This window comes from Trichosurus vulpecula, chromosome 8 (genome assembly GCF_011100635.1).
Source record: "Trichosurus vulpecula isolate mTriVul1 chromosome 8, mTriVul1.pri, whole genome shotgun sequence".
Lineage (NCBI taxonomy): Eukaryota > Metazoa > Chordata > Mammalia > Diprotodontia > Phalangeridae > Trichosurus > Trichosurus vulpecula.
In genome coordinates this window covers 167,847,672-167,965,838 of record NC_050580.1, presented here as the reverse complement: position 1 = coordinate 167,965,838, position 118,167 = coordinate 167,847,672, and the positions used below count along the sequence as shown (strand labels likewise).

The window sequence follows — 118,167 nt, the reverse complement described above, 5'->3', positions numbered from 1 at the left end:
AAGATGTTCAGGTTGTACATTCCCTATCTTCCCCTACTAAGGTTTAAGCTCCTTTAGGTCAGAAAGTATTTCCTATTTATCTATTGCCTTCCTCAGCATATGTGCATTGTACATAGTAGGTATGTACAGTTGGTATATAGTAGATATACATACTAGGTATATACTAGGTGTCTGTTGAATGAATATATTTTACCTTTCCCTCTCCCCATCCTAATACGCCTTTCCTATATTATTAGTTCATCTTGATTTTCCCATTCAGCTAATATCAATTAATTTCAAATGCCTCAGAATTTCACAAAGTCCCTCCAACTAATGCTTCAAATTCCCACAAGCATCCAGAACAATTTTTAATATTTAGATAGAAGGATGTTCATAGCCACAAATGGATATTTGTGAAATATATATGTATATATAGGTATATGTGTATATTTATATCTCCTTTCCTTTATCCCACTGCATAGATCTACTCATCTCCGCCTCTCCCCCAACCCCACTAGCACATATCTGAAGTCCAACTTTCAATATACCTGAATGCCCTCAAAAGAAGATCTGTCTTCCTAAAAGTCTTCAATTTGTCAAAGTTGTATCAGCATTATTTTCATATGTACTCGCTCTACCCCTTGGCAATGCTGAAAAGTCATCTTAACCCTCTGTCCCATAGGTGTGTAATATTGAAGAAGATCTCAGCTCTGCTTGTATTCATGTAGTTACCTTCAACTTTGGATACAATGAAGGAGCATTGGCTCAGCAGTCAGAGGGCCTGGGTTTAAATCCTACCCTTGAATACCTGGTGGGACAATAAGCAAATCATTTAACTTCCCTAGGTCTGTTTCATCATATGGAAAATGATCAAGTTGGATTAGATGGTGCCTGAGATCCCTTCCAGCTCTAGATCTATGATCTTATGACTTCTTTCCAGGTTCTTAAAAATGTCTATGAAAGTTTGGCTTATACTGACAATCTGGCAGAGTTTTTTCAGGGGAGGACCTGCAGGAGGAAGGACAAGTTGGAATTGCTCATAAAGTAAGATGTACTTTGTGTGTAGCTAAGAAACTTATAGAGTTCTAATAAACGAGACAAAAATTGAGGCACCTTTCCAGAACCACTGGGGAGAGGGACAAGAGAGACATAAAGATTCCTCTGTAGTTTTGAAAATCATTTAATTAATAGAGCACAGTGTTTTTGTTGTTGTTCAGTGGTTTTTCAGTTATGTCCTGCTTTTCATGACCCCATTTGGGGTTTTCTAGGCAAAGATGCTGGAGTGATTTGCCATTTCCTTCTCCAGCTCATTTTACAGATGAGGAACTGAGAAAAACAGGTTAGAGTGACTTGCCCAGGGTCACATAGCTATTAAGTGTCTGAGGCCAGATTTAAACTCACAAAGGTGAGTCTTCCTGACTCCAGGTCCAGCACTATATCTACTATGCCACCTAGCTGTCCAGAGCTTAGTGTTAGGTGCTATTATTTGGAATACAGGGAAGGAATTCAGGGCCAATAGGTGTGGGGAGAAATAATGGATATTTGGGGCAGAATGAGCACTGGGAGAATTTCAGTGAAAGGATATAAAACTATAGATAGTTTCATAAGATGCTGGAACCAAGAAAAAATATCATTGCATAGTGGCATGACGGTCTGTCACTGAAACTATGTTCAAAAGCCTTCCCTGCTTGATAGCCCTGCCAGGCAGCTATTGAGCTATCAGAGCCTTTAAGAGAGCTAGGTAATACAGTGGATGGAGTACCAGGCCTGGAGTCAGGAAAATTGATTTACCTGAGTTCAAATCTGGCACCAGACACTGAATAGCTGTGTGACCCTAGGCAAGTCACTTAACCCTGTTTTTCTCAACTCCTCATCTGTAAAATGAGCTGGAGAAGGACATGGCAAACCACTCCAGTATCTTTGCCAAGAAAACCCTAAATGAGGTCATAAAGAATTGGATACAACCAACTTTTAGAGCCCCGGGGAGTTACTTGTATACCATGATAAGGTACTCAAGTAGGAATTGGGAGTATTATAACAAAACAACTTTAAAAAGCATTTACATGAGGACATAGTTCTTTCTCTAAGGCCATTTTGATTTCATTGTTTTATTTCCTAATTGGGTCTCTTTCAGGAGGAAGCCCTTCTGTTTCCTTGTTCCTACTCCTTATTTCCCCCTAATCTGGTAAGCCATTCTTCCTTGACAATATTTTCCTATAATGGCAGATGTCTGTGGAGCAACCAGATAAAAATAGTTTATTAAATAAAGAATGTATTACTGTCCTATCTATTAAATTTTCCAAATTTTACAAAGGGCATTGTTAGGCTAATGATGAATAAATGATAAAACAAATGTTTATTATACAAACAAACATTTGAAAATGATCCTCATTTGTTTTCCTTATCACTTTAACATACTAAGAATTTCTCACTTTTGAGTCATCTGTACATTATGTTGGTTTTTTCTTACTTTTGTGTTAAGCTGTCAGAACTAGAGATGTACCTATTTCTTGGAGCTACAGGTTAAAGTAGGGAAGGTAGTTCCTTCCCCTCACCAGCACAATTCATGGTACTTTGCTATAGTTACATTTGCTAGAGGAACACAGGCTATGTTTTCCCAGAAATAGGCTGCCTCAATGTTCGGTGCTCTGGACAAGCACAGATAAGGCCTGTTACATTTGTAAAGTCCTTAGCACAATGCCTGGCACATAGGAGACATTTACTAAATGCTTATGTCCATCTTTCCTTCCTTCCTTCCTTTCTTCCTTCCTTCCTTCCTTCCTTCCTTCCTTCCTTCCTTCCTTCCTTCCTTCCTTCCTTCCTTCCTTTCTTCCTTCCTTCCTTCCTTTCTTCCTTCCTTCTTTCTTTTCTTCCTTCCTTCTTTCCTTCCTTCCTTCCTTCCTTCCTTCCTTCCTTCCTTCCTTCCTTCCTTTCCTCAACCTTACAAACATAAAAAGTGATGAACTTTGGAAATTCATCTACAGTGTCACTGATAATTTTGCTCTCAAACCATTGCCCAAATACTTTAGATTTTCAGTCATATACAGAACAAATACAATGCATGTTGTATTTCCTCTTCCTTTTCATAATTTTCAGTTGTTCAGTTGTTTTTCAATCAAGTCCAGCTCTTTGTGACTTCATTTGGGGTTTTCTAGGCAGAGACACTGGAGTGGTTTGCCAATTCCTTCTCCAGCTCATTTTAAAGATTATGAACTAAGACAAACAGGGTTAGATGACTTGCCCAGGGTCACACAGCTAGTAAATGTCTGAGACGAAATTTGAACTGAGGAAGATGAGTCTTCCTTACTTCGGGCCTGGTATTCTATCCGCTGCATCACCTATTTTATAGTCGCTAAACTCTATCATTTGTGTTCAAATCTGTAAAATAAGGAAGGAAGTGGCTAAACCATTCCAGGATCTTTGCCAAGAAAACCCCCAATGGGGTCACAAAGAGCAGACATGAAGGAACATCAAACTCTACAATTTGACTCTGTGCTAACTGTATATTTAGTGTTCATCTATAAGCAAAAAACAAAACCGCAAGGTATTTTCATTGAAAGCTATCTAAAATGCAAATGAACTTACTGTGAAATACACATATTTTGGTTTCAGCGGCATTGTCTGGAGTCATGGATGCAGTTGAGCAAAATAGGTTTGTGTGTACATGTAGAATTCCATTGCCTTGAATGTTGTCACACATTCAGAGCTAGAAGATACCTTACAGGCTATCTTGTCTACCCCCTTCACTTTATAGATGAGGAAATTGAAGCCCAGAGAGGCTACCAAGGTCACATAGTAGGTGGCAGAAATTAGAATTTGAACTCGGGTCTTCTGACTCCAAAATCCAACACTCTTTCTACATGCTGCCACTCTTTAGTCAAAGGGTCTCCCTGTCATATCCCCTCTCTTCTTCCTAGTTGATTTCCTAAGCTTTCGACTGTTGCTACCAACTCCTTTCTCTCCCCCCACTCCTTCCAGCCCATGGATTCCATTATCCATTAATTCTGGCTTGATTCCTCTGGGCTTCCTGTTTATGTTCTAGGATCTGGATGTGGACTGAAGCACAGGATTAGGCTTGACACCCCACCCTCTTTCCCCAGGCAGACTTTTCCCTCGGACTCTGCTAATTGGCTGCAACCCCATCTGCCTCAAACTCTCCTTAGTGTTTAGAGATCCGATTTGCATAAGCAGTGTCTGGTAGTACAGGGACCAGGGAAGGAGGTGGAATATTGCCACAAAAACAAAATTCAATCACTTCATTAATTTGTCTAAGGTCATCTTCAATAAATAACATGCAAGGAACATAAAAGCACAGGAGAAGGGAGGCAAGAAGGAAGGAGACTGTGGGAAGATGGAAGATAGAATGAAGGAAGAGGAGCCAAAAGCGATTTGATTGGTAGAGGGGACTCCTGGATGAAGAAACCCCCTCTATGTAGGTTGGCATCTCTTCTGTAACAGATAATCTTAAATCTTTGCCTAGATCAACGGTGTCAAACTCAAATAAAAGGGGAGCCACTAATTCATCCATATGGATCCCTGCTGGCCTGCAAATTAACTTAGTTTTAAATGTAATATTATCTATCTTATATTTTATTTATTTTGTTAAATATTTCCCAATTACATTTTGATGTGGTTTGAGCTTCACTCTGGAGTGTTGTGAACCTGAGGGCATTGTGTTTGAGACCCCTGGCCTAGAGCAAGGAGAGGTTAAGTGACTTATCCGTTGTTACATATCCAGTATGGATCAGAGGGGAGACTTGAACCCAGATCTTCCTGGTTCAAAAACCAGCTCTCTACGCAAGATAGCATGCTGCCTCATAGTAAAGATGAAGAGTAATGATGACCTTGAGGTACTGACTTACCAAGGAACTTCAGGGAAAACTTTATATTGATTTTGCTTCTATTATCAATATGTAACCCAGAAGTATACCTAGAAGAGCTATAGTTGTCATGTTGTTGTTCGGTCATATCCAACTCTTCATGACCCTACTTTGGGTTTTCTTGGCAAAGATATTGGAGTGGTTTGCCATTTCATTGTCCAACTCATTTTACAGATGGGGAAACTGAGGCAAATAGGGTTAAGTGACTTGCCCAGGATCTCACAGCTAGTAAATGTCTGAAGCCAGATTTGAACTCAGGTCTTCCTGGCTCCAGGCCTGGCATTCTACCCACTACACCACTTAGCTGCCCCAACTACTTGTAGTAGACGAGGGATCACCAAACTTGAAACACAAGTTGGAAAATTCCAGAAAATTGATAGAGTTTAAAAGATTGTGCAGTAGAATGGAAGGCATGCTCTACTTGGAGTCAAAAGGCCTGACTTTGACTCCTGGCTCTGACATACAGATGTCCTGTGACCAGGGACAAGTCAATTAACAATCTTTTTGCAACTTCTTTATCTGAAATAAGAGTATTTGGAGCAACTGTTTCACTGAGTTGTTGTTAGGGAAGTGTGTACCTTATAAATGAGAGTTCGTCCCATTATGGGTGTGTTCAACAACATGGATATTCTCTCCTTGGCAACACGAACAACCCATATCATCTCATTTAAGTTGACTTCCTTTAGGAAAATCATTTTGGCAGAGACAAAAGCAGTGGAGATAAGAAAAATTACATGCAGATACATTAGAAGAATCAGTGTTAGGAAGGGATTGTAGAAATGAAGAAACTATCTTATATCTCTGCTAAAAAAAAATCCAACTTGGTTATGTTCTATTTAAAAGTGTTTAAAATGTCTGTTCTGATAAAGGGTCATGTTCTTTTTGAAAAATTAGAAGTAGATTTGTATGTGAACTCGAAGCCAATGGGAACTATTACTAAGAGGAGCAGTGAATATTTGTTAACAATGAATGTTTATAAGAAGAGCCACTGCCTTGGGTGCAGGAATTCAAGACAAAGGTAATCAATCATCTCTATTTTTGCTTAAAAAAAAAAGTTTCAGGGAAATTGGCATGACCTGAGTAAGGGTGCCATAAATGGAGATAAAATAAAAGTAATGAGCTCCTCCCAACTTACAAGGCTATATAGGCTTAGGCAATTCCATTTAGAAAAGCAAAAGCCTTTCAAGTCAAATTTGAGCTAAGGGACTTCTTGACTGGGCTGGCTGGTTGTGACTGCAAGTCTGAATCACAAAAAAGCTACAATAGCTTAGGGTAATACTAGGTGTCACTATAAAGTCCAGGGGCTTGTGAGTCAGGTCCCTGAGTTGAACAGCAAAACAGAGTAGGCTTATAATCCAAAGTGGCAGACTGAAAGGGTCAAGTTTGTATTGTCTGTCCTTAGGAGAATAGTTATAAAACGTCTGAACTGCCTAAGATTGTACCCTAGGTAGAGAAAACTCTAACAATGAGCTAGGAATCCCAGCCCTGCCCTAGGAAAGGTCAATGATGATATGACCTGACTATCCTCTGGATTGTCCCTTTCAGTGAGCAAGGGACATAAGGAAATAATACACATCCTTAGGTTGAGCACAAAAGTTTACAAATAGAGAGTTCTAAAAAATTCAGTTTATAATACCAAAATGGAAGATGTTTAAGCACAGGTGGAGTTACACCCAGTTGAATGGGTGTAAGGTATGAGAATGGTTCAGTTTGTGACCAGCCACCACAAATTAGAGTAGTTTATATACCTCTTTGACTCTCTTTGCCTTCCTTTTCCAAAGCCTGAAAGAGAAAACCAGCATCTTTAGCTGCTGTTTAAATTGCCACCCAAACTTCTTCCCATTCAAAGTCCCAACCCTGCTCTGAGGGCTTCTCCTCTCCATGGCTTCTGCAGCTAAATTAATGCTTATGGCCAACAAGGGAAACCCTATGCCTTCTATGTGTGTATATTCTCCTCTTCTTTTTCATGGGCTCTCCTTTAGTCTCATCTTAGTACCCAAACCATGTGATATTTCCTTGCCTTAGTAGATAATTAGAAAAATTCCAAATCCCAGAAATCTGTGGGAGTCTAAGCCATTCTTCCCCACTCTAAAGGAGGAGGGCTAGGGGTCAGCACATAAAAAGGGTTGTAAGTACCTGCTTAACAGTGGAGAATAAATAGGTTCTCAGCAGGAGCCAAAAGATGACAGCAGCAGCTCTGAAAAGAACCAATAGATGACAGCTCAGTAGAGAACACATCCCAGCAGATAAAAGCAGCTTTTCAAGGGAGCAACATACAGCAGCTTTGGAAGTAGAAGGGTGCTCCTTCTGGGATGTAGCCCAAAGAGCATGAGTTGTCCAAGACATTCACTCATTCAAAGGTTTATTAAACATCTATTAGGTGCTACTGAGGATACAAAGACAAAAACATGAGCATCCCTGCCCTCAAGGAGCTTACATCCTATTGAGTGAAACAAGTACATTGATAATGAAATACAAAACATATACCAAATAATTGTGAGAGAAGAGAGCTCTAGCAACCGAGGAGTTCAGGATAGGCCTTTTGCAGGAAGTGGCAATTAAGACAAGTCTTGAAGGAAGCTAGGACTTCCTTCAGGTAGAGGTAAATAGGTAGTACATTTCAGTCATGAGGGACAGCCAGAGCAAAGACATGGCAATGTGGAATGGACTGTTGTGTACAAAGAACAGCAAGTTAGGTAGTTTGGATAGATTATAGACTACGTAAAGGTTAATAATGTGCAATTTAAGCCTGGAAATATAAGCTGCAGCTAGGTCGTTAAGATATTAAGTACCAAACAATGAAGTTTGTCTTGTATTCTAGAGGAAAAAGGGAGTCACTATTTAGCGTGTTCTCAATTGGCTTTCTAGAATGGTTACTAATGGTCCTCAAAAGGTGGGCGTTAGTACATACTGCTTCAGCTAAAATTGCCAGGAATTCTAGGAGATTTACACTTGCAATGTCCAAGATTGTCTCCCTGTTCTCCCATGGTATGCTCTATTACTCATCAGAAAACAATACTCTTCCCTGAGCAAATACAATTTTGAGAACCACTGGGTTAAACAAATTCAGAGCTCTACCAACAATCTATTAGTGTGCCTGGGAAAAGGCAGAGTTCTGAAGAAAAAGGAACTAAAACTCTCAGGGAAGTTACTTTAGTAAATAAAATAAGAGGCTAAGATTGAAGTACTTTCAACTAAAATGAAAAAGGCTGCAAGAAACCTGTGACTTTAAGTCCCAAGGCTATCTATATAAACTTATGGATGTAGCTTTTGATATTTTGCATCTTATTAGTGAGATGAATTAAAATTCCTTTCTCTAAATACAGTAAATTATGAACAAATAAGAGAGAGCATTATAGGATGTAAAATGGATAATTTTCATGACATTAAATTTAAAAGTTTTTGCCCAAACAAAACCAATGAAACCAGGATTAGAAGAAAAGCAGAAAACTGGGGACAATTTTTTACAGTAAGTTCCTCTGATAATGGCTTTATTTCTCAAATATATAAAGAATCGAGTCAAATTTATAAGAATACACGTCGTTCCCCAATTGATGAATGGTCAAAAGTTGTGGACAGGAAGTTTTTAGATGAAGAAATCAAAGCTATCTATGGTTATATGAAAAACTGCTCTAAATCAATATTGATTAGAGAAATGCAAATTAAAATACCTCTGAGGTACCAGCTCACACATATCAGATTGTCTAATATAACAGAAAAGGAATATGACAAATACTGGAGGAGATGTAGGAAAATTGGGACATCAATGCATCCTTGGTAGAGTTTCAAACTTATCCAATTGGAACTACGCCCAAAGGCTATAAAACTGTGCATACTCTTTGACCCAGCAATACTACTACTAGGTCTGTATCCCAAAGAGATTTTCTTTAAAAGGACCTATATGTACAAAAATGATTATAGCAGCTCTTTTCTGGTGGCAACGAATTGGCAATTGAGGAGATGCCCATTAATTGGGGAATGGCTGAACAAATTATGGTATATCATTGTGATGGAATACTATTGTACTATAAGAAATAATGAGCAGGATGCTTTCAGAAAAATCTGGAAAGACTTCCATGAACTGATACAAAGTGAGATAAGCAGAACCAGAACTTTGTACATGGTAACAATTATATTGTACCGTGAATGACTTAGCTATTCTCAGCAATACAATGATCTAAGACAATTTCAAAAGACTCGTCATAAAAAATGCTATCCACCACCAGAGAAAGAATTGATGGAGTCTGAATGCAAATTGAAGCATACTTTTTTAAATTTTATTTTTCTTGGGGTTTGCTTTTTTATCTGTGTTTTCTTTGACAACATGACTAATGCGGAAACAGGTTTTGCATGCCTGCACATGTATAACCTATATCATATTGCTTGTTTTCTCAGTGAGGGGGGAGGGGAGGGAGGGAGATAATCTGGAACTCAAATTTTTTTAAAATGTTAAATGTTGTTTTATATGTAATTGGAAAAAATAAAATATTGTTTAAAAGTACATACAGTAAGAAAAGGGTTAAGATTCATATCTATTAAAGGTTCATGAGAAGGGTAATTAATTGTATGTGGTATTTAAATCCTGCTAAATGTTAGCACATTAATGTTATGTTTTGTCACTTTATTTTAAAAATAGAAAAACCACAATGGACTAGAAAAGTAACCTATATTCTACACGATTTGATTAACTACAGCTATAGGATGCCAGGTTGTCTGGGTCAGGAGCTCCTATCATAAGGAGCATTTCCCACATGGTGGCTGTTTACCCGAATTGAAGGAACAGTGGCTAGGAAGAAATAAATCCCTTTTGAATGTACAAGTCCCCAAAAGTGGCAGCACATACAGCAGTCAACCAGTTAAGGTTTGAAAAGAAAGAGCAGTGGAGGAGGAAACAATCTAGTAAATAGGAAGAATTGACATAGGAAGGTCTCTCATCTAGAGAGCTTGTGATGAATGCTGGGTAGTAGGTGAACAAAGTAGAAGCAGAGGTTGGCATAGTCAGTCTTGAGCTAAAGATGAAGAAAACAGGCAGCTCAGAGAATTCCAGATGATGGGTTAGTAAAACTGGAGGAAAAGCTGAGATGAAAGAAGAAGAGAGGGATGGAAAAGAGAGCCCCCAACAGATACTGGACTATGGCCCAGAGACCAAATACCAAGTGAATATGCAGGAGAGAAGATGTAAGGGTAGCAGATTCCTGTTGGTAAATTGTGTTTTGGCCCATTCTGCTCAGAAAAATAAACGCACATTTGAAGGACAAATGGAAAAGGGGAAGTTGACTATATATGAAACATACTCACTACAGCCACCTTCCACAGTAGCAAATTTAACAGGAAACAGTAAACTATATTCACCTGCTTTCCTTGGCAATTGTCCCTTCCCCCCTATACTGGAGGCATCTACCTCTTATTAGAGGTAGATGCTTCAGTACCTGCTCCTCTTTCACCTCTGAGCCTCCACTTTCCTTATGTAGTTCTCTCTGCCTGGAATACCCTTCTTCCCTCTTAAATTCTTACAAATGCTCTAAAGCCCAACTGGAACCCCTTCCTCCCTATCATCCTGACTGGTTAAAGACCTCTCACAGGCCTCACTGACCACTTTGTTTTGCAACTCTCAATGCACCTATAGTGTCATATTGTGCATTACGCTTACCTGGGTTTCCATTTCCTCCTCTTCCTAGTTGGTAACCTGCATGAGGGCAGGGATCAGCTTACTTAAACAATGTATCTTCTGTAGCACTGAGGACAGTGTTCTGCACCAAACAGTTATTTAACAAATGTTTATTTGTTGAATGAAATGAAATGAATGAGTGAATGATAGACTAGCTGTAGTCCCCAGAAAATAAGAATTCAGGTGGAAAGAAAAACCTCTTTCCCTTTCTTTTTTTTCTTTCACCTTTTACTCCCTTCTTTTTCTTTCTCCTTCCTTTGTTTCTCTCCATTTTTCATCTCCTGCTCTTCCTGGTTTCAACTCCTTGGAACAAAGTAGCCCTCCTAGGATAAGCTGTCTCACTTCTGAACTCATCACCTTGCTGCTAACTCAAGCCTTGACAGACACCACCTTCCTCACCCTCCTCTGCCCTCTGATTGGAGGGCTGGAGAGCAAGCACCAAACTCCTCCCAAAGCCTTCCTTTATAGAGGGCAGAAACTGGACTCTCATCTTACTTTACTTTGCATCTGCTGCTTTGTCCAGTTTCAGCTCCCGGGAACAAGATACTTTCTGGTGTCTCCCATCCCCTCCTCACCTTTTCCCCACTTCCCCTTTCCTGTCTCTTTTCTCTGTTAGCTCCCCCTATAGATTCTAAGCTCCTTGTAGACAGGTACTATGTTTCTTTTTATTAATTATATCCCCAGTGGTAAGCTCAATGCCTGGCACATAGTAGGCACGTAATAAATGTTTATTAGAATTTATTAGAATTGTTCCCATTTTTCTCTTTCTCTTCTTCTGGGCTCTCCTTTCCCATTTGGTCTTCCTTCCATTTTTCTCTTCCTCTTCTTTCTTCTCTTATCTCTCTTCTTTTATTCCCTTCTCTTTGTTCCCCAACCCACCCCTTCCTTTTCTGTCCAAACTGCTAACACAAGTTCTCACAAACCTTGACTCATCACAACAAGGAAGGAAGACAGTGTTTTCAGTACCAGGATTACTGCCACCTCATGCCAACAGCATGGATATGCTGGAGCCAGCTCTATTGGAGAGCCAATGTTAAATTTTCAGTGTGAGTATTTACGTCTTAGAAAATGGCAAACACTACAAATCAGGACTTGATTTATTGTTTTATTGATTGCTTAGACTTAAGAAAGTGATGGAGAAAAGATTAATAATACATATTAAACTTAAAAAGTGTGTCCTGTATATTTTTCCCCCAGACAACCAATTGTTAAACATTTACCAGGATAGCACTGGTTAATGATCATTATGGTACAATTGGTAAGACCAGCGGCTCTGGAGTCAAAGGCCAAGGTTTTAAATCCTGCCTCTACTTACCAACTGTGTGATCTACTCCTCCCTCCCCAGTTTTTTTTTATCTATAAAATGAGAGGTGTTGGACTCTGACATCAGTCGTAGGATCATAGACACAGAACTAGAAGAAGACCTAAGAGACTGCTTCCTGATCTATGATCCATCTGAACTACTATCAAGCCCTTTAATTTACAGATGAGGAAACAGGCCTAGGAAAGTAAAGTGACTTGCCTAAGGTCACACAGCTAGTACAACATAAAACTGTGATTTGAACCCAGGTTCTCAGACTCCACATCAAACACTCTTTGCACCATGTCACTTATGGACACCATACCTCTCCTAAAATTTGCACCCAAAAGAATACAATATTTCATAATAATTTTACCATATTAAGATAAATAGCCCTTTTGGCCCCAAAGAAGTTAGTCAATAAATATTTATTAAATGCCTACTATATGCCAGGCACTGTGCTAAGTGCTGGAGATCCAAAGAAAGACAAAAGATAGTCCCTGCCCTCAAGGAGCTCACAGTCTAATGGGAGAGACAACATGCAAACAACTATGCACCAAAAAAAGATAAAGACAAGTAAGTTGGAGATAATTTCAAAGAGAAGGCACTAGAATTGAGAGGGATCAGGAAGGACTTCCTGTAGAAAGAGTGATTTTAGCTGAAAGTTGAAGGAGGCCAGGAGTTGGAGGTGAAGAGGGAAAGCATTCCAGGTGTGGGGGATAGCTAGAGAAAATGCCCTGAGTTGGGAGATGGAGAGTCTTGTACAAGGAACAGCAAGGAGGCCACTGTCACTGATGGGAGACTAGGGACCTGCATGACTGCATATAATGTCAGACTTTATTGATATGTTGATTAATTTTACTGGACTGCTTTGTTTTCTTCTTTTTTGTTCTTTGTTTTAATGAATGGCCTTCTGGGTAGGGAAGTGGGAGAGATAAATTGGAGAATTATGGTGATGCAACAACACAGGTCATCTTTGTTACCATGCTGCAGCCTGCTTCTATCTACAATGCATTGTTGTATTGTCCCTTAGGTCACCTGCCACACTGACTCTTCTGAGATTATGATGGTCCATGTAGCATGTAGCCATGTAGCAGCACCAAGAGAATATTAAGGTTAAAAATATGGGTTTTTGTATCTGCAAAGAATTTCAAATTGTTAAGAATGTTGCACATTCCTCCAAATGTAACCAAAACCAATTTCCTCCTATTCAATTCTAAGCTAAGAAATCTGGAGCGATTGCCCAAGTTATGAGTACTGGACTAATTCTATGGGCTCTGCCCATTCAACTGATTGTCATGATCTAGGCAATATGGATCCTTCATCCATTTCTATTTTCCAACATGCAAGACTTAATTGATCTCTTTTGAGGAGCAATGGATCTCATTGTACTTGAGCTAATATAAGCTCAGGTGATATGAGTTACTAGTATTCTAACGTATTTGCTTATCAATTACTCTCTAGTGATATACTACACATCTGTGAAAAATAGACAAATTGCAAGAGAAAAAGCTTTTAAAATTAAACTTAATTAAAACTACAATTAAAATAAAAGCTGATTAGCACATGATAGAAACACCACTGTACAGGAAAAAAGAGTATTGGTCTTGGAATCCAAAGATCTGAGTTCAGTCCTAACACTGGGCAAGACATTTATGTTCTCAGAAGCTTGGTTTCCTTATCTGTAAAACAGAGATAAAGATACTAACACTGTCTACCACTCAAGGAAAGTGCTTTGTAAACTTTTATGTGCCATACCCGATCTGTTGCCAAGTCCTGTTATTTTACCTGCATCTCTTAAATATGCCCCCTTCTCTCTTCTGATACCACTACCATTCTGGTACTGGTCCTCATCACTTCAACACCTGGCCTGCTGATTGGTTTCAATGCCTCAAGTTTCTCTCCACTACAATCCATCCTCCACCCAGCTGTCAAAGTGATCTTCCTAAAGAACAGGTCTGACCACATCACACTCCTACTACATACTCTAGTGGCTCCCTCTTAGCTCCAGGATCAAATATAAAATCCCCTGTTTGGTGCTCAGAGCCCTTTGTAACCTGCCCCTCCACCACCACCACCTTTCCAATCTTCTCACATTTTACTCACCCCAGCTCTGGGATCTAGTAACATTGTCCTCCTTGCTCTTCCCCCCATAAAACGTCCCATTTCCTCACTCTGGTCACTTTCACGGCTGTTCCCCCTTCTCATTCTGTTTCTTGGCTTCCCTGGCTTCCTTCAAGTCCCAGATAAAATTCTTCCTTCTATGAGATACCTCTCCTGATTCCCCTTAATGCTAGTGCTTTCCCTCTGTTGATTAGCTCCAATTTATCCTGTCTCTGTCTCTTGTCTCTACATAGTTATTTTCATGTTCTCTCTCCCATTATACTGTGAGCGATTTGAGAGCAGACTGTCTTTTGTCTTTCTTTGTATCCCCAGCCTTTAGAACAGTGCCTGGAACGTAGTAGGTGTTTAATAAATGTCAAGTGACTGACTGACTATATGAATGTGGAAACTTTTCGCTAATGCAGATGAGTAATGCATTGCCCAGAGGACTGAAAAGTGCCTTCCTAATGGTCATAGTATGTGTCAGAGGCAGCATTTGAACCCAGATCTTTTCTGATTAGAAGACCAGCTTTCTATCCACCACGTCATATTGCATTGCATTTCAGAATATTATTATCAACAAGCCTATTGTTATTCCTTTGTTTAAAAAAATAAAAGATTTAAGTATGTAAACATAGTTTATTTTCAGTTTATTTTTCAAAATAGAGGAATAAATTTGGTTCTTCATAATGATACAGCATATGTAATACATACCTAAATATATGTATCTATATATATATATATATATTTCACATCAGATATTATAAACACACAGCAAATTCATTCTCACTAACAGGGCAATTACTCTCTATTAGAGTTTCCAAAGATAAATTATATTTTGACTTTGACCATTTAAATTGGGAAGTCTTTAATGCTTTAAGTATTTACAAAAGCCAGCCTAAAGATCAAGTCATCCTACAAAAGAGTGAGCTCAGGGATATAAGTTTACTTATCATGCCATAATGAGGATATCAAGTTATAGAAGGCAGAAAAGGACAAATAATTTCAGTGCCATTACAGTCAGTGAAATTACCAGTGCATCACTTTAAGAAATCCGCAATGAGAATCCAAAAGGCAGCCTTCTGAATCTTCAGTTGTCCTCTTTAAAATCCAAATGTTTCTTCTTCAAAGTCTGTCCATTAACCATTTAACTGTGGTAGAGGGATGTTGCATAGGGACTATCATCATCTCTGAGGGTAAAAAGTACAGACACAGACAATTTGAAGAGCTACAAAACCACTTGCTAGTTATTCTATGAACATCTGAAGACAAATATTTGAAAACAAGTGTCTATGACCCTGGACAAGTCCCTTAACCCTGTTTGCCTCAGTTTCCTCATCTGTAAAATGAGCTGGAGAAGGAAATGGCACAAAACACTCCAATATCCTTGCCAATCAGGTCACAAAAAGTCAGACACAGGTGAAATAAATGAACATCTATACCTATCTCAATATCTACTTTGTGAGGAAAATCAAGGGGTCCTCGATCCAGGCATGTTGTATCTTTCCAGAAAGTTGTGGTGAACTGCAAATATTTGTTTTGTGAATCTTATTTTTCCTATAATGCCCTAAATTTTCTGAAATATTCCCACTTCTGCATTTACTCCTAGAATGAAAAATAGTATTTCACTACCAACCTCTAGGGAATTGCTTTCCTAAAAGGTCTTAGTACTTACCACAGAACAGCAAATTCTGCCTCAACACTGAGCACTGACAAATTACAGAATTTTAGAATGAAAAGAAACCTTAGAGATCACCTACTCCATCCCCTCAAAAAATGAGGGCCGGAGAGATTAGGTAGGTCACTTGGCCCAAGGGTCACACGGCTAGTTGATGGCAAAGCTGGAACTAGAATCCAGGTCTCCTGAATTCAGATCAAGTGAAGTATCTCCATTTTGGATCACAGATTTAAAACTCGAAGGGACTTCACAGAACAGTAACCTAGTCAAATCCTTGTCTTACACATGAGGAAACTGAGGCCCAGAGATGGGACGCGGCTGATCTACTTTCTTGCCTGACTCCTGGCACTAGTATATGGGTAGGCATGGTGCTCCTGAAGAAAAAAAAAAGCCCTAACTCATTTATATGCAACAATTAAAAACAAAGATCAAAGCAAGCAGACAGGAAAGACTTTAAAATGGATGCAGTGATATAATTTAGAATTCATATGTTCAAATGTGCTCCTCACATCCAGGGAGTTTTAATTTTTAAAGAAGAAATGGAAAGATTTAAATAAGCAAGGGCACTTAATTATTCTTTGGCCATGGAGGCTCTGACATTTGAAAGAGTATTGTTACCTGCTATCTTTTAGTTTTCTGGCTGCCTGTGTTGACAACTTGATCTGCAAATCTAGTCTCTGTAGAAAATCTTTGGCAGACACTTCTTCAGGCTGAATAGACTGGATATCAGAGTCCTGAGGAACAGGAGAGACAACGTCTTCTTGGGCTTCCACTATCTCTCCTTCTTGAGAAAGATGGCTGCTGTCCACCATTTCATTTTCAGGAGACTCGAGCAAATTAAGCCCATTGAATAAAGGTTTTTCTGATATGATAGGGATATTCAGAATTTTCTTCAGAAAAATACAATCATTGGTAAATAGTTTATTGGCCCTTTTTATTTGCTCCATCTAGAATATATTAAAAAAGGAAATAGCAAGTTACATACACTTAAATTCAGGAAAGTTATTATTTTCAGTAAAGTAGGTATAAATAGAAAAATTATTTGCAATTATTAAATCTGTATTTCCCAGTCTGTTTTCCAACAATGTACATAGGGTTTCTCCAATTATTTTATATGATGTCATGAAATTCTCAAAGTAAAATTACTTTCATTTTTAAAAAATCTCATTTACTCATATATCTTCTTCCATCCGCGTTTGCATGAATGGAAGAGAAATTAAATCAATAAGCTACACTTTATATATTCTTTGGGAGGGGCGGGAAGAAGGGGAGAAATAAAAATTAATAACCTTTAGGAGGAATTAGTCAGTATAAGACAAAAACCAAAACAATATAAAGTGAGTAGAAGCTTTAAGTTATACTTCTGTAAGTACTTTAATTTAGAGCCATAGAGCCAAAGTTTCAGCTTTTCTACAGGTTGCTCCTGTTCATGCCTTCCTGCTATACTTTCTGACTCCTTGTATTCATACCACTTAGTTCAAAACTAATTCTATTATTCACTCGGCAAGCCCTTTTCTCCCTCCTTTTGTGTGTCTCTTTCCCCCACCCCCCCATTAGATTGTGAGCTCCTAGAAGGCAGAGATTGTATTTTTTTATTAATTGTAACTCAGCACTTGAGCACTTAATAAATGTTTATTGGATTGGATTACAGTCAGTTCTCCCTTTCTATAAACAGACAATTGTCCAGACCTCTACACAAAGATGCAAATTTGTAATGCAATTTGCCCCTCCCTACCCACCCCATTTAGCCTGTATAACAAAGGCATACACAAAATAATACCTTTATGTAAGTCATAAAATGTACTAAAATGCAGACATATTGAATATTGCACCATGAAAATAAACAGAATTATGAAATGAAAGGTGAAGTTAATGATAAAGTATGGAAAGAATTGTATAGTTAAATTAAGATAGGTTTGCATCGTGTTGCCCCATCCCCACTCACTGTACCAAGCTTTATCACTGGTAGTTGGCCATGCAACCTTTTTTTTATGAAGCTATTGAGAGATGTTTGGACAGCTGCTCTCTGTTTTGATTCAGCAATAGCAAGCAATAGTATTCTCAACTAGTCTTTGAACTTTTAAAAATCTTGAAGTATTTGAATCAATCTTTTCAATACAAGAAAAAAATTCACTCAAACGATGAAATGCTTCTGCCACCACTTTGCTGTGAATCTTTTTGGTTCAACCTTGGTTCCAAAGATTCCCTTTCTTCTTCTACAATCTTTACATCTAGCAGTTCAATCAGATCCTCATTTAGAATCCTCATTTAGATTTCTTTCAGAATTTATTTAAAGTCAAATTTGTGTAATGTGAATTTATTTTAAAGTGAGAAGTGTCTGGATTGGATTGAATGAAGCACCTACTATACGCAAGGCACTGTGCTAGACACTGGGGACACACCAAAAGGGAAAAGACCTTACCCTCAAGGGGATTATATCTTCCTGGGGAGAGATAATATTTAAACAAATAAGGATTCTTTGAGGAAGGGCAGAGCACTAACAACTGGGGGGGAATCACAAAATGTTCCCCACCAGAGGTTGCACCTGAGGTCAGTCTTCAATAGAGCCTAACTAGTCACATGTTGCTGCTTAGCTTCCTGGTTTGGGGCAAGTCATATAACTTATTTCTTATTTGGACTTTAGATGAAAGGAAAAAAGAAAGAGAGCAAGGAAGGAAGGAAAAAAGAAGGGAAAGAAAGAAAGGAAGGAAGAAAGATGAAAGAAAGGAAGGAAGGAAGGAAGGAAGGAAGGAGGGAGGGAGAGAGAGAGAGAGAGAGGGAGAGAGAGAGAGAGAGAGAGAAGGAAAGAAAGATAAAGGAAGGAACGAAAGAAGGAAAAAGAACAAACCTGATGATCTCTAAAGTCTAAAAGTTCTTTGATCCATGCCTTTGCTCTGGCTGTCCCCCATGCCTGTAATACATTCCCTCCTCACCCCTGCCTCTTAGAATCCTTTGTTTCCTTCAAAATTCAGCTGGAATGCCCTCTCTTTATAGGAAGCCTTTCCTGATCTCCCCCAGCTACTGATTCTCTCTTCCAAAATTACCTTTTATTTATTTACACCTATAATGTGTGCACAAAATGTCTCCCCTTATAGAATATGAGGTCCTTGAAGGCAGGAACCATTTTGTTTTTCCCTTTGTATATCCAATGCCTAGCACAATGCCTGGCACATAAGAAAATGTCTTTGTTACTAGGATCCAGTATCCTCTAATCTCTCTCTTTCTCACTGTAGGAATTTTGAGTCTTTCTAAAAGTTAACCCTGCAAAGCAATTTATATTAGCACTCCTCATTCAACTGTAAAATTCTAAGTTTATGTGTGATGGAAAATGTAAAGTAGATGGAAAGATGGTAAGTAAAAGGGACTGACTTCAAAATGGCAACCCCTTTCACTTTAGTAAAAACTTTCATTAAATGAGCTTAAAAGAAGCTGTTATTTTTTGTACAATAGGTTTGAACGATAGCCATAATTTATTATTTCCAAAAATCCAGAGTTCCTGAAGCCTTTTTAAAAAAGAAAAAAAAAACCTTCTCATCAGATGGTAGGCATCATTTATTCAATATCCAGAACATGAGGACTTCGGAGCTATTTGACACTATCAGCTTTCTGGATGGGGGAAGGAGAGTGGTGTGTTGGGAAAAGCACTGGATATGGAATTAAAAGACCTAGATCTGAATCATGGCTCTACCACTTACTACATATGTAACTATCTTACTTATTATTAACTTAATTTTTTTATCATATAAAAAATAATTAATATAACTAATACAATTAACTTAGTAATAATATTACTTATCATTAACTACATGACTTATTGCCTTGTCCTCCTGACATTATTTCTGGCTTCCTCTGTTCTTCAAAACCATGTCTGCAAACTAGTTGCTTTCATTCCCTCCCCCCAACCCCAAGCTTCTCAGCCCCCTTTTGTGTGTTAACATCCCCCTTTAGAATGTAAGCTTCTTGAGATCAGAAGCTGTCACCTTTTTGCTTGTACTTTTATCCCCAGAGCTTAGCACAGTGCCTGGAACATAGTAAACACTTAATAAATAACTGTTTCTTTCTTTCTTCCTTTCTTTCTATCTTTCTTTCTCTTTCTTTCTTCCTTCCTTCCTTCCTTAAACAAGTCACTCAACCTCTCTGAGTCTGTTTTGTTCTTGTTATTCAGTTGTGTCCAACTCTTCATGACCCCATTTGAGGTTTTCGAGGCAAAGATACTGGAGTGGTTTGCCATTTCCTTCTCCAGCTCATTTTGAAGATGAAGAAACAGACAAACAGGATTAAATTACTTGCCCAGGGTCCCACAGCTAGCATCTGAGTCCAACTTTGAATTCAGGTCCTCCTGACTCCAGGCCCAAAGCTCTATCCACTGCTCCACCTATCTTCCCCTGAGTCTGTTTCCTCAGCAGTAAAATGAGGGAGTTGGCCTAGATGATGTCTAAAGTCTGGGCCAGCTTTAAGTCAATGATCCTTATTAATTACAGGCTTCCTTATGGGTGATGGTACATCATGGGGGACATTTGAGACATCTGAGGCAGTGACATTTGAGACAAGCTAATATTCAAAACCACAGGAGAACCAACTAAAGACTTAACCATACTCGGTCTTCTCACATGATTATAATTTGCTTTCTAAGATCTCATTGTCTTAACATTAGGTTAACTGGAAATATCTATTATCTGGTACTGCAAAGTCCTGAAATACTTTCTGAGGCAGAGAAATATTTAAATAGCTTATTAGATATATTTTGATTCCCTAATAGTAATTTGTATATTATATAAATAATAACTCTCAACTGACCAGAGCATGCCATTTTCTAAGCAAATTAATTCAACAAGCATTTATTAAGTGCCAACTACATTCCAGGAAAAATATGCCTGCCCCATATCAAATCTATTGCCAAGGCTTATTGATTTCACCTTTGCACCATTCTGAAAATATGTCCCCTTCTCTCCTCCAACACTGTCACCATTCTGGTACAGATTCTCATCACTTCAAGCCTGGACTACTGCAGAAGACTTCTGGTGGGTCTGCCTGCCTCAAGTCTCTCCCTCCTCCATTCAGCTACTAAAGTGATTTTTCTAAAGTACAGGTCTGATCATATCACCCCTTACTCAATAAACTTCAGTGGCTCCCTATCACTTTCAGGATCAAATACAAAATCTCCTGTTTAACATTCAAAGCTTTTCATAACCTAGCCAGTGTCACTAGCATGTAAAGTTCTTGAAGTGGAGAAACGTGAAATAAGGCTAGAAAAGTAGGTGGGATCCCGATTGTGGGAGGCCAGAAATACCAGACTATTTGAGCAGAAGACCAACACGGTCAGACTTGCTCTTGAAGAAAATTATTTTGGCAGCTGTGTGAAAGATGGATCGAAGAAAGGATAGAATAAGCAAACTGGAAACTGGTAGACCAATCAGGAGGCTAATACAATAAAGCAGACAAGAAGTGATGAGAGTCTGAACGAGATTGGTGGCTGAGAAATGGATAAATTTGAAAAATGACAAGATTTAGCAACTGATAAGATATGGGGGTTTAGGGATGGGGGAGAGTCAAGTATGATGCTAAAGCTATGAACATGGGTGAATACAAGGATGATGGTACCCTCAACAGAAGTAGAGACCTTTGAAGGCAAGAAGAATTTAGGGAGGAAGATAAATTCTGGCTTGGTCATACGGAGTTCGAGATGGTTATGGAAGAGAGATCCATCCAGTGGTGATGTAGAACTACAAGTCAAGACAGGGCTTCAAGCATGATTTAAAGACTTGGTACTCATTTCCATAGACATGATAGCTCCACCCATGAGAAGCAATTAGATCATGGAGATGGTACGGAAAGAGAAAAGGGTCCAGGATAGAACAATAAAGGATAGCCATCCTGAGGCAGCAGGAAATAGACGATGATCTATCAAAGATGACTGAGAACAGTCAAAAAGGTAAAAAGTACATCTTGCTGAAGAATGTCTATACTGCAAATAATAGTTGTTTCTGTTTTGTTTTGGGGTTTTTTGTTTTTGGAGACTGGGTCTCCTGATCTTACCCAAGCTAGAAGTACAGCAGCCCCTTATGGGGCCATTCCCAGTACTGACCAGCATGGAAATTTTGAACTGCTCTGTTTCCAACCTATGCTAGTATGTCCCTCCCTAGGCACCATGGTAGCCCACCCACCTTCCCCCCAGCCCTGCCCCACCATATTAGTGTGAGGCTTAGTTCCCACACTGGGCCTTTAACCCTACTGCAGCTAAGAATTCCTGAGCTCAATCTATCTGCCAACTTCCCCCAGTAGCGGGGGTTACAGGCATGTACCATCATGACTAGCTGTTGATAGGTATCTAATGGACATTTTAAGGGCTTTTATTAAGATGAAACATCCACTTAACAGTGTGATTTGTCAATGTAGCATTGATAGAATCCTAATAAAGCTGCCCCCGGCCCCAATATTCTAATTTCCTTATAGGCCCCACTAAACAGCAGACTCACTGCCCCTACCTAGCCACTCACCACTCCCACCACTCCCCACTCAATACCTTAACTTCTTCATATGTGCCTCACTGCTCACTAGAAAAACAGGTGGGAACTCATATTTCTCACAGAAACAGCAGGCATGTCCATGTGATGGTATCCCAGCCACCTCCTCTACCTAGCCACTGTCCCCAGACCCATTCCTCATATTTCTCACAGAAACAGGAGGTGTGTCCATGCACTCACCCACAACCACATCCATCTAGCCTTAGATAGGATCACAACATTCAGCCAATCAGAAAGCAGCACCTCCAGGATGCCCAAGCAGGATGTGGACCCCAAAACAAAGAAGGGACTTTCCTAAGTAAGCACCTGCACAACAAAAGCAAAAGCTGTCCTTTAGGTGAACTTATGATGTAAAGAGGCTTATTATAATATCATTATCATACATACATGCCCCCTCAATGGGTTTTCTGTATGCATTGTGGGCAATCACATGTTCAGTTCCACTGTGGCTGGAACCCTTTCCCTATTACCTAATCCCTTAACAAACCCCTCCTGCCTTTTTAATATTCATAATTTCTGTTATGTAATTGCATCTTTACCCTATTAAAAAATCCATCATGCTTTCTCTGAAGGTGCTGGTTCCTCCTGGGACTTAGCATGAGAGGCATCAATCTCAATAAATGCCCATACTTGGATTAGGGGTGGTCTGACTCTGAATTCTTTAAGTAGGTTCCACCACAACATACCATGAAACCACAACAGTTTTTGGCATCCCTGGGTGGGCAGTCTAAACCACAACAGCATCAGAAGTTATTTCCAATATTTTTGCATCTTGTACATATGCAAACCAAATCCAGCATCTAAATGAGGAAAGATTAAACAAGTCTATACAGGACATATGGAGACTTCTCACAGAAAAATAATAAAAAAAAAAATCCCGACATTATCTTCCATAAAGGAAAGAATGTTAGATCTGGAATCAAAAGATCTGGGTTCAAATTCCATCTCTATCAGTTACTCCCTTGGGCAAATCACTTCTCGGCTAGAAGAGGAAAGCATCTCAGTTTCCTCTTTTATAAAATGAGAGAGATGGTGTCTAAGGTTCCTTTTAGTTCTAAAATCCTATTATCTATGTTAAATAGTTCACAAGGCAACTAACTGAATGCTTGCTAAGGTTATTTTTTTTCCTCATAAAGCAAGAGGCAGAATGTTAAAAATAAATAATTTTTTTTTAAAGCAAAAGACAGTAAGCAACAGAAGTTTTATTTAGAGAAAAACACCAGAAATCAAGAAAGTTTGTTTAAGGGGGGAGGGGGGCAAGACCTCTTACATATACTCAATACTTCATACACACCCACCTAAATAAGATCCTGAACAGTCTTAGCTATGCTATATTTGAGTGGATTTATTAAGGACTTTGATTCACTGAGTGCTGGGAAGTACCCTCATTACGTGCTAAGTACCATTAAAAAAAATAGAACAGCCAAATTATGCACAAATGGTGAAAGAGTACTATAAGTACTATCAATGATGACTTAAAAGAAACTTAGCATTAATAAGGAGCTCATTAGGTAATATATTCTCACGTAAACTTTTTTTAAAAAATAAGGATCTATTCACTCTTTAGGGAATTTTTAATAAAAAGACAATTTAAGTCATTGGCCAGGTTTCCTATTTCCCATGCTGGATCTGGACATCATTATCCTCAAACTTAATTGTTTATTTTAGATAGATAGAGAGATAGATAGATAGATAGATAGATAGATAGATAGACAGAATGAACACACACATATATGGCTGGGGAGAAGGGGAGGAAGTTCAGAAGATACAAAGAAGAGACCCAGGCCCTGCCCTGATGGAACTTAAAGTCAAATAGAGAAGGTAAGGCAGGGAACACAAAAAGGAAACTGTAATACAATATAGAAAGTGAAAGTGTGGCAAGATCTAGAGAAAGTGCTACATTAGTTCAGAGAAGGAGCTGATTACTTCTAGATGGGGCTCTCTCTTCCTTCTCTTTCTACACTCTGGATTTCTCTTCCCTGTTTCCCAATAAAAAATAGCTGTCTTTTCTAGCAATTCAATAGCTGCCTGGAGAGAGTCAATTTCGCCGGAAGGCTTAAATCTGAGCTAGGAGGGAGGGCTCTGCCTGCACCAAGAAACAATGCCTGATGTTGCTTTCACCATTAACAATCAATCAATTTGTATTCAGAGACTACTACGAGATCCATATTCAGCAATGAAAACAATCTAGGTGAGGTAAAGACCCTAAAATCTCCTTCCTTTTCCTTTTCTCTAAATGGGTAACCATTTACAAATGCATTTTAGGAAAAAGGTCTGAATCTGATAACTAATGTCATGAGAGCCTTACGTAGTGTCAGTCAAAAAGCATTTATTAAGTACCTACTACCCCCAAACACTGTGCACAAACCAAAATCTCTCGCTATTTGGAGATACGAAGAAAGACAAGAAACAACCCCTCCTCTCAAGGAACTGACAGTCTAATAGTGCAGACAAAATGCACAACAAACAAGACACGTATAGATAAACCGAGGGAAGCTCAGAGGTAAGGCACTAATACGAAGGGGGATCAGATCGTAGAAGATGGTGTCATACAGTGAAATTTCCAGATGTGCTGAGTAGGAATAATGACCCACAGAGGCGGACAATTTTCCCCAAATGTATCCATGCCCTTCATGTCATTGTGATAACTTATGACACAGAGATTACACTAAGTAACCTACAGAGTACTTAACCTCCTCCCTGGTCTAGCTGGAGACAGAGAAATGTCTGATTCAGGCTTGGCTCTGACACTTGGCTTGGACTCTTAATGTCTGCCCCAGTTTCTTATTTGTTTCACTTTCACTTAGTGTACTCCTGATTACTGGGCCTCAGTAAGAATAAGTGACTTGGAACAAAATCAGTGCAGCTAGAAGAGGAGGAAGTGTCTGCTGGGAAAAGAAATCTGTACGTCAAATATTTCTGATAAAGAACTCTGATTCTAGAATATACAGGGAGTTGACACAAATACATAAGACCTTGAGCCTCAAGAGATAAGTGGTCAATGCTTCTGAAGACCCTCCAAGAGCTGCAAACACAATCAACAACCACTAATATAAGTAACAAAAATTAAAACAAACCTGAGTTTCCATCTCACACTCATGAAATTGACAAAGATGATAAAAGATAGTTTAAAATGTAAAAGCCTATACGTACCCTAATTAGAGACAGAATGGTCTAATGAAGAGAGGGATTGACTTGGGGTCAGGAAGACCTGGGCTCAAGGCACTTAGACTAGCTGTGTGACCCTGGACACAAGGCATTTGAACTTTCATCCCAGACTATATGATAGAATGCTGGGCTTTAAAGGCCTTCACTAGATGTTAACTGGAAAGAGCTAGGTGGCACAATGGATGGAGGACTGGACCAGGAGTCAGGAAGATGTAAATTCAAATCTAGCCTTAGATATTTGCTAACTGTGTGACCCTGGGTAAGTCATTTAACCTCCCTCAACCTCAGTTTCCTCATCTGTAAAATGGGGATAGGGTTCTTGTGAGGATCAAATGAAATAATATCTGTAAAGTGCTTAGCACAGTGCCTGGTACTTAATAAATGCTGATTTTTCCTTCCTACCTGTGTAAATGGAGACAGATTCAACTCATTTGAGTTGCACACCTGTATCAGTGGTGAAAGATGCCTATCACAATCATAGGTGTGTCCCCCACTGTGGTTGATTTATTATTCACTCCTGTAAATTCTTATTTGACAACTAAAGAGACAGGTGCAGATTTCATTTTTAGGAGGCACAAGTACATTCTCTCATGCATGCACACACACACATTACACTATATATCTACACCTATATACATTTTATATATGTTTGTGTCTATTCACATATAAATACTGACATTATAGTCCTTTTTGTTCCATTAAGAAAAAAAGGGTTGTTCATCTCCTCAAGTCATCTCAGTATCTCTTCAAAATAACAGTTAAAACTACTATTTCTACAACATCCTACTCATCTTTTAAAGATACAACAACAGTATCTGTAGTCTCTCTGAGATAACCTAGTAAAATGGATATTACATTTCTCCCCCTGGCCAACAATTTTCAGTCCCCTAAAGATCATTTTGGAGGCACATCAAATCCATATTAATATTATATGCAGTGCACATAACATAATGGAAAGCGCCACTTTACAGAAGGAGAAAAACAATAAAACACTAGCAATAGTAATAATAGTAATAGTTAAATAGAACACTATATACACATCAAAAATCTCAAAGCAGCACTGGATTTAATTCATTAATAAGAATTACCTCTGAATCCACGAGTAACCATTTCTCTTGTTTCTTCTACAACGTCATCAGTTAGTTTAGTTAGTAATTAGAGGTAGAACAGTTCTGGTTCTTTTGTAACCTGTGGACGTGTGTGCGCATGTGTGTGCGCGTGTGTGTGTGTGTGTGAAGATTGAATATCATTATCTCTAAGTTTTGTAGTCTTTTTCCTTAGATATCCTTACAAATAAAATTTTATATAGGAAAAATTATAGGTCTCTGTTTGGGTACTGCCTCCCTCTCTGGCTCCCCCCAACACTGACTAAACTGGGGTCTTCTTCAAGCCTAGCCAATTTTGGTGGGTTTCTATACATAGTACAGGTTTCTGTACATACTTCCCCACTAGAAGCATTCCTTCCTGAGCTATTGTTTAGTGTTCAAATGGAACGGATATAAAAGGTGGATAACCTCTCCCAAAAATCTTAGCTAGCTCATCATTACTTCTGTATTACTCTTCATGGAGTCCAATTAGCCCTCTTATGGGCAACAGATGGTTTCTATAAATTGTTTTTATAGAACCTTCATTCTCTGGTGTTTTTCTATACACTGGTTAAGTGTATAGAACACTTGAAAAGGAGTAGTTTTCCATACATTTGCTAATTTGCAGGTTACTTGGCCAGCTATCCTTTATTCCCAGGACTTTGTCACCATGCCCCCACCTCCAGTTTTTTAATCCATTTTTACGCACTGTCTTCTCATTTTAGAATGAGTTCCTAGAGAGCAAGAACTTGTCTTTCTCTTTACTTAAATTCATATCCCCAGTGCTTAGCACAGTGCCTGGCACACAGTAGGAGCTTAATAAATGCTTGTTGACCCAATTTGACTTGACCAGGGTTTCTCAAAAATAAAAGCTGTGTCACCTGGCTGGGGCTTTTGGAAATTAATACAGATATTATGCCTTGTTGATTTCCCTCCCCTCCCCCCAGAATCCCTCTGAGCTAAGGCCATAGCTAGGTGGCAGGCTTTCTTCACCTTCTCTCTCAACCACAAAATGTATTGATTGCAACTGCATGCTTTTTATCCTCAGAAATTCTAAAGCTCAAGTCATCAGGTAGGTGTGGTTCATGACCAAACATTGGCAAATATAGTGCAAAGCCTGTGGTATCATTTCTGGTGGAGTTGTATACATGTACTAAAAAATGCCACATGTGGGATCTACTGAGATTTTTGCTCAAGCTTCAGTGTTCCCAATATGTTCATCGGTTTTCAATTGAACATGCTGTGGATCACCTCAAAGATGGTAAGTTATAGTTCTTAATTTCTTAATACCTGTCAAAGCTAACATCTCTTTAAGCAATCTGCTTTCAAAGTCTCTACTTTAGTCAGGATGAATTCAGGCAGTGAAACCAGAAGAGGAAAAATATTTCTACCACAACAATTTAGCAAACGTGGAAGCATTTCGGTTTCTGGTTGGATGTGCCTGTGCATACACAGTGAATGGATCAGTTGCTAATATAATATATAATCCTGCTACACATGTGGCATTTTAATATTTATTTTCTTAGCCACAGGGGTATTATCTTATAATCACAGATGTAAAGTGACTGATAACGCTGCTAGTGATTAATGGTAGTAGCTAATCTGTTTTGTTTGATTTAATTGCATATAAATTCATTGTTTATTGCTGTATGGACTATATTTATGGAACAGTTTAACATGATTGGTTGTTAAATATGAGTTTTTATTATCACTATTTTAAAGATGGATATTTATATGTTTAACATGAATTGTAATATTTTTAGGCTGGATCTTCCTAATCTTATAAGTAGACCCAGAGAATAAAAATAAGGACATTATAAGAATATTGAAAAGAAAGTCAAAGAATTGTAAAGTTACAAGGTAATTCAAAGTAATGTCAGAGTTGGGGAGTTCATTCTGTCAGCATTCTATAAACCAGCAATCTATTGGATAATTCAAAAATACCGGATACTTTAACAGTAAGCAACAGTGCCTGAAAGTTGATTTCTACATTCTTTTCTAAGAAAGAAGAGTTGGTCATAGGTGAGATCTGAAGCTGTGTACTCTTTAGCACAAAAATATAACTTATGTGTGTTCAAAAACCACAGGCTAATTCCCCTCAGTTGTACAAATGAATGATACCTGTATGTCAAGTAAGGCCTTGGGTCTCCTGAAGTGCACAGAGAAGTGTACCTTAGGAGCAGACATAAGACAAAATACCTCTCTTCAAACAGCAAAGATAGGCCCAAGATAGAAATTCTCGGGAAAGTATTTTTGGTCTCCTGAAGAATATTCTGTAAAAGTCTTGGCTAGTTTTGGGATAGATCTCTAATAGGGCTGGTAGGCTTCTTATAGGAACAAGATGAATTGTTTGATAGAAAGCCTTAAAAGGTCCTACACTAAATTTATCCCCTCAATGAGATTTAAGTTCCTTAAGGACAAATCTATTTTCATTTTTGTCTTTGTATCTCCAGTGCCAAGCATGATTAAAATCCAAAGTTTTTCACAACTAAATTATCTTAAGGAGAAAGTGAACTACACCACTAAACAAAATGAAACAAACAAAAATCTTCTAGTATTTAATGAGACCAAATTTCCCTTTCCAGTTTAGAATATAAACAGTGTCTTCCCAGAAACAGACTCCACCCTCTAAGAAACAGAAAGTAGAAAAACCTTGGTCTGCACTTATGAGCTAATTGTGGAATCTTCTGTAACCTAGTTTTTTGGGGGTTTTTTTTGGTTTGGTTTTTGTTTTTCCTTACCATAGCTCCAAGTGATCTTAGGTGTGTAATACGAGCTTTGAGAAGGCTAATGTAAGGAGAGCATAATAGTGATTGACATCTTTGGAGTCAAAAAGAGAATACAGAGCCAGATTTGCAACACAAGAGAATTGCTTTGAAGATTACTAGGACCTAGGCAGAGAAACTGGGGATAAGAAAACTTATAATAAGTAAGGAATACATTAATTGGCCAGGAGGTAGATCAGTTTAGGAAAGGTTTCAGAGCAAGAAACAGCTGAAGGTTGCTGACTTGACAAAGATTCAAACAGTCAGACTCCAATTTAGGGGGATTTCTGTTCAGGGAACTTCCCCACCTAGTTGACTACAACACAGTCCAGCCTAAAATCAAGAGTCAGGCCTGGAAAAAAAGTAGACTGTAAGCTCCTTGAGGGCAAATATTACTTCATTTTTGCCCCTACATTGTATCTCCAGTGTAGGCCTATTATTGCCTTGCACATAGTAGGTCTAAAATAGTTATTGACCCGAAAATACACACACACACACACACACACACACACACACACACACACGAAAGACTTTGTTTTCCTTGATGATTAGAGAAGCAGTGAGAAAGAGTGCTCTAATTTAGATCAAGTATAAAACTAAGGATGGAATTAGGAAGTGATGCAGAGAAAAAAAATTACATTGTTCTAAGCTCAATGAATCAGGATAAATAGTCTATGTGCTGTGCCTATTTATATCATATATATGTACATATATTATATAACATATCAAGATGTCTTCACATTGTAGTAAAGCAACTCTGTACTCTAAATAGCTCTCTTGTGTAACATCAGGATAATCCACAACAGAGAAATAAATGCTAAGGGCTATTCCCAAGCGCTTTATATTTGAAGAAAAAAACTCTAAGTCTTAGTGGTGGTATAGTTGAATTCCAGAGAGCCTTCCATTGGAGCAGCAGTTCTCAAACTTTTTGCTTTCACTACCCTTTACACTTTTAAAAATTATTAAAGACCTCCCCCCACCCCCTGCCAAGAGCTTTTGGTTTATGAGTTATATCTGTTGGTATTTACCATATTCTGAATTAAAATTTATTATTATTAAAATATTTTTTGACCTTGCAGACCCCCTCAAAGTGTCTTGTTCTTGGACCATGCAGTGTATTAGAGTATGTCTTGGCTGGTTTTCCTTGACAGCACCCTCTGGAATTCTCCAAGGTGCATAGGTCTGCATCTGGTTAATAATGCCAATGAATTTCTCAGCCTTCATTGTGGTCATACACAAAGAGAATCCATTCTACAGACTGATTTTCAGCTCTCGGAAATTTAAGGTGACCTGGCAGATTTCTTAACTTCCTCTGGTCCTGACCCCAAAACTAGCCCGGGGGAATCCAGATAGCTTAACTGAACATTATGGCACTTCACAGAGAACTCCCTAGAGGTACAATAATGAGTTCATTTGATTATCAAGTATCCTCACAGCATGTTAGATACACAGTACACTAGGATGTGTTTAAATGATACAAAGAAAAGATTGGTAAATAAATACCCGCACAAGTATGCAAGACAGATTACTCCGTCTCTCTTCTTTGGTCTGGTAAAGAAGAGATAGTCTCATTTTAACGGTGAAGTATATAGATAAGATCATCTACTGTTTCCTTCTCTCATGCTTCTAAGGTATTTCAGGAGAGAACGCTGAAAAGGGATCCACAAAGGTTTGGGGAGAAAAAAAGTCCTTCACCAACAATGGAAACTCGAACTACATAAAGTAATTTCTTAACCTAAAAATATATATTCCCTGAAGTCTCCCTCTTCTCTCTCCAGGGTCGTAACTTAATATGATTAAGACATCCAGAAGCTGATAAATTTATAATAAACACATCTACCCCTATGCTCACCTGGACCACAGCTCTTGGCTGCTGCTTAGCAACAGGTGTCTGTCACATTTACAGATGCTAATGAGCCCAGGGCTGTAATTTCACATCTAAATTAAGCACAGTCTATTGAACCAAATTATCCGCAGGGACAATTGTGCCATCACTGACTCACTGCCACACCCTGCTTCTACATTTAAAAAAAAAATACACGCACAATAACAATCTAAATTCTTTTCTCAACAATGCTCTTTGCCCCGGCTCTGCTAGAGAGGAAAACACAGCAGTGCAGCCTCTGCGCCTGAAAATCACGTTCAAGTGGCCCCCATTCCTACTTACATCCCCGCTTACACTCGACAAGAGGGCATGGACCGTGTCTTCAGCGTGGCACCCCACATGCATGGGCACTCGGACAACTACTATTAGGTGATTACGTTCACGGCCCTGGCTCATTCATCATCCCCGGCTGCTCCAACCAGCTGAAGTAACCTTTGCAATCACAGGCTCGGTAACCTGGCCATCGTGGTTTCTTCCTTGCCTGGTGATCCTCCCCTTACTCCTCCTCCTCCCATTCCGGAGCTCCTTGCTCCTCGAATCCCGAGCACGCCAGGCCAGGATGCAGGGGTCCCCCCACCCCAGCCTTGGCTCCCTCTCTTCCGGCCCCCAGCTCCCAACCCCCGGCTTTCTGCTCTCACCCACCGTGACCCCGTACTTGAGCGCGATGCCCTGCAGCGTGTCCCCAGCGCACACCCGGTGCTGCACTTGGCGCTCGCAGACGACGGCGGCCAGGGGCGCCCGCACGCTGGCAGTGCTGCCGTATGAGCGGGTCTTGGTGCTGGCCAGGCTAAGGGACAGCTCGGCCTCCTCAGACTCCGAGCCCGATCGGGAGCGTGGCGGAGGCGGCGAGGGCGCCGGAGCCAGGGCCGGCTGCCTGGCCGCGCGGGGGCCACCTTCCCGCAGGGACAGCGCGGGCGAGAAGTCCGCCATGGCTCGGGCCGAGGCCGGGGCCGCCTGCTCGGTAACCTTGCTCCGTTAAGGGGGGGGGGGGCGCCTTGTGCCCCCTTCTTCACCGGGGCCACGGGCGGAGGCGAAGGGGTCTGAGGCTCAGCGGGGGCATGGCCGGGACATCTCCGGGGCCCTCCTCGGCGGCTCCCCGTGCACCGCAGCAAGCCGGTACCTGCAAAGAGAGGAGAGAGCAACGGCGGGGCAGCTTGCCGCGGAGCGTGGCTGTCACTGACCCCGGGGAGGGGCAAGTACCCGGCCTGGCTGCCTGGCTGCTGCACGCACGGCAAAGGCACCACCCCCGCCGGGGGAAGTGGAGCTGTTGTGCTTTAGAAAAGGGGGGTGGGGTGGAGGTGGAGGTCGTCTTTGGCAACGACTCTGGGCCTCTGGAAGATGGAGAAGCCTACCTAGGATCCTAAGCCTGAGGAAAACGCTACCCAATGGCAGAAACCTTTTGCCCGTGATAGCGGCCCTGTAAAGCTTTGGTTATAGAGCTCATATTACCAACTCTGCCCAGGCTACCGGCGGAGAACTTTGCTATTCCTCCCTTCTCGATTGCCCAGCCCACAGACTCCTGTGTCAGACAGACATTCGCTTCCCTACCCCTCCGAAGGCCTTTCAGTTTTCCCACCCTCTCTGATTGCAGATGACCTCAAATTTTGCTTTACAATGTACATTGTGAACATCTGGATTCCTGCAGCTTCTCAATCCCATTCCAATTTAACTCTAGTATTTGGTCACGTCTTCCCAGTACACCCTTCCATAAAGACATTCTACCTGGCCTTATGGCACTTGTAGCAAAAGCCAGGAAGACCACTGTTTTGAAGGTGCCAGCTAACTGGCCTGTTACTTGGGCGTCAGGACTTTTTTTTTTGTCCCAATTTGCCTGAATACACCATCTCGTGTTTTTTTTTCTGATTTCATTAAACTAAACAGTTAGAACCTAATTTAGACATATATTGGCAGCATGAAGTAGTGAAAAGAGTGATGACTTTAGAATCAAGGGCCCTGGGCTCTATCACTTACTATCTGTGTGACCTAGGGAGACATTTCTGAGCCTTAGGCTTCTCATTTGAAAAATTGGGACTAACTTCTACCCTGGGCATTCAGGTGGTGCAGTGGGTAAAGTGCTGGGCCTAGAGTCAGGAGATTTATCTCCCTGAGTTCAAATCCAGGCGCCAGACACTAGCTGTGTGACCCTGGACATTTAACCCTGTTTGTCTCAGTTTCCTGATCTGTCAGATGAGCTCTAGAGGGAAATGGCAAATCACTTAAGTATCTGCCAAGAAAACCCCAAATGGGGTCATGAGTCATTGTGTCTATCCACTTGGGTACATATATGCTATCCTCCAAGCTAGATTGTAACCTTCAGGGCAGGAGTTTTCACTTTTGTCTTTGTATCCCTAGTTCCCTTTGTAAGGTTGATTGATTTAGATGATTATTGTGAGACAACTCAAGTGAGATAATGTATTTGAAGTACTTTTCAAAGCACTTGTTGCCAAATCTTTTAATTCAAGGCCCTATTTGTATAAGGAGAGATCTGGGTTTTATGAACTCTAAGATGTGCTCCAGCTCTGAATCCTACAACCTTATAAAGTGCTGTGCAAACAAGTTTAAGCCTTAATAGTAACAGGTGTATGAAAATGTGATTTCATAGATATGAGAAATCTCTTCACTGTTACAGCTATCATCTTATTGCCTTTCGTCAGCCTCCTTCCCCCACCCCTCAAATCACATCAGTCCAAGCATCCTTATTAATTTACCGAATGACCTCTTCCTGATCAAACCTTTTTAAAAGATAAGTCTGACTGATGTCTTTTATTTTTTGATAGGAAGTTATCATGGATATCTGGCCTTGGAGCCTAGAAAAACTGAGTTCAAGTGCTATCTCTGATGCAAACAAGATCTGTGACCCTGGGCAAGCCACTTACAATCTCAGTGTTCTAGGCAATTCTCTAATAGTATAAATTGCAGAAAAGATGCTGACCCAAATTTTTAGGAATTTTCTCACCCAGGACTTCCATATGCCAATGAAATCATAGGTCCAGTCTCTATCTTTATCTTTTTACAACATAATCATTTCCAGATATTCTCCAAAAAGAGGCCTCCCTGGTTACAAAGAAAAACAATTAAACAAAACCAACTGAGGTCCTGTTCAGCCTTCCTTGCCTGAAGTATCTCACCCCTCTACCAAAAGGAAGGAGACCGACCCAATCCAATATCCCTCTTTCTGTAGTTCTTCTTTGAGATATCTTTATTTTTGCTGACCTTGACCACTCTCCAGTCCATCTAGGTGGCACTGTGGATAGATCATTAGGCCTGGAATTAGGAAGATCTGAGTTCAAATCCAGGCTCAGAAACTTGTCACTGTAGCTGGGTGATCCTAGGCAAGTCATTTACCCTCCATCTGTCTCAGTTTTCTCAACTATAACATGGGAATCACAATACCATCCAGGGTTGTGATGAGGATCAGATGAGATATTTGTAAAGTACTTAACACAGTGCCTGGCACAGAGTAGGTGCTTAATAAATGTTTGTTCTCTTTCTCCCTCACCCCTTCATAATATTTTTGAGCACCCACTATGTGCAGATTATTGCACTCTCAGACTCTAATGTCAGTGTCCTCTTGCATCTTGGACAGTCCTCTATGGCCAGATAGAAGTAAACTGTGGTAGTTAGAGATTTAAGTTTGACCTATTTAGAACTGATGATGACTTATCAGTCAAGTGCCTGCTGATTATTTACAGTTTATCCTGTATATAATTTGTGTGTACATCATTGTTTGCATGTTGTCTCCACCATTAGACTTCAAGCTCCTTAAAAAGTGAGACTTTCTTTTTTTTCCTCTCTTAAATTAATTAATTTATTTATTTTTGGTTTACAACATTTAGTTCCTCAAGTTTTCGAGTTTCAAATTTTCTCCCCCTCCCACTTCTCCCCCCTCCCCACCCAAGATGGCATGCAATCCAATATAGATCCTACATATATCTTCACACTAAACATTTTCACAGTAGTCAAGTTCTAAAGAAGAATTATAACCAATGGAATGAATCATGAGAAAGAAGAAACAAAGTAGAAACAGAAACAAGAAATTAAAAAAAAGAGAGAACAAATAATTTGCTTCAATCTGTATTCAGACTCTGCAATTCTTTCTCTGGATGTGAATCACTTTTTCCATCCTGAGTCTTTTGGAGTTGTCTTAAAATCTTGCATTGCTGAGAAGAGCCAAGTCTATTAAAGTTAGTCATCACGGATATAATGTGTCTGTAATTGTGATCCTTGAAGTGAGACTTTCTTTTACCTTTCTTTGTATCCTTAGTGCTTAGAAGGTAAAGTGATATGACTTAAAGAAAACTCCCTCTACACCAAAAATCTTCCCTATACTGCCAACTTCCACAAATTAAAGATTTATTTGGATTAATAAATAGACACTTCATGGAAAACTGAGAAGGGAGCCTATCAGTTATTCATACTTTGGTGCAGATTTATTAATCATATGTTACCTAATATTTAGCTGAAATGCACAGAAGAAATGGAAGTTTTGTTGGATGGACAGACAGAAATCAATCATTTTGGAACATGAAGTACATAGGGAAGGACAGATCTGAGTTGAGTGCCACAAGGGAGACTTTGGAGACTTTACTACTACAGAGCAGTAAAGAATCATGAGATAATAGATGCAAAGCTGGAAGGGAACTTATGGATTAATTCTAGACCAACTCTCTTGTCTCCGCAGAATGCTACTCTACCCCATCATTTACAGATAAGAAAAAAGAGGCCCAGATTGGTCAAGTACCTTGCCCACAGTCACCAAGGTAGTTAAATGGCAAAGCAGAAATATGAACAAGGTTCATTTGTTGACTACTTTGGAACAAGGGAGAGAGTACATCTATAGGTACGAATGAGAAGGAGTGAAGAAAGAGAGATGCCGGTGTCACCCTCAAGTTAGCTACCTTGTGATAACTGTTACTCTCAAACAGCCCTTAAAATTTCTCCTTTCATTTCTTTAGGGGATTGTCATGATGGCTCTACCTACACCCATCTGAATGCTTTAACACTTAATTGGTGTCCAATGGATAGGGTGCTTGGTAGAAAATGTTAGAGTTGCTTCTAAGGAGGTATGTTTATATAGTCTCTAGGTTTTCTGTGAGTTTTGTAGGCTTATAACCATTCCTTTCTATTCCTCCCCTAATAAAATACTTACAGTTTGTAGTAGTCAGTTCCCTTTTCTAATATTGAGCAACTTTCTCCTTTTTTCCTTCTCCAGACAAAATTTTAAAATTAATTATGCCATAACTGGCATTATACAGTGTTTTACCTATGAATACTTGATGCACAGCTTCCTTTTTTTCCTACTTAGAACCCTGCCAGGATATTTCCTTTCTTTTCAGGTTCTAAACAGTCAATTTTAGAAAGCAATCATCTGAGGGAATTTCTGTTCACACTGGATTGTATAACGTATAAGATCACTTTCAGTTCTGGGATTCTGTGACCCAATTTAAAGACTTTACTTCACATTTTCATCTTCTACCAACTTACATGTAGAGAATTTTAAGCCCCCAAGTATTACTGAGTCTAAGTTGTCAATTTTCTATTATGAATTTTGCTGTCCAAGCAGTAGAATATAAGCAGCAAAAACTGCAGGCAGAATTGATTAAGGAAATTACCTTAAAAAAACTTTTAATCAAACAGAAGTGTAGTGGATGAGCAGACCTGGCATACAGAAGACCAGGGCTCAAATCCTGCCTCTTACTACTGCAGACCCAAGAAGACCTGAGTTCAGTTCCAGCCTCAGACATTTGCTAGCTGTGTGACTCTGGGTGAGTCATTTGACCTCTGTCTGCCTTGGTTTCCTCACCTATAAAATGGAGATAACAATAGGACCTACCTTCCAGAGTTGTTGTGAGGATAAAATGAAATAATATTTATAAAGCAGTGTAAATGCTAGTTATTATTATTCCTATCTATGAAATCACTGGTCCAATAAGAAAAAAATCAAAAATTACTATACAAACATCTAAGCTTAAAGATTAAAAATGTATTAAAGCAGATGCTGTTAAATTGAGCTTTTAAGATAGATAAAATCTAAACACTGGAATTCTTTTTTTCTTCTTTAAAAAAAATTTTATTTGTTTGTTTTTAGTTTTCAACATCAACTTCTATAAGATTTTGAGTTCTAAATTTTCCTCCCTCCCTCTGCTCCCTCTTTCCCAAGATGGCATACAATCTGCTATAGGCTGTACATGTACAATCATATTAAACATATTTCCACATTAGTTATGAAAAACTAGAATTCTTTACCCCTTCTCTTATTCTACCTTCCCTTTTCCTCTATCCCAAGTTGGTACATGACCTCTTATTGCCCTCTGACCATACAAAGTTCCCTTTGTGGTATCCAGCTCAGGCCTGTCCTCCTCAATTTACCATTTGTGTGATTTTGGGCAAGTTGTTTAACCTCACCTCAGTTTCTATAAAATAAGAGGATTGGATGAGATGATCCCTCTGACTCTCAGCCATGAGAAGTGCATCTATATTTTTCTCCATAAATTCTGTAACTACCATTAATTCTTTACCCTAATCTAATGTACATTCCTTGATTAGGATTTTCCTTTTTAAAAAATTCACCCTCCTTAGTTTGGTGACATTTTCTCAAGATTTAATGTAGTTCAAGGTCCCCCAAAGCCACTCTTGTTTACTGTGACCTTAGCTTAGGGAATCATTCCTATGACTTCTTTGATTTCCTGCTTCAGAAATAATAACCCACTGTTTTCAGCCCCTTATCTTTGACTCAAATCCTAATCTAGGGTATTTGGCTGCTAAGAGCATTAAAACCCCAGTATCTATTTCCCTTTTATACCCTACTCTTTTTAGTCATGTCTGTCCCCACCATCAGCTTTTTCTAGTTTGAGCTGCTCATTTGATCTTTTTGTGCTGTACTGATTTAATAGCCAATTGCTACTAGCAACAAACATAACAACTGCCTCAGTTACAGGGACCATATGCCTACTTTCCATATGCCTTATAACTCTCCCATTTATCTCTTTTTTTGTCTTTTTTATTTAATATTTTTAGTTTTCAGCATTGATTTCCACAAGATTTTGAATTACAAATTTTCTCCCCATTTCTACCCTCCCCCCCCCCACTCCAAGATGGCATATATTCTGATTGCCCCATTCCCCAGTCAGCCCTCCTTTCTGTCACCCCACTCCACCCCCCCATCCCCTTTCCCCTTACTTTCTGGTAGGGCAAGATAGATTTCTACACCACATTGCCTGTATATCTCATTTCCCAGTTGAATGCAAAAAAAACTTTTTTTTTAACATCTGCTTTTAAAACTTTGAGTTCCAAATTCCCTCCCCTCTTCCTTCCCCACCCACCCTCCCTAAGAAGGCAAGCAATCCAACATAGGTCACACGTGCGTATCATTATGTAAAACCCTTCCACAACACTCATGTTGTGAAAGACCAACTATATTTTGTTCCTTCCTATCCCCTTTTATTCAATTTTCTCCCTTGACACTGTCCCTTTTCAAAAGTGTTTGCTTTTGATTACCTCCTCCCCCTATCTGCCCTCCCTTCTGTCATCCCCCCTTTTTTTTCTCCTTCCTCCTTCTTTCCTGTGGGGTAAGATACCCAATTCAGTGTGTATGGTATTCCCTCCTCAGGTCAAATCTGATGAGAGCAAGATTCACTCATTCCCCCTCACCTGACTTCTCTTCTCTTCCTACAGAACTGCTTTTTCTTGCCACTTTTATGCTAGATAATTTACCCCATTCTATCTCCTCCTTTGTCCCTCTCTCAATATATTCCTCTCTCATCCCTTAATTTGATTTTATTTCTTTTAGATATCATCTCTTCATCTTCTACTCACCCTGTGCCCTCTGTCTACATGTATATGTGTGTGTGTATATATACATATGTGCATATATGTATATGTATATTCCCTTCAGCTACGCTAATACTGAAGTCTCATGAATTACACACATTATCTTTCCATGTAGGAATGTAAACAAAACAGTTCCACTTTAGTAAGTCCCTTATGATTTCTCTTTCTTGTTTACCTTTTCAGGCTTCTCTTGATTCTTGTGTTTGAAAGTCAAATTTTCTATTCAGCTCTGGTCTTTCCATTGGGAAAGCTTGAAAATCCTCTATTTTATTGAAAATCCATATTTTGCCTTGGAGAATGATACTCAGTCTTGCTGGGTAGGTGATTCTTGGTTTTAATCCTAGCTCGTTTGACCTCTGGAATATCATATTCCAAGCCCTTCAATCCCTTAATGTAGAAGCTGTTAGATCTTGTATTATCCTGATTGTGTTTCCACATACTCAAATTGTTTCTTTCTGGCTGCTTGCAGTATTTTCTCCTTGATCTGGGAGCTCTGGAATTTGGCAACAATATTCCTAGGAGTTTTCTTTTTGGGAATCTTTTTCAGGAGATGATTCTTTCAATTTCTATTTTACCCTCTGGCTCTAGAATATCAGGGCAATTTTCCTTGGTAATTTCTTGAAAGATGATGTCTAGGCTCTTTTTTTGATCATGGCTTTCAGGTAGTCCAGTAATTTTTAAATTGTCTCTCCTGGATCTATTCTCCAGGTCAGTAGTTTTTCCAACGAGATATTTCACATTGTCTTCCATTTTTTCATTCCTATGGTTCTGTTTTATAATATCTTGATTTCTCATAAAGTCACTAGCTTCCACTTGCTCCAACCTAATTTTTAAGGTAGTATTTTCTTCAGTGGTCTTTTGGACCTCCTTTTCCATTTGGCTAATTCTGCCTTTCAAGGCATTCTTCTCCTCATTGGCTTTTTGGAGCTCTTTTGCCATTTGAGTTAGTCTATTTTTTAAGGTGTTATTTTCTTCAGTATTTTTTGGGTCTCCTTTAGCAAGTCATTAACTTGTTTTTCATGGTTTTCTCACATCATTCTCATTTCTCTTCCCAATTTTTCCTCTACTTCTCTTATTTGCTTTTCCAAATCCTTTTTGAGCTCTTCCATGGCCTGAGACCAATTCATATTTTTCTTGGAGGCCTTTGATGTTTTGTTGACTTCTTCTGGTTGTATGTTTTGGTCTTCTTTGTCACCAAAAAAAGAATCCAAAGTCTGAGTCGGAATCTGAGACCGTTTTCGCTGCCTGTACATGTTCCCAACCAACTACTTCACCCTTGAGTTTTTTGTCAGGGTATGACAGCTTGTAGAATAGAGAGTACTTTGTCCCAAGCTTGAGGGGCTGCACTGCTATTTTCAGAGCTACTTCTACACAGCAAGATCTGCCACAGCAGCACTCCTCCTCCTCCAAGAACTGCCAACCAGGATTGCAGCCCAGATCCAGGCAGGGCAAAGCAGGCTTTGCACTCCCACTCTAATCTGCTGCTTAATTCCTTCCTCCAGGTGGGCCTGGGGCCAGAGCCAACTGCAACTGTAGCTCTGGAAGCAGCCTCAGAGCTGCCCCTCCTCTGCTGTATCCCCCCCCCCCCCCGCCCCGGGCGGTGGCTGACTGCAAACTCCTTTCAGTCTGTCCCAGCAACTTTTCCCACTAACCTTCTCTGTTGTCTTTGGCATTTGTGAGTTGAGAAGTCTGGTAATTGCCACAGCTCGCTGATTCAGGGCGCTACGCCAGTTCTGCCCGGCTCCCATTCTGGTTGGTCTGGGCGCAGCCCACGCTGGGCTCTGCTCCATTCCACTCCCAGCTCCCTGCGATAGACCCTTCCCAGTGACCATCCAGGCTGTCCTGGGTTGGAGCCCTGCTTCCCTTTGCTATTTCGTGGGTTCTGCAGCTCTAGAATTTGTTCAGAGGCATTTTCATAGGTGTTTGGAGGGACCTGGGGGGGAGCTTAAGCAAGTCCCTACTTTCCAGCTGCCATCTTGGCTCCACCCCCTCCCATTTATCTCTTAATGACCACTCAAAAGAGATTGGCCGAATGGAGAATTCCTATTATGCTTACAAGTGTTGTTGTTGTTCATCCTTCAGTTTGGAAGAGGACCAATGACATCATGAGGATGATGTCTTGATTTGCATGTGAATTGGATTTTAGTGAAACAGGGTCATACAAATCAGCCTCCCTCTGTCTTCCAGAGTCATCAAAGTCCTGTGGCAAGACAAAAATCAAGGTGATTGCTGAAGACCTGGTGATGCAGATGCAATTGGATAGGCATCCATTCCATTAATTTAGTCAACCAGAACATATATATTGTGGATTGACATGGCATGGACTTTGGGCTCAGTCAAGAATTCAATAGGAGAACAGCCTAGATTGCATTTAGGAAATTTCCAGCACCTTTTTTGTTGTGTTTTGTTTTGTTTTTTCTTTCTCATGGTTCCTCCCATTCATTCTAATTCTTCTATACAACATGACAAATGTGGAAACATGTTTAATAAGAATGTATATGTAGAGCCTATATCAGATTGCACACTGTCTTGGAGAGGAGGAAGGGGAGGGAGGTGGAGAAAATTTTAAATTTATGGAAGTGAATGTTAAAAACTAAAAATAAATAAATTTTTTTTAAAAAGAGACAAAATTAAAAAGTCTAAGAAATTGTGAGTGGCCCAAAAGGGTAATAGGAAGGAAATAAGCTACTACTGTGCTAGGCTGTCACAAACAATCCTGCAAGATAGGAGCTAATAGTATTCCCATTTCAAAGTTGAGGAAACTAAGACAAACAGAGATTAAGTAGTTTGCCCAGAGTCTCACCTCTAGTAAATGTCTGAGGTTGAATTTGAACTCAGGTCTTCCTGACCCCAGACCCAAAGCCCTATCTCCTACAATAGTAGCTGCCTATGGAAAAAATATGATGGGAGTAAATATACTGAAGCATACTGCCAGTAGTGATTTGGGTTCAAGAATTGATATAAAAACATCATCAAGGAAATGTATCGCTGGAAAAAGTAAGTGATGATATGTATCAAGAGTAAGGAATAAATATAGGTCTAGAAGTAAGTACTGGACCCAGAGAATATTAAAATAGTCAGAGAAAGGGCTCTAGAGCATTGAACAGATTCTTTCTGGAGGATTTATGAAAGACTGTGGACAGGAATTGCACATGAAGAAAAGGCATGGAAGGGAAAATCTATATCAATCATTTCATAGATCCCTTGTATGGAACAGAACATTTCAAATAGCAATTTAAAATTTTTATTGATAATCTTTTGTTTTTACATCACCTTTATAAACTCCTTCCGTCCTCTCCCCGGAGACCCACTTCTTATAACAAAGAATAAAAGAAAGGGGAGAAAAAAATAGTTCAACAAAACTGCCACACCAATTGAATCTGACATTATATACAATATTCTATACCAATGGTCCACAACCTCTGCAAAGAAAAGAAGGGGCAGCATTTTCTCCTTTCTTCTTCAGGGCCAGGCTTGTTCATTATGATTACACTTGGTGGAATAAAAAATTTAAACAAAAGTTTTGTGCAGAATTTTTAAAACTGCTTCTAGTGGATATGCCCATAAGACACAGTTTTCAAAAGAAGAAATGCAAAGTATTAACAACTATATTTTTAAAAATGGTCCATATCAGCTAATATTAAGAGGAAAGTGAAAACACCCCTGAAGCTTTTTACCTTGCCCATCAAATTGGCAAAGATGATATAAAGTAGAAATAGTTAAAGTTGAAAGGACTGTGAAAAGACAAGGACTTTTTCATTTTAACCCCAAACAATAAGAACAAATAGTCCAGCAAAACAAATTCCTACATTAGCCATGTCTAAATATGCAAGTCTCTTTCTGGATAAGCCCCTCATTTCTCTAGCAATATGTGGATAACATAATTCACCTTACTTCTAGATTGGGGGTTCTTAGCCTTGTCTGTGTCATGAATGGAACCCTTTGGAAGTCTGGTGAAACCTATGGATCCCTTCTCAGAATAATGGTTTTCAAATGCATGAAATAAAACACACAGGATTATAAAGGAAACAAATTTTGATGAAAGACAGTTGTCAAAATACTTTTAGCATCCCAATCTTGTGGATCCCCTGAAAACTATTCATGGATCCCAGGTTAAGAACACCCTTTTTATTGAGTTTGTAGCCTGACCTCATTTTATCCCCTTTATCATCTTTCTTTCACCATTTTTCTCAGATGCTGGTTGATTGGAACAAATCCACAAAACAAATATTCACAATAACAAACTGACATTTATATGGTAGTTCAAAGTGTTCAAAGAGCTTAACATACATTTATCTCATTTGAACTTCACAAAAACCCTGTGAGGTAGCAACTACAGGTATTATGATAATTTTATAGGTAAGGAAACTGAGTAACAGCTAGTAGGTGTCAGAGGTGGTGTTCAAAGACATATATGCATACATTATATGTATATGTGTATGCATGTATGCATGGATAGAGTGATTGTCTGTCAGGAAGACCTGAGTTCAAATTCAGCCTCAGACTACTAGCTATGTGATCCTAGGCAAGTCATTTCTATTTGCCTCAGTTGCCTCAGTTGTAAAATGGGGAGAAATAATAGCACCAACCGGGCAGGGTTGTTGTGAGGACCAAATGAGATAATATTTGTAAAGTACTTAGCATAGTGCTGGCATGTCGTAGTCCTGTATAAATGCATATTCTATTCCCCCTCTCCCACCATTTATATTTTAGTAGGTGCCATAGTATTGTGGGAAGAGTACCAAACTCAGGTCTAAAACACCTGGTTCAATTCCTCAGCACTATTAAAGTAAGACAGGACCAATTCACCTCTTTACTTTAATTTATTTTCTGTAAAATGAAAGAGTTTGACCCTGTAACTTGGAGACAAGAAAAGAGTGGGTTCAAATCCCATCTCAGACACTTACTAGATGTTTGACATGGGCCAAGTTACTTAATTTGTCTTAGTTTCCTCATCTGTAAAATAAAAGGGTTAGACTCAACTCTCCCTTTCCTTCATTTAAAAAAAAAGCATATTTAGAATACTTTATTTCAAAAACATGAAAAAAAGTCAACCTTAATATTAGGACTACATATTCTGACATAGTAACAAGGACACACAGTACTATGTGGGTATTCTTTGTATGTTGTTGTTGAGTCATTCCAATCATGTCTGATTCTTTGTGACCCCTTTTTGGAAGATTTTCTTGGCAAAGATACTGGCATAGTTTGCTTTTTCCTTCTCCAGCTCATTTTACAGATGAGGAAACTGAGGCAAACAAGGTTAAATGATTTGCCCAGGGTCACACAGCTAGTTAGTGTCTGAAGGTAGATTTGAACTCAGAAAGATGAGTGTTTTTAACTCCAAGCGGAACCTGACATAACTTTTCAGTACATGATCTCCAAGAAAGAGTGAAGTAAGGGTAGGGGTAGAGTGAATCGGCAAAAGAAGGTCCCATAGAAATAGAGGTTCTCTTTGTGCATGGTAATGAGGGCCAAGTCACTTAATTTCTCTTAGTTTCCTCATCTGTAAAAAGTAGGAAATTGGACTCAATTGACTCTAAAGATCCTTCCTTAGGGAACTTAAGTTAAGCCTATGATTTTATGACGCAAAACTACGAAGTACACCCCCAGGTAACTCAGTTTAACAATAATCCAGATGGCCTCAAGGCAGCAACTACCAACCTACTCCCAACCCAATCTGCCGGTCCTAGCTAAATACACCACCTGATTCCCAGCCTCCCCCTAACTGTCCTTGCTATTCCTTCCTTAGCCTCGTTTTCCCCAAACCTCAGCCCAGCCAACAATTCTCCCACAACAGGAACAGTTCCCATTCCAGCTGGTGGCACCAAATGATGACATTCGGGACCTAGACTAGAATCAGACATACCATTTTATAATGCCTTCATTTGGTGTTGGGGTGGGAAGAGTTGTGACACTCATCTCGATTTCTTCACTGCTTTGAAAAACCTCCCCCCTCATTATCCAAATAGCTCTATGATTCTTTAAGGGGTCCATTTCAGCTCTTCCCTGAAGTCCAAAACCGCGATGTCTCTACAGCCTAATGTTGACTTTTGGAACTTGGACTAGAACTAGACACACCTTTTTAATAATACCTTCAGTTGGGGTGGGAAAGGCTGTGATTCACTCATCTTGATTTCTTCACAGCTTTGAAAAACCCCCACCCCCATTATCCACAGCCCCTGTGATTCCAAAAGGGGTCAATCTCAGCTCTTCCCTGAAATTCAAAAGGTGATGATAGCTCTACAACCTTCCAGTACATTTTGGTTATGTTATTTTAACACATATTTCCTGAACGGAAGGGAAGGCGAGAGAGACACAAAAAGAAGACAGTGGAAGGCAAGAGAAGAGATAATTTATGCCCTGGGGTCCCGCCTCCGATCCTGCATCTCACATCCTTTGGTCCTGGACTACGATTCCCGGCGTGCTCCGCTCTCCAAGCCTGGCTCGAGGTCGCGCAGCCGCCTCCAGGCTAATTGACTAGCCTGTTGATAGCCTTGCTTAGCATTTTCCCCTGCCAGCCTCCCCACCTTTTCCCACCTAGCTCCTGCCTCGGGCGAGAAAGGGCGACGAGCAGACAGGCGGGCGGACGTCCTGACTTAGTGAGAGCGGGCTCCGGGATGGACGCACTGATGGGTAAGGCAGCTCTCTGCTTCTCCCTTGATGGGTGGGGACTCGGCCGAGCTCTATCTCCGCTGGGTTGCCGGGAGAGGCGCTGTTCCAGGCGATGTTGCTGGACATGTCCCCGGGACTGCAGCAGCGGCGACTGCACCGCACCCTTCTTCCCTCCCTGTCGGGACCGCCAGCGCCCGGGCTGGAAGATGCTTTCAGTGCAGAGCTGGGGCGGGCGGGTGATGGGAGCCCCGCTGGGTGGTGGCCTCTTTGCCTTGCCCCCACCCCAGTGCTTGAGAATGAGTGCTGCGCGGTGCCACCCTGCCCTGGGAGCGGTTGTGCATCCAGCTCCCTAGGGAGAGAGCACGGATCCGCGACTGGAGAGTGCGAGGTCCTCAGTGTTTGGGTCCCATGTCTCGCCCCCTGCGCTGCTGCAGCTCCCGGGCCCCGGGATTAGCTGCAGTCTAGGAGGCGCCCGAGTTGGATTTCCCCCTCCCGCGTGTCCTCCGCAGTGCTGGAGGGCTGGGCCGGGGCTTCTGAACGCTCTGCTTTGTTCAGACTTCATCCACCGTACGTGTTCAGTAAATGTGGGGGGCTTTAAATATCTCCATGGCTCGTGAAAACAAGGGCTGAAACCCAGTAAACAGATCCATATAAAACAACAGTAACAACTCCATAACTTGAGCTGTCATTCTTAGGGAAATTTCAGCATCCACGAAGGATGTCTGAAAGCTGCTTAATGAATGTCTGTCTTTGCCGCCCTTAATATAGTCTGATTAAAGTAAAAAGTATTGTGCTCTCCCTCCTGTCTCTAGATTTTCCCTGTTGGTCCATAAGAATTAAGGCTTAGGAAGGCTAGAGATAGCGGTTATACTTAAATACGACCGGGGAAGGAGAGAAATACTGCCAAAAGTGCAGACCAGCAATTTAGAGCACTTTACTGCTATGCTAGCAAGCCTAAAGACTGGCCCTGCCCAAACTCCTTAGCCCACCATCTTGTGCCCATTACATGTTTTTCATTACTTTTTTTTTTTCCTGAATCAAGATTCTCATTCAGAGAATTGGAGAGGTGAGAGAGGTTTTTTGTCATGGTGAATCAGAGAGGTGTATCTACCACGGAATGGACAGATGGACACCATCTAAGTGGTAGTTTTGTTTGTTTTCTTTGTAATTGTTGCTGCTGGTTGTTGTTGTGGTTGTTGTTTAAAAAAAATAGCTTTCCTCAGTCTGTACGGTTCAGGTTTTATTCTACACTGTTTTTCCCTGTCTAGGTATGAACAAAGCATACTGTTTCATTTACTGATATAACCTTATCAGGTTATAAGCTTCATTTGTCCCCTTGAATTGTCTTTGTAAATTAGTATCCTATGTTATCTTTATTTGGTGGGAGTGAAGTAATTGGAGAGTGATAGGGTATCAGCATGAGGAAGAAAGGTGCCAGGGGCGGAGCATGGCCAAGGTAATAAGGTGTCAGGGGAATGGAAACTAGATTCTAGACGTGGAAGGTACTTTAGTGATCATCTTAAGGTTCTTAACCTGGGGTCTATAAATTTGATTTCTATTTCATTGTAATTGATTTCCTCCATAATCCTACGTAATTTCTTTTGTGCATTTAAAAACATTATTCTGAGGAATCCATAGGCTTTATCAGACTACAGAAGGGGTCTATAACATGAAAAAAAAAAGTCAAGAAATCCCCATTAGACCTAGACCAACCCCTGTATTTTGCAGATTAAGGATTCTTAGTCCCAGAGAACTGGGATATTTGAGCTAATGAAATATTTGAACTCAGCTCTTCCTGACAACCCCATTGCTTTATCCACTGGACTAGGACACTTAGATGACACTTGAAGAGAATTCCTATTCACAAAAACAGTAAATAAATACTATCATAGGCCATTTCTTGGGACAGGCATGTAAAACACAAGGTTATTTACCTTAATTGGATTTAAAATGGGTATGCAGGCATGTATATTTGCATAAATCTCTACCTACCACATACATGTTTATGTCTGCATGCGTATCTGGGAATATCTAGTATGTACCATGCACCCCTAGAAAGATTTCATAGAGTGGAGAGAGAATTGCCCTTGAAGCCAGGAAGACCTAGGTTCAAATCCTGCCTTTGACACATATTGCCTTGGGTCACAACTTCTCAGGGTTCCAGGCAACTCTGTAAGACTATAAACAGCAAAACAGTGGCTGAGCTGCACCGATAGAAGGGATTTTATCACCAGGAGGTCCCCATCCCCATGAAATCACAGTGCTGGATCAAAAAAAAAAAAAGGGCGGGGGAGACATGCAGACTTGTAAATATATCTGTAACTGTCAGTATCAGTGGACATTAGTAGGAGTGATAGCCAGCAAATTGGAAAAGATGATGGAAGATGGAAATTGTCAATGGAAGGGTTGTGGAAAGGGAGTTGTAATAATGTATTGTTGGAGCTGTGAATTCAAACAACCATTCAGGAAAGCAAGTTGAAATTACAGTCATTATTAAGGACTAAAATGTCCTTCCCCAAAGCTTCTCCTGCTAGGGGTGTACTCCAAGGAGGTCAGTGACCAAAAAAAGGGGCCAAAGGGTTAAAAGGATATATATGTACATATGTGTGTATATGTGTGTGTATATATATATGTATATATATATATATATATATATATATATATCGAAATATTTATAGCAGCACTTTTGTAGTAGCAACAATTGGAAAGTAGAAGCTCTTTGGAAAGTGGCCAAAAATTGTGGTACATGAGTATAATGAAAATTTTACTGTGCTGTAAGAAATTATGAATATGATATAGAGAAACATGGAAATACTTATATGAACTGATATAAAGGGAAGTAAGTAGAACCAGGAAAACAATACTATAAACGAAGACAAAAACAGTATAAATAGAAAGAACAACAAACAATCAAAACTGAATAGTAGGAAATTATAATGACCAAGCTTAACCCCAAAGAAGAGACATCAGAAGATATTTCCCCTAATCCTTTGCAGAAGTAAAGGCTCATAGGTGAGGGATATACCTTATAATGTCAGATTTTTTAAAAAAAAATTTTATTATTTATTTAATATTTTAGTTTTCAACATTGATTTCCACAAGATTTTGAGTTACAAATTTTCTCCCCATTTCTACCCTCTCCCCCACTCCAAGATAGCATATATTCTGATTGCCCCATTCCCCAGTCAGCCCTCCCTTCCTTCACCCTACTCCCCCCCATCCCTTTTCCCCTTACTTTCTTGTAGTGCAGGATAGATTTCTATGCTCCATTCCCTATATATCTTATTTCTCAGTTGCATGCAAAAACAACTTTTTCTTTTGAGTATCTGATTTTAAGACTTTGAGTTCCAAATTCTCTCCCCTCTTTCCTCCCCACCCACCCTCCCTAAGAAGGCAAGCAAGTCAACATAGGCCACACATGTATCATTATGTTAAACACTTCCACAGTACTCATGTTGTGAAAGACTTATCTTTTGCTCCCTCCTATCCTGACCCCCTTTTTTCAGTTTTCTCCCTTGACCCTGTCCCTTTTCCAAAGTGTTTGCTTTTGATTATCTCCTCCCCCTATCTGCCCTCCCTTCTATCATCCCCCCCTTCTTTATCCTCTTTCCCCTATTTTCCTGTGGGGTAAGATACCCAACTGAGTGTGTGTTATTCACTCCTCAAGTCGAATCCGATGAGAGCAAGATGCACTCATTCCCCCTCACCTGCCCCCTCTTCCCTTCCAACAGAACTGCTTTTTCTTGCCACTTTTATGCGAGATAATTTACCCCATTCTATCTCTCCCTTTCTCCCTCTCTCAATATATTCCTCTCTCATCCCTCAATTTCATTTTATTTTTTTAGATATCATCCCTTCATATTCAACTCACCCTGTGCCCTCTGTCTATATATGTATATTCCCTTCAGTTACCCTAATACTGAAGTCTCATGAATTACACACATCATCTTTCCATGTAGGAACGTAAGCAAAACAGTTCCACTTTAGTAAGTCCCTTATGATTTTTCTTTCTTGTTTACCTTTTCATGTTTCTCTTGATTTTTGTGTTTGAAAGTCAAATTTTCTGTTCAGCTCTGGTCTTTTCATTGAGAAAGCTTGAAAGTCCTCTATTTTATTGAAAATCCATATTTTGCCTTGGAGCATTATACTCAGTTTTGCTGGGTAAGTGATTCTTGGTTTTAATCCTAGCTCGTTTGACCTCTGGAATATCATATTCCAAGTCCTTCCATCCCTTAATGTAGAAGCTGATAGATCTTGTGCTATCCTGATTGTGTTTCCACAATATTCAAATTGTTTCTTTCTGACTGCTTGCAGTACTTTCTCCTTGACCTGGAAACTCTGGAATTTGGCAACAATATTCCTAGGAGTTTTCTTTTTGGGATCTTTTTCAGGAGGTGATCAGTGGATTCTTTCAATTTCTATTTTACCCTCTGGCTCTAGAATATCAGGGCAATTTTCCTTGATAATTTCTTGAAAGATGATGTCTAGGCTCTTTTATCGATCATGGCTTTCAGGTAGTCCAATAATTTTTAAATTATCTTTCCTGGATCTATTCTCCAGGTCAGTGGTTTTTCCAATGAGATATTTCATATTGTCTTCCATTTTTTCATTCCTTTGGTTCTGTTTTATAATATCTTGATTTCTCATAAAGTCAATAGCTTCCACTTGTTCCACTCTAATTTTTAAGGTAATATTTTCTTCAGTGGTCTTTTGGACCTCCTTTTCCATTTGGCTAATTCTGCCTTTCAAGGCGTTCTTCTCCTCATTGGCTTTTTGGAGCTCTTTTGCCATTTGAGTTAGTCTATTTTTTAAGGTGTTATTTTCTTCAGTATTTTTTGGGTCTCCTTTAGCAAGTCATTGACTTGTTTTTCATGGTTTTCTCACATCACTCTCATTTCTCTTTCCAATTTTTCCTCTACTTCTCTTATTTGCTTTTCCAAATCCTTTTTGAGCTCTTCCATGGCCTGAGACCAGTTCATATTTTTCTTGGAGGCTTTTGTTGTAGGCTCTTTGACTTTGTTGACCTCTTCTGGCTGTATGTTTTGGTCTTCTCCGTCACCAAAAAAGGAATCTAGAGTTTTAGTTTGAGTCTGGGTTTGAGTCTGAGTCCGTTTTCACTGCCAGTTCATGTTCCCAACCAATTACTTCACCTTTGAGCTTTTTGTCAGGGTATGACTGCTTGTAGAGTAGAGAGTGCTTTGTCCCAAGCTTTAGGGGCTGCACTGCTGTTTTCAGGGCTACTTCTACTCCACTGTCACCATAAGCTGTGCCACAGCAGCACTCCTCCTCCCCCCAAGAACCACCAACCAGGATTGTGATCCAGACCTCACTCCCACTCTGGTCTGCTGCTTGATTCCTCCCACCGTGTAAGCCAGTGACTCCAGAAGCAGGTGACACTGAAGCTCTGGAAGCAGCTACAGGAGCTTCCTGCTGCTGCCACTGTCACTGCCGCACCACCTCTGCCACCCCCAGGGCTGGGGCTGGACCGCTCTCACCCCATACAACAGCTTTCCCACTAACCTGCTCCATGGTGTTTGGCGTCTGTGGGTTGAAAAGACTGCTACAGCTCAGTGATTCATGGCCCTGTGGCCTGCTCCAGCCTATTCCTGGTCTGGTCTGTCCTGGCTTGGCCCACGTTGGGCTGTGTTCCGCTCCTAGCATAGTGTGATAGACCCTTTCCAGTGACCATCCAGGCTGTCCTAGGCTGGAGACCTGCTTCCCTCTGCTATTTCATGAGTTCTGAAGCTCTAGAATTTGTTCAGAGACATTTTTTACAGGTGTTTGGAGGGATTTGGGGGAGAGCTTAAGCAAGTCCCTGCTTTCCAGCTGCCATCTTGGCTCCTCCCGCCCCCATGTCAGATTTTTTAATTATGTTATTTAGTTTTGCAGAACTTTTTTTTCTTCCTTTTTTCATCCTTTATTATAAAGGATAGCTCTAACAGAAGAGGGAGGGAGGAAATATAGTACGAAATATAAATGATATAAAAGTAAAACAATATAGTTTTTTAAAATATAAAGGGTATTTAAAGGTATGTATATTTTTATGTTTCCCATTGCTTATAGAATAAAGTCCAAATTTCTTGAGATGGTATCCTAAGCCTTTCCCATCCTGGCCCCAAGACACATTTTTAGCCTAATTTTTCCCTTTCCTTTTTATGAGCATTTTAAGGTCTGCATGGTTTTTCATGCAAATATTACTTTTTAGATAAAAGTTTTTCCATGGGAACACACTTCTAAAATTTTAATTAGATATATGGTTGAAATTTCATAAAATTTTTGATTATTCACAATTTATCCTTAAAAATTTTAACTTTATGAAAAAAATCACTGAAGATTACATTATGAATATTTCTTAATTTCCTTTTTCGTATAGTCATAAATAAAGTGCACATGTGAAATTAGAGTCAGCCTTTACCTACTATTTTGCATCCTTTTTCTGACAACATTATTTCATGGTCACTTTTTCCATGTGTATTATTGTCCACAAGCTTGTCATTTTTAATAGCTATGATATGGTATTATGTGATATTAAAATGCCATCATGTGTTTGATAAGTCCATTATAGAGTTACAAAATAAAGTGTTATGTGATGTCTATGGGGGATAACAGTATGTGTGGGGGAAAGCTGGAACTGAGGAAAGAAGATCACCAAAGGCTTCATGGAAAAAGTAGGATCTGAGTTGGGCTTTAAAGAACAGTTAAGGAATTCTGTATGTAAAGACAGGTAAGGAAAAGCATTCTAGGAATAAAAAGCAGTGTGAACAAAGACATAGAAGACTGAGAAGACAATATGTATTGTGCAGGGAGGGGAGAATGAGAGGACTCAAGTAGTCCATTTTGACTCCAGCACAGAGTTTGGGGAAGTGAATAACATGACGTAAAGCTAAAAAGGTAAGGTGGTACCAGATTATGGGAGGGCCCTGAACAACACACCGAAAAGCTTTAGACCTCTACTTGTTAGCCAGTGCAGAAAACACTAAAGATTTTTGAATAAAGGAATGGCATGACTAACTTATATCTAAGAAAGATTAGTCTGATACCAGTATGTGGGATGGAGTCGAGAAGGCCTGTAAGGAAGCTATTATATCAACAAGTGGCAACAAAGGCCTACCTAAACTAGGGTGATGGCTATGGGAATAGATAGTAGGGAGTAGAATCAAAAGCTGTAGAAATATAATCCACAGGATGGCTTAACTGATTGGATATGATTGGTGAGGTAGAAGGACTCCGGTGAAATGAGCTTGGCCATGCTGAATCTGTTTATCAACAAACATTTATTAAGTACTTGGCTAGGTACTGTACTAAGGGCTGGGAATACAAAGAAAAAGCAGAAACAGGTCCCTGCCCTCAAGGAGCTTATGTTCTTATGGGGTAGAGTTGTACACGAATAGGTACATACAAAGTGGATGGAAGATAACAGATGGGAAGGATTTGTAGAAGGGAGTATCAGGAAACAGAAGGTGGCACTGGAGGATTCTAAGAGTTAGAAGTGAAGAAGGAGAGTATGCTAGGCTTGGGGGACAGCCCAAGTACAAGGGCACTGATACAGGAGATCAAATATCATGTGTGAGGAATAGCAAATAGGCCTATATAGTAGAAGCAGATGGAGACATATAATGTGTAAGAAGAGTGGATGGATTGGAAGGGGCCAAGTTATAAAGGGCTTCGAATGACAGAGATTTTTTGCTTTATGCTGGAGTTATAGAGCATCATTGGAGTTTATGAAGTTGGTGGGGGAACCTTTACTTGAGGAAAAAAAGTACATTAGTAGCTATATGGAAGATCGATTGGAGCAGGGAGAGACCTGACACAGAGAGACCAACTAGAAGACTCCTATAAGAGTTTAGATGAGTAGTGATGAGTACCTGAGCTGGGGTAGCGACTGAATTTAAAGGTATTCAATGCAACATATGTTTATAAAGCCTCAGTTTATGTGCAAGACACTGGAGATAACACGAAAGCTGCTGGAGACCTATGACTGAAGCACTGAAGAGAAATTACAGCTGGAGATATAGAGTCATTGGGTGGGACTGAAAGGTAAAAGGAACGCTTTTCCAAAAAATGGACAAATTTGAGAATATTTTTAGGCAGATGGGAAACAGACAGTGATCACAGAGATTGAAGATGTGTAAGAGAGAGGGATGACCACTGGAGCAAGGCCTATAGGAGGTAGGATCAATTGTACAGGTAGAGGAGAGGGATTAATTTTTCACCAAAGGGATGGGAATATTTTTGTCCCTCTGAAGTCTGCATATCAGCTAAATAGTTTCACATGCTTATGATGGTCACTTTCTAGATGACTTTTTCTATATAGTAAGTGAAAGTTATATGGGGATTGGAAGGGAGTTTAGGAGAGAGGGAGGGAGGTATGGAGGAGAGAGAAAGTAAGGAGGATATAGAGCAGGTAAAGGAGGAGAAAGAAAGAGAAACGTATTCCATGGCTCATGAAGATTATCGCACTAAGCTTATTGAATATAAGTGGCATAAATTCTTGATAGTCCCAGAAAAGTTTATTGCTTGCTGACTTAAAATCCACCAGGCTTATGTGCGCCATCTCTTAAGAATGACAGAATCATAGAATTTGGAGCTGCAAGAGACCTTGAATCAACCCCCAACCTCTTTATTTTACCAATGAAGAAACAGAGGCCCCAGAGAGATTAAGCAAATTTCCCCAGGTAATGAGTATCCCAGCTGGGATTTTAGCATAGGCCATCTGACTCTAAATCCAGCATGCTTTTATTGTTCCATGTTTTTTCAGTCTTCTCCAACTTTTCATGACCCCATTTGGGGTTTTCTTGGCAAAGGTGATAGGGTGGTTTGTTATTTCCTACTCTAGAACATTTTACAGAAGAGGAACCAAGTGTATTGGGGATCCTTGAAGAGTTTGGCTTTTGTTTCTTTTGATTAATTCAGTGTCTTAGGTGCTAAGCTCCAGGCCCAAACCCCTATCTACTAGATGCTAAGCCTATGTGGGTGTGAATTGGTAACTAAGGTGGGGCTCCAGGTGGGGCCAATGAAGAGAGGTGCTAACACCAGAGCCAATCATAGGAGCCTAAGTTCTGGTCGCTCAGATGATGTTTGATGACTCTGAAACTGTATAAAAAGGGAGGACAGAGCTATTTGCTTAGGGCTCTCACTTTTGGTGGCACGCTGATGTGGAAACTCTGTAGAGACTCTGGGCAGCTGTAGTTAAGAGCCCTCCAGCTTGCCCGAATGTTCAGACTTGGTTAAACTCTGGTAACTATGAATTGGTATTTGAATCAGACAAGGTCTGTCTGTTGATGTTTGTAATTTGTTAGTATCTGCTCTGAAGTTTAGGGTGCTGTATTTTCCCCTGAGCTAAGTGAATGATATTTGTATGCTGGATTAAAGTAAGATTGTTAGCCCCTTAACGTTGCTTTCCTTAGTAAAGCAGATGAAAAGAACCTGGGCTCGCAGTGTTCTGTGAGCTGGTTGTTGTTGGTTTTACACCCCCATAGCAGCTGCTAGCCGGATTGTTGAAACTCTGAGGCATACAGGGTTAGGTGACTTCCCACAGTCACATAGCTAGAGAGTGTCTGAGGCTGGATTTGAACTTATGAAGATGAGTCTTTCTGATTCTAAGCCCACTGCCACACCTAGCTGTCCTTTAAAAACTCCCTGAAAATTATTTATTCAGTCATTTCAATTCTGGAATGATTTGCCATTTCCTTATGCAAGAGTTAAGACAAACAGATGTTATATGACTTGTCTAGGGTCATACAACTAGTACATGTATGAGGTCACACATGTCAGGTTTTTCCTGACTCCAAGGCCCAGTGCTCTATTCACTGAGTCATCTAGCTGCCTCTAACCTTTAAACTTACAATCTGAATATTTATTTAGCTTTGCTATATTGTGTGTGTTTTATTAGTTCAACTGAATTATCTTTCTTAAATTAGTAAAGTATCTCATTTAAATAAGAGAGGCAAAGATTTATATTGTTAGCTTCTAGGGTGGGAGGGGGTCAGGACCAACCAGGAAATGAGTTCTAAAGGCTTGAACCATGTCTGGTTTCACGAAGGGAAAGTATTAAAGCAAGTGCTTAGGTGGGTATCAATGCTGGTGTACGATTGTTAAGTCATCCATCTTTTGTGAGGTTCACAGTTAGGTGTGGGAGAGAGTACAGCATTAAAAGCAAGGTAAGGCTCTAGGGTGTTTCCAGATATTCAGCTGGGTTGGTCTAGCATTTCTTCCTACTTTTCTTAGTGTCTTGTATGGCCTTGGCCTTGGGAAAAGCAGCCAGGGCTCCCATAGTATATTTGTTCGTCTAGGTGTTTATATGTGGCTCTGAGGTCAGGTCCTGTGATGTGTCCAGAGCTTAGACACAAAATATATCAAAGAGGAAAGCTGAATGATGTTCATGTGTCCTGCATGTTCTGCCTGGAGAAACAAATCTTATCCATCATATGCCCAGTGGTGGGCATTATAACACAACAGCTGCCATTGCAATCCAACTCTAGGGAAGTTAAACCTAGTAATTCCTAGACTACATACTTTAAGTGGCTCAGAGTTTACACACTGGATATATTCCTGAAAAGTTTCATGTATGTGGAATTTTTTAAATGCAGTAATATTTTTCAACAACAAGTGAATACTTCTATGGCACAAAGATTTATATTCTCTTTAGATGAAATAATTACTTCTTGATTTATCTGTAAGATAAAAGAGTTGGATTAGATAATCTTTAAATGCCCTTCCAGGTCCTGTTTCTATTTGGTAAGTTGAGATCTTCGAATATTGGGTCTTCAGATAAAAGGGTATACCTGTGTTTCTTTCTGTTACTTTATTTTCCTTTATCTCACCTCTATTCTTGGATACTTTGCTGCTAACCACAGGCATACCCAAGGTGATTTCAATAGTCAAGGGAGGCAATTTAGCTGAGATACTGATGTCAGAAGAACAGCTTTTCTTTTAGACGCCAGAACCTGTAATATAACAGCTTGCTTGGAGAGTGCTTTGCAGAGAAATTTAGCAATTACTTATAAAATTCTTAGGTCCTCTTCTCTTCTCCTACATTCTTTCTTTACTGTTTTCCTCATTCTCATGTCATCCTGTTCTACCTTATCTCCTATATCCCCCATTGAGGTTCTCCTAACCCATCATCCTTAATGAATCCTATTTTTCATCCTTTTTTTTATCATTCCCTTCTTGAATGATAATACAGGCTTATTTTGACAATATTTAAATTGCTTCACTGTTCTTTAAGTGGTTTTAAATTATGAGTCAGTATTCCCCAAGAATAAGTGCAACAACAAATTCTGCAGTCATGTTTTAAGTATCTCCTTTTACAGGGCACTCTGTGGACCTTGGAGGAGACAAAAAATGAAATCATGGGCCAATCTCTGCCCTCAAAGAACTTACAGTCTCAGCTAATGGAATCAGATCATTGTTTTCTAGAACAATTCCAATAAGTGGACTCTACTAGGGCAGCTAGGTGGCACAGTGGATAGAGCCTGAAGTCAGAAAGATTCATGCCTCAGATACTTACTGTGTCTAGGGCCATCTCCAGTCATCCTGATCTATATCTTGCAACTGGACCCAGATGGCTCAGGAGGAGAAAGTGAGGCTGGTAACTTTGCACAGCCCTCCCTCACTTAAATCCAATTCACTTGTATGTCATGACATCACCTCCCTGATGTCATGGTCCTCTTTGAGAATGTAGAACAAACAATAACCTCTGTGAGTAGTAATGGGAGCTGCTCCACTGGGGACCCAGCTAGAACTGGCCTTTCTTTTTCCTTCTTTTTTTTTTTTCCTCTCTTTCTTCTTCTCTTTCTTTCTTTCCCTTCTCTTCCCTCTGTCCACATAGGGTATCATATCCTTACCTTCAGGTGCTCTGCCCAAAGGAATATAAATTTTAATCCCTGAAGCCTCACAAAACATCTTGGGGTTTACTGGCTAGATTTCTTCCTTAAAGACCATGCCTCCAACCCAAATGACTCTGACTCTCATTGGTTGGTCAACAATAGGTCCCAGGCCACGCCCTACTTGGTCATTGTTTGGCCATTGATTGGCTCAGAGTGAATGTAAATAGCATTTGTTTCTGTTTTGGCCAGAAGACCTGAGGGTCTTCACCTCCCAAATTATTATTTTTTTTTTTGACTAGGTAAAAGAGGTCATTCTCTGCCTCATTTCTTACCTAGTCTTAATCATTGATTGGACATGGTCTTAGTCAAACTGAGACCTGTTAAATATCTTAGCTTAAAAAGGCCAAGGTCTCCTACTACATCCAGGACCATCTGCAGTCCCCCTGATCTTTATCTTGCCCCTGGACCAGATGGCCTTGGAGGAGAGAGTGAAGCTGGTGACTTTGTATGGCCCTCCCTCACTTAAATCCAGTTCACTTGCATGTCATAGCACCACCTCCCTGATGACATAGTCTTCTTCCAGAATAAAGAACAAACAGCAGCAACAAGCTGGATGGCTCTGAGTAAGTCACTTCACCCCGTTTGCCTCAGTTTCATCATCTGGAAAATGAACTGGAGAAGGAAATGACAAATTACTACTGTATCTTTGCCAAGAAAACCCCAAGTGGGGTCATGAAGAGTAGGACACAACAGAACAACAAAAGTCAACTAGAACACCACTGTAACTTAGCACTACTTGGAGGCCTGATTTACCAATGCTGGTGGGACATTTTTTTGTTTCTTTCTCATTAATAGGCTTTTGAAGATCAGAAAGGTGGCCTATGTAAGTGTCCGGACCCTGAACAAGAAGCCATGGCCCTGCCTTTCCAAAAAGAACTGGAGAAATACAAGAACATCGATGAAGATGAACTTCTTGGTAAACTCTCAGAAGAGGAACTAAAGCAGTTGGAAAATGTTCTCGATGACCTAGATCCTGAGGTGAGTGAGGGGGAAATGGAGCACAGTGGTTACTGGGAGAACCATGTAATTAAGTTGCCTTCATGACTGAGGCAACTACAAGGTCTGTGGCTCCAAATTTCAAGCGTGAGTCTCCTCCCGAATAGTTCTGTGATATTAGAAAGTCACTTAATTTCTCCATTCCTCTGGTAGAGATAACTTTTCTAGAGTCCTGAATTCAACCCAGGGCAGCATTCCAAGGGTATACTTTTATGCAACCCCATGACAACTCTGAACTGTGGGGGGTTTTTGGACCAGAGGAGTCTGGAGGGCTTTCTATGCCTCTAACAGAGCCCACTTTTGATGTATGGCTAATTTAAGGATATGGAAGCTATAGTTGTTGGTATCCCATAAAGTGTAAACACAAACACCTCGCTAATTTGGACCAAATTGGGAATGGTTAGGCCAAATAGCAAGACATATTTAATAAATTTTAACATTTTGTTACTTTCAAGTACATAAAACAATTTAAACTAGGTAACAAAGAACTGCCTTGCAGAGAGGTCCATAGACAAGATACTGGAATTAGCCAAGAATGATGCCTTATTAGATGAGGCAATCATTAATTGTAGAATGATATAGAAAATGGGTAACTTCTGAAGATTCTTTAGAAGCTTATTCTGTTAGATGGCTCAAATATTCCCCTTAAAATCTTGACATTCTTAATTTTATTCAGTAAAGCCTCTCTTAAATAGTGGAAAGGCAGACTTTAAAATAGTCCCTGATTTAACTGGCACAATTTTATAACTAGATGGATCTAGACTGATGATTTTGTTATAGTCTAAGATGCTTTATAAATTATTGTAACACAACTGATACTTTGACTGCTGCATTTACTTTTCCAGTAGATGGATTTTATTTTTTTTAATAAAGAGTGTTGAGTGAAGTAGCATGTGATTAGGTGATGAACTTGGAGTCAGGAGACTTGGCGCTCGGCCCTTTCTGTGTGACTGTGGGAAAATCCCTTAACCTCTGGAGGAATCCATTTCTTCATCTGTAAAATGAGGGTATTGTTTCTACCTCTCTAACTTAAAAAAAAGCAAAAAAGAAAAACTAATAAAAACAAAAACCACAACACAGCATGTGGCAAAGGCCTTTCTAAGGTTAAGGAGATATGGTCTCACTATTCCTTCTGTCAGTTTTTAGAACGATGGGTAGGAGTAGGAAATACTACCAGAAATGCAAAATTACTTTGCAAGAAAATCTTTAACTAAAATTTATAATAAACTCATGCCAGAAACAGAGTAAACAGAGTTTTGGGCAAGCTATTCCTTCTGGTTCTCAAATTCCCTGATTAACTGAACATATATTAGCTTCCACAATGAGGTTGGACAGCCTACATTAAATGTACCTAATATCCACAGGGGGCAGCTAGGTGGTACAGTAGACAGAGTGCCTCCCCTGGAGTCAAGAAGACTCATCTTCCCGAATTCAAATCTGGCCTCAGACATTTGCCAGCTGTGTGACCCTGGGTAAGTCACTTTACCCTGTTTGTCTCCATTTCCTCATCTGTGAAAAGAAGGAAATGGCAAACTACTCCTATATTTTTACCAAAAAACCCCAAATGGGGTCACAAACAGTTGGACACAACTGAACAACAGCAACAAATATCCACATCTGACCAAAGGCAGATAACGGAGAAATGAAATGAGGGTATGCTTATTTTCTTCTGCAGCTCTGAATGTCTGTCTTTAATGGCTATGGGAGCACTCCAGGGTTCCAAATTTGAGCCCTGACCTATGGAAGGAGGTTTTGAAAGGCTCCAGGTGCCACACCACCAGACCACAAGAGAGTTACAGAAAACCTTGAACTGCTCCTGCAACTTAAAAATTCAGGAAACTCAGCTGTCAATCAATCAACAAACAGGCACAGTGCTCGGTGAAAGGGATATAGAGACAAAGGAAACAGCTTCTGCCCTAAAGAAACATATATTCTATCAGGGGAAGCAGCATATATGCATATAAGTAAATATATTAACAAAATAAGTAGGGGCAGAGGGGAACTAACAACTGAGTGAATCAAGGGAAGGCCTCATGTAGGAGAGGACATGCGAGCCAAGATTTTCAGGAAGCCAGGCGGTAAAGACAGAATGAATTCCGGGCATGGAGGATAATCACCTGTGCAAAGTTGTGGAGGTAGGAAACAGAATGTTTGTATGATTAATACCAAGTCATCAATTTGGCATGAAGGAGGAGGAGTAAGGTGTCCCAAGCCTGGAAACCTTGCATGGAGTTGGGTTATGAAGGGCTCTAAGAGCCGAAATGACAAGTTTGCACTTTGTCTTAGAAACAATTAGGAGCCACTGGAGGGAATATTTGGGGAAGGTGAATGACATGGTCAGACCTGAGTTTTAGCTGTCATCCCGACCTACAGTACTCTGGAAGGTTTCTGGAAGGTAGATAGGCAGAAAGCATTTGAAGTTCTCCTGTATCAGTGGGGAGTCTCCCCTTTATGCCATGATGTGAGAGAGACCACCAGGAGTTGCCCAGCTGCCTTTCTATGGGGTGGAGCTATTGGAATAATCTCCTAGCATTCTTGATGGACCACCTGCTCCTACTGTTTAAGGAGGTTGGGACAAAGATCCTGTTATAACACCAGTTGCCATAAATAAGCCTTTAGGGTCCTTTAGACAAGCTCCCTGCACTATCCCATAGTAAGCTTCAATAGGGCACATGGTGATTGCCAGGGGGACCAGATCTTCTCCTCCTCCATTTGCTAAGGAGAGAACAGAACCTTAGTTAACTGGACAGAAATCCTGTGCTTACCTGATATGCTAGTAAATGGGGACGGAGATAGCAAATGAAACCTCAGGCAGACGAACTATCTTGTCATTGACACCTGACCAAACCTATTATTTGGCAGAGCGCACTCCTACCAGCAGGTTTCCGGCAGAAAGACCAGACGCAGAAAGCAGCCACAGGCCCCTTTGATCGGGAGCACCTCCTTTCATATTTGGAAAAAGAAGCACTGGAACACAAAGACAGGGAAGACTTTGTACCCTTCACTGGTGAAAAGAAAGGTAAGGTCCAGGCCTAAATTAGGTTTGAATGGCCAGCCAGTGCATCCTGGGACCAGCTGGTTACTGCCTTACTCAATCAGGCCAAGAATGGGAGATGACCTAAAAGAGAGGAGGGTAGGAAAAGCCCACTTTTCTTTATTTGCTCACTGGGTATAAAAATGGACTCTTGATGGTAGATTTTCCCCCCTCCTTTTTCTGTTTCTTCTTTTTGGACCAGACTTGTGATTTAATTGATAGGTTTAATTCTTTGCACTAACGAATTGCTGTGACTTGTTTTGCATTTTATAGTCTTAGAGAGTTAGCTGGGAGTGCTGGGAGGTTAGAGGACTTACCCACAGCCACACAGCCAGTATATGTCAGTGATGGGACGTCTTTCTGACTCAGAGACTCCTGCTTTACCCATTACCCCATGTAGCTTCTCACTGAGGCTTACTGCTGACAGGAAGTTCACTTAAAGGAATTGAATGCCCGCAGATGACAACATAAAAGAGGTATTTCAGAAAAGAATCCTAAGCAATAGTGTGCTGGTAAATGTTTAACAACCAGCTCTCCGACATGATTCTAAATTTAATCTGCATTATTAACACTTTCTCCGTCATGTTTTAAATTCCAAACAATCAGGCCCTGATTTTGTAGCATTTGTTGATGTCCAAGGTATAAGTGTTCACATTGAAAAATTTAATATTCAGCTCTTTGATTTGAGCCATCCTCCGGCATACCTCAGAATCTTAGAGTTCTGAGATTTCAGAAAAATATAAATGTGGTGTGTGGAAGAAGGTTCCATGCTTTCTGATCTATGTCACTCAGGCTTATGCTGGCTCTTAGCTCTGTGCCAGAGAATTCCCATAAAGCCTTTTCTCCTTTATGTCTGTTTCACGTTAAGCCCTCTGCAGCCAGCCCTAAGGGACAGACCTACTAAAGTTAGTGACATTAGAGGTTGGTTCACATGTCAACAGTATGTATACATCTCTCCAGATGAACGCTAAACCAACAGGTGAAAAGCTTGCCTGCCTGTGAGTCCTTATTTCTAGCCCTAATACATCTCCCCACCCACACACCCAGAGCTGAGAGCAGCCTGTGGAAGTTCTTTAGCCGCAGAATGACTGGAGCCAAGAGTATTCCTCTGAGAAAGTACTTAATAGCCTTGCAGCTAGAGGAGTCTGTAAGCTTCTGTAGCATCTTATAGTCTGCCAAGACACTGACATCTAGGCTTCTAGGCTGGCTTAAATTAGAGCACCCACCATCATGCCTGTAGCTGTAGCTGTCTTCTGACTTTAATTGCTCGGAATTGTTCACACGCTGACTGATGGCTTGAGCAATATTTAGAATGGCATTTTGTTAAGAAAATTAAGTAGAAGTGAAGAACTGAGCAGATAACCAGAGATTACCATGGAAAGATTGGTTGGTTTCCATAGTAGCTGTGACTTACTTAATTGGGAAAGGGGAAAAAAGATTTCACATCTACAGTAAAATCTCAGGAGACATATCAAAGGGAAAGGTTTTAATAAAATACATCAGGGAATTGCTTCATTTCAGATCCATTCTGAAAAACTTTGGAGAGGAATTGGAATTTTAGGAGCTACCTGAGTGACAGAGAAAGCTGGGTGGAATGGGGGAGCTGGGGAGAAGGGCATGAGTAGAAAGGTTTTCCAAGCATGGAGCATAATTTGAGAGAGGTGTCTAAGGTAGAAGTCAGGTGTTATAAGGAATAAAAGTGAAAGTCTGCCAAGAAAAACAAAGAAATCAGGCTGGGGAATAATGTAAGGGGTACTTTGGGGCTACTGGTAAAGGGATTTGAATCCAGATATAAAAATGTTAGTCTTGCTATATATAGATCAATGGTGATCATTGAGGAATACTGCTATGTCTTAAGGAGAGATGTGATATGATCAAAACTACTGGAGTTTATTGAGTGGGGGTGGGGTGTGACATAGTAAGTCCTATGGTTTATTTTTTTTGAGGGGGGAAGGCAGGGCAATTGGGGTTAAGTGACTTGCCCAAGGTCACACAGCCAGTAAGTGTGCCAGGTGTCTGAGGCTGGATTTGAACTCAGGTCCTCCTGACTCCAGGGCTAGTGCTCTACTCACTGCACCACCTAGCTGCCCCAGTCCTATGCTTTATGAAGATCACTTTGACAAACTGTGAGTGAAGGATGGACTGGAGTGGGAGAAAGACTTGTATCAGGGAAACCAACCAGCAGACTATAGCAATGGTCCAGGAGTAAGGTGATGAGGGTCTGTAATGGGGTGGTGGCAGTGTCAGAAGAGAGAAGAGGGGGTATATTCAAAAAGTGTTAAGAAGGTAAAGTTGACAAGCTTGGGCAACAGATTGGATATGGGAGGTGAGAGAGGTGAATGATGAGTCAAGGATGATGCCCAATTTGCAAGCCTGGGTGACTAGGTGGTAACCTTGACAGTAATAGAGAAGTTTAGAAGGCAGCAGGGTTTGGGGAAAAGATGATAGATGTGTTGAGTTTAAGCTGTCTGCAGGACATCAATTTTGAGATGTCCAGTAGGCCACTGGAGATTCAAGACTGGAGAAAGGCTGGGGCTGAATAAGTATGTCTGAGAATCTTTAGCATAGATATGATAATTGAATCCATGGGAGCTGATGAGATTACCAAGTGAAATAGTATGAAAGGAGAAAAGAAGATAGAGACAGTCTCAAAAAAAAAAAAACCCTCAAACACTCATTTACAGTATGAAAGTAAAAAAGAAAGAAAAAAAAAGGAAGGAAGAAGGAAGGAAGGAAGAAAAGAAGGAAGGAAAGAAGGAAGGAAGGAAGAAAGGAAGCAAGGAAGGAAGGAAGAAGGAAGGAAGGAAAGAAGGGAGGGAGGGAGGGAGGGAAATCACAGGAATAAATGAACCTTTCTTTACTATGATGAATCCTAGATTTCATCCTTCTAGAGGGATTCCTGATGAGTTCCCCAATTCTTTACTTCCTCAGCTTGATCTTAACAAAATAACATTTTAAATAGAAAATAACCCATCGGCCCCCTATATTTTTTTGGTGCTCTAGTTGCCCCATATCTAGGAGGGACAGAGAGACCAGCAAGATTTCCTTCTCTCCCCACATCAGCATTTTGCCTCACTACAAATGCCCTTCTGATGACTTGTGGACTAAGGATCTTGACCGCTTTCTAGCTAGTAGGGAAATCCCACTTGGACACATAGAGTGGTGATTTCAGCATATGGCTGTCAAGGCTACATCCTCCAACTCAGTCGGTTCCCTTTGTCAATAAAACAGTCATTCTCAATCATGTTTCTTTGTTTGTTTCAAAGGAAGGATCTTTATCCCCAAGGAAAAGCTAACAGAAACTCATAAGGAGGAAAAAGTGACTCTTGACCCAGAACTGGAAGAAGCTTTGGCTAGTGCCTCTGATACCGAACTCTATGATCTTGCAGGTTGGTAATTATCCGGATAAAAAGATACTCGTAAGTATTAGACCACAAGCCTTGGAATAATGTGACATGTGTCAATATCCTTTTAGTATCTTAACGACATCTGACATTTATAGAATGCTTTAAAGCTGGTGGAGTAATTTACATATCTTGTCTCATTTGAGCCTAACGGTGAACCTGTGAGGTGTAGGGACTTTTTTGTTTTGCGTCCAGACTTATGACCCGTCATTTCCTCAGTGTAGGGAGTTCCCAGGGAGAAAACTCCCTCGGCCCATGCTCATCGGTAATTACTCTGCAATTTCTGGTCTGAAAAAGTTGTCTGGAATACTGAGATTAAGCTAAATATGAACATAATTACTTACGGGATAATAGCTTAAGAGCTGAAAGAAACCTTAGAAGCTGACCCTCTCATTTTACAGATAAGGAAACTAAGGTAGAGTTTTAAGTGACTTGTGCAGGGTTGCATAGCAAGTAGATATCTGAGGCTGGATTTGAACTCAGATCTTCCTAAATCCAAACCCAGTGCTTTATCCACTGAGAGCTACGTATTAACTTGCCCAGAGTTTTATAGGCAGTATATGTCAGAAGTGGTACTTAAATTTAGATCATCTTGATTCTCTATCCATTACACCACACTGCCTCTCCAAGTAGGTAGGTATTTACCCATTTTCATTATTGTTATTATAATACTGAGGCAGCTAGAGTGCTGGGCCTGGAGTCTGGAAGACCAAATCTAGCCTCAGACACTTACTAGCTGTGTGACCCTGCATAAGTCACTGATTCTATTTGCCTTAATCCACTGGAGAAGGAAATAGCAAACCACGGCAGTATCTTTGGGGAAAAACCAAACCAAACCAAACCCATAATGGAGTCAGGAAGAGTCAAACAGGACTGAACAACAAGGTAGCATTGCTGATAGATGCTAGACCTGGGAGGAAGGAAGACCAGAGTTCGAATGAAGCTTCAGACATTTATTAGCTGTGTGACCCTGGGCAAGTCACTTAACATCCATCTGTCTGCCTCAGTTTTCTCATCTATAAAATAGGGATGATAATAGCACCTACCTCCCAGGGTTGTTGTGAAGATCAAATGAGATATATCTGTTAAGTGCTTTGCAAGCATAAAAGCACTGTATAAATGCTAGTTATTATTATTATTATTATTATGATTGCTGTGTATTTTCCTGCACTAAAGTCTTACTCTAAAGTCTTAATCTCAATATAAAAATGACCTCTGGGGTTCTTGAAGTCTATAACATCAGAGTACAAGTTTTGTCAGGTCCTACCCAACTGGACAGTCATTGAGAATGGGTCCAGTCTGTGTCTGTCATCCAAAGACCAGTCTAGCTAAGTTCAGAGAGAATCACTACCAGAAGGTTACTCTCCAAGCCATAGATTTTTTTTTCAACCACAGAAATTCACTTCCTAAAATTTAGCGGGGTTGTGGCCTGCATTAGTAGAGGGAGAATGCTCCTTACATGGGTATTACACAGAAGGAAATGCCAAAGGGACAGGGGTCCTGTAGTTCTGACTTGTATTCAGACGTGAGTGTTCCAGATATATTTCAGAGAACACTAAATTTCTTTTTCCTCCACGTGGAAGGCAACATGGAAAGGAGAGAATGATTGAGTCTGTCCCCATTTCTTAATGTCAGGTCCCCGGGACAAAGGAAAGAGTGAGATGTAGGATTCAGGAACCGTTTATATAGCTCTAGCAGCTTTGAATAAGCATTAATACCTGTACCTCCCAAATTCTTCATTACTGCAACAGCAAACGTGGGTTTTGAGATTCTCCATTAAGAGGAGCACTTCTGATCCATCTCAACTCCATGGAACTTGGAGGCTGGAAATCAGTTTTCTTCTACTCTTTGAGGCTTCTGAAAATATATTAGAGGTTCCTACAGCCCCTATTATGGATCAGAGATTTCCCTATTCTGGTTAAGAGCTTTGTTGAGCTAAGTACCTGGGTCTTCCTAGACTCTAAGGAGCCTAAGTAGGTAACCATGACTACATAGTCTATTATGATCAATTACCAATATGAATTCATGTGTACTTTTGGAGAAGAAGCCCTCACATTAGATATTTTCTTTTCATTTGAACAAACATTTATGAACACTTGAAGGACCAGATATGTCCATTGATGCAAAAATGTGCTTTTTCCTTCAAGGTATTCTTAAATTCTGATCCTTCTAAGTAGCTTCTATCTACCCTGTATAAGACACTGTGTCAGGCTTTGGAGATGCAAAGATGAAAACAATTAGAGCTTGCTATAGAGTTGCTTCTGCCCCTAAGGCCAATCAGTTTCTTAAAAGGGTAGATATGATCATTAAAGGATAGCCATGCGATGAAGAATGTAAGTCCCTAAGGAACTTATATTCTCCTGAAGGGATGTAACTTATGCACAAATCAGTAAAAATATTGTAATTTGAGAAGGGAAAGAGGCTGATAACTAAGGGCACCCAGAACACTTTTTCTCATAGCAGATGACACCTAACATGAGCCTTGAAGAGAGCTAGGAATTCTGAGAAGCAGGGTTAAATAAATAGGTAGTGTGATCCAAGAATGGAGTAAGCAGAATGAGGGGCACTTATTACCTGCACCTATCAAATTCTTCATTACTGCAACAGAAAACATGGGCTTTGAGATTCTCCATTAAGAGGAGCACTTCTGATCCATCTCAACTCCATGGAACTTGGAGGTTAGAAACCAGGGTTTAGATAGAATTCTAGACTTGGGAGTCAGGAAGACTGAGCTTTCCCACCTCAGACACTTAAGTGACTGAGAAAGTCACTTAATGTCTCTGAGCCTCAGTTTACACATCTGTAAAATGGGGATAAGGATGCCACCTACTTCAGAGTTGTTGTATCAGAGGAGTTAATGTGTATAACATTAAACTGCTATATAAATATCAGTTACTACTATTATTATAACATCTGCCAAGCATCTGGGCAAGCTTCTTCAGTAGAATGTAAGCTTCCTGCAGGGACTGTTTCATTTTTATCTCTGTATCCCCAGGGCATAGCACAAAAGTAGGCACTTAATAAATGTTTATTGACTGACTTATAGAAGAAAAAATGAGTGTCTGGGTAATAGGAATACTATGCATGAGAACTCGTTTCCCCAAGAAACAGATTAAAAATTTGGGATTCTAAAATAGTATCTATCATGCTAACAACTTCTCTTTGTTTTTTTTTTTTAAGCTGTTCTTGGAGTTCACAATTTAGTCAATAATCCACGGTTTACTGAAGAAGTCCCCAGTAACGATAGTGGCAAAAGCCCTCCAAGAAGTAAGTAAAGGGGGAAAAGGGGAGAAATTGCAAAGGTTGTGAAATGTCTTGGCTGCCAGTAAATTTAGATTTCTCAATCAGCAGTTCCATAGTATGTGCCAAAATGTCCAGTATTACATGGTTGTCAAAAACCTTAATGTTGCAATTGTAATATGTTACCACCCAAGCCCTTTCCCTGTAAATTTCTGATTCCCGTTCCTGTTTATATGTGGTTTTCCTTCACTAACAGAGACTTTTAGATTCTGTTTAATGTCTTGCTTTCCTTTAATTATCATACCTACCATGTTAAGAAACCAGGCTTAAGGGCAGATGCAACTCTTATAAGCAGGCTCTAATTTAAAGTACTGTAAAAATTATCCAGTCATGAAGGGAAACATTATCAGGAAAGATAAGAAAGTGGGGAACACTGAGACAGAGCCTGGGGGAAGCTGTAGACCGTGGAGATGGATTGAGAGGAATTTGCAGATATAAACATAAGACCCAGAGGTTGGTATTTGGTGTTTAAGGTGTTTTATTAGAAAAGTCGGTGATGGGGGAAAGGAAAGACTAATTAGGAAGGAAGCTTTATATCCTTTTTAAAGCTAGGGAAACAGTGCAGTACTTGCAGTCTGGAAGTTTGTTTAGTCGTTTTTCAGTTGTGTCCGACTTCCTGAGAAGAGTGACCCCATTTGGAGTTTTCTTGGCAAAGACACTGAAATGGTTTGCCATTTATTTCTCCAGCTCATTTTACATACAAGGAAAGTGAGGCAAATGGGGTTAAGTGACTTGCCCGGGGTCACACAGCTAGTAAGTGTCTGACGCTGGAATTGAACTCAGGTCTTCCTGACTCCAGGCCTGGTGCTCTATCCATTGTGCCGCCTAGCTGCCCTGTAATCTGGAAGACCTGAGTTCAAATCTATGGCAGATACTTACTAGCTGGATGACCATGGGCAAACCATATAACCTTTGTCTGCCTCAGGTTCATCATGTGTATGATGAGGATAATGATAACACCTACCTCTCTGGGTTATCCTGAAAATCAAATGAGATAATTCTTGCAAACCTTAAGGCACTATGTAAATGCTAACTATTATTATAAAAATGAAAGTAGGTTTTATTACATCAAGTATTGTGCATAAGATTATAATCAAGTAATTTACAAAAATGCAAATAATAAATTTAGTAATTTTTTCAGGTTTTTTTTTAATTTGCTGTTGCATATTTGTATTGAAATCTATGGTCTTCATTTGAAAAATTTAGTTTTCTGGCCCTTTGTTAAGTTAAATAGATTCATCGCTCCTCTTTATTTCTAACTTCTGAATTTTAAATTGGATTTGAAGTACTCGCACTCATGCAAATGCTTACATACAAACGTTATTTTTTAAGCAGAGTCTAATTTGTGTGACCAACTAGGAACATACCAAATATTTAGGTAAAACATACTGTTAGCCTTTGCCCATTAAAAACAAAATCCTTAGAGTATGTCTTATGGGTAAAGCTTGAACAATTTGAATGATATAACAGTACTCAAAAGAAGAAAATGTAAAGTTTGGCAGGCTAACAGGATAGTAAACCATAGTTTGCAGAGAGTAAGCATAACTTTCTCCATTCAATTTTAGTTTCTGTGCTTTAAAAAGTAATCTGATTATTTCCTAGCTGCTTAAAATGAGTATTAGAATCAACCACAAAACCCTCTTTTCTTGTATTCTTATAGATGACATATTTGAAGATAGGGCCAGGGACAGGGAATGGAGGAGGAAAGAGAATTGGGGAAAGAACACAAACTCTTCAAACATTCAAAATAAAGATCCATGTGGATGTTTGGAAATTAACCAGAAAAATGTGCTATTCTTTCTTCATAAAGGAGTGGAAAACCTTGGAAATTATATGGGAAGCTAGGATATCATATTCAGTGATGGGATTCAGCCAGTTAATACCAGTTTGGCAGAACCAGTACCTAATTTTAGGTTGAGTTCATCCAACGGTTGGGGTGGCGGAGGCTGTACCCACCACGTTAGCAGCGGGGGCGGGACCTTGGCTCCAAGAACCAGTTGTTAATTCATTTGAATCCCACCGCTGAATATTCTCTTATATTTCTACTAATTGTGCCATGCTAATCCCCAGGCATGAATGAGGAGGCCTCATTTCAGCCTTTCCATGGCCCTTTTGCTAGAAGTTTGGCATGTTTGCTTAACCTTACTTGAATACTTCTTGTACTTCGGATGTAGCCTTGGGATGGGGAATCCATAGCCATTGATCAGCAGCCAGTGGATTTTACCACACTGGTACGAGAAGAGTAGATATTCTAGGTTGGTTTAGGAAAGTAGTAGGCCCATGGGTATTCAGGTTTAGCTTATAAGCCATTGCCAGGGACATGAGCAAATCGAGAAATAAAAATGCCCTATGACGCACTGAATCGTCTCCATGTACTTTTTTTTTTCATTTTTAGCTCTGCCAACATTAGATTTCTTTAGGGCTTATTCGTCTCTACCCACATTCCTGAAGTGATAAAAACAGCTGAAGTCCTAGGACTCTTCCAATTTTCCCCTCCTAGTTATCATTTCTTTTACCATTGGGCCCCAGCACTTCAGACAGGGGCTAAAGGAAAGGAGGAAGAAACTGAAAATTTGAACCGTGAGGAGAATAAATGCCATTTCTTTTTCTATCATAAGCCATGAATAAAAGTGCATGCCATATGTAAGGTTGTGTTTATGTATATACAATTATACTCAATCCTTGACATTTGCATGTTTAACTTTCGCAAGCATTCACACAATTTCATTAGCATCCTCATGTTCACTTCTGTGTTGGCAGCTGTGTACACTCACAATTATATACCATAGGGAGAAAAATGATTGTGCTACTCATACTTTCCAACCCTGAAGAGTGGCTTGGCACAGGTGACTAGCTGTCTAGAGACACTGAAGCTACCAATCCCTTCATCAATCGCAACTTCAAGGTTAAAAGTCAGCTCTCCTCTTCTACGCTCCCATGCTCTGAGACCCTTTAAGGATCTCAAATGGTGCACAAAGCAGACACTGCTGTCATATTATTTCAAGCTGGTGTGTCATTCGCAGTCTCCAATGCCATCTATCACCCATGAAAGACAAAGTGTTTGAGGTGATGTCGAGACCTTGCCAGTCTCCACATCTTCAGCAGCCTCTCCCTTGGTTTTCAAAGGGCAGCCAAGATAGAGAGGCTCCTAGCAGTATAATATACAGTACAATGCCCTCATACTGCCATCTGACGCAGTGGAAGGTAAGATTCAGATTAAAAAATGTTTTTGTTTTAAGAATTTTATTTGCTGTGCAATATTTATGGTACCTTAGATTTTAGGTGTTAGGAAAAGTGAATATTGTCTGAAACAAATGTTTTTGGGGGGTTTTAATTGAGATGGTAGCACAAAGGGCCACAGAATTCCAGGGAATTACAAGAAAAAATTGTTTGGCATGTCACCAACTTTATTTCGTGTATTATATTTTATGGGTTATTTCAGAGTTACTGTGTTAGGAAAAGTATATATTATCAGAATTAATGTTTTATTATAAAGAATTGTGTGCAGAAAAGTGTATTTTCAGCAATCTCTAGTGAAAGATTGCAGTTTTTGGTGGTTGTAGGAGCCTAGCCCCCTATTTCCCATAGGTTCAATGTATCAACGTTCACGTTTTGTACTGTTGCACCATTTTCTAGGAACATCAATCCCACGAAAGCTGAGGATCAACTGCGTGTGTGTATGCATGTATATATACATATACACATATATACATATGTATGTATACATACATACTTACACACATATTACCATTATGTGTGTGTAATATACATAAACATAACCACAACATGCGTATATACATGTGCATATATACTTATGTATATTGTTGTATGTGTGTGCATCTATGCACATGCATATACATCTATGTGTTTGCTATATCCCTGTACGGCAACATGTCAGTCATCATGCAGAAGTGTTGTTTTGGGAAGGTACTATGCCAAATGGCCATCTGCACATTTGGTTCTGTATAAGCAGTCACTCATAAAGTAGACCGCAAAACCTAAATCTAAGTTGGTTCCTCCATCGTAGTATTTCTGAGCAGTTCTGATGTGGTTGTTTTCGTGATAGGCTCAGGAACCTGATCACTTTCTATACCTGAGTCCTGGACATAACTACCAAAGCTGAGAAACACCAAGTTATAAGTACCGGGTAGAATTAAATAATCATTAGTAAAGCTATATAATTCACTTGCTTGTCCAATAAAACTGATTATTTTTAATATTAGATTTTATGGTTTTGGAAATCCATGATAGAAATGACACTTTGGGAAACCATCTTTGACTGAAAATTATTCTATCATGCGTGATTGAATAGAACTTGAATTCTACAACAATATTAACTTGTGTTTTAGATGTGGTCAAAGGTGAAAAGGTCAAGCCAATATTTGAGGAACCACCCAATCCCACGAATGTGGAAGTTAGTTTGCAGCAGCTGAAAGCCAATGATCCCAGCCTTCAGGAAGTTAACCTCAACAACATTAAGGTATTTAATTACAGTAGGAGCCACTTGATTGCATCAGTAAGGGCTGGAAAGGTGCTGGAGAGAACCAGTTACCTGCTTGCTTATCACTTTACAGTTATTTAGAATGTCTCTTATTTTCCCTGTGCTGTGAGATGTGCTGGTAAAATGATGAAAAGGAGGATGTGGTCCCCACTGTACCTTGAAAGAAGTCTCAGTCCTTGAGTTTAATGTAGAAGGAACTTAAAACATGTGTTTATCCAGATGGTGACTCCATTCTTAGCCTAAGTTATTCAGGTTCACATGAGAGTTAGACCCCAGGGAACCTAAACATCCCCACTGAGTGAGTGAGAGAACACAATTCAGTAGAGTACAAAGTATGCCAGTGTGAGTGTTCTCATTAACAAGAGTAAGCCAGTCCTTCCTCTTTGGGAGGTCAGCATAGAGATAGTCAAATCCCAGGGTTTTAGGTTTGGACCAGGAAGAGTTCAAGCATTGTACTCTGGACCAGAGGTATTATCTATCCTTCTTACCCCAAATCCAAAGGGTCTCTTGGGCCCTCTAGGAAGGGAAGGATTTTAACTGATAAAATTGGGGTATGAGGACATCTTACATAGATGACTGCCAAATCAGTATATATATAGGCCTAATTACTCTCCTGTTCTCTAATCCTGCATTTCAAACTACCTGATTTATAATTCTAACAGGATGTTCCATAGACGTCTCACACTCAACAAGTCCAAATGGAGCTGAATTTATTTTCCCCAAATACTATCCCTCCTCTGAACTTCCTGCTTTTGTTGAGGCTGTCACCATAAGGATGATAGAACCAGGGTCTGGAAGGGACCTCCCCTAGTTCAGGGGTGGGGAACCTGAGGCCCTTTGACTAAGGGCCACACTTGAGGACCTAGAGGGCCCCATGTGGCCTCAAGTTTGCCACCCCTGACCCTAGTTCAATTCCTTCATTTTACAAATGAAGAAAGCAAGGCCCAGTGAAGTTAAATGACTTTCCCAGGGGAACATAAATAAGTATCAGAGGTAAGATTTGAGCTCAGAGCCTCCTGATTTCCAAGCCAATATTCTTTCCACTACTCTATACTGCTATCCTTCCAAGAAGGAACTACTTTTCAGCCTTGCAATCATCCTTGACTCTTGCCTTTTCTTCATTCAGTTCTTTAAAAAAAAAGTTTTATTTTTTCCATTAAAATTCATTGTCACTTCCTACCGACTCCCCTTCCCCAACAAATAGATACAGTCAAGCATAACAAATGAATATATTAGACATGTGTGCCTGATTCAATTCATGAACTTTGTTAAACAATAACTCTGTGCCTAGGATAATGTTAGTAGGCTCTGGAGATACCCAGACAAAAGTGAAAGTGTCTCTACCCTCAATGAACATATACTCTATTGTGGGGAAATGACATTTTTATAGACTTTAGTAAAAATAAATCTGTATCTTTTTTAGTTTGAACATCTAATTTCTTTGGTGTAGATAACCCCCTATAAGGAAACTCCCTTCATTAATGCAGATGGGTAACTTCTGTAATTACACTTTTAGGCAGCTGCCTGGGACACAGAGATTAAATGACTTGCCCAGGGTCACACAAGCTAATGTGTCAGAGACCAGCATGGTATCCCCTATGCCAGGAAGTCATAAGCACGTTGGTGAATAGAGCCCTGGATTTGGACTCAGTGAGACCTGAGGCCAGATCCTGTCCCAGACACTCACTAGTTGTACTGACCCTGGGTAAGTCACTTAGCTGCTCTCTGCCTCAGTTTCCTCATCTGTAAAATGGGGATGATAATAGCACCTACCTCCCAGAATTATTGTCAAGGATTCAATGAGATAATATTTTAAAGTTCTTTTCTAACATTAAGGTACTCTATAAGCACTAGCTATTATACCAATATAAATTATACATATATCTATATAAATACCAATATATAAATATAAATACCAATATACCAAAGTAAATTTGAAATTATTTGGGGAGGAGAGAGGGTGAGGGTACATGCCACCTGGGGGAACAAAATTAGTCCCTTAGAGGATGCCCAAATTCCAAGAGGCAGAGGTGAGGAGAGAATTCATTCCAGGCATGGGAGACTACCTATGTATCCCAAAAACAAAGGAATAGCAGATGGAATGTCCCATAAGAATAGCAAATACACGAGTTTGACCAGATTTGTAGACTTTTTGAAAGTCTAACCCAATTGTAAAGTTTAACCAGATTGTAAAGATCTTTAAATGCCAAATAGAGAAGTTTATATTTTATCTTAAAGACAAAAGAAAACCTCTGTAACGGGTTCTTAACCTGGGATCCATGAACCTGGTTTTAAAAAAAAATTATAACTATTTAATATAACTGTTTCCCTTTTAATTTTACACATTTAAAAATATAATTCTGAGGAGTTCATAGGCTTTACCAGTGTCCATGACACAAAAGAGGTTAAAAACTCTTGGGTAGAGTGTTTTTAGGAATGGAATGACACATGCTTTAGAAATATTAATTTGGCAGCTGGGTGGAGGAAGATTGGGAAGGGAAGAGACTTGAGGGAAGGAGAGACTATTGTGATAGTCTACATAGAGTAGAGGCTGAACTTACTCTGTGAGCTCCTTGTGAATGTGAGACTATGTGAGTGGGAATGTGCTCTGACTCAGGTGATATGCTGGTCAATGTTTAACAACAAGGTCTCCAAAAATACCAATTATGAATGATATACCTTTAATTTAATCTACATGATTAACATGTTCTCCATTATTTCATTTTTGGGAAAGGCAATTAGGATTAAGTGACTTGCCCAGAGTCATTTGTGTCTAAGGTCCAATTTGAACTCAGGTTCTCCTGACTCCAGGGGCAGTACTCTATCCACTGTGCCACCTAGCTGTTTCTTCTATTACTTTTAAATCTAGACAATCAACAATAAATTAAGCCCTAAATCTAATAGGTTGCCAAGGCTTGTTGATTCTATCTCCACATCTTTGCTATCCATTCTCCTCCTTCCTCTCCCATCCTGAAGCCCTCTCCTAGTTCAGCTCCTCATTACTTTTCACTCACTGGGTCTTCTTCTTCTCCCAGATTCCTCTATTCTAATTCTAAAAGAAGCTTGTCCAAAGAATGCCCACTGGATAAATATGTGACGTTAAGATCGCATGCAGGAATTTTGTACTAATAGAGCCTCATTTGGACATATCTATCTCTATCTTCCACGTTTCTTTGCTACTTAAAAAAACTCCATAATTTAATTAGTGAGGTTACTTCCTCCATCAATGAAGATCAAAGCTCCTTAATATCTCATGAGTGTCTGAAAAATTAATCACCTGGTGACCAACTTTCTGGTAATGAATCTTTCTACATTTCACTAGGCTAGTTCCCAGACATCCATCTTCAGCCCCCTACATAGAGCTTTTCCACTATGGTAAGGCCAATCAGAGCTTAGTCTTTCAAGTCATAGGGTCACTTCTACACTAATAAGTGTAGGTTTAGTATAGGTTCCTCCCACTTACATTTTTTTCTGTGGCCAAAAGCTTGGGTTTGTTTTTTTTAATTAAACATTTTTTTCAAATGAAGATCCGTCTTCTCTTTTCTCCTGTTTTCCCACCCTCTACCAAGAAAGCAAGAGAAACAAAACATGCATATTAAAAACATGCATAGTCAAGCAAAACAGATTCCCACATTTGGCCCAAAACTTGTTTGGGAGGCAAATGGTGGCTGGATGTAGGAAATTTGTATTAATGAGGACTAAGAAACAGTTATGGGACAAATAAAAGTGTAAATAATTGAAGGCAACAGTCCCTAGTGCCCTAGCAGGGCTATAGATGCACATGATGTTATTAGTAATTAAAACAATTTTCCTGACAACCCAGAGTGCGGTACAGTGAAAAGAGTAATGGATTTGGACTCAGAGGGTGATAGATAGTTCTACGCACAGAGCTGGAAAGGACCTCAGAGGCTCTCTTATCCAACCCCTTCAACAATTCAGACTCAAGTCCCATTTCTGGTCTGTGTGACCTTGTACTGATTGTTTAACCTCACTGGACTTCAGTTTCATTATCTGGAAAATGAGAGAGTTGGGCTCAAAAGCCCTTCCAGCTCTAAATTTATGATCCTAAAATCTTCATTCATTATCACCATATTTCAGTAAAGCACATTGCTTTTTGGAGAGTTTGGTCAAATTTTTCCTGATTTTAAAATACCCTCTTATCCGTAAATGAAAAAAAAACCCAACCTATATTTCTATCTAGACAATCTTGGAGGGTCCCATTCATTCTAGGTAATGGAGCTCAGAAATACATCTATAAGACCAATGGGGATTTGACATTTTGAGGACAAGTAGAGACTTGCATTCTGAAACTTTAAACAAATGGAAGCTAGAAATACAGTTGTCAATACAAATATTTAATAGTAGGAAGATTAGTAAACAACTATTAAGCACCTAATATATTCCAGTCAGTGGGCAGTCCCCAGCTTATAAATGTATTATTTTCCAAAAATTTGTGCATTATTTGATTATTTGGAATGCAGAATATATTTCTCTATAGAAATAATGTTAATATAGGTTATTAACATCTCATACCATTCCATAAAAGACAATTTAATTCACAATGTAGCTAAATACTATACATTGGCAATGAAAAGTAGTAGGGGACAATATTGTCAAAGTATTAGTAATTTAAATTGGATAAAACTGAAAAACAGTAAATTTCAGTGTTGTATTTGTCTTAAAGGCTAGTGCCTGAGGAAAAATAGGCTTAATTATAGGAAGATGAAGTGAGAAATTTTTGTGGCTCTTCTAAAAGGGACTTCTGGGCAATTATAAGGATTTTAGAGGTTGATGTTACTGGTTCTTTATAATGCTCAATGTTATGGAAAAATTTATAGCTTCCCTTTTCCTTGTTATAGCTGTATCATTAGCACCACACTTAAGCTTTTCATTAAACCCCAGCACCTATCACAGTACTTTATACACAGTGGGTATAACGGATGCTTAATTATCTATGTTGCATTTGTGGCCTTGTTTAAGATCATTTGGGGCTTCACAAATGGAATGAAGAGAAGGAAAAAAGAGAAAACAGGGGTAGAAGGAGAAAGGTTTTTCCTTGAGATAAATGGGCAAGATTGGGAAGCAAAGAAAGAATGAATTAAAGAAAATATATTTGTAACAAATAGATGTTCTGGGAGGGTAGAATGCTATCTTAAGTTTCATTAAGAAAACATCTAGCTTCTAGGAATGAGGGAGTGATACTCCTACCATATTCTAATCCTGGGAAGACCAAATCCAGAGTTCTGTATTTGTTTCTAGCCACTCATGGTTTAATGCCTAGATAATGATAAGCTGGAGTATGTCCAGAAGTGGGCAACTAGGATGCCATATGAGGTCCCAGTTTTATAGCTTACCCCTTCCTAAGTTTGGTATTCAGTTAGTCCTGATTCCTTCCTTGGTTGATTAAGGGAATTAGGATATATAGCCTAAAGAAGAGAAGACTAAGGAGGGAAATTCTACTTGCCCTTAAGAACTTGAAGGACTATTCTGTGGAAAAGGGGATGAGACCTGTTTTCCCTGACATCAGAAAACAGAAATAGGAACAGCTTGTAGAAGTTATAAATAAGCAGATTTAAGCTTGATGTAAGGAAAAACTCCCTTACAATTAGAGCTATTCAAAGACAAAGCAAGTTCCTCCATAGTAGAGGAAGGCTAGAGGCCCATTGATTGGCTATTGTTTTAGAGGAAATTTTTTTTTCAGGAATGGATTGGACTAGATGGCCCTAGGGTCCTTTCCAACTTTAAGCAGTGGAAGTGGTAGATATAGAACCCCCTAATTGAGAAGAAAGGAAGTGTGATAGGCTGTATTTAAGTGATATGTGATAGAAAGGAGGCATCATTAGGTCAAAGGGTTGATACAGTCCATTCAAACTAAAAACTTGGTCCCCATCCAGAATGAAGAGTAATAGAGGACAAATGGACCATTGAAAATTATCCCTTTAGATGAATGGGACCTTTTGTAAGTCAGGAGTCTATAATTCAGGATGCCTGTCTAATGGCCTTAAATCTCTTCCTATCACAGAATATTCCAATTCCAACCCTAAAGGAGTTTGCAAAGGCTCTAGAGACCAACACCCACGTGAAAAAGTTCAGCCTGGCTGCCACCCGCAGCAATGACCCTGTTGCAATTGTAAGTAACACTCTTAAAAATCTAACTTGAAAAACCCAACTCATTAGAAACAGATACAGGATGTCCCAAGAGTCTCAGAGCAAAAGTCTCAAGCGGTTACTGCTTATAACTGCACTAAGATTTTTGGGACAACCTTTATAACATCTTTTTTCCTATTAAGTATTCTTTATTTGGGGAGTGGGGGGAGGGATGTAATCAGGGTTAAATGACTTGCCCAGGATTGCACAACTATTAAGTGTCTGAGGCTGGATTTGAACTCAGATCCTCCTGATTCCAGAGTCCGGGTGCTCTACCACCGTACCACCTAGTCGCCCCCTGTTAGGTATTCTTAATACAGGTAAGGGATCCTCTGCACAGTAAGTAAAGACACATTAACACACATTAGAGGGGCAGCTAGGTGGCACGGTGAGTAGAGTACCGCCCCTGGAGTCAGGAGGACCTGACACTTGACACACTTACTAGCTGTGTGACCTTGGGCAAGTCACTTAACCCCAATTGCCCTGCCTTACCCCTAAAAACAAAATGAAACACATATTAGTTGTGATCTTATGGGGAAAAAAATTTGAGTTAACTGGATGTCAACTACCAGGAGATATCAAACAACCAGAATTTTTAAACACTTTAGGAGAAATCATACAGGCAAATCATAAGGAAACTTTGCTGAGCATGGGCACTAAGTTCCATAAATAAATCAGTCAATAAGCATTTATTATATTAAATACTTATTATGTGGCAGGTACTAAGGTAAGTACTAGGGATACAGATACAAGCAGAAAAACAGTCCCTGTCCTCAAAGAGCTTTTATTCTAATAGAGAAAGACAAGACAGAAAAGAAAGTAGAAGGAGTGGGAGGGGGAGATAGAGGTAGGTAGCTCTAAAGAGTCTTTAGAATTGATTTTCCTTAGAAGATAAAAAAGGGGGGACGATAGGAGGGAGGGCAGACGGGGGAAGGAGGTAATAAAAAACAAACATTTTCGAAAAGGGACAGGGTCAAGGGAGAAAATTCAATAAAGGGGGATAGGTTAGGAAGGAGCAAAACATAGTTAATCTTTCACAACATGAGTATTGTGGAAGGGTTTTACATAATGATACACATGTGGCCTAGGTTGAATTGCTTGCCTTCTTAGGGAGGGTGGGTGGAGAGGGAAGAGGGGAGAGAATTTGGAACTCAAAGTTTTAAAAACAGATGTTCAAAAACAACAACAACAAAAAAAGTTTTTTCATGCAACTAGGAAATAAGATACACAGGCAATGGGGCATAAAAATTTATCTTGCCCTACAAGAGAAGAAGGGAAAGGGGGATGGGAGGGGAGTGGGGTGACAGACGGGAGGGCTGACTGGGGAATGGGGCAACCAGAATACACGCCATCTTGGAGTGGGGGGAGGGTAGAAATGGGGAAAAAATTTGTAATTCAAACTTTTGTGAAAATCAATGCTGAAAACTAAATATATTAAATAAATATGTATAATCAAGCAAAAAAAAAAAAAAGAATTGATCTTCCTTGCTATAAAGAAGCTCTCATTTCCAGACCACTCAAGGCCCCAGAGACTTATATAGCATTCTACTTGGGGAATAGGTTATTAGGACCCGGATTTTTTTTTTTTGATTAAGTAGTTACCAAATGTCTCTGTTCAGTATGCTGAGTGGTTCTGCCCAGAAACCTTCAGAAATGCTCATGGAGTCTTCTTCCCTGTGTGTTCAGGCTTTTGCAGATATGTTAAAAGTAAACAAGACATTGAAAAGTCTAAATATTGAGTCCAACTTTATCACTGGAACTGGGATTCTGGCACTGGTGGACGCCCTGAAAGAAAACGAGACCCTGACCGAGATCAAGATAGACAACCAGGTAAGCTCAAGAATCTCTTCGTACACCACAACTACTTCTGCTATGCAGAGAAAGAGAGAGTTGTGGCCCAAAGCTTATCCATGCTGTGGAGAGAGAAAACTCACTAGTCTAGGATTAGGGCAAGCATCTGAGGAAACAAAGTTGATACACTGGAGTAGTGGGCAGCCATTGGTATCATTTTTTTCCTAAACAAAGGGCTCCAGACTCTGAGCCCAGCCCAACTTCTCCCTGACTTTTCCAATCCTTCCTCAATCAAGAAAGAGAAAGAAAATTGCCATACCTGGGGACTCAGATACCATTTTAAAAAAATGCTTCTTCTTTCTTGTAAAATATTGCCAACATGTCCACCATGGATAGAAACCATGTTCTAGGGTGAGCAAGTGCAAACCATCAGGCCTAATGCAGTCACCCATGCTGACACCCCAACCAATTCCTCCATCAATTCTCCTAATTTCCTTCATATGGCTGGCTATAATCAGTCACCTGCCACATCTTGAGGAGGAGAGGTTGTTCAGGCAGAGTGACAACAGCCATAAAGGTCCCTATCCTAAGTTCAGACAGCCAGTAAAGGAACATTTAAATGCTAGGGATGGAAAAAGAAGAAAAAGACAATCCCTGCTCACAGTCTAATGGGGGAGACAAGGAAATAAATATTTTCAGACAATCTATGTACAGGAGAAATAGGAAATAATTAACAGAAGGAAGGCACTAAGATTAAGAGGGATTGGGATTAATTTAAAAAAAATAATAAAGAAGAAAAGAGGATAGGTAAGGCAGAACCATCCTTCTTATGTACCTGTCACATCTCTAGGACTGAGATTGGACCTCCTCACCCCCTAGCCCAATTCCAATTTACTTCCCCTGTATGCCCATGGAACCGATTTCTCAGATTCTATCTGGCCACATTCAGGACTGTGAGCTAGGGACATCCCATGGGTACTTCTCCCTAGAAACTGCTACACTGGCCCACATATAGCCATGTTTTGTTTGTTGCTGGATACCTGGGACAAAGGGGAAAGATGGGGGCTATTAAGAATACCAAGAAAGGAGGTTAAGGAAGAGGTAGAATAGCCATATGTTTAAATGGAACAAGCTGAGAACAATTAGGAAGTAATGAAAAGTTTAGGGAGAGGTTTTTTCAAAACCCTAGAGAAACATTACTAAGAGAACTGAGACCTGCTTATTTCAAATTGTATATGCATTTTTGCTTGTGACGTGGGTTAGGTCATTTCGAAACCCCATTCCAGAATCCATACCCCCAAATCCCCACTTGTAGAAGTTCCACCTTCTTAAAATCTACCTAATAATCTGGACCCTTGAAAATTTTAATTAGTTTTGATCTTTGAAAATATGAACATGCAACCTACTGCCTCTCAAGTCACTAACCTTAAGATCATCTTAAGTCACCCTGGAATGGATTTAATAAATTCTTATATTTGACTTCCCTGCTGTACTTCTCTCTCCTTATGACAAGAAGAGGGAAAGAGCGTTGCTGGTTTAGTTGAAGAGCTTAGCTTAAGTCAATAGGAGGCAGAAATCCAGAATTAGAGCTTGTGCTCCATTATAACTTTGTTCCAAAGGCACAATTGGGAGCTGAAACTAATATAGCATGGTAAGTAACAGACAAAGGTACCAGAGTGCTTGCCTACTGAGAATCCATTGGGTGATGACCAAGAGCCCTTCAAAGATGAGGCACCAGATAAACAAGAGGTTGTCAGTAAAGCTCTGCTAATTATAATTCCGTCAGGTATCACTTATGAAAAATAGAAAATTCACAGAAGCACATAACAGGTTAGTCAAACTTACAGTGAGTCAAACAAACAATGTAGTAAAAGTGGGAATAGCTGTGGTTTGGAATTGGAGGACCTGGATTGGGGTCCCAGTTCAGCTACTTAGATGACCCGTGGACAAGTCCTTGCTCATTTCAGGGTCTCAGTTTCTTCACCTGAAAATAATAGTATTAAACTGGATGATCTTTTAAAAAGGAAACACACATTGACAGATTAATTGACTAATTTAGCTAAGCACTTTACAAATATTATCTCATTTGATCTTCACAACAATCCAGGGAGGTGTTATTAGCCTCATTTTACAATTGAGGAAACTGAGGCAGACAAGCAAGTAAGCGACTCAGCCAGAAACACCCAACTAGAAAGTGTCCGAGTCCGGATTTGAACTCAAGTCTTCCTGATTCCAGGCCCAGCACTCTATCCCACGATTCCATGAAAGGACTTGCATGTAAATTTAAGGGTAGGAGGTGGGACCTTTCTAAAAAATGAGTTTACCTTCATATTACACTTTCCTCTTTACAAAAAACCTTACTCCTGACAACTCTATGAAGTATTGCAGGTACTATTATCACCCGCATTTTATAGATTAAGGAACTGAAGCTCAGATTAAATTAATTGCCCAAGGTCAATTACATGGCAGAGCCAAGAATATGAAACCAAAGGGAGAAAGGATTATGTGCCATGATAAAATCTCATTTTAATAATCCCCCCCAAAAAACTTCCAAACAAAATACTTTTGATGGGAAAGTCCCAGTAGTTTTTTATGTAAATTAAGAGGCAGCATGATTTCCCCCAGTCTAAATTTGAAATCAGAAAATCTAGATGTGTGTCTCAGCCCTGCCTTTTGTTAGCTGTTTGACCTTGGTCAGGTCACACACCTTTTCTGAGACTGTTTACTTAAATAATAATAATAATACCTATCCTGACTACCTCGCAGGGTTGTTGGGAAAATCAAATGATATAATGGATGTGAAAGTGTTTATTAAACTGTATGGCACCATGTAAACATAAAGTGGCATATTGCCCAGATGGAATACTCAGATCAATGGCAATGGATTTGCATAGAATAGCAGTAAAGCAATCCTAGTGTTGGTAACCTAAATTATTTAACACTATCCTCCTTGTGAAACAATAATCCTGTAGATGAAAAATATGAGCAAATAAACAAAGCTTTGAAAGAAGTTGGTAGAAAAGCATTTACGCTACAAAGAGAGAGTGGATACAGTGGGGGGTGGGAAGGAGAACCTTTTCAGACTAGAAAAAAAAATCTATAGATCTAGAAAGTTTTTAGTGAGTAGTCATGTTTTATAGAGTAATGTCTCCATCTTGTGGTGTTTTCAAAAACTGCTTCTAGAGCTCTTTAGCAATGTTGAGAAAACTTAACTACAAATAAATTTAAACAAATCCAGTAACCTTTAACTGCTAGAGGAGAGGAATGCAGTTGTAATGCTTTTCACACACACACATACGCACGCACGCACGCACGCACACCCCCTGACCGCTAGGCAGGCTCTTTATTATTTGTTTCGGTTTTTAAAAAACAGCCCGTATCCCTTAGTTTTAAAAAATTCCTAATTTTAACTTCCTCCCTCTAATTCATCACTAGGTACCTTGTGCTTCCATATTAAAAATGTTTCCCCTTAATTTAATCCAAAAAATGTTCATAATTTTTCTAAAAATTGAGGAATTACTGTGATGTCCAATTAGGTAATTCATTTGGACTTGCAACCAATTGTAACAAGTAATCAGAAAGTAATCAGATTATAATTGTGACCTTTAGTTTATGTATCCAAACTAAAGGCGCTTATTAGATACCTACTCTGTGCAAGACACACAAAAGTCCTGGACCTACAAAGACAAAATGAAAATTAATCCCTGCCTTCAAGAAGCTTTCATTGTACTAGGAAATACAACATGCCAATTGCCAGAGAAATAGAAAATCATTTGAGGGAAAGATCAATAACTATGAAGGAGAATCAGTGAGCATCTTGGAGTGTTGGACTGGGGTCAGTGACACCTTGATTCAAATCTGTCCTCATATACTAGCTAGTTAGGTGACCTTGGACAAACCATTTCACCCGTCTACCTCAGTTTCCTCATCTGTAAAATGAGAATAATAAATAGCATCTACCTCCCAGGGTTATCATGAGGATAAAATGAGATGATATTTGTGAAGCACTTTGCAAACCTTAGCATGCCACGTAAATGCTATTATTATTATTATGATTATTATCAGAATTACATGATTACATGAGATTGATATTACATGACAGACCGATATTATTATTATTACCTAAATTGAACCTTGAAGAAAGCTAGGGCTTCTAGAAGACAAAGATAAGAGGACAATGCATTCTAGGCACGGAGGACACCCTGTACAAAGGCACGGAGGTGGAAGCTGTAATGCTGAATTTGGGGGAAGTAGGCCAGTCTGCATGGAATGTAGAGCATGTGAAAGGGAGGAATGTTCAATAAGCATGAAAAGGTAGGCTGAAGCTAGATCATGAACGGGTTTCGATGCCAAGCAGGGAAGTTTGTATTTTTCTCTTGAGGCAACAGGGGGCCTCTTAACATTTCTGGGGTGACATGATCAGACTTGTACTTTAGGAAGAGGTCGAACTGACCGATTGGTGCAGTTTAATATTACTGATTTTTCCAGTTTGCAGTCCTGGGAGACACATTCAATTATTAGTTTAGTTAATTTAAAGTCATTTAATTTTTGAAAACTCCATTTGATTGTTTATCCATGTTAAAACAAAAAGATCTTAGTGAACATCTGGTCCAACCTCATCATTCTACCAAAAGGTAAAGCAATTTGCTTAAGGTCACATAATTAGGTTAGCACCAAAGCAAGCATTAGACCTCAGATCTCCTCTCTCCAAGGCCAAAGCTCCTTCCATTACACCGTGCTGCCTTCCTTACAACATTCAGTGGAATACAAGAAGCACCAAATATTAGCCTTGGTTTTAATTTTCTTCCCATTTCTCTTTTTCCTTCTTCATATATGATTTCCCTAGTTCCTTCCATCTGGAAAGATTAGGAGGTCAGGTGGCAAACACATGTTAATTGATCTTCACTTTTAAACTTCCTACTGATGAGGATGACTCTGATGGTCCAAAGCAGAGTCTTCTTCATCCGAGTAGACTGCTACAAATTGATTTTTTTTGCCTTTATCCTTTTAAATCTCCTCTTTTTTCATTAAGCTTGTTAGCAATTTTAATTATATCTTATGAAAGTAAATGTTTCCCTTTCTTTCCTGGTATGTCTTCTCTGTGTACGTACATGTGTTTGTATGTCTGTTCACAAACCAGAGACAGCAGTTGGGAACAGCTGTAGAAATGGAAATTGCCCAGATGCTTGAGGAGAATTCAATGATTCTCAAGTTTGGATACCAGTTTACAAAACAAGGGCCAAGAACCAGGGTAGCAGCTGCTATCACAAAGAATAATGATCTAGGTAAAATAACATAATTTTGACAATGGTTACTGTGTTGCTTTATAGATACTTTGCATTTAGTGGATGATAGGATGTTAAAAACTGTAAGAGCAGGGTGGCTGTTTTTAAATAATTCCATCTTGACATTTCAGATACATAATTTAATAGATAGCCATTTCTATTAACCTCAGAGTCATTTAGAGGTACTTCACCAAATTCATTGCTAATGGAATCATCCTAATACTCAATGCTTATGGTTCACTTAATCTCAAGTGTTCTAGCTTGGGGTCCATGAACTTTTTTTTCCTAATGTTTTGACAATTATATTTCAATATTATTGATTTCCCATGTAATCTAATGGAGTATATTTCATGCATTTCAAAACATTATTTGGAGAAGGGGTTCATAGGCTTCTCCAGACTGACAAAGGGGTCTAGGACACAAGAAAGGTTAAGAATCCCTGACTTAAACCATTCCATCAAAATAAGAAATTTCATCTCCTCTTACCAAATAATCTTTGGTTTTTGTCTTATCTTCTTTTTTTAAAGAATATTTTATTTAACTGTACCTTATAGGTGTTTAATAAATGTTTATTGAATCAAATTGAATGCATTAACATTTATACATAGTCCTTGGCTATCTGTACCAGTGGAGGGGAACAGGAAGCTATTCCCTAAATAACTTACATTTGACTTTTAGGACTCATACTTGTTCTTGCATTTGAATATCGGTATATCTGATCTGGAGAATTCACAGAATATCAGACAAAATAATGAATTCACTGTGACGACCCAACTCAGAAGTATCTAAAAAGGTACTGAGATCCTCCAAGCGGTCCCCCTGCTTAACTTTCTTCTGTTCTCCATTTAATGTTGGGGAGGGATAGCACTGCTTTGATGCTAATAAGCAATGGCTAAAATATTCCTACTCTCTTTTTTCCTTTAATCTTATTAGCCATCTGAAATATATCTTTTATAAAATTGGTGAAGTAATTTAGTTTTTTGTTTAAAAAGAGGGTCTTCTTATCTCTTGATATATAGTTTTTTTAATCTAGTTTTTAGCTAGTTTTTTGTTTAAAAAGAGTCTTCTTATCTCTTGATAGTCTTTGAGATGTAATTAAAATAAATAGATTAGCAATCAAAAGAGTTATTTAAAACAGAGTGTCTAATGCCATAAGAAAGTTAGAAGGAAAACATAGTGTGAGTAGCCACAATAAAGAAAAAGAGAGCTCATTGGGTTATGAATTTTGCTCCTGATCCATGAAATTTTAGGGAATCAAAAAGCTGCTAACATTTTAGTTAAAGTCAGTTTTAGATCAGCCATAAGATCCAGAGTTCCCTGCATTCTCACTGATAATTTTTAAAAGGTAACAATGGGAAAGTTGCAAATATGTTCAAATTTTACCTTCATAGTTGCTGATGTGTTTACATGAAAATATGGAGAGTAAAGGGAAGGGAAGTAGTACTCGCTATGAGCCAGACACTGTTCTAAGTACTTTTACAAATATTATATCTCACTTGATCCTTACAACAACCCTGTGAGGTAAGTACTATTATCATCTCCATTTTACAGTTGAGGAAACTGAGGCAGACAGCAGGTAACTGTCTTGCTCAGGGTCACACAGCTAATAAACATACAAGGCATTGTATGTAGCATTTTAGCTACTGTGCTACCAACTGCCTCAAGTAATTCCAGAACAATTCTTTTTCTGAGTGTATAAATGTATTTTTCAGAATTCATCATTCTCTCAATGGGGACAAGACTTCCAGGTCCACTAGAAGTCAAAAATCTCCCAAAAATTTTTTTAGGGGGATGGATGTTTTACAGTTTGATGAAGAGGGCCCAAATCTTATAGAGTCTTAGAGGCTAAGACTTTTGACAACAGTTTTAATACGGCCTTGAATAAAAAAAATTAATTTCATCAGCAAGAAATTGCCCTTTCCCAATGTTTATTCTCCAGTCTTTGTATTGTTTTGCCTATGATCATTTTTTTTTAACAGTTTGGTGGCTGGGGTTTTCCAACTAGTTTTTTCTCTCTTCTCCCTATTTCAAGAAGCCTATACCATACAGTAGATGAATCAGTAACAAGCCCTGCAATTGCTGGGTCTCTCTAAAAGTCTTTATTTATTTTCTAAGGGTTTATTTAGTTTTTTAAGCAATATTTTGTTAGTTCTTGGTGTTGTTTTTCATTTTAGACTGCACTTTCCTTTGTTCTGTGTAAATGATCCTGTTTTGTAGTGGGTTTGAATGATCTTTGAAATGTTTGACTTTCACACTAATAGCCAGTGCAATATCTCTAGCAATTATCAAAGTGTGGTCTTTAAGAACTGTAACTTTTCCACTTTTCCTTGGATTAACATCTTTTTTTTTTTTTAAACCACAGAATTGAAAACTGGACAAAAGAGAGCTGCCACACTTGTGTGTGCACTAAATTTGTAGCACTCCACTAATGAAAAACTAACAAAACTCAAGAAATCAGCCCAGGCAGGTTTCATGTGACCAAGACCAGAGGTTCTGAGTCAGCCTCCTTTCATAATAGCCGCATGCATGACCATTGCCGTTACAAAATGAAACCATATAGAAATCATTGCTTGTCCCAAGTAATTTGCACAACATTACCAACTCATACGTTGCTTTGCTATCTCTTCAAAAATCTCTGAAAAAATGATGGCATCCTTGATGAAGGCATCAGAAGGGAACAGTCCAGTTCTTAGAAAGAATATTTTACAGTAGACCACATCTTTACAGTCACGCAATTGCCCGAACACTGTAAAGAATACAAAGTCCCATTTGACTATGAAGAAGTATTTGATATGCTAGAGCAAACATATTACCTTAAATACTTCAACAACACATCTTACATTCATATGGAAGTAACACAAGATTCCTTCACAGAATCACAGAGTTTGAGAGTTGAATGAGACCTCAATCCTGCCTGATCCAAACAGTACCTGAAGAATAATACTCCAATACAATATACGTAACAAATGGTCAGGCAGCTAGGTGGCACAGTTAATAAAGTGCCATGGCTAGAGTCAGGAAGATTCATCTTCCTGAGTTCAAATCTGGCCTCAGACACTTACTAGCTACATAACCCTAGGCAAGTCCTTTAATCCTGTTTGTCTCAGTTTCCTCATCTGTAAAATGAGCTGGAGAAGGAATAGGCAAACTACTCCAGTGTCTTTGTCAAGAAGAGTCAGACATGACCAAACAACAACAACAAATGGTCATCTGACCTCTATTTTAAGACCCCTCAGTGATGGGTAATGCACTACCTCTCAAGACAGATCATTCCACTTCTGGGCAATTCTGATTATCAGGACATTTCCCCTGCTCTCAAAGCTAAAGATACCTCTTTGCTACTTCCACTCATAGCTTTTGGTTCTGTCTGTGGGGACAAACAGAGTAAATTTAATCGCTCTTTAGTGTAGCAGCCTTCCAACCCTTGAAGATGACTATCATGCCCTCCCTCTCCCAGTGTTCTCTTCTCCAGGTTAAACATCCCAGTCCCTTCAACCAGTCTTCAAATGACAGACTTTTCACCATCCTGGTTGCCCTCCTCTGGATGCTCTCCACTCTATCGAAATCCTTAAACTGAGGAGCCTATAACTACACACAGTATTTTCTATATGTGACCTTACCAGGGGAGAAGATAGAGGTACTCTCACCTCCTTATTCCTGGAACTTATGCCTTTCATAATTCAGCCCAAAATCACTTTTGGTTTTTGGCTGCTATATTTGCAGTCCACTAAAACACCCAGTGGTGGGATTCAGCCGGTTCATGCTGGTTCAGCATAACCGGTACCTAACCTGAGGTTGAGTTAGGCAAACCAGTTGTTAGCGGGGGCAGGGCCCGCACCCCCTACATCAGTGGCTGTGTCTCGGCTCAGGTTCCATGGAGAACTGGTTGTTAATGTATTTGAATCCCATCACTGCCCAGAACTTTTTCAGACAAATTGCTGTCTAACCAATGCTTTTTCCATTCTGTACTTATGAAGCTGATTTTTTTGAACCCAAGTATAAGACTTTATATTTATTGATAGTAAGTTTTATCTTGGGGCAGCTAGGTGGCACGGTGAGTACAGCACTGGCCCTGGAGTCAGGAGGACCTGAGTTCAAATCCAGCCTCAGACACTTGACACACTTACTAGCTGTGTGACCTTGGGCAAGTCACTTAACCCCAATTGCCCTGCCTTTCCCCCTGCAAAAAAATAAAAAAGTTTTATCTTATTAGATTCAGTCTAATAATCTGGTTTGTCAAGACCTCTTTGGATCCTGATCCATTTGTCTAGTGTGTTATCTATCCCTCCTAACTTTGTGTCATCTGTGAATCTGATGAAAATATATATATAATTTGTATATATTATGTATATATATAAAATCTCTATCCAAGTCATTGATAAAAATGTTAAGCAACACAGGATCAATCATAGATCCTAGGAGCACTCCCCTGGAGACCTTCTAGGTTGTCATTGAACCATTAACAATTACTCTTTGAATCTGGCTATTCAACCTTTCTGTGGGAAGAGCAACTGATGGATAGTCTACATGTTCCATTGGGGGAAGGGGATAGGAAGAGAAAAGCAGTTATATAGTGCCTATTACACGGTAGACACTGTGCTAAATGCTTTACAAATACTATCCTCATTTGACCCTCACAATAACCCTGAGAGGTAGGTGCTGTTATTATCTACATTTTATAGTTGCAGAAACTGAAGCAAACAGAGTTTAAGTGACTTGTCCATAGTCATATAGTTAGTAAATGTCTGAGACCAGATTTGATCTCAGGTCTTCCTGACTCTAGACCCAGCACTCTATCCACTGCACTACCCCCACCTGGCTCCACTGGTATACAGGCAATGTCAAGGGATCTAGAAGAACAACCCAGCATGTTAGGTGGACCCCCTGTGGAATATTATTTATATAGGAACATGAGCAAGTGCTGTATGGGGTCATTACCATTGGAGGGAGTGTCCACGTTGATGAGATTACAGATGAACTGAAATGTCAGAGAATTCAAAAAATAATAGTGTAGTATCTTTATGAAACAGAAAGGTTGATTCCATGAGTGTAGTGAGTGGTAATGGCAGAGAAGTCCTTCCAGAAATAATCTGGCAACATGGTAGACAGGAGAGATTAAAGGTGCCCTAATTGTGGTGGCTGGAAAACACCCACTAGGATAACACAAAAAATTCGCAATAAGAAAACACTTATTTGTCAAGTTTGCATTAAACTTACTGATTGAAAGCAAAAGATTGTTGATTAACCATTCCCTTCTTCTTCTTTTAATCTGTATTGTCCAAAGCCCAACCATGAAGCTTGAGGCAATTTTTTCACGTAAGACATTTTGAAACCTAGCCTTTCTCTAAGTAGATGCATTTTTATAGCTATAGTTGATCTCAAAGAGTGAAAGTTTGTCCCAGTTGAACCTCACAGTAGGTAATTTTGGCTATAGTTGGACTTTTGCAGCAGATTTTCAAGGTGAAGGTGTATTCTTTGTACCCTTGAATACAATTGGCCAACTACGATTTAGAAAGAAAAAAAATAAGTTGAGGCAAAATTGAATAGCACAGTTTCTCGAAAGACTCTGAATGATGGTACTTAGGACTTGAAATTCTTCATTTAATTTTTTAGTGGCCTGCCTTTTATCACAAAGACATAGAAAAAATGGCAACCTTGGCGTGGTCTGATTCTGGCTCCCCTAAGGGAGGCAGCCTGGTAAAGTAGAAAATGTTGGACTTAGAACCAGAGGATCAAGGTTCAAATTCTGACTATTCCAGTTATTACTTTTGTGACCTTGAATGAGTTATTTTAACCTCTCCAGACCTCAATTTTTACAATAAAATGAGTGGCATTGGACTTGACCTTTTAAGGGGTCCTTAAGGACCTTCCAGGGGTCCTAAGTCTCTTACAGAGTCAGAGAAATTGCTGAATGGAAGTGACATTCCGTAACGGAACTCCAGGTCAGACTGGTCGTAGCTTGAAACCTAGCTTGTGTCAGGAGCTGAACCATTGCTGCAGAAAATATATAATTGGTTTAATCAGTAATAGACCAAAGATGTACCAATTAACTTTCACCAGAAGATATAACCCTACCTTGAAGACTAGTGAGTGTAGTATACCCAGCATACACAGAACTTGCCATTCCTAAATCATAAAAGCCAGTATCTACACTGCATGGATCTGTCCCCACTAAAGATTTATCACTATAAATTATTTGAGAACTCTACTATTTTTTTTTCCAGAAAAGTAGATAAAGAACTCACAGAAGCAATAGTGGCTTTGCAGAAAGTAAACCAGGTTATAGGCAATCTGAAATTGCTAGGAGCAGCGCATATCAGATAAGGTTTCAGTAGGGAAGCAAAGAAAGCTTTTTGTGCCTTCAGTAAAATCACCGCAGCTTGGGGTCTTTAAAAGTAGTATGCAATTTTACAAATGCCATGCAGCCCTGCCTTCATTCAGTCAATCCTGGTCCAGCTTATGGTTAATCTTCAGTTCTCTATATATTTGACAAATATCAGAAATTTGACAAATTATCAGAAACACTGGCTGTAAAAATTGTTTCCCAGCTTTCCACTTTGCTTCTGATCTTGGTTATATTGGTTTTGTTTGTGCAAAAACTTTTTTAATTTAATGTAATCGAAATTATCCATTTTGTATTTTGTAACATTCTCTATCTCTTGCTTGGTCATACATTCTTCCCTTCTCCATAGATCTGACAGATCTATTCCATTCTCTCCTAATTTGCTTGTGGTATCATCCCCTATTTCTAAATCCTATACCCATTTCGACCTTATCTTGGTATAGGGTGTGAGCATAGTTAATCTTCATACCTGTCCAAGATACATGTCCTGATTTCCTGACTCGATGAATTGTCCATGCATCTGCTTGCAATGGTATGAGCAGTGTATTACATGTTTCATCTGGTTGGCTTTTCCTGTGTGGAATACTAGACTCATCTCTTCTGAGCAACTGCAGATTTCACTTGAGGAAACCATATAGTGCCCTAGAGGTGAATGCAATCAACCCTATGTTATCTGAAAGCAGGATCATCTGCTGGACTTTAACATCTAGGAAATCTCTTCCTTTTGTGAATTGTGTACAAAAGACCCTCTACAACAGAGGTGTCAAACTCAGGCCTGATCCGACTCCCAAGTTCCAACAAAGCAGATTAAAATGTAATTGGGCAATGAGTAACAGCATTAAGAAAAATGTAATACAACATAGATAATGTTAATTTCTGATTTCCTAAGTCACTTTGCCTCCCCCATCTGTTTCCATTTGAGTTTGCCACCATAGGCAGAGATATTTGGTGCCCTGGTTTTTTGCCTTATTTAATACATATAATCATGAATAATTAAACTAAATTATCTCTAGGGTTATGTCCCTTAAGTAACCCTTTGTATGATGGTAATGATGGGGTGCTTGTGCTTGGACCCTAATTCTAACATCACATTTCCCCTTAGCCTCTGCCTGGGTGCCTGTGGCAGAATTCCAATTTCAGAACACATATAGTTCTCAAACATATTCTTTCCCTGGCAGCCTCTCTAGCTAAAGGGCAGTGTGCCCCAAAATTATCTCTGCTTCTTCCTTAGTAAGCAGCTATGCCCAATTATAGTTTGATTCCCAGGTGTTGATAACTGACCATATACTGAGTCTAACATGTATCCTAGACATAGTTCAAATGTATACTCCCTTACGTTAATCTTGACTAACAAGGCACTTGATGTAATCTAGCCAGTATCTCCAGCTAGCCCTGAACTGCTGGTGACTTAGTGACGTTTCACAGGCAAAACCACACCTCCTCCTGCCCCCCCCAGGCTATTTCCCAGCGAACTCTGGGTAAGATACCTTCACAGTAGGTACAAAAAATGTATGTTCCTTTAAGAACTGACCAACCCCCCTAATCACGCCCTGACCACTCCCTAATCCCACCCCAACACACCTAATTGACAGGTTTCATCCCTAAATTTTGTACTTAAACTTTCCCTGTAGCCCTGTATGGTTGCAGGTTCCTTAAGAACTCTTGCCCGCTTTATTTACTTAAAGCGTAATAAATCTTTGCCTCCTTGACTTAAAGAATGCTTGGGTCTGCGAATTCATTCCAGGCGGCGTTGCCTTGGGAATTTTGGTTTGGGATTTCTGCATCCCTGGGTTCATTTCTCCCTCTACAGTAACACATACATAGGAATACTTTGTTGGAGGAAAGTCTTTAAAGCTATATTTTGCTCTTTTGAGTCAAATGCTTTAAAAAAAATCAAGTTCGATTTTCAGAAGATTACTAATAAAGATTCAGGGGCCCTATGACAGTAATTTGTTATGTAACCCTCAAAATTGGTGCCTGGTGACAGGTGTTCTAGGTAATTCCTTTAAGGGAAAGAGTTATTAATGTCATCCTGGTTTCTCTCTTGCACTTCCCACTTTGAGCACTCATAATTATAACTGTGTAAGACCTGCATCTACATCAAGGGTTCTTAACCTTTTTTTTTTTTTTTTGGTGTCATGGATCCCTTTGGTAACCTGGTGAAGCCTATAGATGGACCCCTTCCCAAAATAATGTTTTTAAATGCACAAAATACATAGGATTACAAAGTTAATCAATTATATTGAATGAGTTCACAGACCCCAAGTTAAGGTGCTTAATAAATGTTTGTTGATTTGACTAGATACTTAATATTAAATATTCTGATGTCATAAGTACAAAGTGCTACTTTTATCGATCGTGTGTTGGGTAAGAGAGTTTTCACTATATAGCTTATCTTAATTACATACAAGTAGGGTGTCAGAATTGTGTTTTAGCCTTGATCTTTGATCTCAGAGCTGAGAGAATCATTTTGTTTACAACTCCTTAGTTGACATAACAACTGTAGCCCAGCAAGTGTTAAGAGGCAAAAAAAAAAAAGTTGAAGTTTCCTTTCATGGTCAGAGTCACTTATCAGGAAAACAAAAAATAATTAAATTTGATTACTTGCTTGGACAGAAAATTTAAAATGAAAAGAGGGCAGCTTAACTAGTGTTCTCATAGTCTTAGAGATATGCCGTCCCTTCCCTGTGTTGAAGTGGAGAGCAAGGAGAAGTTGAGTTGGAAGTCGTGTGGAGAACCTACACCTTCCTTCTGGCTCCTCCTGAGTGGAAATAGAGTGTGAAACATTTTGCGTTGCCAGAATTCAAATGTAAATAAATACCAAGATGCATCCCAAGGCTGTTTAAAAATATTCAGATGATACTTCTCTCATACATAGATGCAGATAATTGAGAATTCTAATCACTATGATATAAATGTATGTAGGATATTATATAGGATTGTTATTTTGTGTGTGAATGCTTAAAGTTTGAAATGCTTTGCCAATAGCAAATTTATTCCTCTCAAATTTATTTTTCATTTATTTTAATTTCTTTTTGGCCTAGTTCGCAAGAAACGAGTAGAAGGTGATCGGCGATAACCCAACCATCGGAGAAGTGCCGCTCTGCCTAAGGCAGCCAGCTGTTAAGATCACAACCTTAAACTCTTGCCCCAGCGAGACCATTTTTGAAAAGGTCATTCATTTCCGTTAATTGCTCCCTCTTTATTCACACCACTAATACGTTAACTTTATTTTGTGTGTGTGTGACATTATTTCTCTCTGATGAATAATGTGCACATATTTTTTATTTTCGTCATGTGTGATTCTGGCATGCACAGTGAACAGTGGATTGATATAGACTTTAGTTGAGTGGCAACCACCGGGAATGACATTAACTGCCTTTGTAGAGGAATTTCTTGCTCAATTTATTCAGTGTAACCAACTTGTGTTTTTACTTCCCACAGAAGTTCATTTTTAACCACAAAGAGGATTTTAGTACATAAGGTATGTTTTTAGGAATAGTTGTTTTTATCAAGCCCTAGCTCTGTTTACATACACTGCTTTGAGTTAGGCTAATTGTTACATAGACATTCTGCTGACATAACAAAAAAAATGTGCCAGTATTGCCAACCCTATATTGGGTGAGAGTATGGATGGATTCCGTGGGACTGGAAAATTGTTGAAAGAACATGCCCTACCTATGGTGGGCCAGTAGTATCATCATCACATGTAGAGGAGCATCACTTTACCTTTAACAGCCTTAGGAAAACAACTACAAAGCATTTACCAGCCCACAAATATATTATTTGCCAGCCAAAAGATCAACACAGGTAGTGAAATTAATTAAAGCTCACTTCACTGCTTGTCCAGCATAAATTGTTTCTTACTGTTGACTAATGACAACAATTTGAAAGGCTGTTTTAGCATTTTTCAAACATAGTTTTTAACATTTTAACAAAAGGTAAAAGCTCTTTTGGAGCTCTGCGTTCCTTTTAAATTCACCATACTACTGCTCATCAAGATTTTCTTTGAACTGCACTTTTGAGATGCACTGTTTGGACTAATTATAAACCTCTGTGGCTTTGTCTACATAGTGCCAAAACAACAGAATGAAAAGTGAAAAAATTAGATCAGTTCTGTGTACCTGTTTTGTCTCCCTACTACCGAAGGTCCTGTTATTTGGGAACATACCAGTACAGACTGGATTTTTCACTTGTCATCTAGATGTTTCCCATAGTGCAGACATAGCCTATGAGAACACAAGTGACTTAACTGGATATTTAATCTGCATAATGTTTTTAACCTAATTATTCAGTACTAAATGAAAAAAAAGCATGCTACAGTAACAAGGGTAGGCAACCTTGGGCATTGGTGCCACCGAGTGGCATCTGAGGCATTCTGCAGCTCCTCTCCATGCATATTTCTTTTTTCTTTGCCTGTTTCCTATTTCTTCTATTTTCTTCCTAACTTTCTTTTTCCTCTTCATGCCTTCCTTCCTTCCTTCCTTCCTTCCTTCCTTCCTTCCTTCCTTCCTTCCTGATTTTTCCTTATCTCCTAACTAAGCCTGGGCCTTGCTGGTATTACCAGGCGGCACACATAGAGACCAAATTCAGAATTTAAATTCTATAGCCGATTATCTCTGCCACATGGACACAATTTTTTTCGGTAGCATTAAAATAAGTTAATGAGAAAATACAGATATATTGTGTTACAGCTCTTAATTTGTAGAATACTGGATCAACATTTAGTATACAGTCTTTTTTAAAAAAACGAAGTATTTCTAACCACTACGTCTTGTGTTATCCTTACCTACATCTGGGTATTCCAAACAGCTTAAAATTAGGGTTATGGTTAGCATATATGCTAAAATCTATAGACACTTTCATTTGTTAAATGAGACAGTTGGATTTAAGCTCTTTAAGGTTTAAAAAAAAATTTTGATGCTCTAGCACAAAATGAAATTTAGCTATGTGCCCCAGCTTAGTGGGCCTTTCATAATCACCCTGATGTTCCCTTTCCAACTTTGCAGGACATCACAAGGTCCCTAGGGCCAGTGAGTAGAGAAAATCACCTCCATTCTAGAGATCACCGTAGGATGGTAGGACCAGTTCTTATGTAAAATCACTTACTTGAAGCCAGCAGCCTCTACTTCTCACCAGCCATCAAATATCACCGCATAGAGGCTAACTAAACAAATGTCTAAGCCTGCTGCCATCTTTAAAAATAAAGGCAATGTGGCTTAATGGACTAGAGTACTAGGCTTGGGGTAAGAAAGATGTGAGTATAAATCCAGTCTAAGAGACTTGCTAGTTGTATGAACTTAGGCAAGTCCAAATACCTCTCTGTGAGCCTCAGTTTCCTTATCTGTAGAAGAATGGTGTGAATGCAAGCACCTACTTTACAGGATTGTGTGAGGCTCATATGAGATAATGTGTGTAAAGCATTTTGCAAACCTTAAAAGCATTTTATCCAAGTCAGTTAATATTATTACTCAGTATATATGCTGACACCCTTGTTCTACCCTCATGCAAAAAAAAAAATAAAACAAAACAAACAAAAATTTTTTAAAACAATCTTCACCTCAGACCAACTTTCCATCAGTGAAGAATTGAGGAAGACACAATTATTCCCTAGCCAGAAGTGAAACCATCTATAATCAGTGCACCATACATACAGCAATGAGCAAATTCAGATAATCAGCCTGAATTTACTATGTGCTAGGCACTGTGGGAAGTACACAGTACCACCCTCAAGCAACTTGCAATTTAGTCCTGAAAGAACCTTTGCATTTCTTTGGGGGTCTTTTGGTTGTAGGAATAAAGAAAATGTGAACGGGGGATTTGTTGCAGACACTTTAGATCCACCAGACTGAGGGCAGGGATTGTGCCTTACCTACTCAGTATTGCTCCCACCATAGTGCAACGGGTGCTTAATGTGTCTTTTGGGGATTTATTTTAGTAGAAATTTAGATATATATTTGATATCCACCAGGTGTTGCTATGGAAGATAGTCTAGCTGAGAATTCTCTCCCTCTCCAGATTGGAGGAGTAAATAGAACTGATTCTTCCCCACCACACCTATCTCCACCCTTTGGAGCCGACTAAGGTTGTGATCTTCACTTCTGGTCCTTAACTCTATTTCCTCTTCCTTCTTCTCTCCCATGTGTGGGGGAGCAGAGGGTGGGGAGAGGTGTTGTGATGGAGAAAAAGCCCAAAGGCCCTTTGTTCAGAACAACCCCTCACTTATTAGTTCATTAGGGTTTTAGCTTACAATAAAGGTCCCAGTACCACATTTTCTCTGCAAAGGTCAAAAGGTTAAAAACACAGATTATTCATAAAATTAATAAAAGCTCTGAGTCCCCAGAAAATCCTTCAATTACCAGACTGAAAGTGGGGTGTTTAAGCTAGTTGAATTTGTGCATTGTTAATTATCCTCAGATTTCCTCTCCCCTCCTTATCACAATTCCTAGAAAAACATCAACTCAGGACAGAATTAACTGATCTTTATCTAGAAAACCATCATTAAAAATACAAATAACCAGTAAGCAAAAAAAATCGAACATAGCAAAGAAACACTTAATAATAACTATGCCAGCCATTACACATAACAATAAAATAGAAGAGAATAATCAAAATTCTGTAGAATTTCTGGTCTGATTGCACATCCAAAGCCTATAGTTTCCTCTCCCTCTTCTATAGTTACATAGGTCCTGGAAATGGGAAGGCCAAAAAACTGTTTACCAAAAAGCAACCATTATTATCCTTTAATTTTTCATATTCCTTCCTGCCTCAAATATTCCAATTACTTCCTCCAAAAATAAATAAATGAAATACCTCAGCTCATAAGGTTCGAGAAGTGGAAAAACAATGGTGTGGCATTACCAAGTTAAGCTTAGCAAAACTTGATAAGGGAGCATAGGAATCATTCTTAGCAGGAGTTAGGCCTCCTGCTAGCGAACTGGCAAATCTATAAAGACGTGTTTTGAATCCACTCGCAAGAGAAAAAAGGAGGTTTGCTATCCCCCCATTCCTTTCCTTTTCTTCAACCATGGATCTATTTATTTTGTGGTTTGGATATTTAGAAAACTGATTGAGGGTATTTGAGGGGAAGGAGGAGGAACTGAAGGCTAATTGCCTAGTGGCAAAACTAATAACAACTCAGCTCCACTCCCCACTGAGCTATTTCCTGCCTGCTATACAAACAGCTCTTATTGCACCATCAGTAAAAGAGGGACTAGGAACAGTAAACTTTAGATCTGCAACCTGATCCCAAGCACAAAATCTTTCCAGGGAAACCTCTCATTCAAAGATATGCAAAAGGCTCCTCTTTCCCACTTTCACTCATTGGCATTGGGGAAGAGGGAAAACACTTGAAACTTTCCACCATCATTTTCATTTTGATCCCAAAGACTGCTTATCGAGGGTGGTTGACCCTTCACCTAGGGGTGGATGACCTGAATAGTGAGACTAGAGGTGGACATTGGTATGGTTTATTTAAAGGAACTGGGGATATTTAACCTGGAGAAGAGAAGACATGGAAGGTGGAGGGAAGAGGGCCTACCTAGCAAGGTTGCGGGAGTTCAGATAGATATCTGAAAGATTGTCATGTGGAAGAAGAATTAGACTCTTGGCTCCTGATCGCAGACTTTGCTGTGGGTGGGAATTTACAAGGGAGGCTGATTTCAATTCAAACATAAGGAAACACTTTGCAGCAATTAAATCTGTCCAAAAACAGAATCGGCCACCACAGTGAATTCCCCTATCAAGGTAGGTCTCAAAGTGAGAACTGAATGTTCAGTCCTTGGGGATGTAGATAGGATTTGTGATGTGAATAAGAAGTGAACTAGACAATCTCTGAGGTCCCACCCAACTCTTTCAACTCTGATCTCTTGTTCTACAACCTGCTGGGCTTCCTCATCCCCACAGTTGTCAATCTTTGTTGGTAAATAAGGTAAGGAAGGATAGGCAGACGAGGATAAGTTCATCTGAGGTCAAGATTTTGTTTGGGAAATCGAAATTGGTATATTTACTCATTTTACATTAAGCCTATAGATAGATGCCATTATTTTTCAAGCGCGAGAAGTCTTTTAAGACATATACACAGTGATATGTTCTTTTTTTAAAATAATTACTTGTGTCACTTTGAATAGAGCTGGGGGAGAAAACCAACAGAGAGAGAGCCTACTGTGTACCTGATCCTCCTGTTAACCATGTCTACTCCTCCAAAGTATGATTGGTTTCTAGGGGTGAATAGGGTAAGGAGATATTCTCTTCTTCCATTTCTTCCTTTTTTCTATCCTTGACCTGGTTTTGTTTCCCATATGGTATTAAAAATCAATTTGCCTAGAATGAGCCCTATTCTAATATATAAAGGAAGAAGACAGCTGTAATAGGAATTTGGGTCCTGGGCCAAGGGTTGGGGAGTGGAACAGAAAGGGCATGAGGGGAAGGGAGAACCAGAAAACAAGGAGCAGTTTGTAATGCGGCACTGTTATCTTCCTTTTGTTATCAAGCTCCAACAGAGTTCTCCTCACCCAGCAGCCTCATTACAGGCGCTAGCTCTGGTGCTAAAAGGGAAAAACTTACCCATTTTATGTAAGATTAGGTTTTCCCCTATCATAGCAGCCACCTCATTACCACCAGCAGTCAAGCATTGGTAGTGATAGTATTCTACCACCATCAAGACCACCAGGAACCTTCATGACCCAAAGCCCTGTACAAAGATCTCTGTTCCATCACCATTCCATGAAATAGGTGGGAAAATAAGTGGTTATTGACAAGTCAGAAAAGAAAGTTACTTCTGAGTTGGGGTTCAAATCATCAGTGCAGTCAACAATAAAAGGACAAAGCTTTCCTGCTGGCTAGTAACAGCATATACAAATAATTATTTATTCACACTAATGGAGGAGGAGCAGTGGCATGGATAACCGAAAATATGAAATAATTCAAACATTACCTTATCTTTCCATACTTATAAAATGAAGATAATAATGCATATACTACCTAGCTTATATTGTGATTTAGAAGATACCTAATTTCCTAATTACCCTATTTATTCACACAATTCCCTTTATCCCTTTTAAGTGGATATTTTAGCACTAAATGAAATAATAAATGTGAAAATGCTTTAAAAATAATGCTATACAAATTCAAGGCAGTATGGTATTTAGTGTTAAGATGCATTATATTTTTGTAACAAATCTACCTTCCTCACTACCATATTTATTTGCATAGGTTCTCTTATTCCTTTCCTAGTAGAAATGTTTGTTATTATATAGAGAGGTTTAACAATTAAGGTAGCATAAGTTCTAATCCTAGTCTTGCCACTTACTAGCCCTTTGCCTGGGTCTCAGTTTCCCTTACCTGTCAAATGAATTGAAATTGAATTAAAATTCTTTCCAGCTCTTATTTGATTATTTTCAATTATTTGCTTTGTTTCTTTGGATAGAAGAGAGCCCAGGAGAACCTGATCTGGTAATACAGCATCATTTCCCTCTTAGTAGAGCCTCTGAAAGTTTGATAAGAGGACAAAATATAAAAAGCAGACAAGAAACATTCTTGCAGTAAAAAAGGATCTTTTAACCCTTTTCTGTGGCTTTGGCCAAGTCTTTGAAGGGATTTCCAACAAGCACACTGCCAAGGAGGAAATCATGAGGATGGAAAAAATAATATTTTCTCCTTCAAGTTAGGAGATAGTATGGCAGCATGAAAAGATTTGAAAATAGGTAAGAGGAAAAATCTGCCATTACAATTAAACATAGTATGTAATCTCTTTTTCATATCAATTATTTTACAAGTCCTGAGCACACATTGGCTAGTTAGGGGTATGAGATGGTGGGCAAGGAATAAGGAAAAAGCCTAGATAAACCATACAGTACAAATGGGATGTGTGTGAAACATACTTATAAGGAATCTTTGTTTTAGAACCAAATATTGCTAGTGACAATCTTTAATTTTAAAAATATATTTATTCCAACTTCAAATTATTATTTCCTTCAGCATGAGTTTCTTTAAAATCTGTAACAATATTCCTGAAATTATTTTTATTCAAGCCTTTGGTTATATTTCAATTGCTTCATCAGATCAAGAGAAATAAACATAAAGTATCTTAACCCACCAATATATGCATGCTGCTCTGTAATAGTATAATCCGTTTGGATGCTTTGTGATATATGGCCATGTGAACCTGTATTATTTTTTGATAGAACAAAGGAAATGGTACTGGGGTGAACTGTCTGAAGTTATATAAGCAGCAGTGTGTTATTGTATTATTATTGGGCTAGCTCCCTCTTGGAAAATCCATGGAGTCTCACGTTCCTTTCAATTATAAGATTGCCCTATCTTACATAAACAATTGAGTTCAGTCATTAATGAGTTAAAGGCCATTTTCCCATTAGTTGTGAAGCTAGCGAAGTTGAACAAAGGTTAGAGAGCAAATGTATGATGTAAAAAGTATGAAATAAATCATCGGGTTGATCTCTGGAGGGTATGAAAAGACAATGGATAAAAACCACACAAGAGGCATGGAGAAAGTGCCCATACTAGTGAAGTAGATCTATAAAGTGAATTATCCTGAAAAGATTCTAATTGATTAAAACAGGTAAACAATTTTATGATCCCTTAGGGCATTAACCAGGCCCAATACTAAACAGAATATGAAATACTTGGTCAAAATCTCTCTGCTAGCAGAAGTTTAGTATTGTATTTATTTGTTCCAAATAAAAACTTAGAGAAAATTTGAGGTTACTAACATGTCCTTTAAAAATGAAACAAAAGTCCAGGTGTGTCTGGATAATCTTTGTATATATCATTTCATGTTATTTCTTCTTTTTTCCCCAAATAAAATGCCCATATGAAAATAAAGGCTTATCTTTGTGTTTCTTATAACAAAATGTGAAATTGTATGTTAATTGTATTTATTGCTCCTCAGGGGCAGGAATGCTTTTTGTGGAAAGAGCACTGGACTTAAGAGATAAGAACACTTGGGTTCTTTCTAATCCTGTCACTTGCTCACTGGGTAACTTTGTGCCATTTTCTTTCACTGAGCCTTAGTTTTCTTATCTGCAAAATGAAAATAATAAGTGTGTGGGGTAGTGGAGAGGGTGGAAATGGAATTTTCTGTCCTAATTATCTCATAGGACCTAAGATCGTAGCTCTAGAGTTGCAAAGAACCTCAAAGGGCATGTATTCTAAGCCCTTCATTTTACAGATGAACCCCAGAGAGGTTAAGTGATTTGTCCAAGGTTAAACAGGTAGCAAGCAATAGAGACAGAATTGGCATCTAGGTTCAATTCAAGAAAGATTTATTAAGTACCTGATACGTAGCAGGCATTGTGCTAGTGTTGGATATACAAAAAAAGAGGAAAAAGACACAACCTGCCCTCCAACAACTTACAATCTCACAGGGGAAACAACACATAAATATATACAAAGCAAGCTATATGCAAGATAAATAGGAAATAATTAATAGAGGGAAGGCACTGGAATTAAGAGGGGTTAGGGAGGCTTCCTGTAGAAGATGGGATTTTAATTGGAAATTAAAGGAAAGTCAGTAGCTAGAGGAAGAGCATTCCAGGCTGACTCGAGTCATTGCTTATTTTTCTGAGAGCTACCATGGAACTTCCATACAATTAACACAAAACTACTTTGTAAGTTGTAGAGTGCTAATTTAAATGAAAGGTATTTTTATTCATTTTTATATTCACCTTCCCTACTTACAACCCCCTAAATATTTAGAGGGAAGAGTCAGTAGATATATGTGGAATGAATGAGAGAAAACCAAACAAAAAATACAATCTATTTTTATGACATACCACATAAGTGATCTTCCAGTCCTTTCTTGAAACCTACCATAAAGGGGAATATACTACCTTCTGAGGAAGCCCATCTCACTCTTCAAAGCTTAAAGTTTTCCCTTACATTAAATTGGAAGAAAGAAGAAAGAAGGAAAGACATTACTATTTTCCAGTGCTCACATATTCCTACTACATATTTATTCAAGGACGAGAACTTAGTGTAGTGAAGTATACCTTGTAGACTGTACCCTTACAGGCTTTTTTTGTAAATGGACTAACCTTGTTTTCCTGGATCTATTCTCCCAGTCCTTTAAATCCTGGATAAAGGTCTATCAAATTCATTCAATTTGCCTACATGTTCTTATCACACTGACTCCTACAAGGGCTATAAATATTCTGAAAAATGGGATGTATACGATCTTGTGGAGGAGTTGGAACATGAGTCAGAGATATTAGTGTTCCTCTCTGCAGCCCCTCCAATACTATTTCTATCTTTTGTCATTTTTGCCAATTCTTTAGGTATGAGGTAAAATCTCAGTATTGTTTTAATGTTCATTTCTCTTATTAGTCATTTGAAGCAGTTTTTCATGGAATAGTTAATAGTTTGCAATTCTTTTGAAAACTTCGTATCTTTTGACTGGGGAATGACTCTTGGTCTTTTATATCTATGTGAATACCCTATGTGTCTCAGATATTCCTATCAGAGAAGTGTGATGCAGAATTTTCCTAATCTATAATTTCCTTTCTTACCCTACCTACATTAACTTTTTTGTGCAAAAGCTTTTCGATTTCATGCCAGCAAAAATTACCTACTTTATCTTTTATGATTATTTCTGTTCCTGATTAGTTAAAAATGCTACTGATAGGGGTCCTTAGGCACTTGTATTTAAACCCAAGTTCCAAGATCACATTTCTTCCTAGCTTCAAAATACCAGCCCTGACAGTTTTCTCCCCAGCCCAAGGACACTATGCCTAGCAATAACTCATGAGTGGGCCCCAGTAGAACAAACTACCTTTCCCCACAATTACTCATGAGTGAGCCCCAGTAAGACAAACTCTCTTTTTCTGTCACAAGAACAAGCGGACCTCTGAAGAAATTCCCTTCTAAAAACAGGACTATCTTGTAACCACAGAATTATCATGTATCAATTCCCAAAGATATCATATTCAATTCAGAGGTCAAGCTATAGATATCAACTCTCAAAGCTATCTTTCTATAGACATAACAGACCAAAAACACACCCCTGAGAAACCTCTTCCTCTGGTTTCCAGTAGTGAATGACACCTATGACCAAGGTTGTACGTTATCACCTAATGAGCATATCTGACAGATAATCCACTACTTTTCCTATGTAAGCTTTAACATTATTCCTGTTAAGTGGCAAGTTCCTTAAGGAGCTCTGCCCACCATATTGGCATTACAATAAACCTTTGCTTCCTTGACTTAAAGAATGCTTGAGTCCATGAATTCATTCCAGACAACCTTGTCCAGTACTCTGGTCTTTGGGGGGCACAGCAACACTATCCTTTAGTTATAAAATACAACTCCTTCCATTTTTCTCTAATTTTTTTATGATGTGAACTTTTATGTTTAGATTGAATATCCATTTTTTTCCTTGTTCTTGATATATGACCAGTTCCTTTCTTTTTCTCATCATATAGTTCTTGTATGATATCTTTGTATCTACTTTTAACATGCATGTCACCATCGGTAATATGCTGCAGCCGATTTATTCTCATTATACAACCTTTCATCACCCCTCCGGATGACTCAAAATTTCGATTGTTTTTAGAGATTCTAATGCTGTCCCATGCTTCACAGACAAATGGTATAACTAGAAAAAAATATTAGTGTTAGAAAAATACGTTTTTCTAGAAAAATATGTTTTAGGAAAAAACTTAGAAACATTCTAAGCACATCACAGTTTCCGAAATGCATCCAGCTATCCAGATCTATTCTTTCTGTTCAGTTCTGAACCAAGTCTAATGAACCACCCATCCAGCTGCATATCATAGGAATTCTTGATTGGTTGGTTAAAAATGCTTCCCTTACCAAGAGTCATAAAATACAACTCCTTCCATTTTTCTCTATTTTTATGACATGAACTTTTATGTTTAGGTTGAATATCCATTTTATTCCTTGCTCTTGACATATGACCAATTCATTTCTTTTTCTTGGTCATATATCTCTTACATGATATCTTTCCATCTACTTTTAACATGCAAACCATAACAAAAATCCTGGGTTAAAACTCTCTCCACTGTTTTTTCACAAATGCAAAGGGCCCAATATTTATCTGGAACAAACTCCTAAGTGTAGTACAAATAGGCTCTGGGTCTACTTTCCTAACTTCCATTCACACTGACAAACTGGGTCCACAAAGCAAAAACATTTCTTTTTAGGATTCTAGGGGTAGCCTTGAGTGGTTGGGATTGTCCTTCTAATGCTATAGGTTGTGAGTTCCCATGGATGTACTTATCCCTGTGATTGTTACAATTAATTAGCCAGACAGTTCATTTTCCAGAAGGGATTATTTATTAAGATGGTATAGTAAGAGCAGTTGATCTAAAGAGTGCCCCCTAATAGTCTATGACAAATTCTTCCACTACTACCTACTAGATCCAAAGGAAAGTGGGTTTGAGCTTAGAGAATGCATGTAGTAAAGGAGCAATTAGCTCATAGCTCTTGGGGGCTGGAAGTCCTTTTCTCTCCTTTGTCCTCTTTGTGGGGAATTCATGAAGTTCCCCTTAAGCAGTGCTTCTGCTGGGCTCCTTTTAGAGCTGGAAGCTGCCCTTCTGTATTGCATCTGTTCTGTTCTTGGCTCCAATGCAGACATTGCTACAGGCCACTGCTGCCGCAGTGCTGATGATGCTGGAATGCTGACAAGAAGGTGGGAAGTTCAAATTTCCCCGTGCCATTTGATGCGTATACGGTTCTCCTCCAATCAAGGTAGTAGAAGGAGACCAAGAACAAGATTTCCCCTCCACCCAAGAAGATCCTTCTCAGAGGCTTATCCAGAACTGCTCTTTCCTGGCCATTTACCATTCATTCAGATCTCTGATTCCAACTAGCTCTATGGTTTTCTGAAGGCCCCAGAGAGCACAACCCGGTCCCTCTTGTTATTGTTCAGTCGTGTCAGACTCATCATGACTTCATGGACCATAGCACACCAGACCTTTCTATCCTCCACTATCTCTCAAAGTCTAAGTTCATGTTCATTGTTTCTATGACACTATCTCTCCATCTCATCCTCTGCCATCCTCTCTTCCTTTTGCTTTCCATCTTTCCCAACTTCAGTGTCTTTTCAAACGAGTACCAACTTCTTTTTGTGTGGCCAAAGTATTTAAGTTTCAGCTTCAGTGTCTGACCTTCCAGCGAATAGCTTGAATTTATTTTTTTAAAGTATTGACTGATTTCATCTCCTTGCTGTCCAAGGAAAGGACTCTCAGAAGTCTTCTCTGGCACCACAATTCAAAGGCGTTGATTCTGCAACACTCAGCTTTCCCTATAGTACAACTCTCACAGCCATACATTGCTACTGGAAAGACCATAGCTTTGACTGATCTGGACCTTTGTTGGCAAGGTAATGTCTCTGCTTCTTGGTATGCTGTCATGCTGCAGTCACTGCCTGGAGTGACCTTCGAACCCAAGAATACAAAATCTGACACTGCTTCCATTTTTTCTCTCTCTATTTGGCAGGAAATAATGGGACCAGTTGCCAAAATTTTAACACTCTTCTCTTTCACTCTGATCAAGAGCCTTCTTAATTCTTCTTCACTTCCTGCCATCAGAGAGGTATCATCTGTATATCTGAGATTGTTGCTATTTTCCCCAGCAACTTTAATTCCACTTTTGATTCATACAGCCTGGTACTTTTCACGACATACTCTGCATGTAAGTTACATAAATAAGGTGAAGATATACAGCCTTGTTGGACACCTTTTCCAATCTTATACCAATCAATTGTTCCATGTTCAATTCTAACTGTAGCCTCTTGGCCTGCTTACAGGTTCCTCAGCTGACAAATAAAATGATTTACTCCCATCTCCTTGAGGACTTCCCCCTCCCCCCCACCATGACAAGGCAGTGATCCAGACAGGGACCAAGTCTCTCAACCAATCTAAATAAAGTTCCTGTTGCCTCTAGAGTGTCTAGGTCTTGTTCACACCTAGTGAACAAGGTAGACTTGCTTATTGCCTGATAAATGTATGAAGGCTAAGTAGGATAGGGCAATTTAGATCCTATCCTTATACTTTATCAGTCCTAAATGGAGTGAGGTGATTTCAACCCCATGCTTTAAAAAGTATATGTAAATATATACAGAATAAATAGAAGGTCATAAAAATTTTAATTAAGTTGCTCTAAACCAAGTCAACATATGCCTTGATACTTAATGACTTCAACGAGATGGGCATGGGAAGGATAGTGGTAATCTTGTTGGCAAATATTGTTCAGGTTTAAGAAATAAGAAAGGCAAAAGGCTTATAGGCTACTTTCATGCCTATATAGCATAACTACCTTCTTCAATTAGAGAATTGAAAGGCACTGGACATGACAATTACTGAATAAAATTTTTTTAAAAAGACATTCACTATATCTAAACAGATAGGAAATGACTGATTACTGATCACAGAATTATATAGCTGGAAAGGATCTCAGAGGCCACCTAGTCCAAAGAAGCCCTTCTACACCAGCTCCCCAAAGGAGGAACCCATGACTGCCAAAGGCAATCCATCCCATGTTTGGAAAGCTCTAATTTGTGTAATGACAGGGCCCCATGTATGAGGGAAAGTGGGAAGTTGGGGTAGGAGGCTGCTCTGTCCTCCTCAGGGAGAGGCAGGGTACTGGGCTAAAAGTATATCTCTCTACTCCCTTAAATGTTATTAGTCCAGGCAGTATGTTTGGGTTCAATCTAATATCTGATCGCTATGTTATTTTGGGGGGAAAAGGAGAACCTCAAGTTTTATTTCAATGTCTTGATTCCCTTCCCACCAAATACCAGTTCCGCAATGAAGACACAGTGAATAGCAAAGAAATCCATTCATCCAGATCACAGCAAAACAGAAGTCAGGGAAGGTATACAGAGGAGAACATATACCAGATAACATAAAGTGTAGAAGCTCTCCCATTGAGGGTAAGGTAACTCAGCTCAGCTGACAGAGAATTCTAGATCTCACCCAAGAGGGAACTGTCTGAGTCTCTAGAGTAGCCATCTGGGATAGGGACATGATGGAGACTGTTAGCTCCTCCTGTCTTCCTGGAGTCTTTTTCTCCAGCATCCCAAAGCCTTCTATCTTTCCTTTTGAAGCTGAAAGCCAGAAGTGCCAGAAGTGACCTGATGCTGGAAGACTGAAAAAGAAGACTGAAGAAGGCTGGAGTTCTCTCCTCTTGCCAATTCCACTCCACCCCACTCCTCACACAGGGAAGGGCTTTCATCTCTACCAGTGAGGAGATAGTCCCATGCCAATGGACTCTAGGACAGGGGTTACATTCATATGAGGTTTTTTCTTACATCTTGCTTAAATCTGTCTTCTGGCAACCTTCAGCCATTGCTCCCATTCCCATCCCCACCCCCCACCTTTAAGTGCAAAGGAATCTAATCAGTCTTTCATGTGACAGTCCATGTATTGGTGAGGTTGACTTTTGGAACCCAAGTGTAGAATTTTACTTTAGGCTGACTGAATTTTGGAACCCAGGTGTAGAATTTTACTTTAGACTGACTGAATTTTGGAATCCAAGTGTAGAATTTTATATCTATCCCTTTTAACTTTCAATCCATCATTCTAGCTTCACGACATCCAGTGTGTTAGCTAGCCTCCAAGTTATGCACCACCTGCAAATATGACAAGCTTGCTATCTAGGTATTCATCTAAGTCAGTGCTTCTTAAATTTTTTTCACTTGCAACCCCTTTTTGCCTGAGAAATTTTTATGTAACCCTGGGAATATAGGTATATAAAATAGGTATACAAATAAAACATTTACTGATAATAAACTATAGAAAAATTTATTTTAAGACAATTCTTTGGTGTACATATAATTTTGCAATTTATTAAAGATAAAGTCTCGAATCTGAGTCAAGGTATTTCTGGCAGTGTTTACATGGTACAACAGCATGCAAAGAGTAAAGTATACAAGTTGTGTGTTCAGAATCAAGGCTGCAGCAAAGTTGTGTGACATTCAGTTACGCAACTCCATATGGGGTCAAGACCCACAGTTTCAGAAGCACTGATCTACTGTGTTCCCCCATGTATAAGACGCACCTTAATTTTGGGGCCCAAAATTTGAAAAGAAAATGTATTACATAAAGTTATTGAACTCAAGTTTTATTCATCTGCTCATAGCTTTCAGGCATCTTTTGGACAAGTCTGGTGCATGCACGCATGCTTAGTCCAATCCGTTTCATGCACCTGAAGCACCAATTGTGTCCTCCTTTGAAATCAGTAACTTCTTTTTCATCAACAATTCTTCTTGCCTTATGCTAAACCATCTTTGTGGACACAGGAATTCCAATTGCCCTTTGCTCCTCAATCCATATCTTCAATTCCCTCTCTAAATCAGGCCATTTTGCTGACTTGCCTCTCATGGCCTTCCTCTGCCGTGGTATTTTCAGTAGGGTTTCTTCTTCCCGTAGCCAGTCTCGGATTGTTTTCTCAGTTGGAAGAGGACCAAACTTACATTCAGCAGCACAATTTCCATTCACTTTTGCAAACTGGATCACTTTTAACTTGATTTCAGCACTGTACAAAAATCTTTTCTGAGCCATTTCTGGGCAGAACATGGCAAAACGTAACCTAATATACCAGTAACAAATATAAAAAAATGAGCGCAAAGACAAGTACGAAAAAGAGGGAAAATGCAAGTAAAAAAATCTACAACCACTGTATGAGACACATCCAGTTTTTAGACCCCAAATTTTTTGAAAAAGGGTGTATCTTATACATGCGGGAATAAGGTAAGTCATGGATAAAAACGTTGAATAACACAATATAGGTTTCCGGGGTACTTCCAAGTTGTCATTTACCGACTAATGAATGAGTCTAGTCCAGGGGTGAGAGATCTGAAGCCTCGAGGCCACATGTGGACTTCTAGGTCCTCAAGTGTGGTCCTTTGAGGACCTAGGGGACCACATGTGGCCTCGAGGCCACAGGTTCCCCACCCCATGGCTAGTCATTCAACCAGTTCCAAATCCAACAGTACTATGATCTAATTTTAGTCCATATCTCTTCATCTTATCCACAAGCATAGTATTAGAGACTTTGTCCAATGCTTTGCTGAAATCTAAGTATACTACATCTACAAATTTCCTCATCTTTAAAAAAACAAACAAGCAAATGCGATTTTTTTGATATAAGGAACTCCCAATTAGGGAAATTCCCTCTATCAATTCAAATTCATACCTATTCTGCAACTTCTATTTTAAAGAGTCACCTAGGGTATGTTACGTGGCTTTCTCTAAGTCACAAGGACAGAGAGATAGCACTTAAGCCCAGATCTTCCTGACTCTGATGTCAATTCTCTATCGGTTACACCGTACTTCCCCAATCTACCAGCCTAAAAAGGAAATTAGGTTAGTTTGACCGGACCTGTCCTTGATAAAGCAATGTTGGCTTTTAGTGGCCAGTGCTTCCTTTTTTTAAGTACCCACAAACCATTCTCTTAATGTGTACTCAAATTTTTCCAGGAACAGACATGAAGCTCATTGGCTTATAGTTCCCCCTTTGACCTCTCTTTCATCTGAATTGTTCACAGAGGGAAAAATACACACATACATATAATTGGGTGCAGAAATACAAAGAGAGGTATAAAGCAAAGGTAAGGAATGATAAGAATTTATCATTTTTGTTGAAAAGTAGAATAACATTTGCCCGACTCCAAAATGTTAATCTCCTGTTTTAGATCTTTCAAAGATCACCAGTGAAGGCTCGGTGATCTAATCTGTTAGTTCTTTAGTCCTGATGACTTGACCTCATTGAGTGGATAGAGACAACATCTTTTTCTCTAAACCACCTTTCTTCTCTATTTCTACTGAGGCCATTACCATATTTTCAGTCACATAGGTTTGCAACTTAGGAGACCTCCTTGAATCATCCCTCTCCTTCATCCTTCTATCAACGGCTAGGTCTAGTCAATTCTACCTCTGCAACACCTCATGCTTCTAACCCTTCTCTCAACTCATACCATTTATCAGTTGGGGAATGACTATCACTCTATTGATTATTATTCTAATGACTATTATTTGAATCAGTTCTTGGAATCTTGGAAAAGGAAGCCTTTATCAGAGAAACTTGCAAAAGAATTTTTTCCCAGTTAACTGCTTCCCTTCTAATTTTAGCTGTATTTAACCTAACTTCTGTTTTTTAAATCTAAATTTTATTTTTGTTCAATTGACAAAGATCTAAAATCTACACACCCAACCCTCCCACTGAAAAAGATAAACCTTTGCAATAAAAATATATATAGTCCAAAAAAATTCCACATTGGTCACAACTCAGTCTACACTTTGAGTCTATCACCTCTCTGTCCAGGGTTAGATAGCATATTTATCATAGAGTCCTCTGGAGCTGTAGTTGGTTATCGAAATGATCTGTTTTCACCCTTCCCTTTATAGAGAAGAAGAGGGGTATGTTCAGCACTAGCACTCTAGATTGGGTATAATCTGCTTCTGCTCTCTCCTGCACTCCTCAATTTCCTTCACCCCAGATCCTATCATAAATTCTTATCATTTCTTACCTTTGTTTTATACCTCTCTTTGTATTTCTGCACCCAGTTACGTATGTGTATTCTTCCTTCTGTGATCAATTCAGAGGAAAGAGTGGTCAAAGTATCACCCACTCCTCCTACCTGCTCTTCCTGTTTAATCTTCTACTTCTATCCCTGATTATATGAGATAATTTCCTCCACCCTCCCTCTCCCTTCTCCCCCAAAGTATTCTTTTTCCCTTCCCTTTCCTTTCTTCTTTTAAGATCATTAAAACACACACAAAAAAATCATTCCCAGGTCCTCTGTCTTATTAGATGTCATTAATGATCCTTGGTAATGATAAGGTTCTGAAGGAAGACATGTATCATCTCCCCATATAGAATATAAGCAGTTCATCTTCTGTTTAGTCCCTTTTATGCTTGCTTATATTTACCTTTTTATGTTTCTCTCAACTCTTGTGTTTGTATTTCAAAATTTCTATGCAGTTCTAGGGTTTCCATCAGGAAAGCTTGAAAGTCCTCTATTTCATTATGTCTTTTTTTTCCTCTCTAGAATTATACTCTGTTTTTCTGGGTAAATTATTTTTGGTTTTAAACCTGTATCTTTTCCCACCAGAGGCAGCTGGGTGACACGGTGCATGGACCTCTAGGCCTGGAGTTAGGAAGATCTGAGTTCCAATCCAGACTTGGACACTTACTAGCCATGTGACCCTGGGCAAGTCATATAATCTCGGACTCAGTTTTCTCAACTGTAAAATGGGGATAATAGTCACCTAACTCTGTGAGAATCAAATTATATAATATTTATAAAAAGTGCTTAGCACAGAGCCTGACACAGACTAGGCACTTAATAAATGCTTATTCCCTTCCCTACCACCCCATCCCCTTCTGGAATGTTATATGCAAAGCTCTCTGCTTCTTTATAGTGGTGGCTGTTAAAGTTTGTGTTATTGTGACTCCTAGGTACTTAAATTTTTTCTTTATGGCTGCTGCTTGCAGTATTTTTCTTTTGACTTGTGAACCCTGGATTTTGGCTGTAAATGTTTCTAAGAGTTTTTATCTTGGGGTTACTTTCAGGAGATGACTGGTGGATTTTTTTTTTCTATTGTTCATTTTGTCCTCTGGTCCTAAGAGATCTGGGAGGTTTTCTTTTATTACTTTTAAAAATATTATATCTAAGCTTTTTTTTTTTTGGTCAGGGCTTTCAGTTAGTCTGATGATTCTTAAATTATCTCTCCTTGATACATTTTCCAGGCCATTTATTTTTCATATCAGATATATTTTATTTCTATTTTTTCGGTTTTTAAACTTTGTTTTAATATTTCTTGTTATCTCATGGAGTCATTAATTTCTAGCTACTCTGCTCTGATTTTCAAGGAGTCTATTGCTTAGGTAAAGTTTCGCACCTCTTGCACCAAACTATTAATTCTCACTTTTTTTATTCCATAACTCTCTTTTCCAATTACTTCTTCTAGCATTCTTATTTAATTTATAAAATCATTTTAGTTCTTTAAAAAAATTCTTGCTTCATCTCTTCCAGGAATTCTAGATGAACTTGTGCCCAAGCTGATTTTTTTTTGAGGCTTTGTTTGGATTCATTCTTGTCTTCTGGTTTTGTGTCTTGAGTGTACTTGTCACTATAATAGCTCATTTTGGTGTGATTCTTTTTTTTTTTGTATGATTGCTCATTCTTTCAACCTTACTTCTTGACTTCGGACTTTGTGTTAGAATTAGGCTCAGGCTCAGAGTCACATAATTGCTGCTTGCTTTCATACTTGATCTTTGCCCAGTACGTAGCCTAGGGTCTGGAACTGCTCCTTGTCCTGGACCTCAAGACTCCTTGCCACCCCAGGAGCAGTTCTCTTCCTCAGTCCATACTGTCTCTATGATCCTGCATTGGTTAAGAAGTGCCAGAGCTTCTACTGGGTGTCTGTCCCTGCTCCGTACACAGGATTAGCCCCTTCTGTGCCAGATCTGAGACTTCTTCTTGTTCAACTGTACTGTCTCTTATGGGGTCTGCTCACTGTGATTATTCTCTGTTCCTGGCTAGACTTTGTCCCCAATGTCTGCAGACCTCTCTGTCTCCCTATTCTCACTTGGGCTAAAAAAATGACTCACTATGATTTTTTTTTCTTAGATTTCCCAATTAAAACTTAGTCTAGTCTTCTAGACCTTTGTGGAATACTTATGAGAGGAGAGTTCATATGTACCTCTTCCAGCTACTCTGCCATCTTGGCTGGTCTCCATCATACTTCTTACTACATCAATGGGATCATGGTATCATTGAAGCACCATAATAATGACAGATATTTGGTATTAACTTAAGAAAATATGCATGAGAACTTTATAAAAATAATTATAAAGCTATTAGGATAGAAATTAAAGGTAAGCTATTACAGCAAAGCCCTTACACAGGGAGAGGGCAAAGGAATATAGTAAAAATGTCGTGCTATTTCAAATTATTCAATAAATTTGATGCAATGTCAATTAGAATATTAATGAGCTACTTAATGTAACTGGTTAAAATAATGAAGTTTATACAGACAGGCAAGAATCTCAAGAGATATTTTGGAGCGGGGGAAAGAGTAGTGAAATGAATGCACATTATAAACCATTAATTATCAAAACTATAGTATTAGCCCTGCCAAGCCCCAGAAAAATAGACCAATGTAACTGAAACTCTTGTGACAGGAGAGCCCTCCTGACGTGAAGGCCCAGGTGCACTTAGAGGGCCTCTCCTTCCTCTGTCTGGCCCATTGCCCACATCCAGATTATCTTGGAACTTTAGTATCTGACACTCCTCCAAGGATAGTTCCAATTACAATCAGCCAGGCTAGAACATGAATAGTTTCATTTATAAGTTAATGGAAACTAATAGAATTCAACTGAGCCTATAAAAAGTAATAATGCTCATCATTGAGTAACATTCTCTCTAAAGAACTGTACAACTTACAACATTGCCCTGGAAAGGGAAGAAAGGGAAGACCAGGATTTGCCCTGCTAAACTGGTGTTGCCTTCTGTCTGCAGGGTAGTACTTGCTGCTTAAAGTACTCACTTAGCATTTCTCGGCAGGTAGTTGCTGCTCCCCTGCCACTGGTCCTTCTTGGTCCCCTCCACAGTTCTGTTTCCTGAAGCTGCCTATCCACAGTAACCATCCAGTAGTAGCTGAGCTGCCATCTTGTTTTCTACACTTCCATTTCTTGTAGACCTCCTTGGAGCCCTCTTCAGCTTTCCTTCCTAAAGTTCTACACTCTTGTTCTAGAAGCTTTCTTTAACAACCAAGAGGTGGTTATTTTGCTGTTGAAGAGCTTTCTGCCCTCTAAAGTTCTGCTTTCTACCCTTGCCTCCAGCAGATGGTGGTCACTACCTTTCCAGGGGCCCAGCTCTCTAACAATGCCCTATATGGGGGGACAAACATTAGCTGTACTTACAATTCAAAGACGTAACTTTTTGATTCTTTTGTAAAAATAAAATGAAGTTTTATTGGTCTTTTATTTTTACATCACAGTTATTTCTGGATGTCCCTTTCCCTTGTAACAAAAGACAATAACTAAACAAAAATAAGGCCTGCATATAGTGACCATCTCCTGGACAATTACTGACTTTCAGAATTAATCTTCCTTTTAGTAAGACCTTAAGCTTTTTTTTTTAAATACACACAGTCCCATTAGCCCTATGCCTCACCAAAGGCTTTGCAGGGACTAGTCACTAGAATAACATGGTGCATACAAGCCATTCTCTGTCTCCAAACTCATGTATGCTCACAGTGACACTATTTTTTATTTCCTCTACCCTCTAGCAACTGGACAGTGCATCTCCTCCTCATGTCTATACTTCACACTAGGGTTTAGGAGAAGTGTACTGCTCTATACCTAATTATTCTTCCACCTTCTGCTTCCCCCTGGGCCAGGTGGGCCAGCTTATTCAAATCAAACTGTGTTCTCAAAATATCTCAAAAAGGGAGGTGAGCATTCACTGGCTCCTTCTAATGCAGGTACTCATGCAACAAAAAGTGAGATTTATATAGTCCCTGGTATATAATAGAATTGTGATCTAATAGATAGAACTGAATGTACACAAAAGGGTGGTAAGTATAGCTTTCGTGTCAGAGGCTTTCACATGACACATAGGGCTTGGACACACTGAAGCATTTCTCAGATCTTTGGCTCACTGGTTCCACTCAGAAAACAAGGGAATTTTACTAAATGTTACTATATATTGTTGTGCTATCACCAAACCCCTTTGTAACCACACTTTTCATAGAGTTCAAAGAAGAAAAGGGTTATTTAGAAGTCAAAGAAAACAGAACTTTTTTAAGAACTCATGGAAAATAGTGACTCCCAGCAATACTTCCTTAGAGACCTGTATAACCTTACTGACTTAAAGAAAATAGTTAAAAAGTTGTTGGTTTTCATTTTTTTAAATTTGTAAAAAGTATTGAATTTTTTTTTTAAATTTAAGTGTTGAATGTTGTTTTATATTAGTTTGTTGTGTTAAATTTAAAAATAAAATTGGGCTGGAAGAGATAAAGCACAGTGGGGAGAAGCCAAAAAGAGACTGGAAGAGAAAGAGTTAACAAATATCCTGAGTTCATATCCTTGGCAACCAGTTGAAATACCACACCCAGCTAGTGATTTCCTACCAGATTTAAGCCTTGTTTAGACCTTAATTTTTGTATGAGTAATTTTTTGCATGTATTTCCATAAGAAGTTTAAAATAGTTGACATCATTCTCTGGCAGCAGCAACCGGAGGCATAACCCCTGACTATGAAAAGAAACATACTCTAGAGATTTAAGCCTCTCTAAGGTCAGGGTGAAGTTAAAGTCCACACAAAATAGAAGCATCTTTAATTGCTGCTTATGTTAGAAAGGTTTTAGGACAGAAAATTAATTTCCATCGAGTAAGGAATTTTCTCTTTGAGTATGGGCTAGTTAGTATCCTTCACTTAATTTGCCCTTACAGGGTGTGTGTCCACGTTTTTTCCCCAGTTGAATGTGAGCTCCTTGAGGACAGCTGATTGTTTTTTCCTTTTGTCCCTTTTTACCTAGCACCAAGCACAGTGCCTGGACACACAGCAGACATTTAACAAATGTTTGTTGTTTGGTAATACATGTAAGATGCTTTGAAAGCTATAAAGAGCTATGTAAATACTAAATGTTATCCACAATGAATTGTAGTGAAGTCCTGGCATCAAAGCCTCTTCTTGAGATTGGGGACTTCTTTTTTGTCTTTGCATCCTTAGTGATGCTTCACTTACTGGCTGTGTGACCCTGGGCAAGTCACTTAACCCGTTTGCCTCAGTTTCCTCATGTGTAAAATGAGCTGGAGAAGGAGATGGCAAACCACTCCATTATCTCTGCCAAGAAAACCCCAAATGGGGTCACAGAGAATCTGACAGGACTGAAATAACTGAACAACAATCCCTAGTGACTAGGGTGGACCTTTTACGGCAAAGTTCTTTTTTTTTCCTCTTCCTGATCCCATTTGGGGTTTTCCTGGCAAAGAAACTGGAGTGGTTTGC

General features: G+C 39.3%; 2 protein-coding genes across 2 annotated transcripts; one reads left to right on the top strand and one right to left on the bottom strand.

Annotated features, from left to right (window-relative positions):
* Positions 1–14,477: 14,477 nt before the first annotated feature.
* On the bottom strand, positions 14,478–32,185 carry LYSMD2 (LysM domain containing 2). The gene is made up of 3 exons (XM_036735954.1): positions 31,678–32,185; positions 16,227–16,555; positions 14,478–15,120 (listed from the first exon to the last, which is right to left on the bottom strand). Exons 1-3 carry the CDS (start codon positions 31,963–31,965, stop codon positions 15,078–15,080), a joined length of 660 nt encoding a protein of 219 aa, XP_036591849.1. The 5' UTR covers positions 31,966–32,185; the 3' UTR covers positions 14,478–15,077.
* A 13,094-nt stretch (positions 32,186–45,279) lies between these two features.
* On the top strand, positions 45,280–98,308 carry TMOD2 (tropomodulin 2). Its single transcript, XM_036735108.1, has 10 exons — positions 45,280–45,501; positions 58,164–58,346; positions 61,227–61,383; positions 64,665–64,787; positions 67,983–68,069; positions 72,452–72,582; positions 78,626–78,733; positions 80,437–80,580; positions 85,682–85,826; positions 95,214–98,308. The coding sequence occupies exons 2-10, from the start codon at positions 58,221–58,223 to the stop codon at positions 95,246–95,248; spliced, it is 1,056 nt and encodes a 351-aa protein (XP_036591003.1). The 5' UTR covers positions 45,280–45,501; positions 58,164–58,220; the 3' UTR covers positions 95,249–98,308.
* Positions 98,309–118,167: the final 19,859 nt, after the last annotated feature.

Excerpts from the sequence above, each read along its gene's own strand:
- LYSMD2 (XM_036735954.1), bottom strand. The coding sequence starts at position 31,965 with ATGGCGGACTTCTCGCCCGCGCTGTCCCTGCGGGAAGGTGGCCCCCGC. Across the intron at positions 16,556-31,677 it reads CGCTCAAGTACGGGGTCACG|ATGGAGCAAATAAAAAGGGC; the intron begins GTGGGTGAGAGC and ends AATATATTCTAG. Across the intron at positions 15,121-16,226 it reads AGAAAACTAAAAGATAGCAG|AGATGATGATAGTCCCTATG; the intron begins GTAACAATACTC and ends TTTTACCCTCAG.
- TMOD2 (XM_036735108.1), top strand. The coding sequence starts at position 58,221 with ATGGCCCTGCCTTTCCAAAAAGAACTGGAGAAATACAAGAACATCGAT. Across the intron at positions 64,788-67,982 it reads CGAACTCTATGATCTTGCAG|CTGTTCTTGGAGTTCACAAT; the intron begins GTTGGTAATTAT and ends TTTTTTTTTAAG. Across the intron at positions 68,070-72,451 it reads TGGCAAAAGCCCTCCAAGAA|ATGTGGTCAAAGGTGAAAAG; the intron begins GTAAGTAAAGGG and ends CTTGTGTTTTAG.